Source organism: Amblyomma mixtum, chromosome 1 (assembly GCF_055824585.1).
Source record: "Amblyomma mixtum isolate Tamu chromosome 1, ASM5582458v1, whole genome shotgun sequence".
Lineage (NCBI taxonomy): Eukaryota > Metazoa > Arthropoda > Arachnida > Ixodida > Ixodidae > Amblyomma > Amblyomma mixtum.
Genome location: NC_143012.1, coordinates 215588553 through 215728428, shown reverse-complemented (window position 1 = coordinate 215728428; position 139876 = coordinate 215588553). Strand labels below are relative to the sequence as shown.

Below are 139876 nucleotides of genomic sequence, written 5' to 3'. Positions count from 1 at the left end.
CTTCACAAAATCGGTTTCTAATAAATGACTTCCTAACTGCTTTGTTTGTCTTCAGCAATTCTGTTTACGATATCTTCGTGGAGACATGTTTAGGTTATGTGTTAAAATAGTATGCATAAACGATAAACGCGGTATTTTCCTGCACACTTAAAGCGACGCGACTGTATTTCATCTTTTCCAAAAAAAGCAGGAATTACGATAACCTGCCACTCTATTGCCAAGCAGCTTGCAAAAGGACGGATGGACTGATATTGATCGGCAATTGGAAATACTTGCCCTTTTTTTGTGCAATGGTACCACATGGGCTACAAGGGTAGATTATCCAAAAGCAAAGAAACTGGAAAGATCTCGACCAGGAATTCGGATAAATGTGTTGCCAAACGTTTCAGAAAGGCATTTGGAACCACATCTGGATCACGACATTTTATTTACCCGACAAGGACAGGACCCCATCTTTTGGAATTGCCGGTGCATCACAACGACCTTCAAATGCAATTCTTGCTTCGGTTGCCCTTCACATGAGAAATACGCTTTAAAAATACTGGTTCAGCCTATCGCTCCATAGGTTTCAACGTAGCCATTAATTATAATTTTTTTCCGCCTTCTTTGTCTATCAAGGCTAGAAAACACCGCGCTTATTTTGTGGATCGCTTCTGTTGCATTCGGGCATTGATGTGCTAAATAACAAGACTCCACAACTACTCAGAAATATTCTGCAGAGATGACATATTCAAAGCCGCATAAATGAAACTTGAAACAATTTATGCACAGAAGTAGTAATTACAGAAATATATATTGGATATAAAAAGAAATGCCATGATTTATTTTTATTTTTGCACACTTGCACCTTTTTCTCAGAGATAGCTCCTAACAGAACGCAGAAATTAGCAGTGCGAAAAGGCAAATTTATGTTACAGAAGAAAAACTACTTTCTGTAATACTTATTCTTCGTTTTTCTTTAGTCTGCTACCAGATTTCAGGAGGAGCAAACGTATTTGGGTAGGAGATATAATACGGACAAGAGCTAACTAATGGTTGGTTAGGTTAAAACAATCGACCTTAAGGGAAGCGAAAAATAATTAATCTAATGCACAGAGCGCATAGCCGCGGCCGCGTTTCGATGGAGGCGAAACGGCAGACACCCGTATGCTGTGCGATGCCAGTGCACGGTTAAGGATCCCCAGGTGGTCGAAATTATTCCGGAGCCCTCCACTACAACTCCTCTCATAGCCTGAGTCCCTTTGGGACGTTAAACCCCATAAATCAATCAATCAATCAATCAATCAATCAATCAATCAATCAATCAATCAATCAATCAATCAATCAATCAATCAATCAATCAATTAATCAATCAATCAATCAATCAATCAATGTGTCCTCTCTTCAGTTTTTCTTTTTCGCGACGCGAAAGGAATGTTGATGTGTTGTGGCAGTAAATTCTGTGACTCATATATTGTTCGGCCTAGCAGCGTAGTCGGGGAAAATGCAACGGCGCAGCCGACTGGGTGAAATGACAAGCGATAGTGACAGCTGTTACTTGTTTCTCCGCTTTAACACCACCAGGAACGGAGCAGATGCCTCGTGTAGCATGCGTTCGCATGAGCCGTGTGAAGTGGCCGAGTCTGGGGCACCCGACGAGGAATGCTAAGGGTCCCGTGCGCGTCTCTCATAATTCAGATTGCTTTTTTTCCGGGAGCGAAATCTCCAGGCTTTTGTTTTACGCGAATGATTTAACATTTGATATCTCGAACCACAATACCGATTTCGAAATTTAAAAGCTGGGTTCTCCTACGACGATCAAGACCTTCTATTCCGGCATGTAATGATGTGCCGTAAAGACAAACATTCAAAAGTTAATTAGTTATGAAAGGTGCACTGAAGAGGAATCTGAATTCGTCTTTTTGCCGCGGCAGCTCTATCTACACGTTCCGCGCGTTCTTAGAAACTGCTAATTATTGCCCTGTGCGGCCGATTTCTCTAATTTAAATTGGATTAATGTCCGGCTGCCGCTTTTTTTTTTTTTTTTGAATTCCCCGCAGACCAGACGGTGGCAGCAGTCGACCAACGCACGGAGTGCATTTCAGGCTGTCCCGTGGCGGCTTTGTTTTGCGCTTTTATTTTGTTTTTTAGGTTTCCGTGAATAAATAGATCTAGTCAGAGAGTACATAGCTGCAAATTATGCCCACGGAAATAAAGATACGCGTGGACTCTCTGCTTTCGCCGATCACTACGTATCACTCCGCCGATGGCAGAGCGGCAAGCCGCCACGGCACTGGTTGAATGGTTGGCTGACTCCTCCCACCGTCTGCGGGAAATTGAAAAGGAAAAAGGCGGGAGCCGGGACGTTTAATCGGATTTAAATGAGGGAAATCGGCCGCATAGGGCAAATTCGATGTTTCTAAGAACGCTCGGAACGTGTAGATCGAGTTCCGGCGGTAAAAATACGACTTCAGAATCCTCTTCAGTGCAACTACTGACTAATAGTCTTTTAACTACATCCTACCACGGACATAATGTCCTCCATGCCATATAATCCACATGCACTGACCTTATTAACTTATCTTCCACAGCTTTTTAAGGGAAAATCTGTACAGATTCAAAAAATGAAAAAAAAAAACACCCTGTAGTAAGACGGCGTGCTCCTCGTGTATATAGACAGAATTAATTTCGTTAAAGAACAAAGATTAAGGAATGAAAAAGTCCACGCCTTGGTGGAGCCCAAATACAGTTGGTCCATAGTTGAGACGCTGCGACACTTGAGCTCATTCGAAGCCCCTATCTCCCTTCGTTTTGTTCTGATTTTTAGGTCGATCTGAGGAAATTGCCTTCTTCAGTGGCCGTCGCTTTTTTTTTAAGTTTACTGCACCATTAAAAAATTAGAGGGTCTATAGACAATCTATAGATTTATGGCCATACACCTTTAGTACAGTTTTGTCTACAGATAGTCTATAGACTACGAATAGACAAAAATAAATATCTATAGGAAAGCAACAGAGTATATAAGAAGTCCATAGACTGTCTACCGGACCATTTTTATAAGGGCAAACTCTAATGAGAAGGCAGACGAGGGTGCTGATCAGGACGCGGCTCTGACAGCGGGTGTATCTGATTCGCCAATGACGCCGGTTTCTATCGTGAAATGAGGCCGAGAACATAGGAGGCCACACTGCCGAGCTTTGCTGTCAGCATTTGTGAGCCCTGTAGGTGTGCGACTATAGTATCTATATGAATTAAGCTGGTCTGAAGGAGACGAAAGAAACGAACACGTGCACAGTAGCGATTAAAAGCGGAGCATTTTATCGCCATGATTGATTCGTTGATCGACATCTGCGTGTCACAATAACTCTGCAGACTATGAGAAGCACCGTAGTCGAGGGCTCCGAATTGACCTGGACCTCCCGAAGGTTTTTATGCGTAGCATATTGCAATCACTCAGTTCAGCCCTTGGGCGCGGCCGGGCAGCCACCAAACCACGTGAAAAAAAAGAAAAAAAAAAGACGGCTGAGCATGGTGGCGGTTGCCACCGCCCCGTTTCAAAGGGGGCGCTCCTATCCATCCATCCATACGTCACGGAGGAAAAGCTGCTGAGAAAATCGAGTGCCGCCAAGCAATACCTCGCGCAAAAAGACCGCGCAATATGCAACGCATTCTTGGCTTAACCAAGCTAAGCCTGGGCATCTTTTTTTTAACTCTGAAATATCTGTGCACGAGCGTTTTTGTAACTATCGTTGAAGGGTCATCAAGGAAAAGTCCATCGTTGCTTTCTTGGTAGAAAAAAAATCGACATTATTTGTCTTTCTGGTTATGTTGAGTTGCTTGGCAACAAAAACGCGCTTATCCGTGAGAAACTTGGATTTGAGAATGGAACCTTTCTTTTTTTCCGCCATTGTATTCAAACGCGCGATGTCAAGGCCGCAAATGACTGTGATGACTGGAAGTGGATGAGGATGTAACCGATTCCGAGGCAGAAGCCATGTTTTTGGCCCAACACTAGCCAAGCCAAGTACGAAACCTCGTCTTCTTGACATTCCCGCTGCGGATAAGTGCTCTGTAGGAAACTCGAATAGACAGTGGCGCCAACTTTCCCTCTATAGGCAATATTGAGAAACTCTGTGGGCTTAAACAGCTGCGGGTCGCTTGGCAACACTGCTTAAGTGCAAGCGCTTAAGAAAAGGTTCTCCCGCGCGAACATCCACAGATAATTTTCTTTGCATTGCGCTCCTAGAGGAAGCTTTTATAGTAGCGCCGTTAGTGTCAATGGAGGGTATAGTATTCTTATTCTTACTTTACTGGGCCAGTAGATATATGACATATTATGCATTCTAACAAGCAGCTACATATTAGTCGTTAAATTTCTTACATGTCCAGTATTCTCGGAGAAAAAAATTGAATATATGTGTAGTGATATCTTTCTTTTAAAGCTTTTCCACCGCTCGCATCGAGCAGTTAAGACATCCATAGAAAACCCACGGGGAAAGTGTTTGTCAATAGCAAAAACGTTAAAAGCAAAAAAAAAAAAATGCAAGCCCGCTTAGTGGAGATCAGTGGATATATTGATTGTTATGGTGAAATCTTACAATATATGAAAAAAAATTGTGTTCATAAAATATTTCCCATTGAAAAATGAATTTGTCCAGAACTGCTGGGTGCCGGGCTTTCAACGCTGTTGGGCTATATCCGCAGTCAAGGCCTCATCAAACCATGGTACTTATAACCATCAAGGTAAAGAGATTCATCCTGTGAGGAAAACCAGGTTTCAGCGAACAAAACAGCATCAAACTTTATGTGCAGTGACGAAAGTAGGAGGGTAATAGGATCACCCTTGTTACGGATGCTCCGAACATTCACATGCATAACCGGAAAGGAAGTTTCGGTTGACTTTATTCGGGAGTTCAAATCACTACATCTGTAGTGATCGCAACCTGACGGAGACTGCATGATAAAGTTGGAGGAGAAGTAGAAGTCACTACACAGCTATGTTTATTTAGGTCATTTTCCTAAATCTTCAAGTTCGAGGATCCTGAGGCCATCGGTTCCTTCAGACTGCCTGGCAAAATTTTTTCCACCATTTGTTCACACAAATTTCCACTTAATTTGCCTTTTGCGCGCCACGGCAGCACCGAGCAACTTCTTGTCTGCTGGAGTCAAATGCTCGCTCACACAGACGGCCTCAACATCTGACAAGCCGGGCGTTTTGTTTGTCGTCTTGTGCTTCCTAGCTTTTGCCAGGAGCGCATGCCGCTTATCCCGAGGGACAAAACGAACTACAACGTTCTGCTCACCTGAGTTTTGCGTGTTAACAGCGCGGCATATGTCGATATCTGCGTCAATGATTGGTTCGCCAACGATATCGCCGATTTTCTTAACGACGGCAGTAGGATCATCGACGTTTTTCACACCCTTTATTTCCAAGTTATTCGAGCGGCTGTATTGCTCAAGCTCCTCTACTTTCAGCGTAAGACGCTTGTTTTCCGCTCTCAGGCTTTCGTTGAGCTTTAGCACTTCGCTAACTTGTTGCCTAAGTGCTTTGACCTTAAACCTAATGTTTTTTTGCTTCGTCGCATGTGTCACTGCAAAATTGTGCACTATCTTTCAGTGAACGTAGTTCCGCTCTCATTTCTCGCTTGAAGTCTTCGAGGGCCTTCGCAATTTCCTTCGTCATTGTAAGGAAAGTTCAAACAACAAACATGAAGCAAATTTACAAGTTTTGGCAGCAGTGCACGGCTGGATAACAAAAGCGGTAGTAGCAGTAACGTATACTAGCGCTTACCTGCGAAGAAAGCAAAAGCGATATGCGAACGGCTGGCGCATTGCTGACGAACTGTGCACCAGCCTTTACAGGGATGTCTTTCGTAGGCAGCTCGGGGCGGAAGTCCAACGCTGAACGCATTTCATCACTGGAAGAGGGCTAAATGCAACGCAGCAGTTCCGCTTTCAGCGAACGATGTGTCAGACACTTCTTCGCTTGCGCTTGCAGGCGGAAAGCGGTGTTTACAGATGAAACCGCGAAGAAAGCAGGAGCGATGTGCAAACGGCTTGCGCACTGCTGACTGATGTGTTGAATCCCCCCAGTAATTTCAACATGATTTCAACACGGAAGCAATGCAGAAATTTTGTTGAGGATGCTCAACTCTAGCACAGTGGCCACTTTTTCGTAGACTTTCAACTCGGCCTCAATAATTCAGCAACACGAGGCCATCCTGGTCCCAGACAAATTCAACATGGCATGCTGAGTCTGCTCATGAAACTCCAACACTGTCTGAAGAAGCATTTTTGTAACTGAGTTATTGGTTCATGGTGTGGTGCGTACTACTAGCACTGAGATAACAGCTGATATATTATAGCCATATAACCTAGCCGCCCTGAATTACCGCGCACTTCACACTTGAGAAAACTTATTTCGTTGCCGCTCTTTTTCCTTTTTTCCCCTTTGTTCCCCTCCCCAAGTGTCGGGTAGCCAACTGGGCATCGCCTGGTTAACCTCCCTGCATTTCCGCCAATTTCTCTCTCTCTCTCTTCACACTTCAGCTATAAATTCTTTTTTATGATGATGGAGATGATGACGATGTAAATGAAAACAAAAGGTTTCTATTGCTCCAAAGTGACGGTAAGGCCAAAGACTGTTCCAGGGCCGTAAATTGCTGGTGTGCTCCAAAAAATCTGCATTTCCCGCCCCAGCATCGTCCCGTCCCTCTCCTCAAATGCGAGAGCTTGGTAGGGGGGTGGGGGGTCGACGCGTCGGAGTGAAGCAGAGGAAATCGAGGCTGGCACAAAGCCCGCTTCACGTGCGCACGAAGACGGATTGCGAGCGGCTCAACACACGGCGTCCCATCCTCCGGGTGTGCGTGTGTGTGCAGTGCCAGTGTTGGTCGCATCCTCCGCCTTCCAGGGAGTTCATTAACGGCCAGTCTCCTCCGAGGGAAAGACGGCGCGGCGTCGAGTCGAGAAGGGCACAAAGAGGGGCCGGCGTTTATTAACGATGCTGCGGCCGTCGCGCCCCGTCGAAGCCATGCCGTCGAGCCTGCCTTTAGCGCGCACCGGAGCACTCGCCGAGAGGAAAAAGGACGGTAAAAAGGAATCCCACTGGGCGTGAAATTCCTGCGCGGCTTCGGGCAAGCGTCCAGAAAAGCGACCGACTTGTCTGGTACAACTCGGGTTGCGCGGTCTTGCTTCTCTGCGGGTTGTATTGAAGTACGCGTTGACTAAATGAGTGGTTCACCGAGTACGAGACGATGAAAGACGGGCGTTTTATGGCAGGCGGAAAGTTGAGATACTCTGAGTTCATTGATTCTCAGGGCTCTTTGTGTTGATACGTTCAGGTATTTGCCCCCGTTAGAGTTCTGCTTCGAGATGTACTTTTGTTTTTCTTTCTTTTTTTTGAAGTGGTGGAAACAGAATTCATTTTCATTCAACACATTCGGCTCTGACCGTTGCCCATTTTTCTTTATCCCACGGGCAAGAGTGGAGTTCGGTAACTACGCAAAGGAACAGAACGTTAAGACGCGAAGTTTGAGGTCATTGAATCGAAAGCCGGCTAAAGAAAAAAATAACTAATGCGTTACGATTCTAAGGAAGCTTTGTCCACGGGTACTCTTAAACGACTATAGACGCCAACTCTTAGCCTACGTGTTTTCTTTTTGCAAGCGATGCTTCCGGCATTTGTATACATGGAGCACCCCGTGGTATTCGCCTACAGTCGTTAACTATTTTATAATTGAATATCTTCTCGACTCTGTTTCGGTTTTGGTTACATCACCCGAATGATGATTGTGACGTGTAGTTCAACTCTAGGTCACGTTAGGCCCGAAAAAACAGCAATACAACTACTGATTCGTCGTTTTGTTGTAAGTCTAGCTCTTGAAGCAGGTTGCTTTAAGTGCTGTAGCGAGTTAAAACTACGTATCAGCGTTTATATTGCAATTTTTCCGTGTCTCACGTGATCTGAAGTTCAACTTCACGTCGCTGCCATCTTTCCGTAGATGAAACCAAAACAGCATGGAGAAGAAATTCAATTACAAATCATTTAGCGGTCATAGGCGAATACCACGTGATTATCCATGCATTATAATGTCTAGAGGATCCTTTCAAAAAAGAAAACATGCAATAAAGTTTTGGCGTTTGTAGTCATTTAATTTAAATTAGATGAAGGAAGCATTGTCTCATCTGACGCAACTTAGCGTCCATTTTTACAGAGAAAAAAGAAAAAAGGAAAAGATGAAACGGAATAATCAATAAACAAACAAAGGAGTGAAATAAATAAAGGTGGTGATATCGCTGGGGAACAGCGACGGAAGAGCACCAAGAGAGACTGAGTGGGGCTTATCTGAATGGGAGTCCACGTTTAGGGGAAGGCTAGTATGTGTGCGTGCAAAGTGTGTGTAAGTGGGTGTGCGAGTAAGTCTCAAAAGCGGACTGGAACACTTACACACTAATGTGTTCGCGCTGTTTTATACCAGTCAACTTATGAGTTGCAAAGACATAACCCGCCGGCACGGTATAAGAATATTTTTACGCCGTGCCCGCCGGAGTGCCCTACGTGCGCAGTGTTTCTGCAACAATAGAACTTAATGAAAAGTTCCACCAGAAAAGAACATCCCTTTGATGACCATCTGATAAGCAAATTATAAAAGAATGAAAGAAAAATCGGCGTGTTTCTGGGCTGTGCAAGCTAATGCACTCGGCAGGAAAAAAAGAATTGAATTTCATAAGCATTTTACCTCCACTTACGACCTGGGAAGTCGGTATATTGCGAATTTGCGACACGAGGTGCACAGTGCGACATTTTGCGCAGCTAGCGCTGGTTACAAAAATGGCCAACTCCAGATGCGCCATTCTAGATTAAAACATTACTTGTTGCGCATACAAGTATGATGAAGACTGCATTTCTAGCAACGGAAAACTACTTAGCTATTGCAGCGCAGGCGTTTCCACTTGGTCACAGTGTTGGCGCGAGTTTTTCGAAGTGACCTGTCGTAATCTTTTCACGCCTTTTAGTACACTGTTGCAGAAGAGGAACTGAGACCCTCGTCGGCTTTTGTCGCTGTCATAAACCGTATTCAACGATGCGGCAGCAATTCGTATTCACGAGTGGTCCTTCTGAAAACCCCACATGCTGTTCTGTTCAAAAGTCATTGTTAATGCCACTCGGGTAGCAGTTTTAAGCACATTTTCTTGAGAAACACCATTGCTCAGCTGTGTGGGCCTGTTACAGCTTGCGAAGCTTACGGTACGTCAGAAGAAATGCGAATATTCTCCGGTCAGTGAGCTTCCACATATTTTTTCCAGTTTACAAAACCGCATTGTTCTAGGCTGCAATCACATCATTTTCTGCAGTGTTTATGATCAAGTAAGTCGCGTGGATGTTGATGATTATGATGATGAAAACTTTATTTGAAACTGGGGAGTTTTGGACACGTAGGTCCTTGGGCCCCCGCACGGCCCCACTGCACTCAAACGTTCATGTCCCGGAGGCTCATGACGCTGGCAGCCCGTACTGCGGCGATGGCTTGCTTGGCCGGGTCCCCGGAGCGCAGTAGGGTCTCCCAAGCCTCCCAAGTGGTAAGGTGCTCCAGACCCTGCGGGGGAGGGTCCGCCGGGTAGAGGAAAAGGATATGGCCGAGAGTGGTCCCCCCCCCCCCCCCCCCCCCCTTTTAACACAGGGCAGCGCACCATACGGGAACAGGCGTGACGACTTCGTCGAGATGAAAGGCTGTGCGCATTGGCGTATCCTTTGTCGTCTTTGTCGTGACCTTAACGTGGCACGCTTGACGATGCCCGGTCCCTGGGTCAGCGGTGAAGAATACCACACCGAGGTACGGCCGGCTCGTTAAGTGATTAAGTCGGATGTGCCAACAATAGGTTTCGGAAGGAGTGACGAAACGCCTCATCTCCCAAGACCGTTGGCCGGGTGCAGGTGCCGATGGTCGATGAGGCGAAGACGGCACGTACGTCGTACAGTATGTCTGGCAAGAACCAACAGCCAGGAGTGGACATGCGGTTTGACGAACATTGGGGCGGGAATCCGAAATGAGCCCCAGGCCTGCACCAGTGTTGCGGCCGGGAAAGGCGTTTGCGGTGCGACACTTGGCCGCAGTAACGTGCGGTGTAGGTCTTTGCCTGAAAAATCGCGACAGGCAATTGAGAACGCCCCTCCGAATGTGAGAGCCGTCAGAGTGAGCTTGCTCCTAGGAGCTCCAGTTACGTTAAGAAATTAGCTGGAGGATAGCGAAGTGGTGAGAGAGTGGTCAGGGCCGATGTAGTTTCATCCGGGTAGCCATCGATCACCTTCACCTGCCGAGACTGAGAGCCTTAGGCCTTCTCCGGATCCCGACTTGCATAATTCTCCCTTGCTGCCGCGACGAAGATGACGCCGTCCCTCCAGCCCGCAGCCTCCGTAGCGCCAGGAGCCTGAACGACTTCCCGTGGCCACGAGGCAGCACAAATCGCGGCCAAAATGGTGAGCAGACCGTCCACACCTGTAGGCACCCACAGTTGAAGAATAAATGATCCTGTTATAAGAGTCAGTTGTGGCGCTGATTCGTTCGCTCCGTGCCCTCGACACTAATCAGCGCAACTTAACAGGTTGTAAATTGTGACCTCTTATTAGGGTCGTGACAGCGACGAAAGGAAAAGCTGTGTGACTCTCTTACTCTAGGCGGACACCTTAACCGTGCAGTGCAAGGGAGAGAGAAAGAAAGAGAGAGAAGGAAAGCGACAGAGTGAGTGAGAAAGAAAGGAAGAAAGGAGGACAGAAAGAAAGAAAGAAAGAAAGAAAGAAGGAAAGGCAGAAGGAAAGAAAGAAGGAAGGAAAGAAAGAAAGAAGGAAAGACAGAAAGGAAGAAAGGAAGAAATAAAGAAAGAAAGAAAGAAAGAGAGAAAGAAAGAGAGAAAGAAGGAAAGAAAGAGAAAGAAAGAAAGAGAGAAAAAAAGTAAGAAAGAAAGAAGGAAAGGAAGAAAGAAGGAAAGAAAGGAAGAAAGAAAGAAAGGAAGAAAGAAAGAAAGGAAGAAAGAAAGAAAGAAAGAAAGAAAGAAAGAAAGAAAGAAAGAAAGAAAGAAAGAAAGAAAGAAAGATAGAAAGAAAGAAAGAAAGAAAGAAAGAAAGAAAGAAAGAAAGAAAGAAAGAAAGAAAGAAAGAAAGAAAGAAAGAAAGAAAGAAAGAAAGAAAGAAAGAAAGAAAGAAAGAAAGAAAGAAAGAAAGAAAGAAAGAAAGAGTCGCCGTGGAAAAGTGCTATGACATAATTTCGACCGCCTGAGGTTCATTAAAGGGAGGCTGGAACTTTTGTCGAGAATTTGACGAGAGTCAAAGATTCGAATGCACGAAGCTTGTAGACAGAACTTGCATTTTTTTTTTCGCGCTTGCATTTGAAATGCTGACTTATTCGCCGATGAAAGCTGCGACAATCTTTTGGCTTCTTCTCGTTGCTTCAGAGAAGTGCGGTGATGACGTCGTTATACCTGTCTTCGCCTGCATCCTGCTGAGCGTCGTCCGACTCGCCAAACAACGTTTCGTGGGCTTTACCTTCTGTGGCGCTCTTTTCCATCCTTCAAGGGAACGCTTCTACGTAGCAAATGCACTGACTCCGTATGTGACGTCATCGTTGCGCCCTCTATCTAGCGCCGTGCGCTGCGGAGAAATCTGAACGCCGTTGCGGTTTTATTATGCCATTACGTCCCCATTTCAACTCCTAGGAAAAAAAGTCTCGGCGCGCTTTACACTTTTGTTCCACAGGTTCAGCCACTCTAAGATCGTTGTTGCTGTTGTTGCGACTGAGCGAAGGATGAGAAGGAAAGTGCACGGGCCTGCCGACCGGCACGAGCCGAGCCACCACCGCTGCCACGTGCAGATATAAGAGAGTTAAAAGATCAGAGGAAAGAGTGAAGGAAGAGACGCGCATCGCAACAACCGCGTCCACCAAAGTGAAGACGCTGGTTCAAACAACAGATACCCCCGAACCTTCTCCCTCTGAGATCCTCATACTATAAAACCTCCAACGTGCGCTGACAACCTCACGCTGACAACCTCACTTATAAACAGCGTCCGCTTGGTGGTATTCATGTGCTCGTAAAACAAAACATCTTGACTCGACTGGGATGGTCCTGGATACATTCACCTTTAATATGATTTGCAGCTCCTGCAGATCGCCAAGGTCAACTGCTCAGTATGAAGTGGGTGTTTCCAGACCAACAGATGCAATAAAGGAAGGGTAGGCGTCCTCTTATCTGATTGTTACAGTCGTCCACAGACCTCTTTAGAACACCCGAATAGCGCACTCTGTCGTGCATTTATGACAGTCGCCTCTTCATGGTTAGACTGATATATCTTTTAAATACGTGATGAGTTAAATAGCATCAGTGAGAATGTGCATCCGTGATATGGACTTGTTTAGGCCACCTGTAAATGACGCGAGTGTACTCCTAGGCGCCCCGTTCGAGCGCTCTATAGACAGGGCCTGTGTACGACTTTACTTCGTGCAATTCTATACCAGCAAATTTACTCACAAAATAAGTGAGGTGTAGCGGAATCACAAAACATATTCGCCGCAGGTTGATGCTGTTCGCACGGAACTAAATAATGAAAGAATCACTTGTTTTCCTTGAACAAGAAAGAGAGCTTGGCACGCTTGTATGAGACTGCAAAATGTAATGCTTCCGACATGGTGTGCTTATGTCGAGCAGGTGGTAGTCGTCATCACAGCCCTCGGTGGCGTTGCTTCTGACTCAATCCTGTTTTTAGGAATAGCGTCCTGACGGCCCCTGAAAAGGTGGACAGGATGTACAGTTGGACAGTGAATGAAAACAATAAAGAAGCTTTTGCAACAAGTGCGGTCTGTTTAAGAAGTACTGGACGGCGGCACGTTTTTTTTTTTTTTTCACACTTTGCTTTTAGATGCAAGCGCGTGTATTAAGACTCTTTTGCAAGTGCTAGTGGTTTCTTATTATTATTTTATTTATTTGTTACCTGCATCGCCCCGTACGGCATTATAGCAAGGGTGGGGGGGGGGGGGCAGCTACAGATTTACTTATACATGAAAAATTGTTTCAATTCAACGCATAAAAGTTCTGGGGGACGTGGGCCGAAGTTCATAATTATTATAAGGCTTTTTTTTTTCTGCGCCGATAGAAGTGGCGTTTCATTCGCAGGTCAGTATGTGGCATTTTCTGCGTTCCGCTGCCGACGTATAAGCCCGGATGTGTTGGTAATTCAGTGTTACTCGATGCGCATGCTACTTTGTTCTCATGAGCGATGAATTGCGCGCGAGGAAGGAAGGGCAGATGAGCTCAAGAAAGAAAACCCACTACTTCGCGGCTTGAATGGGTTGCAGTCATCCGTCAGCAGTGACACGAGATGTATTTTGATACAAATGCGAACAATGAGAAGCTTGTTTCTAATAATAAGTAACCATAAAGTTAAAATGGTGAGAATGGTCTTGTGCATTTCCAGCGGTATACAAATGTTTGCGCAACTCATGTATGCAAATGGCGAGCAAAGTGAACATATGTAGATTCACCTTGCGTTCAATTCACGTTCACCTTAAAATTCAGTTCGGGTTTTGCGTCACCTTGTTGGAGTGTAGTGTGAGCATTCATGCTACAGAAATCCCATTTCTTACGCAGTTTCCTTTAGAGGCTAAATGAAGGTATTATTACTGCCACTCTATGTTATTAATTGTTTACCTCCATTTGTATTATACGCGTGATAAGTTGATACGTACACGAAAATAGCTGGATGCATGCTGACGTAGCGTATTCCGTAGTGTTAACAGGGCTTTTGTAAGCGAGTGGCCGGAAATGCAGGGGCGTAGCCAGGCCACGCCCCTGCTTCGCCACTACGCCACTGCTTCGGAGAACACGTGCTTAGTCTTGAACTTGGTGCAAAAAAAAAAAAAATGGCGTATTTTCTTCGTTCAGGTAAAGCGCATGGGTAGTTAATTTATCGCAGACTGCAACACGTTAATGCTGCCCGCCATTCACTGAGGGCAACTGTTATGCATCTTGATGTCGTGATCGCTGAAATAGCTTCACAAGTGCATCTCAAGGAAATTGACAATGAGAGAGGAAAAATATGGCGCAAACTGGACCGAAAGCAGTGCTATTTGTTAGAAGCAGTGATTCAAAGTAAACATCAATTTTTTATTCCCTTGAAGCAGTGTAAACACTGTTAAAAAAAAGTAAACACCCTGCAAAATTCACTTAACGCTGTTCACTTGCAGGAAAGCCTCATTAAGAACGCCTTCACCCGCTCTTTTGCGGTACATCAGCCCCATGCTTAATCTGTGCTTCTAATTTTCTGATCGTTACCAAACTATATTTACGGAAAACGTCAGGTCGCAAGCACTTGCTGTACCTTGCTGTACTGTTATCGACCCGATTATGATCAAACACGCCCCTTCCTTCTCCGCATCATTGGAAATTTCCGCATCCCCGAGAGGCTCAGCGCGCCATTCAGACAAACTCGGCTGTCTCCTCGAGAGATGGCCGATTCAAGGAAGCAGAGAAAGGGACAGATGAGGAAAACAGGTCGGAGAAACGCGGCAGGACTGCGGATGGCGCTACAAATAAAAGTAGGCAGCAGCGGCAGCGACCTCTGCAGTGCGCAAGACCGTACACACAGCGTGTCGAACAGAACGTCGCGCTGCAGGCACGAGGTCAAGGCACCGTCAAGGCCGCCGCGAACGATTGCCCGTAACGGTGAAGGTCTGTACCAGACTCGAGGCAGAAAGAGAGAGAAAGCGTAAGGCTGCGCTGGAGCGGCGTAGCGACGACGCGAAAGAGACGTCTGCAAGGTTGCAGTGAACTTGAATGCTTCGAATGCTCTGGTTCAGTGTCGCAAGGTCGCTGCGCCAAGGCAACGTCGCCGCCAGGCTGTCTTCTCGGCTGGGAGAAACGGTGCAGTGCCGGTGCGCGGGCAGCGAGCATCCGTCGGCCGTTGGAAGACGACGTTAGGGAAAAGAGAGAGCGAAAGTTGTCTTTTCAGAGTCGGAGATTTCTAATTGCCTGCGCGTACGATTGCTTGCACACATACGACAGTGGAGGGAATAGAAATAGGGGTCAGGAAAGAAGGGTGGCTCCGTGCGACTAAGGATTAACAAGTGCAAGGAACGAGAATCAAGCTTTGAAAACTGCAGTTGGGCAAGGCATCGGGGGATATTGAACCATCATGAGAATGATACTGAAGCCATTCTAAGGCTCCGCGACGAAGCTCATGGAATAGAAATGAGGAGTACACGGCTTCACGCTTTTTTAACAGGCGCGACGCTAGAATCATTATCATTTGGCTACAAGCACCGGCTTCTGTGCAGTTTCGTAGTGACTCTTGTCGCGAGACAGGGGGGCACAGCGTTATAGAGGTTGGAAATAAACAGCGAAGAGCTCAATGGACGACGAAAGCTGTCGACACGCCGTAAATTCGAGATTTGATTGATTGATTGATTGATTGATTGATTGATTGATTGATTGATTGATTGATTGATTGATTGATTGATTGATTGATTGATTGATTGATTGATTGATTGATTGATTGATTGATTGATTGATTGGAACCCCCTGACATGCACACTACTCGAGGCATCTGTGCCAGTTGTCACGGCCAGCCGAGTTATGGTGGCACTGTTTCAACGCTCACTTCTGATATTTATTTATTTATTTATTTTGTTACTTGTGAGTGTGGATCCTATCCTTCTGTGCATTGTACCTCATTAACCTTTCTGTGATGGTGAATCGCATCGCTGCCACAGCATTTCTGCCCATTTCACTAAACCCTTTCAAAATGGTGTTGGGTCTTCCTCGCCAGTTATTCTTCTCACTGCAGTTATCATATCCCGCCATCTTCGAGAGAGCACCTATCAGACCGCTCGGCCATGAAGAGCAATGGGTTTAAACTGTGTTGAATAGCTTCACGAAACAATCTCACCGTGAGGTATATCTTGCCTACAGTTGGTTGCCGTAAGACGGTGCTTATTGTTATATCTCTTAGGAGAAGATGGAGGACAATTAAACCGGTGTACACAAATGCAAGGTTTGCGACCAGCTGAATTGCCCACGTGGTTTCATTTTCAACTTCGAATACATGATACCAGTCAAATTAATTTTTGGAAATCGCAAGTTCAGACTTGCTTGCTGTATCTAAGTGATACAGGAAGGAGGTAATACGTCTGAGACTAACTGCAACAATCTTTTGAAGAAAAATTTTCTAACAAGTAGTACAGCATGTGTACGAATGATCATTCCGGGCAGCAAGTCACACCCCAGGAATCACACTGTGCATATTGACGAGGCGGTGAGGGCGACTGTGCATGCGCAAGAGCAACGCACATGCGCACTTAGAAATCACGGGTTGTTATGCATGTAGTTTAATTTTGTTCAGTGCATTTTATAAAAACGCTTTATTCGCTACGGAGCAGCACTTTTGAAATTTCGTTATATTGCCAGGCGGATCTCTCGCTCAACCATGTATGCAAATATCAACTTAATTATTACTTCGGATTTCAAATAGAATTTTAAATTGCTGTTCATTTTGGTTGAATCTGCATTGAAATAAAACCAAACGCCGTTTATGCCTTTACCGCCCGCATTCTGACTCGCCTCGTTGAACGAGACGCCTCTTCGTACGCCTGTGCGCTTCTTCATCAGCGCTGCACACAACTGTGCCAGGGGCAGCGCTGGCGCAATACTCGCCTCGACCGGTTTCCTGCAGCGCTGAATCCCGCGCGTGCAGTGTTAATCGACGCGAGCGATCTGTGTACCGCCGCGACACACACCTGGCTCCCAAGTTCGCGAGGCACAGCACGCGTTATGGGCAGAAGTGCTTGTGATTGGGTTAGTTGGAACATGATCAATGCAAGACGTGCACTGCTTAGATCTAGTGACAAGGACAGAGTTAAAGACAACACGAGCGGTTAAGCGCAATCTCTGCCAACTGAGAACTTTATTCCTTTCCAGTGGAAGGAAGGAAACAAGTGCGTATGACACACACAAAAAAAAACTTGATAAAAGCATAAGTGGAGTTCAGAAGACAAACACGGAAGCGCAATACGGTGGTAGGAAAAATGACAGAAGAAAAAAATTGTTTTCAAAAATAAAATAAAATATTGTTTATGGAAGTTAACGTCCCAAAGCGATTCAGGCTCTGTGTGACGCCGCAGTGAAGGGCTCCGGAAATTAGAATCCGGTGGTCGAAATTAGAATCCGGAGCCCTTCACTACGGCGCCAAGCAAGCGTTTGTGAAACTCGGCTGGGAGTTTCTCACCATGACGATGTCAACTCTGCTTTACTGATACACGCGCGTTGCTGGTAATCGTGTGAATTTTTTATCTTTACGCAGTACAGCAATCTCCCTCCGGGTGAGGGCATCCGATCAGGAACTTACGCAGTAGGCTTCCATGCCAGATATCATTCGGAAAGCCTCGATGACCTCACCTTTATTCTTGTATTTTGCTTGTTTTTCTTTTGTCATTTTTGCTATTAGCGTAGCGCGCTTCCGTATTGTCTTCTCTTCCCCTCTTATGCTTTTACCAAGTTTTTTTTTTTTGTCATATATGCTCTCGTTTCCTTTTTCCCACTGGTAAAGTCTCGGTCGGCAGAGATTACGCTTAACCGTTCGTGTTGTTTTTAACACTGTCCTTGTCAATCTGAGCAGCGCACATCTTGCAAATGACAGGCAGAAGCTGGGGTGGACGAAAGCAAAAACAAAATCTCGAAATCTACCACCGAGAGCTCCAGATTAATGCGTCGGGAAGCGCCACCATCGAAGCAGCTTTGTCGAGAGTCCTGTTGCGAGGTACTGGCTGTGGACTCGGTGAAGGCCAGGAATTGGGTCTTTATTAAAAGAAGTGACCCATAAAAAGAGAGGGCCCCAGGCCCTTGGAAAATACAGACTGGCTCCCCGAACAGCTGCTCTCTTCCGCTGCTGGAGGAAGACTCCCTTTGTCCGTTGAAGGTCGAGTTTTCGAACGCCGTGGTCACGTGACCAAGCCGCGGTTCTTGGAAGAAGCGTCCTTGGGGGCCGAATCCAGACCACCCCGAGTTCCGATGCGAGAGGAGAGGGGACAGCCGCGCTTCGCGACCCTCATAAACATGTCAAGTTCGAGAGGAGTGCGTCTTCGGCTGAACATGAGCCCCGCGTCCACGACGAGGCCGGCACCCTGCGGCGCCGAGGGTAGGCCGGGACGCTCGCGGCACAAACAGTTTCCCGGAGTTCGCGGGCCCACAGGCCAGCAGTGTCGTGCAACGCAACAGTCCGCGGAAGCACGAACGCCGTTTTCTTCCGAGCTTGCGCGGAAGGCGTGTCCTGGTTGCAGTTCATCTCTCGTTTGAGCACAGGCAGTGAGTGACTGCTTATAACCACCTATGCGCAAACACACACTGCTGCTGTTTGAAAAGATGCAAGCCTTCTGCATGCAAGGCCACTATCGTAAGTTTATCGAATACGACTCTGCGGCAAAAATTTATTTGCATCTAGAGGACACAGATTCAGAATTACCGGTGGACTATGCGATTCCTGGTCTCAAAATGGAGTTTCATACATGTATTTCAGGTTTTGCAAACAGATGATGACACTTTTTTTTCACGATAACATTGCGCTCCATAATCTTTTGATTGCGGATGTACATTGCACAGTCGCTGTCGCACAGACTGCTACACTAGTTACCGGATCTGACATCAAGTTTTTTTGCGAGGTTCGCATGGCACTATACCCACGTGCTGGAGCTCTCGTTAGTCGAACTGTACCTCTCAGTTCATAGAGCGCTGAAGCGTCGGAGAGGCATGGAACGGCTGACAATGATGATGATAGCGATGACGGCGAGGGTGACACCAATTGTGGAGAGGGTTATAACCTTACAGAAAAGAGAAGAGATCAAGTCCGCACCCTATTGACAAGGGCTCTTCAGACTTCGGCGGACCGAGTAAGATGCTAGAAAAAGTCTGGTCTGTTGTGGTGAAGACGTCTTAGCACTCTTTCTTCTCGCGTAAAGTAAAGACATTTTCATCCCGGGCTCATGCGCCTGGCTTATGGAAACCTAATGACTGCACTACGGCTAATTTGTACTAAAGCTGGTCCACTCTTGTTACAACAGCCAGCCTGATGTCTAGACCGGCTGATTCCTGAAAATTCTTTTCTCTCTTTTCTTACCGCAACAGCTAGGGGCGGCCTGATCACACGGGGCATTTATGCGCTGTATTATCCTAAACCTCCTCCTGCCTAAAAAAGCGCCGAATGTATTTCTTTTCTGCTAATCCCCTGTGGCTGAACCCTATTAAGCTTTTCAGCTTCGCGAAAATTGCCAGTTAATTAGATGGGAAGCCTTGAGCGAGACATCTGCTAATGACACAGTATTCAAGGAAAATAACGTGAACCTAACGGAGTATCACAACACTGAGCAGAAAACCCCACATTGCGGTTGGAGACAGCCACTATAGTTAGGATGCAGCTCACAAGAACAGCTGTTGGCAACAGGAGCCCATGGCCACCGCGGTGCTGTATTACCGCATTAACTCGTGTAATTTGCGCACCCGCTTTTAACGCGATACCGGAAAGGAGCTCGTGTCGCAGAAAAAATCCGGCGTCGCAGTCGTTGACCGTGAGCGAAAAATCCACGGAGAATCTCCAGATAAACAACGCCGCCAAGTGATCTCGTGGAGTCATCACAACCTGCCCACTGTATTGTGAGCAAACTACGAAGTGGCATAAAAGAACGTCTTGCTCAGCAAATTGGCAACTGTCCATCTTTGGTTACAGGCGCGAAAAAAGACACAACACAAGGCAAAAAGACGGGACGAAGCAGTTAAATTAATGATTGGTTGCGAGACGTAGCCTCACCAGTGGCAGCACCTGCCTTTGGGACAGCGTCGCGTCGCGTAACCGCTGCACTACTACGACTTCCATGGATCTATGAATGTTGGAAGACAGTGACAACTTCCGCATAGATGGGCGTTATCCCATCAACGCTATCGCGTCACATTCTTAAGGCGGAGCTCGAGTGTCCAGTCCACCGCGAGTGCGCTCAAGGCTGCCTCGTCATTGGCGTGTGCGGCTGCGAAAGGCGCGAATGGCGAGGGCATGAATTGCTCTTCGTTTACCCGGTTCGATCCCACTGACGGTCGCTTTCCTTAAAGGGACAGTGAGGAGAGCTCTATTAATATTTTTTTTTGAAGCAAAATCCGATAGTTCGGCATTTCATGGCTTTGTTGCCACTGGGCCGGCAGCGAAGGATGCATTTATTTCTAAGAAATCTGGATTCGAAGTTCAAAAAGTTTTTTCCCGCCGCTCTGATTCAAACTTGGAACTCTCTTATGACGACACAGGACTAAGTGACGTGAAACATGACGTAACGCAGACTCCGTGATTTCTGGCGGCCAGCAGTGCGTCCTAGCAGCAGCCGAAAAGAAAGCTACCGCCGGCCGCACGTTGAAGGCATTTATCGGCTATTGCGGCCATCGCTACCGTCGCTTCGTTCACGTTTGCACCGGCGTTTTGCCAGCGTTACGATGGATCCCGTTCTCGAAGTCGTCAACGAAGTTCTCGCAAATAGACACCTTTAGCATACCGTGTACGTTGTTACCGTTAGCGGAATACCGGGAGCCCGCATATCGCCGGTGAGCAGGCGCTGATTAGTCCCGATGCTGCAGGCGCGCGCGTAGCTGCTGGGTACGCTGCGCCTCAGTGATTCGTGATTTCTCGTTTCCTAGATGGTTCTAGCAACACTGTTTTGTCCTATGACGTCATCACGCGTGTACTTGCGAGTTTGGCCTGTGGCAGCGATACCTATATTTTGGTTCTTGCTCTTTTCTACGTTACAAGAGCTCTGTTGTCAGTATGAGTGGCGTTTTTGTAATCAGGAGCAGGTATTCTGTCGATACAAGCCAACTTCAATTTCTCCTCAGCGTCCCTTTGACGAACAGTTGCGCGCGCGCCCGAATCCGAAACTACCGAACCGCTTACTCTTCGGTTTCCCGCTAGTCACCCAGGCCGCACGCGAGGGCGCCCTTTTATCGACCGCTATCTCCTTTGCCTCCCGCTGCCGACTTCCCGATTGTATAGTTGTGCGTTTATTGCTTTGAGCTGTGCACGCGCCATCATGCCATCCATCGGGGAACTACATAACGTGGGGTGGGGTGATAGGGAGGGGGTAGGCGTACTTGTGGTTTTGTGGGGCTTTTTGTCTTAAAACCGCTCAGGCTATGAGGGACGCCGTAGTGGAGGGCTCCGGATAATTTCGACTACCTGGGGTCCTTTAACGCGCACGGACATCGCACAGTACACGGGCCTCTAGAATTTCGCCTCTATTGAAATGCGACGCCGCGGCAGGTGTCGAACACCGCATCTTTCAGGTCAGCAGCCGAACACTATAACCACTGAGCCCGGGAGGGGTTATGCGTCTTAAAGTTGCAGTCAATGTTTTTTATTTTTATTTTTTTGCGGGGGGTTCAGAGACGGGGTGCGAGATGAGGGTTCTACGTTAGCAAGACGTTCAACTGGGCTAGATGGTAAATATTCATGGTGACAACACTCTGGTTCCTCGTCTTTTTGCCCTGTGTTGTCACCATGAATCTACGTATACGCGTAGGTGGCAATATACAGAATATATTATCCGTTATGACCTTTGTATGGTACTTAGGACGTGCTCAGAAATTTTTCGCGTAATTTGCGCACCCCCTCTTTCAAGCCTTAATTTGAAGAAAAAAAAAGAGCTGAGCAAATTACGGGCGTAAATACGGCATTCCGCTTATCAATCACAGCACTAAGCTAAATAAACGTTTTAACTTTGCACGCTTTTAAGCAATCCGCAGATATGTCATAAGTCGCGTGCTTATAATTTCGCCTTGCCATTAGCCTTTTCACGTAACGGTGTGCTATTTCCCTCTCGCGGAGGAGCTGTGTGACGGTCATGAATGCAAGAAGAGCTTCAATGCGAGATTATTTCAGACTACACAAGCTGCTATAGCAGTGCCGAAAGAGCATGCACCAGAAGGCACATCGGAGCACATTACTTTCAAAGCGGATGATCAGAATGCTCGTTTTATTTTGTCCGTTAAAAAATATGTATTCAACAGAAGATTGTGGCAAATGTAATTTTATGTACCCCCTTGTACGCCGTAAAAATTTATAATTCAACCACGTGCCGGAGGAATGGGCCATGGTTATCACGATTAGATAAGGAAACTTCTTGACCAGCCGTAGCCTTTTGACGTGCACCCGCCATATCAACTCATATTTGGTTTAGAATTTCTTCTCATTTCTTTTGCGCTTTTGAAGACGCTGAAAACGGAGCTGCGTTTGACTATTTAAGTGCCATAGGAGAGTACTGCTGCAGGCGGTAAACAAGGGAACAGAAGGAGTGAACAGGATTTCCTTTTACTGATGCCCTCTTGTTTTTGTAAGCTCGCTCCAGGATGCAGCGCGCTGATTCGATGGAGAAATGCGTAAAAGTGGAGAGGGGTGTTTTTATTATACAAACTTCAGCGGTGGGAGTAATTGATGTTGAGCCCTTGCTTGTTTCTTTATCTGTCTGTTGCATTATTTTTTTTTTTTGAATTTCTCGCCGCTAAAAAAACAAACCGTAATGATGAGATACAGTGCGGGAGCGACAGGGCACAGGAGGAGCACTTTAAACTGAACATTTATTTTTGGAGCACTGCGGCGCTTTATCTCTTCGCTCTGTCAGATCAACTATTCCAAAGTTCCCTCTCAGCGAATCCCGTAACGACTAAATTAATCTGAGCCCATTCGAATCAACTATACGCACTTTGTGGGAATATTTTTTTTTACGAAGGTGAACGTTGAACCCGCTAAATTTAGTCAGTTGTACATTTTTGGGAATATTTTTCTTTTTACGAAGGTGAACGTTGAACCCGCTAAATTTAGTCACTTGTACATTATGTTTCAAACCCTGGTCCAATGCCCATGAAAAGAAAAGTTTATAAATCGCGCCACTTCTGCTTGCTTTTCAGTCGATCAGTGTAGTTTTTTCATACTAGTAGTTAGAATCGATTCCCTTTGTCAACTTTCTCCTATTGTGTCAAACCCAGCGTTTGGACGGCAGTGACGCGCGGCACCGGACGCGGACGGAGCTGAACGGCGACGGCAGCGCCACCGTGAACGCTCGCGGCAAGTGTTCGAACTCTGTCCCACGTTGACGCGCGCGCGCGTTTCGCTAGGTGCATGCGGCGCGAACATTCCACAGGCGCACACGTTGTAACGCGTCGCGTCATCTCGCAGCCGTCTCGGCGGCGCCACCTCCTCGCCGCGGTTCGGCCCCAAGTGTTCGCTCGAGCCAGCGGTCGCAAAAAGTGGCAACACACCGGCGCCGCCGCGTCGCAGCATCCAGGGCTACGGGGCCCGAAGTCGTCGTCGCGTGTCTCGAAGCGGCAGCCGAGCGCAATAAATTTGGCCGCCCTGCTCGCTCCTCGTGGCCGGCTGGCGCCGGCGCGCGCTGATTCTGATCCGGCGCAGATGGCGCTGCGAAAACAGCTGGTAGGTGGCGCCCCCTGGAAGCGGCCAGATGGTGGAAGAGTATGTGGAGAAACCGCCGCGAAGCAGCTTCTGGACTGGTGCGCGCCGGTTTCGGCCGGTGGGCGCGCGCGGCGCTGTTGACGGAAGTGTTCGCCGGTGCGGTATTCAACTTCAGAAACGAGAGGAGTTGGTTCCGTTCGCTTTGCGGAATTAAATGACGACAGTGACTTCGTCGTCCTGTAAGGTTGCTTGAAACTCTCTGACTGTTGTAGATTGAACAGTTCTTTGGAAAAAAGAATCGTGAGAGCGGTGTTGCAAAGCATCATGAGAAACGATTCTGAATAAATTTGGTCTTTATCGTGACAGCAAAAATAGGGCTCGCCGGAGTGTTTATCGCTATAATTTGCCAACGGATGAATTAAAAATTTACTGTACGGTTTGATTTATGACGGTTAACGTCCCAAAGCGACTAAGGCTATCAGAGACGTCGTAGTGGAGGGCGCTGGAAATTTCGACCACCTGGGGTTCTTTTACGTGGATTGACATATCGCACAGTACACGGGCCTCTAGAATTTCGCCTCCATCGAAATTCGACCGCCTCGGCCGGGTTCGATGTCTTTGAAGAGGAATGCGCTTTTTAAAGAGACAGGTAAATATCGCAGCCTTCGTCTTATTGGGGTTGGATTATTCTTAATGGAGTATCTATTGGTTCATTTCTCCGCATGGACACAAAGATTAAGGTACCACCTGTAAGAAGGCTTCAAAATACTTTACTTGCGTATCAAAAGGCATTTTTCAACCTTCACGCTCAAAATACGCATAATTCGAAAACTGTCTGCAAAGGCCCTCTTCTGTGCATTTTAGAGAGCCTGTGAAGTCCTACTCTTACAACAGAGCGTTATTTTATTTGTATTTTTTGCATAGCGTATTACTTTAAAAAATACAAGTAAATGACTCTACTGTTCCGCCGACTTTTCGCACGCAGAAATTACAAGAGCAATGAATAAACGAGGAAGATTTCGCCTTTCAACAGAGCGCTCGAATTTGGGTCTTCGCAGGAATCCTGTCCATTTAACGTGCTCACTTCGATCAGCAATGAGCGCTGCATAGGTAGCGTACCTCGCTGAAATGAAAAAAAAAAAAGAATCCACTCTACAGGTTCGTTGACTATACTGTCATTGACAGCGAATGCCATGCGTGCAAGGAGGGAACATACATACAACGGCACTGTGACAGCACGCGAAAACGGTCAGTAAAGTACAATGACGTCCGAGTACTCTACATGTGAAAATATAACATCGGTTCACTCTTCAAACGCTTTGATGAATTCCATCAAGAGACGTAGTGTTTGTTGAACTACGGCTCAGTGAGAGGTATTTTGATATTTCGCGGATCTACATGCCATTCTACAGTTGTCATTCCGAGATTGTATTTTGTTGCTGTTTTATATCTTACCTTTCTGTCTAGCCGCCGGCCGACCCACAAGCCCCATGTTCCATGTAAACAGTCAATGCCGACTTTACACTGAGGCCGTCTTAGTGCCTTCCCGGGGTTGCCACACTCGCCGTAGGCACGCCCCTTTCTAGACACAACCTGTTAAGGCTGAAAGCTTTCGGCATCTTCTCAGATACCGAATCTGATGGGTTAGAAACGGTCTGCCCGATCTCCACGGGGTCTTGTTGAGCGAACGACTGCGTCAGTGGCTCCGATTGTATTCACTTTAGACGTTCCGAAGTGGTTTCTTTCCTGGATCGACATCCGAAAGGCAACGAATAAATTTGATTGTTTTTGCGGAAGTAAACAGCCACACGCGCCCACACGAACCCATCCACGAGCGCGCGCGAGCAGCTCCCCGCGAGCGTTCGGGCGCGCGCTGACCGCTGCTATCTCAAGCAGCGCCGCGCAGCGGCGACGGCGTGACGTGCGCGCCACGTTCTCTCCCGGTTGGTTCACTAGTCCCTCTCCCCTCCGCCAGCCGGCGAGAGGAGGCAAATGGGTCTATAACGAGAGACCAGCGCGCGCAGTGTGTACGCTAGAAGCTGGACGCGACGCACGTGCCTTTCCAGTTTCGCGATCAGCCCGCGTTACCCTCGCACGCCGCCGAGGCAGTCCATTCATTGAGGCAACCGCGAACCGCGCGGATCTCTCAGTCCTTACATACGCCACCATCCTCCCGAAACGCTATTAGAGAGCTGGGCCACCAGCTGCGTGATATTTTTCCTCCTCTCTCTCTATCATTGTGAGAAAGAAAGAGTACACATAAGTCACCTGCTGGCTCTTTTTTAGAGAGGAGAGCGCCACGTAAGAGTATATACCCGCCACGCGCGTGCGTTTCGCATCCGGCAAAGAGAGAGTCTACGCCAACTGAGCACGTTGTCCGTGTGTTGGATAGGGAAAATAATATCGCGACGAACCGTCCGTAGTAACCCTGATCTCGGAGGCGTGCGGACGACCCCGTTCAGTGATCGTCGGACCCAGCTCACGGAGGCGGTGATCTGAACTCTCTCTTCTTAGCGTCCGGACCCTCATCCGAATCGAGCCACGGACTCCGGGCCAAGGGAACGTCGTCCTCATCATAGAGAGGCATGGACTACTCCCCCGTCAAAGTGATGCGCTACAAGGTAAGTCCTCGATCCGCTATCTGCGCTTGAAAAAGCTACCCTGGACGCTACTCCCCACCTCCTTCCACGGAGGCTGGAGAGGACCGCTCCCTTCTTGGATTTCAAACTGTGTTCAGTTCCGTAGCTAGGAGCGCTATACACGCTGTTTCTTTCCACCGGCTCATGACGCCGGCTTGTGACCCCGTCTGTTATGGGTTTTTTTCCGCTCGGATAATAGCGCGCTCCGTCCCTTCCCCAACAACGGGGTCGCCAGTGGAAGTGCAGTAATCGATAGTCCTGATCTCGAAAGAGAGAGAGAAAAGGACTCGATGATATTTTTCTACCACATGGCGCGCACCTGAAAGAGTACCAACTCCTCAGTAGTTCTGATCCTACCTAAAATCCGGATTGACCGCCGTATTAGTGTTTATTGAAACGCAGAAGCGCGAATGTAAACACAAACACGTGTTCTGTGAGGTTTTTTTTTCCTCCGGGGTCTGGCAACGCTGTGAGCATTTTAACAGCCACTAACGGCAGTCTGAAAGAAAATTTTTAAAATTGTTAGGGACAAAACTTTTCCAGTGAAAAGTGGTAAAGGATGCGCGTACATAGTCGAAACTGCCCTCGGTGCTTTAAGTTCTTAAAGGTGTTGCTTTAAGTCGCAGAGTATATCGCCACATTTAGTGCGCAGCACTGAGAACTTTGGTTATATCCCCACATCTAAGACCGCAGTCTGCTTATACATCGAGTATATACTGCCAAACAAGGATTTTAAAGAAAATATTTTCAAATGAGTAAGTATTGATAAGTGCACGGCGAATGCTTTCCGAATAAGTTTGTTTTTAAGGAAAGGCAAAATGAAGATTAAATCCAGATTGGAGTCAACTGTCAAAATGTCTAAAATGGCGCGAACATGTCAAAAAATGTCACGAATATTTTAGCATCAGTATTGGCGATGTGAAGGGTATGAGCCTTAACCTTTCGTAAATTCAAAGAAGATGCAGAGACAAGCATATGGACACTCCAAATCCGTGTGGAAGCGTTGTGATTTGTGTGGACACATGTCACAAGAGAGCCGTTAAGCACGGGGAGTTGTTGGGAATTGTCTCATGGTTAGGCTTTATTCCAGCTTGAGCGAATCTGGCGGAGAGGCCGAGAGTATTTCTAACCTATTTTTTTCTGAATGACTAACATGCCTGGATGGTAGGGTGGATAACGTTCTTGGAGAAAATGTTTTAATATTTGCAGACTGTAAGGTACTGAAATATTGTAGGTAATGGTCCATTCTTCCGGCGCGTCGCGAATCTTAATTTTATAGTGCTTCCGTCGCTCGCATCGAGCAGTTAAGACCTCCATAGAAAACCAATGGGGAACGGTTTTGACGACAGCAAAAGCGTGAATTGCAAAAAAACCCAAGCCTGCCTACGAGAGATGTGATGATATATTGATTGATATAGTGAAATCTTACAAGGTATGGAGAAAAAAAACTGTACTCATGAACTCTTTCCCTTTCAAAGATGCATTTGTCCAGAATTTTTAGTTATGTAACGATAGTAAAGAGCAGGCTTAGAATTACAAGTTGGATTGCCGATGTCTCGTGGCAGTTAAACGCACTGACACGATGCCGCTTACTCAAGCACGATGTCACTTACTCAAGCCATGAACAGTGACATTGTAAGTCTAAAAATGTCGAAAGCGCAGCGTAATGTCGGGTAATGATCCGTCACATCGGCATTAAAGGATGATGTCGCGCATGCTGTAGTACATACACGGCTGCACTCACAGCTTGAGACGCCAGCAGGGGACTGGAAAGAACGTTCGTCCCACTTTTAATGCATTGTGAACTGCGCTGATGCCCCCCCAAAAAAGAAAAAACGTACCCTGGTTTCGTTTCACTCTGTTTGTAAACAAACCGACCTATTTCAGACTTGCTTCAAGAAAGACTTGGCTGAAAGAGAAAAACTTGGAAGTTCGTAACAGTTTTTTTTGATAACGTTATTTATTGCGTCAGGGCATAAAGGGAGTTGGGAAAGTAGAAAGAAAGAAACAGAGAGACGGTGTTAAATGAATGAGAAAAGGTGGTCCGATGTAATAAAGGCGGAGAGGGAAGCTATGATGTGGCCGCTGCGTCCAAACAATATTTGAGGACGGTTTGTTCGGCGGGAGACCCGCTGCTTGTTTGTGGCAGTAGTTCATTAAAGTTGATTGCGCACTGGTTAAGCAGAGAAGAAGGTAGGTAAGTATCAGTGCGAGGTCTAAGCGGAGATACATCTCGCTTACCAATGAAAGTAAAATGAATGAAAGATTAGGAATGTTATGCAGGGGAACGTACACGGCTGGCTAGCGTTCAACAAAACGGTCTTTCAGATCTGCCATGGGTATAGTGATACGGTTCATGAGGTCCGATTCACCAGCGTCAGCGCTTTATTGCCAGGTCCATTTATTCGAGATCTTAATCACTTGATACCAAGCGTGAAGTTCACGGGCTCAAATAACGTGTTATTAAACAAGACCAGACAAGTGACGAAGTAGAGGAATCAACAAAAGCATCGCGTCGCTTCGGCCCGCTCTCGAAAATCGTGGAATAATTCCGCCGCGATTTCGCATCTTCTCCTTTCCAGACGTGACGCAGAGTAAGTTTTATCGTGTGCTTGTTGCCATATTTGCACTCATGGCGACTTACTTGCAGTGCACGGAATCTCCCAGGCGGTTTAAGACGCCAGACGGGCTTATCTATGTGCATAATAACAACGCGACGCCTGGCTGACCCGCAATTATACTCCCTTTCGACCACGGCATCTTTCCGCAGCTTAGGAAACCCTCGGTAGTGACGTCATCACTCGCTTGCCTTTTAGCTCAGTAACTTTCCAGTCTGCCTCCTTGCACGTCGAGGCGATAAATTCCTTCGCCCACTTTTACCGTCACACCAACGCCGTGCCGAGCCTCCACTATAAATAACGGAGGAATGGGATACCTTGATAAGAAGCTGTGACCGCAACTATCTTGAGACGCATTAGACAAGCCAACCTCTCATATTCCAGTCATCTTTATTAAATATATATATTTTTTTCAAGCAGCGTCTTGAAGTCGAACTTTAAGTCGTGCTTATTTTCCCAGGATGGGTTTTCCCCTGCATAGCACGTTAGCCTGATACCGACAGTGATGCCGCCTTGCACTGTACAGCGTACTTGCAGAGAAGCGCAGCCTACTGGCGCTCATTATTTTACCGAGGCCGCGTATACCCGCTTTTGCGTTTCCCCCTGAGCCGAGTGACCTGCCCCTTCAATGGGTGAACCTATCAGGTCTTGTAAATGTTTTCAGAGACCCCTACCTTCACAGGGCAACGTCCACACGATTGCGATGGAATAGGGGATCCAGCTGTCACTGGGTGGGACAACACACTGGCCCAAACAAAATTCCCGTGAGGTTGTAGACCTCGTTTTTTTATTTGTAATGTCGAGTTGACCCATAGCTTGTAATGAGAAAACGGTTATTATGCCTGGGCCGCGCTGTATTTTTTAGTCTTGTCCATCCTAGCGTTAGATGAAGGCTCATCAAACGATAAACCAATTTACTTTGACGCTTTAAATAGTGAACCTTTATTTTGTATTACATTGACTCCAGAAAAACATGTCAGTGCAAGAAAGCGCGGCGTAGTATCACTTGCACCCTCAGTGTAAACAACAGGTATTTCGGAACGTTAGGGAACGCATCGCTACGCATTTATCCGAGCGCGTCGCGAAGCGTGTCTATGCAGTATGAAATGCAGATTGCGTGGTCTGTTGGGAGACATTCTCTCTCGTCATTTACAAAACGAGAGTGCAGAGACTCCGTCTGTCCGCCAGAAGTACCCGCTTGATGAAATCCGAGCGACGGCACTGGGGGAAAGAAAAGAAAGAACAAATTAATGAATGCAGAAAAGAAGACACCGGCACACGTTGTCCACTTGCAACAAGTCCTCTGCACACAGCTGCGGCACGGAATACGGTCCGCGCCACGAGTGGTACTGAATTGCGTTATGCCGGGGAGACGCCTTTATAACATTTTCTCTTTCTTTTGAGTCGCGTCCAGGCCCGCTCGTTCATGGAGTTCACATCCGCCCGATGACGGCTCGTGAATTACAATTGCGGCTCTCCATTTTTGCATGAACCGGTACGAATGCGATAGAAGGATCGATCAGCATGCATGCCTAACGGCGCCTGTAGATCGATATATCGCGATACACCGTTGGGCTGCGTACAGATTTGTGGTGTATAGCGGACGTGGTGAGCCGATTTCCTGCTTTTTGCCCAACTTCATTTTCAGCTACGCAATCAGATTGACGTCTTAAAATTGACGTCTGGGTTAGAGTTGGTGATATTCGGCAAACAGCGCAGAATAATGACAAGCTAGGCAAACTGAAGGACACAACACAGTCGTTGTTACATCGTCGATTTCCTTCTATGATTTACCGTCGTTCTGCGCTGTTTGAGAGAACATTCCTTTACGAGCTTCGTTTGATTCGCGATCCAAATCATGGACAGCCTTAGCGGGAGGTCTTGCAGCTTTTGTGTTTTCTTGAACTGAGAAAGTCATATAGACACAGTGCAAAACAATTTAAAAAAGTTAAAGCCCGCGTCGATGAGTTAAAGGCACGGTCCTTGTAAGTGAAGCTATGCAGCGCTTGTGTGGGTGCAGATTTGGCGTCAACCAATCAAGAGCCTCATGTTAATTACCCCAGAAACGCCGGCACGAAACAGCAGCCAAGGCTTCGACTAGTCATGGGCCAGAGTCACGTGGTCAGAATTGACTTTTAGGAATGCTGCCCTTGATCACGTGACGCGCGATTTACCTTTCCACAGGTCAGCAAGGCTTCGGTAATGCAAGCCTCAGAGAGAGAGAGAGAAACATAGGGATTCAAAATAAAACAAAAAGTAGGATCACTCGATGCGCAAACAAGAGAAAGCGCGCTGTTTTGCCGTGGTTGGCCCCTACACATGCCTCTATACCTTTACAATATACATTCTAGCGCTGCTGTAATGCCCTATAGCTGATTTCTGCCGCCGATGACCGCGGCCGAGGCAGTGCGCCGTCGGTATCTTGCTTTTCGCGCTGGGCTCAAGCCTCTGCGCGAACGGCGGTCAAAATAAAGTCGTACAAAAACTGACGGCTTCGCAGGCCGAGACAAGCCATGTGCGTGGAACGAAGAGAGATGACAGGCGGAATGCGTCCCCTGCAGAGCGACGGTCGCTAATGTTTCCAGTTGATAAGGCAAAACAAGTTTCGGACGTTATGAAAATTAAAGCAGGCGGGAAAGCAACTGGCAGTCATAGGAGGTGGAGGCGTACATGTACTGCACATGTCGGGAGATTAGTTAGAGTGAGAGAGTTTGTTCAGCTGGCAAGTAGGTTTCGTTTAGTTGAAGGAAACCTCAAATGACGTGCACAAAAGAAAGAAACGATTCCAACATTTTTCGCGACTTTGAAGACAGCAATAGCTCCATACCTCAAAGCAGTTGTTGTATGAGGGCGTCCATGCCCATAAGACCACGTGATCATAACCACAGGTGGCACAGTCGTGTGCCATTTGCGCCCTTTGCCTGCTGTTTAAAATAACTAAAACAGTGCCTTGCTCTCTCTAAGGGTTGCAAGTTGTTTCCGAGGCTGTCACTCATTAACCTGGAGAAAATCGCGTAGTTTTAACCGCATGCACCTAATAGCGCTCTCTTACCGTCATCCGTTTTTGGACTGGGGGACTTTTCGGAGTTGCGCGTAAAATAAAATCTTTTTCTCTTTCTTCAAGAAAGAGGTGAGCTACTCCTGCTCTTGAAAAAGGCAAGTATTTCACTGAGGAATGTATATAAAACGAAGGTGGTGGCAATGTACATTTGTCCAATTCTGTGTAACACCACGACGTCCTACGTCTTCCCACGCCGCAATTTCTTTTTGACCTGCTTGCCAGCTTAACTTCTGTGCGTGTTTGCCCCTAGCTTTATTGCCACTTGTCTCGCAGCAGCTCGACCGCATTGAGCACTTAAGCGCGTATTTGACGACTGCCGAGACAAGAGGAGGCCGGCGTATTTCCACAGCGCAACACCGCATTGCTTTATTTCGAGAAAGACGTTTATCTCCAGTCACGCGGAACCTCCAGCGCGGTCTGCAGTGTTTTCATTGCTTTATTTCCGTTAAGATGAGCAACAGCAATATGGGCCGGATGTCCGAAGGGGTAGAAATTTCCTTCAACCGGCAAAAAACCCGGTCATGTGGGTGGGAAGCATCTCGCTTCTTCGATAAGCTCGTCTAGACTCTGCAAAAGTCACACGAAAACATTGCGGTTTTCTCGCCGACATCTCCTGTCTCCCACGCTGTCTGCGGACGTTGTTTCATCTACCCGTTGCTCCTTCGACAGCTCTGTTACCACTTAGCGACGTCACACATTTCTCGATGGCACCCTTATAGCTTGGCTTCCCCGAATGTTACCAGCGCACATGTGAAATATCGCTTATCTTAATACACGCTTATCGGATACATTTTTATCGGCGCATCGCTATGCTCTACTTGCCTCTTAAGACGTTCAGGGGAAGTAGATAGCGCTTCGCGTTGAATAAACAAGAGTGTTGCAGCTGCACGTGCTACCCACTAAGAGACAACGGCGCGTCCCTTATCATAATAAACACGCTAAACGACTGCGACAAGGCGCGTGTCCGGCTTATATTCCTTTTATCGTAGCGTCTGATTCGGACGCACAGATAAAGAGCCAAGCACCCCTCTATATATACGAATGCGGCCTTCGGCGGCATGGGTTGGTCGGAGTCACGGTAATCGTGCGTCTAGACACTACGACGCCACGCCGTGTTTCAAGTTTGCGCGTGCAATGAATGGAAACTTCTGGGAAGGCGCGTTCTCTCTTTCCCCTTTCCCACCCCCCGTGCGGGACAATCGATCAGACTTATGCCGTTACCGAGTCCTCGTTTCCGCTGCGACTTCTCCATTCCGTCACGAAGGGTCCACGGTAACCGTGGTCTCTCTGCCGCAGCAGTTCCGTGACATTGCGTGTGATCACTGCGTGGTCATTTGCAGACGATGAAGGTAAGGGAAAATGACATTTCCTTTTCTGTTTGTTTGAATGGTACAGTAGGTTTAAAGGACCTTGTCGCGTATGCATATATCGAGAGAGGTAAATCTCAAATCGGGCTTACAGACCTGTAGAGCAAGAATATTTCATTCTGCGCTTGCAAAGCACAATAGAGAAAGCTGATTCTATTCTAGTATATCTTTCCCTATCTGGGGAAACAATACTGCGCCTTATCTGTCCGTCCTTGTCGCTGGGCTACTGCTTTCTGCCATTTGGAAGGTGTCCTCCATCTAGAGAGTAATGACTTTTAATATTACCCCTACCTGCGTATCCTGAAAGAAAAAAGGAGTTAAATATGGAACAACGCACTTATATCGCTAAAAAAAGAATTTCTGAACCTCTCCTAGTTCTCACAGCGCGCAAATAGTACAAAGAAGCACTGTTTTTTTTCGCGCATGTTTCATCATCATCATCATCAGGCGTAGGAGTAAAATAATTTACTCTGCCGAATTTCATTGATTGGATAGAGACGTCAAGGGCCATTCCCCACCGGAGTAAACTATGTAAATATATAAAAAAATTCGTAATGACAAGCAGCGACACTTCGGCTGTGGACGCATCCCTTTGCGTCAAACAATTACGGAAAGGCGTACATTCGCTCGGCATCCTTAATTTTATGGGTCCACCCCGTCCCTCGTCGTTTACTCTATGACTCGCGCGGCTGAGGTCCGCTGACGCACGCCGGGCTCCCGTTATCGGGCGAGTGAGCGGAATCCGCGGGGGAATTCTTGCGCAAACAGCTCGCAACTTCTCGGGGCGCTGGCTTCAGTTTCCTCGTCAGCTTTTTACCAGCGTGTACTACGGAAGTGGCATGCATGCTATAGCGTCGCCCTAGCCCATCGGAGTGGAAAGAAGGCTGATTCGCGCCTTGCCCAATATTTCCGCCAGAATGCGCCTCGTCGAGGCGAGAGCTTCGAGGGAAAGCGCACTTGCTCTCCGGTCTGCGTTCTTTTCACGGGCGGAGTATCGCTCGCGATATTCGCTGAGAGCTCGCGAAGCATGTCGCAGAGCCACATGGGCGCTCAAGTCCGAACTCCATTACGAAGTGAATTCGACGCGCTTAGGCGCTTCCGCGCCTAGGCGCGTGGTTCAACTCCTCGTGGAGTTGGCCGACTAGAATGGCGCAACTCTAGACTAAGTACAGGCTTTAGCCAAGGCATTGATGTTCCGTTCAGGAAATTTTTACTTCTTCAGAGAACTCGAGAGCTATAACTTGGCGGAGAGAGAATTTTTACGGAGTTTAAAGGGCAACAGACACCTTGTTTTAGTTGTTTGTTCTCTGCCTTCTAATGGCGCATAAGGCATTAGAATACATGGATCAGCGCGTGGTATTCGCCTACGGCCGGTAAATAATTTATAATTGAATTTCTTCTCTCATGCTCTTTCGGTTGCGGTTTCAAACGATTGCTGTGACGTGTATTTGGCAGGTCACGTGAGGCACAAAAAAAAAAACCTGCAGTATAAAAGCTGATGCGTAGATTTAACCCTATAAAGCATTTAAACCAGCCTAATATTAGAATGACAGCAAACGACGTATCAGCACTTTTATTTCCGTTGTTTTCATGTCTCAAGTCACCGAAAGGTAAACTACACGTCACAGCCATAGTTCGGTTGATGAAATAGAAAACGCTTCAAGAAGGAATTTAATTATAAATTGTTCAGCGGCCGAATGTCACGCGGTGATCCATGTATATTAACGTCTAACGCATCATTTGAAAAAAATAAAACACGCAAGCAAAAATTTGGTGTCTATAGTCCTTTAAAGGAACCTTAAGAACCAAACCAGGCAAAAATGGCCTGAAAGAAAAATATTTGGTCCTTACTGAGGGCGACCATACGTTGGCCTTTTAAGAAAGCGAACACATGGTTCGGTTTTACCTGCGGTGTTGGGATCCCGAAACTGGCGGCGTCCACAAGAGGGAAAATCAGAAGGCTACTGGAAGTGTAGGGTTCGCGCACGATTTGGTGACCAGCACTAGGAAAGGTACGGGGTTAAGATCAATCGCAGGAAAAGAGAACAGTGGTCAACCTAAATAATGTGAAAGTAGCTGTGGCTAAGTAGTGGGGCTGACTGCAAGTGACAGACAAACTGAGACAACGCAACAGGCGCGCCCCGCAAGCTGACGACCATGACCGTTTTGAAACTGTCACGCAAGGTCGGTCGCGAATTTTTTTCGAAGTATGAAACGTTTGCAGTGAAACTGAACTGGCACCGTTTGACATGGGTAATTTATCCCCGTATTGTTGCTGCTCGTCGAGGTGCGCGGTCATATTGTTCGCCCGTTCTAAACACGCACGCCGAATCAGTAGGTGGCGTGTCTGCGCGTATCGATCATGCCATTGTTACCCTTCGGGATCTTTTCCTTCCTATTCATCTCGTGCTTGCGGTTTTTGAGAATTGAGCTCAATCCACGCCACGTTCTGTGATCTTCGACAACGTGCTAGGCAATGTGGGCCAATCTGGAACCATCGCTTATATACCGTCATCCTCTGTCAAGGCCAATGTAATCATTCGCGTTGGGGTTATAGCATGGGGTATATCCCGCGGGGTATCTCCATATACGTGACGTAACCACTACGCAGTGGTGACAGATAGAATAAGAGCGTGTCAAGTACAGCTAGGAGACAGCGGGAAAGAGCTGATTCATGGCGCACATTTGAGTTCATGAATGCGCACATCGACCGCAAATGATTGGAGCGGAACCCGACTTTGCGCAACCATATCGATTCCACTAGCGAGTTAGCAAAACGCAGCGGAACACAGTGGTTATCAAATCGACCTTGTCCTCCCAATGCGCCGGGAAGACCAATCGATATCACGGCCAGTTGAACCGTCGCCGGTTAACCAATATCGAGGGGAGCCAGTGGGAGTGGAATGTCCCCTGCGATGATAACATCACATTCTTGTTTGGCGAAGGAAGAGAGATGTGACGGCCGGCCCGGCAATGTATCCTGCTTAGCATCAATCGAGTTGGCGCCCTCCTCACCCCGATTCGACGACGATCGGCGCGACGGCGCCGGCGTGCCGCCCGATGCGACGCCGGAAGCCCAGTGTCGCCGCGTCGGCCAGTGCTCCCTGGCGCTCCAGCTGTGTCTAGCCGGGTCCCGCGCGCACTGTTCCGCCACTGTAGCACGTTAGAGAGAGGGGGACCACACTGCGATCGACGTCGTGATCGATGCAGGCGCCCACGGGCGGGCGCAGCATGACGCTGGCTTTGCAAGCCTCGGACCGCGAACGCGACGCCAGTTACATCGTAAAGAGACTCTCCTCTCTCCTCGTTAGAGGGGGAGGAGGGAGGTTTGTTTACGATGCAGCACGTTCTCTGTAGCGTGTATACAGCCCCGTGCGGAAACGTCTGGCCTCGAGAAGACGAAATTAAGTTTGCGGATCCCGCGGCTGGAAGATGTACCCGAGCTAATGGATAGTTTCGGCGTGACCATCCTTGTGTGTCTAGTGCGCTTTGCGCCGGAAACGGCGTAGGACGTTAGCGCTAGCTATCTAGCTCACTCTCTCGCTATATATATCCCCGTCGGACGCGAGAACTCGCTGTGCTTTCCTCCGCTTGGGAATTGAATGCATGTCTATTCACCCGATCGGTACATACGCGCCGCTGCAGTGTCTTCCTTCGACGTGTCGAAGAAAATAAGTGAAGAAAACGGGGCGGACACATAAAAGCCGTGGGGATATCGGCGGCACTGCTATCAGTGCTGTGTTCCGGATGGTTGACTCTCTTGTTTCTTTTCTCACTTTTGTTGTCGGCTCCGTTAATTGACCTCCTCCGGGTAAGGGTACAATGTCAGCGCGCGAGCTTTAATGAGCTGCGGAGGGCGTTTGCTTCCTGCCGTCGCCTGTGCGTGTAGCGTGTGAGCACTTCCCTTACGCGATCTGATTGAGGGTTAGCGTCTGCCGCTTTATCTCTCGGCGCGAGACGATGCACGGCGCAGCGACAGAGGCCGCTGCAGTCGTTTCGACAGAGAGCGATGAACCGGACGCTAGACGGCGGCTTTTTCTGTCTGGGGGACGCCGTCGCGTGCACTGCGGCAAAAACGGTGCAGTGCTGGGCTCTGATGTCGCGTCGCGTAACGCGAGTTTAATTCTCCCGGATGTTGTGAAGTCGTGTTCCTCGGCGAGTTTCATAAACTTCGCGATTGCATTCAGTGCCGTACTCTCCGCTGATGACTGCATAGTTTTCCGAAGTGTTCCGAGCGTTTTTCCTTTCTTTATAGCTATATTTCTCCTCCAGGTAGGCTTGAGTAGTCAGGAACAATTAAGCGGGCGCTTTCGACAGTGACCTTCTGTGGTCACGTGATGCAGATAAGCCTTGTAGAGAGCGCAGTTATGGGTGATAGCGAAGGCTGTGGAGCAATTTTCGCGGTCATTTTCGTAGACCAGCAAGAAGGAAAGTCTAGAAGTGTTTGTATGTAACATATACAACAAGTTGTTTATGCCTTCTGGGGCGACTTTTATTCCGATCTGCACGTGACAGGTAAGAGAGGAATTGCCGTGTTGTCGGCCCCTACTTTGACCTTTGAAGTCCAGCGGAGGCTTGCGTCCACTCTGTATATGTGCGGGATGTACAAAATGGCGGGGCGATTTCTGCTTAAGCGCCTACCGCAAAAAAAGAAATGAAACGCGTTGACTAATCCACACTGTTCGCTTGCAAGCTGCATCAAATGCGGCATACTAACGCCACATACGTACACATAGCCATTCGAAGGGTAATTACTTCCAGGCGACGGAATAATTGCACCTAACCTCCATTTCAGATCAGCCGCGTAGGGAGGGCTACTAGATAGTGATTAATGGAACTTTGTCTTGCTCAGTAATTTTTGTCCGGTTCTCGTGACACTATTCGATGAAACGAGGCGGTAAGCAAAGCAGGAAAAAGATTGAATCAGCAGCGCCAGAAACACTCCGTCTATTTAGCCTGCCAGCAACGAGCTCGTTGAGGAGGGGTTCAGGCGGCGAACAAGACGCTGTACAAGCAACAAACGAGCCTCGTGAATGAACGACGGCTGTACACGTGTAACTAACCACCCGATTTCGCCACACCCCTCCAACGCGGCGGTCGTGTACTCGTACGCGTAAAATGAAGCAAGCGTAGTAGTACACATGCCGCCGACGTTTCGGCCTAGCAAGAAGGCTACGCCCATTCGCGTACACGTTCTTATTTGCTTCTCGCCTGGAGGCGAGGTACTACGTATTTCACACCCCCTCCACTAAATACAGACAGGGTGTGCACACGCTTTGTAAAACCGCCTCTCGAAAGGGGCCTTTTATAGCTCGATCGCCCGCCGGCTTTGGCAATACTTCAGGCGTGGGATCTCGCGCGGCTTCTCTGCGAGAGGCGCTATCCGCTCCTCGTCCGAGAAGCAATGTCGAGCGGCGGCACCTGCGCGTGTGCGAGAAACGAGTGGGTTTGTTTTGACGGCACTCTCCGCTCTTTCAGCGGCGCCGATCTGTTTGGGACGCAGTCTGCAGCTCGAGGGGCTGTTTGATTTCCCGTTCGCATAGCGGCCGTGCCGAAGGCGTTTGCTCCTGTTTGTAAAGTAGGGGGGGGGGGGGGGGGGTCTTCAATCCGCGGTTTCTTATTTCAGCATCGCGGCCTTTACGCTTGGCTGAGTGAAGAATCTACAAGTGGAGGCGTATCGATAAACGGGAGCCGGTAGAAAGAAAGAAGGAAAGGAACAAAAGAAAGAAAGAAAGAAAGAAAGGAAGGAAGAAAGAAGGGAAGAAGGAAAGAAAGAAAGAAAGAAAGAAGGAAAGAAAGAAAGAAATAAAGAAAGAAAGAAAGAAAGAAGGAAAGAAAGGAAGGAAGAAAGAAAGAAAGAAAGAAAGAAAGAAAGAAAGAAAGAAAGAAAGAAAGAAAGAAAGAAAGAAAGAAAGAAAGAAAGAAAGAAAGAAAGAAAGAAAGAAAGAAAGAAAGAAGGAGAAACACCAGAACGTGTTTGGATTCACTCGTATTTGGGAAGCAGCGGCCGCTTTTAGAACACGTTATAGGGTACATTGTTTCAATATCGCGATGATGTGGAGAGGAGATGTGTGAAACTTGTTTTTGCTGTGCCATTTTTTACAGGGCTCCGTTTATGGCATCGCAGACTTAGTAGGCGTATTCACCGTACTGGCGATGTTTTACTGAATTCTTGTGGGCTGCGTTGCTCTTTTGGCATCTGTACAACCTGTACAAATGTACGAACAGGACTGCCTGTCCGGCTGATAGCCTAGTTAAGACTAAACTTGTTGATATTGGTCTCAGGCTCGGCACATGACTGTTTCGAAGTGAACGTGCACCGACAAACGCCATGTTGTCATTATATTATATCGCCATAATTCGCTAAAGAGCATGCAAAGTGTAGAGTTTGCCTGATAACCTACTGGTTCAGGCGATATCTATTACTACATTCAAGTCGAATATACAAACAGTGACACGCCTTTCTGTCTGCTGCCTCTCCTGGAATTAGTCAGTGGTGCTTTGAAGAGAGGAACTTCGTAACTCTGAAATGAAAAGGATGCTTGACTTTGTGCCCTTATACACAGGACAAATCGGCCATTCACTTTCAAGAAAGCGCAGACTCGGAAAAGAAGAACGCTTACGCGGACCAATAACGCATTTACGATGGCGCGCGTGTGGCGAACAAAGCCCCCTAATTCAGCGATAACCTATTCTCTGGTGTAAGATATAGGGAGTGCCGTGCGGAGTAAAGCTGAAATAAGGAAGCGGCGGAACAAAATATAAGTCTAGAGGATTCTATATGAGAACTCTTTCATCGTTCCAACAAGCTTCCTTCCCCCCCCCCCCCCCCCCCCCTTACAAAACCAACCTCGGGTGCCCCACCAAACTTGCAATCCGTGGCGGCGCCGTTGCCAAGATACCCGAACATAAATAACTCGGTGCTCGCGGCTAGACGGGGTTTTTCGCAACGCTCGTTTGTTTTGGAAGTTCCTGTTGTAATCGGCCCCAGCGATCTCATTCTTTAAATTCCTCGCAGCCAGGAACCAAGACGCCGAGAGTCAGAGCTCGTAGCCTGCGGCGCCGTCTCAGTGCGCGGAACCGGTTCCATCGACAAGAATATAAAAGAGGGCATTTTTACTGAAGTCTGCGCGCCGCCGCTGTCTGGCGCGAGCAGCAGGGCAGGGCGGGCAAGCCTGCTTTGCGTGGGTAGACGCCGCCGCAGTGTAGACAGTGTTCTCGTCTGTGGCCGGCGCCCGCTCCACTGACCGTTCGCTAATCGGGCGCGGCGCGCCAGAACGATGAACCGCGAACTGTTTGCGTTTGAGTTTCTTGTCAGCTTTGCACTCTCGCTCGCAACTCTGCACTGGTTGCAGGAACGAGCCTTTGCTTTACCCTACGCTGCTGGTTGTAGAGGGAGAAGTTCAGCCTTTCGACGTCACTCTACACTTTAAACACTAATACGCCTATACTGGAGTGAACAGGGGGCAAGCTGACCCGCAATCTTCTTATTAAAGGGAGTGCTCTAAAGGACAGCTTACTCCCTGTTTACTCCTTTCTGCTTAAAGTAAACATTTTTCACGCTGTTGGCCAGCGTTTGCTACTCGCGTATAAACCGATGTTCAGATAATGTCACCAGCGCTGTACCTCCGGCTAGTCATTCTCACTAAACCAGAACAGGAGCCCCAGTGCGCATGCGCATAATTTGTATGTGCGAAGTCTTGCGGGAAAGCTCGTGTTCAGGCATAACGATGTACTCACCTGCAAGAAACGCCTCGCATTTATTTCACACGAAACAAGTCGTTGCTTGCAGAGAATGTTCGTATTGAATCCCGAATACTGAAGTGAATATCAGAATGTACGATTGAAACTGATCATTGTTTCATTTTGGACTATGTATACTCTGCAGCAGAATGTTGCTCCCCCCCTCTATAGGCACCACAGCGCACTGTGCGCTCGCCTTCAGAATCGCATTTTCGGTACGTCCTAAAGGAAATTTACGGCTCAAATGAAAGACAAGGCACGAAGACAGACGACAGTCTGGACACACGCTTTTAATTTTCCTTTAAATAACAAGAACAAACTTGCCCAGCAACTAGTCTTATTCAGTACGTCTTTCCGCAACGTTTCACGCAATTGTCCCAGTATATTTTTGCGTGGGATGTAAGAGCATCGGTCTCTTTATTTCACCAGAAGCAAACAACGATCATCGCCGATATGCCTTCCCAGCTAATAGGAGTAACCGCAGCCACTCGGCTTTTCGTCTTCAGGCTCTCGTAGACAAAAGCTCGTCTCGTGCCCTTGTTACATCAGCGCACAGCAGCTCCGAACCGCAGGCGGTCGCCTGTGTGTTGTGTACGCTTTCTAAACCACGACGAAAGGGTACGCCAGCTAGTTATTCGCCCCAGCCTTGGGCGAGGGAGACAGAGAGCAGTCGGCGTCGGGCTTTTTGTTCGGAGGGCGCCGAGGCTTGACCTGTTATCGGCGGTGGACGAAGAGAATCAACTCTCCTTCCGTCGGCACGGCTGGCCTGCCCACATACCTTCTACTCCACGCAACACGCCTTTGCTCTTCCCAGACTGTGTATGAAGAGGGAAGGGTGGGAGGAGAGAGGGAAAGGGTGCAAAGGCCGTTTCCGTGTTGTCAAACAGGATCGTTGGTCCGTGACAGGACGTAGACGCTCTTTCGCGCGCTCTTCTTTTTTTGACACACTTTCTTTGCCCAGTGCTGCTTCATAAGAAAGTCTTGGTGGGCTTCTCACTCGGACCTCTCCCCTGAAAATCCTCCCGCGAAACCAGCCAGTCTGCGGCGAGGGTGCGCGCGAGGAATTCGCGCTCTCCTTTGACGCTGACGCTCGTGTAAATAAGTCGAAGCGGCGTGGTTTGGACTTCAGCGGAATGGGTTGTTAGGTGCGAGAGGTGATCATTGAGCCAATGAGCTTTGCTGATGGGCCGAAAAGCGAAAGGATGAGTGCGCAGCGATTTATTGCGCATTTCCGCCGTCGCTTCACTGTTCTCGGTCAACCGTGCTCGCGATGGAGAGGACACGCAGTTCTTTCATTTTTTTTTTTTTTACAGGATTAGATGACGTTGCTCCAGCTTAGACGGCGAGCGAAAGCTGACTCAGATAGCCAGAAACACTTGCTCGAGCGTTTCACTCAAAAGAAGAAAGAAACGTCCGGAGTAGACGTTGGGCACGTGCGGTTTCTGTATATTGAAAGAAGAAAAAGTCTGTCGTTTCAAAAGGAAGACAGAGTGATCTCATTCAGCGTAGTATTTTAAAAGACCTCTAACACAAAAGTATAAGCCCCGTACACTTTCGTGCTGTTTCAACGAGTTCTTATAGACCCAGAAATTGTTTTTTCGACTTTTCCGCTCTAGCGCGCCATCGACTATAAGTAACATAATCCTAATGTTTATTACGCCAAAACCTTTTTGCATTGCGCCTTGTACGAGTAGGGCGCGTTGTTACTGACACCGGCGATTACTAGGTCAAACAGGTATCTGACACGCCACATATAGGCGACAGAATCAGACCGGCCGCCAAAGGCAAGCTAGAGTGTCCTGTCAGCAGCGGTCCCTTACCATCCAGGAGTCTCACAGACGCCATGCTGTGCTTAACCGCGTCTTAATGTGAGTGTATAAGGTGCAGAACGCAGCTTTACTGAATGGATCGATAACCTGTCATTTAAATCGTCATGACATCTTGTTTGAAGTATCACTAAATGCACAGAAATCGAATCGCGCAGGCATCGCCAGCTTGGAATTATGTGCATTACTTCTTTAACGTCAACTACACAAATATGGTGTAGTGGTTAGTGTGCTCCACTGCAGAGTGAAGCCGCGGGGGTGTGACACTTTTTAGTTTTCCGCCAGTCCGCGTAGTGTCGCCACAATTAGGAGCATACGATACTAGACACTGGACGGTTTGCGACCGCTCTGGCCTTGTGTTTATCCCGCTGTTCTTTCTGTGCTCTACTACTCATTAACCGTAATGAGTGTAACTAATCAAACTTGTTATGATGAGTCCAAGAGAGGGAATGAAGGGACAGGTTAGATATGAGCCCGAAGGAAACCAAGAGAGGTGACCTACAGTGCACGCAGAGTTGGGCACCACCTCGCGCTCGCCTGCCGTGCGGAAAAAACAATACAACGCGTCCCGGCACAGTGCTTTGCGATTGCGGATGACGATGCACACGCGGGAATAATGCGACAGACGATAAAATTCCCCGCTGCCTCGTTTTTCTCGTCGTTTTAAAGGGTGTTTACTTTTCTTTTCTTTTTCACGGAGCATCCGTACAATGCAGACTCCTTGCGGCATCTATTGTGTTGCGCGTGAGACAGAACAGACACGTCGCGCGATCTCAGGAAGGGGGGAAGGGGGATGTCTCTAAAGGGTTCGGCGATAGGATAGGCAGCACAAACGCGCACAGTGCGGTTGCAGCATTGTCGAGACTTGACAATGAGCTGCGGCGAGCAAGAAGTGGGAAGGGAACAGGTGCACACTGAGTCCTATTCCTCCTTTTTGCTGGCTGCGTTGTTCGTTCCAGTGCTGCGTGCTTTCTACGCTTGTTCGTAACCTTTAACAACTGAAAAAACTACGGTTATAATGATGTTAATAATTACGATGGCTACGATGTTGGCGGTTATGACTAAGACAGCGTCGATTAGGATGATGATGACGGTGTAAGGGTGAAGTATTCTGTAGGCGAGGTTGGGTTAGAATTATGTGTTTAGGGGATTAAACGCAAAATAGGCACACGTGGAACGATAACGCTCAGGACTAATGTTGTCACGCGTCAGTGTCACGGGACAAGCTCTGGCAGTCACAGAGCTGCATACGAGGACATAATTCCGGTTTTACCTGTCAATTATGCGAGGTTTTTCCATGGCAGTGTTGGAGGACACGGGGCCTTTGCAAAGGTCGCGCGGTTGTTGATTTGTGGCTTCGCATGTGACGCTGTGACTTCCAGCGCTGGTCATATGACACTGGAGCTTTTAGGCGATAATGCTTGGTGCTGCATTTTGCCGCTGTTCTTGACATGTCTGCTTTGCATTTTACCGCTTTGGCATTTACATTTATTTATTTATTTATTTGAGCCTGGTTTCCAGGTTCATACAGGAGTGGGTTCTACAGTTTCGTCCAAGCAGACAGTGCTCGGTGACGCGACGTAAAGTGCACAGTCACTATAACAATTGACAGTAAATAAACAAGTGCATTCATACATTGCTACAGAAAACAAATTAGAGATTTAGTAAATACTTCAAAGGCTTCATTGACTGACTGAGCAAGCTCTCAGTTTCTTGAACAAACAATTCTAGTGTGCCGCCCGCACTGATACGATCACGTGGAAATCTATTCCACTCATATATATATCTCGTGTCTTCATTTCCATATATCCTTCACTACGGCGTCCCTCATAGCCTGAGTTGCTTCGGGACGTCAAACCCCAATAAACCAAACCAATCATTTCCATATATGTCTTTCTTATTATTCATATGTATTATTTATAAAATATATAAAGCCAGCGAATCGTGAACTTCTCTCTTAATGTCACTATCGAGGGGGAAATAAGAGAGAGAGAAAAATATTTACAAAACAAAAAGGTAGACAAAACCGCTGCCTGCTGAGACTAGTATCCGACTTTAAGATGAGCAACACTGCGTCAGCTACAACGTCGGTGTGACTCGCTATGGGAATTAGCTGCAAACAATTGTGCACTTGCAGTGTCATGCAAACGTTAATGCACGTTCATTCGCATGCACCGGGTCCGGCGCCAACGCACTCAGGGCAATCTTAAGTGAATTCGTGAAGGAAACGGTGCCGTGCATCGTTGAGTGTGCGAGGATCAAGTATACTCTGGTCGACTCTTTCGCCATCGGGTTATCGATCGCGACTCGTAATCCAGGAAAGGAAAACCGGCGACGCTTGCTGTCTCTTTTCTTTTCCGAGAAGAATCCTGCGGTCGCTGTCTCTTTCCTCCAAGACAGGAAAGAACAGCGCCGATTTCACCGCTAGCGTCTATACGTGAATAACCGATACCCAAAAGTTTCGACTATTGGCCGATCCGACGCCTCCTTGCATTTACGAGCGAACGTCCTTTTTAGAAACCAGGGGACGTGTTCTTCTTTACCTTTGCTTGCGTTCGGAATACGTTAAGGGCCTAGCTGAAGCTTAAATATACGCCTATATAGACGGGTGCGTGCGAGAACTGCCGTAACTCTTCAAAGCACAGTGAATGGAACATGCATGCAAGCGCGCACACAAACGCGCGCGCAAACGAAAAATCGTGTTTGCGCAGTTCTATCTCTCGAACCCTTTAGGTCTCGTGGCTCCCACTTCAGCACATTATTCACGCGGTCACGAGTCTTCACGGCTGCGGAAGTTCTTATCTGCACTTATAGGTCCATATCCGTATAGGCGCTCTTCCAGCAAGACGCAAAAGGAAACGTCTAGACGAGATTATTTTTCTGTTTTCGCGTCTGTTGTGCAACCACGCCTGGTCACTCGACCTGTCGATCGGCAGCCGAGATATTGACCGGCTATCTGCGTGACATGTTTTCAAAATCAGTCACTACTTTTTCGTCTCAATCTTCGTCGCCAGGAAGTGGTCGTCCATTATTCATGTACTGCAAAGCCCGGTGGCTCATAACCTCGTGCATGCAATGTGCTTGGAATTTATAGGACAGATGCAGTGACTCACTATTCGTATTTTATCGCCTGAATTGTGACCAGTATAGAGGGTCGTACATCCGGATTTTGTATTTGCTTTGTACATTCGACATAGTAGCAGGTAAAAAATAAATAAATGAACGCACGTATTGACTTAGCTCTCAGTCCAAGGAAGTCTTGGAAGAAGCATTCAGTACAAGCCTTTAAAATCTCGAAAGCATGCGGAATTCCATAGCAAGTTCACTAAATTATGCGAGAATACCAGCCTTAACAATAAAAGTTAGAGGTACACTTTGTCTGCCGAGCAAGGCAGGCAGGAAAGACCTGGAATGCGTTGCGTCTGCGCCTTGTGAAGCTTAGCCACGTTCGAGCTTATTATAATGATCGATTAGAGCTGCACGAAGCGCCCTATTATTGTGTTAAACAGGGGCAGCTGTCGTGTTATGAACTGTCGGTTCAACGCTTCTTCTTTTATGCATCATACTCCACACCAGCGTAAGCTGTCACGAGCGCTTTCGAGATTAATGGCTACCCTGTAAGTTTTTGCCGCTCCGGCCAGAAATGCAACATTGTAGCAGGATGCGGGCATCGGGGTTGTAACTAGAAAACCGTGATGGTTAATTGAAGTCCTCGGTGCCGGCAACGCCTTTAGCCAACGCGCCACTTAGCGAAAAAGAAGGGAGCGTGTTGACGATGAAAAATGATGCTTGGTATCGCTGCGAATGATGGCGCTGAGAGGGTAAATGGATAAGCGAGGAGGTTAGCATGATGAATTAAGGAGACCCTCTGGCTATAAAGGTATTCGCTGTGGAGAAGAAGAACCTCGGACAGTTCGCTGTTGTTCGTAACGTCTAGAAAAGACTTCGAAGACTTCCCCTGTCGAACGTAGAGGAGCAGGTCCCATGCACTCGTTCCTTCGTTCAACCTTTTTACTGTTCCTTTATTAAACCAATCGCTTTTTCTGTCTTCACGTTTTTTGGTTAACATTTAGCTTGAGATGCAACATAGGAAGGTCATTCGTAGAAATTCCATGACGTCCAAATATCCTCCTAAAGCCCGGCTTCATACCGCACTTTGTTTGGCCAGCATGAATACCCGGAAAGCCCGGGCCCGGCATCGTAGGAATCTTCCTACCGCACTCGCGTTCCTTCATACCACGCTGGTCATGTCGAAAAAAAAAAAAGATAGCGAAAATTCGTAGCCGACGACTTCTCAGCTGAAGAACCACCCACTGGCAGGACGGTCGGCGACGTGGGCGCTCTGAAAAAAGGCGCCCTGCATCCGGACGGATCCTCCAAGGCAGAGGAGCATCGCCGACGGCAGCCCCAAGAGCTGCGCCCGAAGACGCTGAGAGGAGAGGAGGCGCCGCCGACGGAGCGGGAGGGTGCGTCCAGCCGCGCATCGCGCCCCGGCGTCGGTGGAGAGGAACAAGGCCGAGATTCGGAGGCTCGGCCGCCTCCCTCTCCCCTCTGCGGAGCGCAATAATGTCACCGCCGACGTCAGCGCCGGGAGCGCGAGGAGGAAGAGCTCGGGTTGGGAATTTTCCACTACGTGCATGTGCGCAGGCCCGCGGCGTGCGCACGCACTCGCGGCCGCTCTCCCGCTCTGAGGGAGAGGGCGCAGACGCCGCCGCAAGAGAAACTAACTTTCCTCCTCCTAGCGGGCGCTCCGGAAAGCACTCTTCCCTCCAGCAGCGGAGCAGGGATCTGTTCCGGGGGGCAATGAAGTGAAGAACATAGAAGGAGGGGAGCGCGATTTCGTGCTCAGCGTGGAAAGCGGTGAAGTTGGAGGGTGTGCGGAGGGGAGAGGGCACATCGAACCGCTCTCGTATCGATTGATGCCACGCATGCGCTAAATGTTCCGAGTCTCTCTCCTCTGGGCTGGTGCACGCCAGACTCCTATGGCGGTGGCGCTTCTGCGCATGGCGCGGAAAGTGAGGTTCGGAGGCACGGTGGCACACACCCCCCATTCATAGGAAACGTTTGGATCCCGGCCGCCGCCGCAAGTGCCGCGCCTCTCCAAGAAGCGCCGGCTTTCTTTACCCAAGTTCGTGCGCGGCGTACGTTCGTCAACCCTAAAGGAGCATCGGAGAATGAGGCGTGGCGGAGGCGGCACGAGGAATAGGGGTGGCAATACTGCAAGGCCTGGCACCGAATACGAACCAATGGCATGCTCATGGGGCTTGGTTTTTCTGGTACCTTGGTGAAATGAATACGGGTGCGAGGGTTGCTTTCTCACGACTAGGGCCTGCTCTGAAGACGTTTGATGCGATGAGAGACTGCGCCAAAGTGCAGATCGTGTGGATTATCAATACAATTGGCTACGTTTGAGCGTGCTACCACAACACGTGTTGTTACGAAGCGTGCGTAGCAATGTGCACTACGCTTGTAAAGTGATGCAGACGGTATATTGGGAAATTAAACATATACCTTATATATTTTGGAGGACTTGTAACATACGGCTCGTCACGGCATTCTCACTGAAATGTCTTTAAAAAAATTTCTCATAGTGTTTAAATCCTCTGCTTTCAAGTAGTCCACTGAAAGTGTATTGCACCAGCGAAAGCTTTAGTACGTCTCGGTGTGCTTGTATGAAGTTCGGCACGCCGGTCTCGTACGCACAGATCTTCCTTTCTCCTCTTCGACAGCGGTGGTTGGTCGAAGCACGTCTGTTCGACAAAAAGAAGAAAAAAACGAGGTTAGTACTTAGGTATTCAGTCTGAGCGGTGCTGTGAAGCACTTGGGTGGCAAGGCCGAGTCTTCGACAAGGGCAGGTCACGTCCTTCGACAAGGGCACGGTGCCTATTCGCGTGTTCAGAAAGCATTAGCTCGCAGTGTCACATGAATCCGTAATTCTGGCTTCGTGCCCGCTCCTCAAGACGCGTGCTTAGACCACTCATGCATTGGTTTCTTTTTTTTTTTTTTGTGTGAAGGTGTGCAAGAACTGTGATAGGCCTGACTCAATAGCTGTCCCACTGCAAGAGCAATGGAACTTTGAGCCGTATATACATATACGCATTAACGATCGGCGACCTGTCCGGAAAGACGTCTTTAGCACCCCCTTTCGCGGAAGCGAGCGGTGGAAAAAAACGGCCGTGGCGAGAAGAAAAATTCGATGGCCACTTCTTGTAAGCCAGCGGCGCTTAGGAATTTCCGTCTATTTCCGGAGTAGAAGCATTATCCCCGTCATTTTCTTGGTTTCGTTTCCCTGAGGGTTTAACGTCATCTTGCTTTCGTCGAGTCTATACCAAATTTATGCTCGCAGTCAATGTGACCGCGTAATCCGATAATGGAAATTTAAACCAGAATCCAGCCCGTCGTGGAAGCACTGAAAACCTTGCCGTAAGGAAGCTTCACCGCTAAGTGGCTCTCGCAGGCGTTAATGGTATGCTGTTCTGGAAATGTCGGATTGCTTGACAAAGCGGCGGACGGCTAACTTAGGCAAGACCTTTATTCCTAACCCTTATTATGCTGAGCTTGCTGCTTTCCCTTTGTCTTTAGTGTTTTTCAGAATTTACGTTTCGTTATACTATTCGCAGAATTTATCTGACCGGTGCTGCCACCTCGTCTCCACTGCCCGCATAGTTCGGTTATAAATAATTAAACAAAAGCGCTTGAGATAATTTTGACCAAGAGAAAACACCAACACCAAGAGAAAACCGAATGCCACAGTTCTGTGGGCAAGTTTGGTGGCCGAAGAATAAAAAATGCGGGAAATGTACAGAGAGATGAGAGGAGGAGAATAAACTTTTGAAGTCCACAGTGAGCAGTGCGAACACCAAGGAAAAAAATACATACAGCGCCGGTTCTCCCTCTTATGCTGCCGTTTGGTCATTATATTAGTCTAATTAACGCAGCTGTGATCACTTTCTGCGCCCCGAGTTTGAATTGCCAATATCTCCAATATACTCTTCTTGAGAACTCTACACCACTACTACATGCAATGCCTAATCTTGCGGGCTACTGAAAGCAAGTGTCCAGAAATTCTTTACTCTTGAACTGCGTATAGCGCACTCGAGATGGATATGTGACAATGATACAAATGAACTACACTTCTGATTAAAGGCCTGTTAACTTAATACTGACTAATCAATGCTGCATTGTGACATTCGCGCCCACCGCAGTCAAATTTTTGAACATCATTGCGCAATTCTCGAGTTACCATCCTCCTATACGTTTTTCATCCTTCGTTGCTGTAATAAATGGCTGATAATCCCTTCCTCGCGAAACTTTTACAGGTTAAGTTCGAATTTTGCTGTTAATATTGACTGCGGTATAATTTTCCCACATTTGTTTTCTAATACATGTGCTATTCTTTCCATAAATCACTGAGTTGCCCATTAATACCTCCAACACTTTTTTGGCCATCCAAAGGGGTCGCATTGCACTATCACGTGCCGTGTTTCTAAGGCTGTCATAGATGGTCCATGTCGCAGTGCTTCGCAGTAGAACGGTCTACACCATGGGCGTCCGGAAGGGGGGGCAAGGGGGGGCGGTTGCCCCCCCTTGGAATTACGGATATTATTTATGCACTAGTAGAAAACAACTACATAGCTGCCGCCTCCCCCATAACCGGCCATCGGGTGCACCCCCCTGGAAAAAGTTCTGCGGACGCCCTTGGTCTACACTGTCTTTGAGTGCGTCATTGTTGGCTGTCGCTCAGCTACACAGGTGCGGGAGTCACATAAAACAACACGACTGCCATCACAACGACTGCAATACAAACGCACACACACAAAAAGACACCAGGGACTGAACATCAATTCCAAACACGCATTTAGCAGAGCCTGTAGGTTGCTTCCGGTGACATTCTTGTTGCGTCGTAAACTGCGCAACAAACAAAGCGAGCCTTCTTTCGCCAGTTTATTTCATTTCCTTCCCCCGCTGGCAGGTGTTGCGCAAAGATCAAAAACTCGGCGCAAACAGCGAACTTCGCGGGGTGAGGAACGTTGCACAGAGTAGGTAGGGGCGTGGCCTGCGGTGCCGCGTCGGCCAGAACTCCAGCAGGATTCCGGTGCCGTGACGTCACGAGCACGCCTCTCGCCAACGTCCCACTACTGTTTATCAGTGCCCGGGGTTCGCGTCGCCCCCTGGTGGCTCCGCTGAGGCCAATGCCAGCGTGACGTCATCCGCTGGCGCAATCCAAAAATATTTACGTGCCATTTTTAGACTGGCCGCTTGGGCCGACCCATTCCACCGTAAATAGGGGAAGTCTGCCACGAACTGCAGCGGCTAGGGGAAAGCGAAGAGAGAGGACAGTGCTCCCCCTAGCGTGCGGGCTGAGTGGTGAACTCGCTAAACTTGAAACTCAAGACGCGTTTTTAGCGGCCTTAAGCAATACACGCAGGCTGCAGAAAGCAACATTTCACGGTTAAAGCAGAAGACAAACTTATATAACCGGCACGGCGAATGGTGCTGGCATTTAAAGAGCCTTGCGCCATCTACCGGAGGAAGGAAAAAGAGTTTCCAGACCGAAGGGGAAGAGATTGGCTGGAGAGTGATGCTGCTGGCCCCCAACTTCGCATGGCGAGGGAAGAAGGTTGAGTCATAATAAAAAGGAGAGACTGATGAAATAAGAAGATGCTGTCGCGTTCGTGTTTACCATGTAGGTAACTGTACGCTCAAGCAGACTCAAGCGTGGCAGAATTTAACTTGCCGCGCTGAAAATTTGTTCGCTGTAGTAGCTCATTATTCTAGCAGCAGCAGCAGCTGGAGTATAGCGGCCCATTTAGCTGCTGACGTCCACAGTTACTGCAGCATAGCGCAGAAAACTACGCAGGGGTGTACTTGCGGCTTCTCACCAAGTAATATATATTCTGCTGCACAGTGCTTGCTTGTTCAGCGTTCCCATGCAGGAAGTGAAAAGAACTTACGCTGTTATGTGGTGCGAATGCTTGCCGATACGACAAAACGCAAACTCTATACGCTTTTGCTAACGTGCAGAAATGGCCGACGTGATGCTCTGAGTAGGGGAGAGGGCTTGGAGAGAGGAACGCTTCTGTAGCAACAGGGCCGGAAAATAACAAAAGCGAAGAAGACACGAAAATAAAAACGCACTTGCGCTATAAAGTTTCACATTCAGTTCAGTGTTCCGAAGCAAAATAATAGACTAAAGTAGACTCCGCTCAAGCCTGAAAAATTATTCTTACGCGCGAAATCCCGCATTTGGGCGGCACTTCTTCAGAGTCTTGTTTTACGTTATGAGTCGATGGTGGCTGTACTCAATAGCCTTGTCGAAGCGATAAAACCTCAGCTCTGCGCATGTGCTGCTTTCGTGCTTTTTTCGTGCGTAGAGAATGTTTTGTGGACAAACGTACAGTAGTTGCAGCTTTATTGCGCTCGTCATTGGACTGTGTTATTGTTTATGATAACATATTGCACAGCGCAATACTGGTGGCAGCCCTGTATTGACTGTTCTTCATATAACTGCGTCAAACTGCCATCATCGAATGGCAGCTGGGGCGTAGCAATGGCTGCCGAGGCAAAGCGGAATCACAGAAAACCGGCACGCGGAGGACCGCGTCTGAACTGCTATCAGTGATGGTCTTTGCGTGAGTGCACTGTCCACCCCATTTCGGGAATGGTAGGATCCACATGCTTGCGTGGGAGTTCACGCGCCTACTCGTGGAACTCGGGCCAAGTTTTCAATCTACGTCAGCGTTCTCCGGAGCCTGACCTACCGCTCCGTCTTCCCACTTGCCTGTCGCAACTGCCTGGAGTGTAGCTCGGTGTTCACTTTACAAAACCGCTACTCATTCCATATTGGTATTGCCGAGAGCCTTGGCAGTACCTGTGGCATCCGCGTCTGCGATGAGACAGGAGGTTGGTTGGTTGGTTGGTTTATGGGGTTTAACGTCCCAAAGCGACTGAGGCTATGAGAGACGCCGTGGTGGAGGGCTCCGGAGATTTCGACCACCTGGGGTTCTTTAATGTGCACTGACATCGCACAGTACACGGGCCTCTAGAATCTCTCCTCCAAAGAAATTCAGCCGCCGAAGCCGGGATCGAACCCGCGTCTTTCGGGTCAGCAGCCGAGCACCATAACCACTGAGCCACCGCGGCGGGGACAGGAGGGCATCTACTCTGTGAACATGCTCTGTCCAATACGGAGGGGCAGTCGCTGGACTGTTCACTCAGCCGTCTTGGTTCTCTCCCGATAGTGGAGATCGAAATCGTCGGAGGATGGCGCCACCGGTCGTGGACTGTGACCGCTCGCCAGGCACTGCTCCGCTTCCTGAGGAAGCCGTGATTGCGTGACAGTGACGCAAGCTTCTCGCGTCCGTTATATACGTGCTTCATTCCAATACCTCATCCTTGTCTCTTCTATTGCTCCTTATTATCCTCTCCCTCAAAACGAAGCTTCATCTGATTGACATCCGCGCCTTTCTTTTCCTCTTTCTTCATTAAGTTTTTATTGGCCCTATACATCTGCAGGCAGTGACGAAAATGGAATCCGAGCACAGAGCACAGGACGGATCTAAGAGCCATCACTGTCTATTTTTTTCTTTATGGAGTTAGCTGCATGTGGAACATCGTCCGGTGTTATCGGTATCATCTTCCTCGCTTCCTACAGCCGCATACTACGCTGAATCGCAACTGAATAGGGTTAGAATGCGTGCTTGTATGTCTCCAAGTTGAGGTGTCGTTGATTGCACGGTAACGTATTTGATTGCAGTCCCGCAGTGGTACCGTACTCCTGGTAGTCTACAGTTACATCCAGGAGCCTTGCGCTAGCGATATCTTGACCAAATGACGGTACAGGCAGTTTTTCTGCGGCCTGATTACGTCCGATAACGGCTGGAAAAGTCGTCTACGCAAACAACGCAGCCGCAGAATCTCAGACTAGCGACACCCATCTTCTTAACTAATCACAACCAAGTGGAGAGCCTCCCCGCCCCTCTTGGTGCCAGCTGCTTATCCATTCGCAATCACGCGCGAAGCGCGCCGTATACAATATATATATATATATATATATATATATATATATATATATATATATATATATATATATATATATATATATATATATATATATTTTAAAGGGGCAACTCACATAATTAATGTGGACGGCCGCAGTCTTTGTTACTACGATGCTGCTCAGCAGACCAGCGTTCGTGAGCGCCAACACAAACTTCGTCAGCCTCGCCTTCGACTTCTTCAGCTTCGTGGGCGCTCGCCGTTGGGCATCAAACCCCAACTGTCTTTCTTACAATGTATACATTGTTTCCATGCATAATTTGAGAGCTGTCATGATTATCCCGCCGCCTGACGGGGTCGTCGGCACCTCACGACGACGAACGATGAAAGAGAGAGATAGATGTATAGATAGACTGATAGATAAGAGAAGGTCCTGAGAGCAGGCGCCCTCCACTTTCACCCGGAGCGAGGAACCGGTCGTGTGCTACGGAGTCCATAGACATAGGAGGTCGTTGCCGGCGGCCGCGCGCACACGCATGCACGCTCACGTGTCTTACACGCGTGAGGCCGTATCTCGGTGAATGAACAGAAAAGGTCAGCGGCAATTGAAAAGTCGCGGGTGCGACGCTCGACGCGCGGAGGGCATTGGATCACCTCGGTCGCTGCAGCACTGTCTCGACTCGCGACTGCCACCGCCTCGCGGGCCCGATTGTCGATATCTAAGTGGATCATCGATCTTCAATGCCAGAAGCCGGAATGAGCATTGCTGCCTTCACGCGTCAGCGAACGTCGCCGCCGTTCCTTCTCTGCTTCTGGCCTCACCGGGACCGCCGATTCTCACCAATTTCTTGCGTCCTCGTCTGGTCGTCACGTAGGAGCCAGTCGGGCGGGCGGCCGTTTCGAACCCCCCCCCCCCCCCCCCCCCCCCTATTCCGCTTGCCTGAGCCGGTAAAGCGATTAGTGAATGAAGTTAGTGTTGTCGCTCGTGTCTTGGACACTGCTGGAAGGAATTCCAGATCAATATAAAAGAAAGCTGCAAGGATTTTAGCTCTTATACGGGTCAATGAAGAGGCAGGAGTGACGTTCGCACCTGGCAACCTCAGTGGCATTCTCACTGTCCTTGACCTGCGTGTGGAGGAGTAAATTTTTGTTTGAGGCATGACGCTAATATGTATGCGAAAGTTACAAAGAGTTGCCTCAAATCAGGGTCCGAAATTTCGGTGCTAGCCTTGATCCGGACAAGCGAGTTGGAGTTGCATTGAGTTGTTCCGGTGCGGTGCTTTGCAGTAGGTATTCACAGCCCCCTGCGGTATTTATGTTTCCAGGGAAGTATGTTGCTGTATAAATTTAAGTCAAATTGGTTTTTAAATGTAGGGGAAGCGGCAGAACGTACCTTTATTGACAGCACAGAAGAATAACGCTGTAAAGGTTGCATTTGCTGCCTTATCACTGCGTGGAACAGCGTGAAGGGAAACTCATCAGTATCATTCGGTACGAGCACTTGCTTGTTTTTTATGTACCTCACGTTAACCACATCACCAGGAGACTTGACAAAAAAACATAGAGGCAGTTATCTTCCGGAAATACTTATACGTCTATGCTCTTGCACAACAATCACTAAAGGCATCGCCCCTTCTCTGTTTCGACGCATTGTATGACATGAACAATCTCCGCTCATAATTTTTTTTTATATCCTGACATCATTTTGTACACCATAAAGATTTCCTTGTTTCATTCAACCTACGATAAAACACACATAAATGCTTAACAGTCTAAGCGTTGGGTTAGGCTTCAGAAGAGCAAGGTTCCGGGCTGGTTGGTAATGCATTTGAAGGAAGAAACAGCGCGACGAAACCCGGACACACGAAGAAATGACACACACTGCTTGACTAGTTAGGCTTGACTATGATGAATGGAAAGGCGTGGCAGCTGTCGCGCTCAGGGTGGACAACAGCTGAACTGCAAACGAGGGTGAGAGGAATGTTTAGGTCGGCTTTCACTCACTCACTCACTCACTCACTCACTCACTCACTCACTCACTCACTCACTCACTCACTCACTCACTCACTCACTCACTCACTCACTCACTCACTCTGCCTCACTCACTCACTCACTCACTCACTCACTCACTCGAGGACACGCTCTTTCCTCAGGGAAGTGCGATCGCACGCCGGCGTTGCAAGTAAGCGCACCATCTGGCCGTATCGGGTTGTGCTACATATGTCTTTCACAGAAGACGACAGGAAGGGAACGCGAGACACGCCTGACTGGTGAACGGAGCTGTACCGAAGCGCGTGAATCACACAGGAAGGTAGGAGACGAGATACGACGCAACCAGATACGTGTCTTGAGACATAAAGCTGCATCATGTGCTGCGACGATGGGCATCATATTTTGTAGCTTCATGGGCTTCGCTCTTCGCCCGTAAACCTGAAGCGCATTTTTTATGAGATCCACGTATCCGCCTTGCTCAGTTGATCCATTCACGGCCAAGTAAACTTGTTGTACAGCGCCCTCAGTCGCTACGCGGCGCTGTCAAGCCCATGGCAACTGCAAGGCTGCCTCGTCCGTCTCAGCCTTTTCTGCTTCATTCCTGCTTAGCTTGGCTGCCAGGTCGGGACTAACAGATTGTTTCTTTTTGTACACTACTTAAGAAGGCTCGTTCGGACTTGATTACAAAAGAAGAAGAAAAAATGGCTGAGGCTTAACTTGGTTAAGCCTGGAGAATGCGAAGCATCATCGTGTCGCGTAATTTGGAGGCGCACAACCACAGCGACGGCGCGAGGTGGGCCCCCGTTTCTGCACTGTCGTGACGTCATCGTGTCACGTGGTGTGACGTCATGTATCACGTGATTTGGAGGCGCACAACCACAGCGACGGCGCGAGGTGGGCCCCCGTTTCTCCACTGTCGTGACGTCATCGTGTCACGTGGTGTGACGTCATGTATCACGTGATTTGGAGGCGCACAACCACAGCGACGGCGCGAGGTGGGCCCCCGTTTCTCCACTGTCGTGACGTCATCGTGTCATGTGGTGTGACGTCATGTATCACGTGATTTGGAGGCGCACAACCACAGCGACGGCGCGAAGTGGGCCCCCGTTTCTCTACTGTCGTGACGTCATCGTGTCACGTGGTGTGACGTCATGTATCACGTGATTTGGAGGCGCATAACCACGGTGAAGGGCTGAAGTGGTAGCTAAAGTAGTATGCTTCGCATAAAAACGAATTGATATCGTCCCCCCTCCTTACACCGTCGGTCGCAAGTGAAGTTGGGCCATAAACGATCTTCGAGCTTGCCCGTGCACAGATGTTCGATAAGCGCTGAGTCTCCTCGTTCCTTTTTTGTCCCTCCTGCATGTCCTGGCCTCACATGAGGTCTGCTGTCATGCTTTGTCTCAACGTGCCCGACTGGAGGACCGCCGCCCTGCCTTGTCTTAGTTCGGTCTTCCCCCAGCAGAGGTCCACTAGCCCCCGTGAGTGTGTGCGTGTGGCAGGGCGAGTGTTGATCGGCGTAGACCCGAGGCGCCGTGCACGCCCTTGGGCAACCCTGTCTCCGCTACTTTTAGCCGCGGCCCCCGCCTGGACGGCGACTCGGCTGCGTGGTCCTCGCGTAAGAGTGGGGGGCGGCCGCCGGGTATAATCTGGCACGCCCAACTCGCTCGGCGGCGTTCACGCTGCTCTTGCTTCGCCGCCGCCGCCGGCTTGTGCCTCCCTGGCATTCAGTCAAGGGGCTGACGTCGCGAGCACGTGCTCCGGTTCTTCTCACCGTGCGGACAACGCTGTCGGCGTTCTCCGGATGCGCGGTGTCTGGTGACGGCGGCAGCGGCGGACATCCGCTACGTCACTACGCGGCATCCTCTACAAGCACGAGACGCCGGTGCGTCGGTCACCCCTCGCGCGTCAGGTGCATATACATGATAGGACGCGATTGTGCGACGCCAAGCCGGCGGAAGAAGGGTAGGAAAGGGCTGGCATTCTTTGCGTCGTCGGCGTAAAGTACCACGGTTCTCGCGCGCGCGTCGGGCTCAAGTGTCAGCTAGGGAGGTAGTCGTTCCCAGCAATCACGGGACTACGAGAGCGTACCGTGCGGTACGCGCTGGTGCAGGGATTGCAGGGTGCAGGGTATGGAAAGCTCGGGGACTATTCCGTTTCATAGCTCGGACAGTGGACGCAGCTTGCAAGCGGCTGTCCTGGTGGTACGAGCTGTGATCTGCGGTTACGAAGATTTGGAAAAAATCGTGCGGGTTTCCTTCACTGCCGTATGGTGGCGCTAATGTGGATGTTGAATAAAGCCATTTTCTCGTTAGTACTTGACGCGCCGAAGCAACACCTGGCTGCTGTGCTGTGAAACACGAAAATCATGTCCATATTTTCTTAACAAGGTGGAAAGTGGGGCTGGTTGATGCATGAACGTGTGGCGAAAAAACGGGAAAGAAGTGGGGGGGGGGGGGGGGGGGGGGAGGGCTCCTCACTCTCCTCTCTTTCGTTTAAGCGCTCTTTTTTTCTCCCTTCAAGACCGTAACTTATTGTTGAAACACTACAACTATCGGGAATTTCTGCAGACTTGTTAACTTCCAGAGTTTTTCGGCTTTTCAAAATTTCAGGTGTCTGCAGCAGATTTTCCGGATTAGGTTCAGCAAAGTGCTTTTTATGCGATCGCTGGAGCTTGCACATAAAATAACCACGCCACGCAGGACTCCTATTACCCCAAGTGTGCTGGTTCACTAAAGGTGGGCGGGTACTCTTTCGAGCATAAGAAAACAGCTGAAGAAATCATACGAACGTCGCAGTCATGACGACGTCTACGCTGACGCGGTTGTCTTTCGCAACGGAGTATCTAAACCTGCGTGCGGCACGTTGCAACCCCCTGAGCCACCCAGCCATTACTCGAGTCATGCGCATGCCACAGCGAGCGACACTGACAAAACGTATACAAGGAAAGCGCTATTAGCTCTCTCTGGACGTGCGCCCACCATTAAGCACCCGCTACCAAACCAACAAAACGATGTTGGAGGCAGTCGCTCAATTCTCTCGCCTCTGCACACCTATATAGGCCATTCTAAACTAGGATCACGGGTTCTTTCGCACCCTGGGCTTCCTACTTGACCGACCGTCCTTTGTTTTCCTTTTAATTTGATTACCTCTTTTTCTCTCTCTCCGCTTGTGCGCTGCGCCCGTTGTTGTCGCCCACTTTCATAAGAGCGTGCTTACATCACGCGCTGACGCCGGCGACGCTTGGCAGGCCGATCCATTTCGTCACTAAACGTTCTTCTTGCGACTTTGTTGTTTGCTGGGCAGCGCTGGAAACGGGCCGCCAACGGCACTCAGTATGCGCACAACGACGCGTGATTAACTGGGGGTGGGGGGACCTGGGTCTGCTCCAGCGAGCCTGGAATAGCCGGCCCTGTTCGGCGACGTGCAGGTGGCGCTCCCTCCCCTCCTTCGTCTTCGCTCGAGCGTGTTATTCCGAGTCGTATACGCGATGCGTGAAATTTTTCGCGGTGCGACGCGCTTCCGTCTGGTGACCTTGGTGTTTCAGGGTGGGAAGACACGGCTGGCATTTAATAGCCTCGTATCCACGCAAGAAGCTTTGTTTACAACTCATGAACACTCTCTTAAGTCAACAGACTATCTTTAGAGTGGCTGTTTTGAATTTATGTTGAGGTTATTTTGATTTTATGTTGAGGTTCTTTTGAATTTATGTTGAGGTTCTTTTGAATTCATGTTGAGGACCTGTGAGGAAGCGCGGAGGAGTTGCAGGCACGACGCAAAGCAATGCGTAAGGAGGCCTTGCAACTAGCTGCCTCTGAGTATACCTGTGCAAGGAATGCATACCATCCGCTTTTTCCAGACCACAGGATGCATTATTTAAAGATTAATTTGACGATCGAGCTCCCTGTGAGGGATGAGAGCACTTCGTGCAGAAGCAGCAGGTACTGTGCTTTGCATGTATGCGCAGAACGACTCGGCAAACAGCTTCTTCTGCGCACCGGTGCAAGAAAGTTCGGCTGCGTCCAATCCAACCACTCCGCAGACGACAGCACACGTGCTTTAGAAAGGCTATTCAATTTCAGTTTAGGCTTCTGCCACAGGTATCAGCACTGCGCTCAAACGTTATGGATTCTATGCATATCTGACGCTTCTGTAGGCTTACAAGTAGCTAGACGGGTTGCTTGTATGTGGTGTAGAAGTTCCTTCGAAGGATAGGTCGCCCTTCCTCCCCCCATAATCTCCCAGGCCGGTTTTAATCACTCTTTTCACAATACTCGCCTTGTTTAACCGCTCAGTATTGTTCCCAGGTCTTCGAGCCGCTTCGTTATTCGTCACCGGCAGAAAAAAAAACTCTTTCCTGAATCAAGCCAATGCCAGTGGCGTAACGACTGCTTTGTTTTGTTTGTAAATATATGAACTCATACCATTTGTTTGCCTCTCTAAATTTATATAAAAAAAACATGACAGCATTTTTCTTGCTGCGGCCAAAGAACTGACAGCGACAGCACAAAATTTGTTGACCCGAAAGACGCGGGTTCGATCCCGGCTGCGGCGGCTGAATTTCGATGAAGGCGAAATTCTAGAGGCCCGTGTACTGTGCGATGTCAGTGCACGTTAAAAGAACCCCAGGTGGTTGAAATTTCCGGAGCCCTTCACTACGGCGTCCCTCATAGTCTGAGTCGCTTTGGGACGTTAAACCGCAATAAATCAAACCAAACAAACTTTGTTTTAATGCGTGAAAAACTCCCATTGTCGGCTGCAATTACTCTTGGGTGCTCTTCCAATATGTTCTTCCGTGGCTAGCGTGTTCTTTCCTATATGTTCCCTCATGCCAGTACCAGCCTGATATAGGTGGCACTGCCATTTTGTTTAATAATTTCTGTTCGCGCTTTGGATGACACGAAAATTTTCCACCATCCATCCTCATCCAGCATCATCATTTTCCACCATTCTTCATCCGACGACATTTCAGACTACATTCTGCCCCTAAACAAAGCGCAAAAGTCATGATTAGATGTCGTTGCGCCGCAAAACAGCGGCACATAGTCGTACTGCCATTAAATCTAAATCACCGACAGGAATACATGAACAGAAAGAGGAGGAAAGACCATGCTCTGAGGCAACGAACGGAGGAATGAAGTTGCCGTTTCGAATCAATTTCAAAGGTCACTTTCCTCCTGTGGTGCTACTCAGCTATAAGCTTCACCAGACGGGGTTCACCGTTAGGCGGGTGCATCGTAAGGCGCCTGGAATAACCCCATGGATGTACAGGGTCCGTCAAAAGTTCCAAGGCCACAGGGTCTGCTTTCGAGCGGCGTATACTGCCACTTACGATAGCATCAAAGACATCAAGGTTCTCAGAGGTGAGAATAGTACTTCTACTATCCTCTAGAGAGATTTTTGGCTCCAGGGGTGTCGTAGCTGCCCAACTATAGCGCTCTAAAGCAGACCCTGTGGCCTGGGAACTTTTGAACGACCCTGTACGGACTCGTCAACGAAGCCAAAAGGAAGAAATAAAAAAAACAATGAAAAAGAAGACTTCCATTAAAGAGGCCTATGGCGTTGGCTATGCCCCTTATCGCGGGTACAGCGTTCGACGTCACTGCTTGTTTTGGCCGCCATCGTACCGCGAGGCGACTAAACGACGCGATCTTATCAGACAAGAACGCGGTCATCGCTGTACGAGTAGCGCGAAGCATTGGAAAGAAGAAGGAACGAGGCGCTTGCCTCAAGAATAGAACGTTCTATCTTCTCTCGATCCTCGAGCTCGCGTATTCTTACTTTTGTCGTATACCCTGCAGCTGGCGAGACCACGGTTTGGAGCATACAGTGTTGTTATTGGCGGTGGCTGTGTTGGAAAGCGTATTCGACTCCGAAAGGCGCGATCAAAGTGCTACGTCCTAGACGGAGTTTAATTCGTGATTGCCGATAAGGATACCCGGCCAATCGATATGCAAAGGGCGCTAACTTTGAGGGGCGATCATTACTTGGAACTAACAGGTTACAAACTCTAAGCTGCCTACAACTTATCTTCCAGACTACTAGTACTCAATTGATTTACACAGAAAGAAGGGAGGGGAAGGTGCTTCGACAAAGAGCAGGCAGGTGTCTTCCAACCCTTCTACGTGTAAATGTGTGTGCGGTGCGCAAGTGCGTATCGGAACGGAAACTTTCTCCGACTCGGGCACGACCCACACACGTACTCAACCTCGAAACGCAGAATTCTTTTTTGTTCTCCCTTTGGCTTCTCGCATGGAAGCACGCAATTGACGGAGGGAGGCCATTGGCTGTTGTCGAATAGGCCACTGCCCCGAGGCCGAAAGAGAGCGTAGCGCACGTATAGTTAGCGTTTAAGCGAAGCCTAACGCGACGACGCCGATAATGGTCTACCTGGCGGCGCGCAGTTCTCTTCCGGCTTTCCGCCGCGACTTCGTCGGTGAGGACGTCGGATAAAGCGCGACTCCTTGTACGCGCAACACCCGCACGTGTGCCTCTCTCAACAATGCGGGCCGCCTGTTATATCCCCGACCCCAGCTGTGGCCGAACCGTTAAGTCCCGACTCTCGCGCTGTACATCGCGCTAAGCCCGCACCTTTGTGTATTGTGCGCTGTGTACGTTGTGTAGACTCGAGGTGAGTTACAGCTAATAGCCTTAGCGCATGTCAGCCTTAGAATAGTCTGTTGACCAGATAAAGGAGACGACCGGGATCATATGGGTCGCAAATGCTTACGACCGCGAGAAGTGTACAGGCGAAGTGTACAGGCGGCACTGTTGGCGAGGTCGTTCTGAGGCCGTCAAAGTCATTTCCGGTACTCGCTTCCCGTTTAAAAGCGCACCATTCAAACACAATACGAAACAACGAACACGTAGAAAGGCTTCCTATGTTCGTGCCAGCGCTGGAGTGTATGCATGCACGGAAACTTTCTTGAAGCTATAGACTCTACAGTCGGTTCTAACGGCTCGTTGTTACAGACGTCTCTGTGTGTGACCACAAGTGCGAAGTGTTGTCCTCAATTAGTGTCAGGCGATGGGTTCAGAATCAGCTCGTTTACAAACAGTGCTTTCGGACAGTTAGTCCCCTAGTCCCTTCCCCCTTTCATTGTTTGTTTATATATAGGCGCACGTCTGCGAGTGGTGAATTCGTACCGGTGCGACCGTGAATAGCCTGGCATTGTTGTCCTTCCTTTCGCCGGTGGGGGGACGTATCGATGTATGTGGGGCATCGGGCAGTATATACCTGCCCGCCGTTAGGGAAACAGCTGCGGCCGACTGCTGCGCAGCTGCGGCTGGCACGCTTCTCGATTGAAGCTGCGCTGCAGCTTGGATTGGCTGCAGCTGTGCCGGCACGCGCATTGTTGTCCGGAGCGCTGGTAAAAATCGACCGTTTTTCTCAGACACGATCATTCGCCGTTCCTGCCATAGCTATAGTTATGTACTTTGAGTCGGTGGCGAATGCACATTGGCGCACTCGGCTATTTCGGAGCAGCTTAAAGTCGCAGTGATAGTCACTACTATCATTGGGGGCTATGTCTGCCGTTCACTTCGGGAACTCCATCGGCACCAGCAGGTGTACCGTTAGTCATCCTTCAGTGAATCAAAATAAACCTTTCCATTTTCTCTGTCCAGGGAGGCCTGGAGGGCCGGGAACACCGTTCGTGAAAATTTGGGGGCAGTATTAAAACAGCGTGTTCTTAATAGAAGAGCGATATTTTATAAAAATCTAGCTCGGCGTCCCGCCAAAAAGAAAGCCCGCAAAGCGGAAATGAGGTGCCTGAATCAACAACGCTTTCGGGACCAGTCGAGTGCCAAGCGAAGCGCAGGCGTTGGCTTTTCTGCGCGGCACGAGTGCTTCGGTGTCACGTGGTCGCATCTGACCAATAGAAGATCGAATGGCGCGTGTAGAGGCACGGCCGGACTGGAGCAGTCTATAGAGGGTGTTGACTGGAGAGGCGGCAGCGCGCGCCGTGCTAGTCTAGTCCGGCCGTGGTAGAGAATACAAGCTGCCGTAGGCGCATGTTACGGAAATGACGGGAGACATACGGGGCACAGGTATAGCACAAAAAACGTCGCCATAATAGTCGTACGCAAAGGCCACCCTAACGCACTCACTAAGGCAAGGCCTCTGTTCAGGGAAGACCGAGCTAAGGGAAGGCAGGACGGCGTTACTTCAGCCGGGCAAGGCAGCGTTGAGACAAAGCACGGCAGCAGGAAAGGAAAGAGGGCGCAAAAAAGGTGCGCGGGTTCTGTAAACGCGAGGGTTATGGGAGTGGAGTGCAGCTTTTAGTTCCGCCTTCGTACCTCGCTTTCCCTAGTTTTCCCCTAACCGAATGGAGGGCTCCCGTAATGCGATCCCTTTGCACTCGCGGCTTGAAAGCACGGCGCCCTTGACACTGCTTTGTCGTCCTGTTTGTTTCGCTACCCTGAGTGCTGCCGCTGCGGTGACTGGGCGAAAAAACAGGGGCAGCTTCGCCGCTCGCCTGTCAAGAAGCATTAGGGAAGGGGCTGACGCGTGCCACTCTGTGCCAATATACTTCCCCGGCTCCGTAGGCAGGCTGACAACTGGGTCCTTACGTAAGTTTCTGCGAACTTGCATGCGCGCTTCTTTTTTAAGCGATATTATTAAACCTTAGCGGAAAGGACGCACGATGACGCGCTCGGCCATGACACTGTCACCCGCCGATGTTCTCGTGCGTTCATTTTGTTTGTTTCCATAGCGCTACGATCTCCGCTGCCAGTCATTTCCTACGCGAATTTATCGCCTAGGGAAGCATGACGTCAAACGTCTGGAATGGAGGGCCGGTGTTTCCAAACCGGGCAATGGAGCGACGGTTTTATGACTCCAGTCAAGCCCCAGTTCTCCTGCATACGATGCGTCGAAATTGGTCCAGCGGCAAAGCGAGAGAAACGCTTCCCCATGAAAATTTTCGGCTGCCAGTTTTGTTTTGAACATTTTTATTTCTTGCCTCCGTTCTGCGCAGTGCTTACCTCTTCCTCTTCTGCTGTTCAATAAAAGATAATCCCATCTTTCATGTCTTCCAAACCAGCTCGTAATAAAACAGCAAAAGTTGTTTTTTGCCGCGAAAAAAGAAAGATATCACTTATGGACAGTCGGGGACAAAAGTCTCCGGACCACGTGTTCCTCTAGCGAAGCCGATAGCTCTGCTATTAGTCGGCGGCTGGAGACCACACTTGTGGAGGTAAAGGTTAAATTTTTGTTCTTTCATCTCCACAAGTGCGGTCTCCAGCCGCTGCCTGATAGTAGAGCTATAAGCTTCGTTTGAGGAACACACGTGGTCCGGAGACTTTTGTCCCTGACTGGACAGAACGGTACTGAAAAGGGAGGACGGAAGGGAAATAGTAAGAAGTAAACATCAAACGAACAAATAAACGCAAAGTGTTCAGCGACACTCGTTACGGCTTACGGCGTTATGATGAGTGCGCCACTTCTGGCTTCGCGCAGTTTTAAAACGGAACTGCGGATTCCACCGTCATAGGTCACGGATCATTTTAAGGACCACCGCGGTTTCGCCCCGTTGCCTCCCGCGAACGCATTTTTAGAAAGCCCGAACCCCGGGGCCTCTTTCTTTTTCTTCGTGCGGTTATTCCTTTCCCTACCACCGAAGCCTTTCGCTCGGAAACAGGAACACAAGAATAGGAAAACGTCGCGATGCCGTGTTGACAGAGAGGGGCGTTAGTCACTCGCTCCGCTGGATCGAGTGTGAAGAAGGCGCCTATTTTTGTTTTGAGAATTCGAAATGCGCTGTTTCTTTTAGGAGGTACCGCCGACGATATATGTAAGTGGGTGACAAATCTCTCCGCGTTGTCGCCGCAGTCGGGAAAAGCGGCGGAAACGGGGCGCGACGAGGTGGGACGATATTAGTAAACTATGCTAAATGACTACGCGTTGTGATGCAATCCCTTAAAAAATGGCCTATAGACAGTCTATAGACTTCTTATAGACTCTATTGCCGACCTATACATACTTTTTTCTATTTATAGTCTTATAGACTGTCCATAGCATTTGTATTGCCTATAGAGTATTCTCGAGGATTTGTCTATCGGAAGTCTATAGACTTCGTAGAATTCTATGGACAGTCTATAGACTGGCTGAAAAATTTGTGTAATGGATGGAAGTCATGACTACCCAACACGGTCATTTAGTCTTGCGGGGAAAGGTTTACGGTTAAGATTTAGTTATCAGTGCATGTTGTGCTCTTCTTCAACCACAAACTTTCGTTTTTTTTTTCGTGGCGCTGTGGTAGTCATGGCCTAAGCTAGCCTCACTCCATGGAGCAGAAAACGGAGGTCCGGGACTAGGGAAAATGAAGGGAGCTTAATCATTCTTCCGCAGACTCGTCCCGCCATTCTAAAAGCTTCTGCGTCCCGTATAAATAGGGGAAGGGTGAGACAGAAATAGGGATAAAAGAAAAAGGAACGAGGGAAACGAATGAAGCAAGGAAATGAGTGAAAAAGGGAAGGGAGAAAAGGAGGGAAGGAAGATAGAGAAAAGGAAAGAAAGGATGGCAGGGAAGAATAAGAAATAAAAGGGGCAAAATAGGGAAAGAAAAATGGAACAAAAGACAAAATAAGGACTAGAATAAGCGAATGGATGAAGGAAGTATGAAGAGAGAAAGATTGAAGATAACAGGAGAGAGAAAGGAGGAAAGAAGGAAAGGCAAAGAGGAATGGAGGGAGGAAGGGAGAACTAGGAGGGACGGAAGTAGATAGAAAAAAAATGAGGATAGAAAAACGAGAGAAATGAAGTTAAGGAGGGAGAAAAAGAAAGAATGGAAGGAAAGAGAGAGAAAGTGGAAGGAAGCGGTCGCTCCCCGAACACGGTGGCAAAGCCCGAGGGCAAACACCTCGCTTTGCGCCTTCAGTCGACACTGCGCGTATGCTCCCTTGCTTTAGAGGACATCCGTTCGGCAGCGTGGCCTCTCCTCAATAACGGCAAAAGAAAAAAAAAGCAGAACCCTGCATGCTTTCCCACGTTTCGGCTTACGGCGCCGCGAAACACTACACACACTGAGGGGAGCGCAAAAGTAGCGCCAAGGTGAGCGGCAGGCCTGTGCAAAAGCGGCGCGGTGTCGCCTTCCGTGACCTTCGATCATTTGACACCTCGTGCTGCTCGCGCTTAATATACGCTCGACCGGATACACTTCAGGGAGGAAAACGAAAACGCAAAGAGCAGCACAATGTTACTAGAATGACAGGCGTCGGCTTTCGCTGTGACGTGCGAATCCGGGGCGCCTCTGAATGAGCAGGGAACCACGTGGACGGCGTTGAACTTTATTCTCTCTTTATTAGTGGTTTCTGAGGAAAATAGATGGCGCAGTGTCTGTCTCACTTTCAGATCGAAGAGAAAAAATTCGCTGTGGCTTAGCTTGGTTAAGCCCGGTAATTGCGAAAGCAATATTCGTACCTACGCCATGGTACAGCTGGTAGTGTAGCTGGTGGTGGTGCTTGTGGTGATGCATCGGTTATACAATCCAATCCAATCCCATCCATTCCAATGCAATGTAATCCAATACAATCCAATTCAATCCACTCCAATCCAATCTAATCCACTCCTATCCAATTCAATTCAATCCAATGTAATCTACTCTAATCTAATGTAATCCAGTCCAATCCAATCGAATCTAATCCAATCTAATCCAATCAAGGTCAAATGAAGGTCAATGGTGGTCACCGCCGCGGCACGATGGTGGTCACCGCCGCGGCACGGCAAAGGCGTGAAAGTGCAAGTAGTATTGCTTTGGTGGTCACCGCCGCGGCACGGCAAAGGCGTGAAAGTGCAAGTAGTATTGCTTTCGCAATAATAACCGGGGCTTAATCGGATTAACCACAGCGCCACGAAAATCGGTCGACACCATTGGCTGGAGAGCCTCCTTTGAGCGGCATCTTCCGCTTCGTTCTTGAGTTGTATCCGCGGCTATAGCTCTGCCTGCTGTTGCGTTCGCAGCGAGGCACTCGGATGAAACTGCGAACCTTGGAGTTTAGGCTCGAGTTTGAGAGATGCAGAAAGTGCCATGGTCCGCTTCAACTCTGCACGGTAGCACGTTGCGAATTAGGAATTCTTTTTTTTTTTATGCGAAGCATATTACTAGGGCTACACTACAGCCCGTCGAGCGCGGCGGTGGAGCTACCATTGACCTTTAGCGTGACCACGTGACACCACGTGCCAACATGACGTCACAGCAGAGGAGAGATGGGCTGCCGGCTCGCGCGGTCGGCCGCGGCGGTGGAGGCTCCACATCAGAGGCGCGGCGGCTGACCACGTGACAACATGACGTCACAGCAGAGGAGAGATGGGCTGCCGGCTCGCGCGGTCGGCCGCGGCGGTGGAGGCTCCACATCAGAGGCGCTGCAGCTGACCACGTGACGCTACAGCAGCGGTATAAAGCTGAGCTTGCCTCGCTCTCCGGGCACTTACGAGGCGGCCAGGTGTTGGGATGCCGCCTAGAAGCAGGTTGAACGAGAAGCGAAAGCTTCAGCGTGCCACAGAGACCGATGAAGAGCGGGATGAACGTCTGGCTAAGCGGCGTGCTGAATATGCGGCTCGGCGACAACGTTCTACAACAACTGAAGAACAAGCCTAGCCATCAATATGCTTCGCATCTGACTAGGCTTAACCTTAGCTAAGCCTCAGCCAATTTTTTTTTCCTTTTGAACTTTCGTTGGCATCGCTGGCTGACAGAAAGGCTTTGTATTATGACTCGCTTCGTATTGCTTTTTGCGCTCGGAGATGGCTAGAAGCCAAAGTGATATGTCTGCCGTGGAGGACGGTATGCAATGCTGGAACGGCGGGAACAAAACCACAAGTCACCGTCAGCGTGCATACCGCACCGCATACAGCTTTTCCTCTCTCTAAAATAAAGACAGCGGAACAGGGGAAAGAGTAAGGAGAAGGTTATGAGGATACGGACCGTTAACTAACGCTGGAAGGAAACCTGAACCGCGTGCTCGGAAAGGCAAGACGGTAATGATAACGAAGAACAGAGCAACAACTACGGGCACAGCTGTGAGCAATATGGCAATGAACAAGGTTCGAGCAATCATTTATTAGTTAATCCGCACGTATGACAAGAACAGTTTTTTTTCCCGATTTCTAAATAGTTTTCCTCTTGAAGTATATTACACAAAAGTCATTCTCACATTCAGTGGCGAATAAACCAGAAAATTTGCAATTTTTCTTTCGAAACGCTTGTTCCATCTCATATTACACTCAACTGTACATGCCGCGCTTGGCCTATAGGGCGTCTGTGGCTAGGTTGTTATATTCAGTTTACTCGTTACACTGTGAAATTCAATCTTTAATGTCTATTTCATAATTTTATTCTAACTTCATCCTGCAATTTTTCTTTCATTTCCAGTGTGGTAACTTTACACCTCACAGCTGTTTTATTTATTTTTTTTCGTACTAGAAAGTCCTCAATGGCCGTTGACTTTGGGACCTGCATTTCAATTTTGGCGCATTCTTGACCACGTGTAAGGGTTTCCAGAGGCTAATAAACTGAATCCGAAAACAAACAGAAGAGAGCAGAAAGGAAGCTGGAGAGTAGGGTGTACGCAAATTATGCATTCGCTGACACCGCGATGACACCGCGCAAATGTCTGTTTTACGACAGAGCATGACGTCATCTGTAACCCCCCCTCCCCCCTATAGACGGCCTTTCCAGTTTTTCTAAAGAGACGAAATCTGGCGAGCACAACGCTTGGGCTCTGCGTGACATCGTGCGTCGCAGAAGACAGCAGCCAGTGATGAAACTGCTCGATAGTGAACATAGAGGGCGCGCGCATCGACGCGAGAAACGCAGCCCAGTCGTCACGCGGCGACAGCGGCGGATCGGTCCTCTGCCTGCGCTCGTACATGGTGGTCGTAACAGGAGCGCGGCGGCTGCCAACTGAGCGTCCGATTTCGGCGACTTTTCCCGCCGCCTCGACGTGTCCTGCATGTACGGGTTGTTCCGGGATCGTTCGACACGGCGCGTCTTTGAAACCGCATCGCAGCGCTACCAAGTTTATCGTCGATAGCGAGCCACGTATTTTTTTGTTTTACTTTTTCACTCTCTTCGCGCGTGCCTGCCAAATGCGCAGTTCGCTTCAAGATGTTTGCGTACAGTCTTCGTCAAAAGTAACCAGGCTGCATGGTTTGATTCTTATTCGTATAACAGAGCCCTCATGGCTTCCCTAAAAATAAAAAAAGTTCTTCAAAGGTGATGGTTTGGTTTGGTTTATTGGGGTTTAGCGTCCCAAAGCGACTAAGGCTATGAGAGACGCCGTAGTGGAGGGCTCCGGAAATTTCGACCACCTGGGATTCTTTAACTTGCACTGAACATTTCTCACTGACAGAATTTCTCCTCCAAAGAAATTCTAGCCGCCGCGGCCGGGATCGAACCCGCGTCTTTCGGGTCAGCAGCCGAGCACCATAACCGCTGAGCCACCGCGGCGGCTTCTTCAAAGGTGAGAACAGGGGCTGAAGGCCTTGAAGGCTGGCATAATAGCTTTACTTATACGACTGAGAAGCAAACCATGCAGCCTGGTTACTTTTGACGAAGACTGTACGTCTCACCGGAAAGGCACGTGACCGGCAGTGTAGCGCGGAATAGTGAATGAAAAAGCCGCTGGGTATAGCTGGGCGGATTCATAATTCAGCAGTGCGCCGGCTAGACGCTGTAATAAGGGGGCGGGGACGGAGGAAGGCTCGCGCGCGTATACCGTTACCGGTGTTCGTCGGTTTTGGGAGCTATACAACTGTCAGCAGCGAGTGTACAGCGCGCACTGTCTCGTTTCCTCGTTACGTTTCCCACCGTCTATCGTTGCGCCTCTGAATTATGGACGAAGTGCGACAAGTTTGTTCGTTGAGGTAAATACGTCGCGTATGTGCCCTGTCGGAATGTACTACACAACCGCAGACCGCGACGTCAGTTCAGAGCTGCGCCGGAAATAGACGATATGCGAAATGCGCAGCGCCATCTCTCGACGCTCCGAGAACTAAGTCCTCCATGTTGGCACGGTTATAGCACGGTACAGAAAACGAAACCGCTGCCCAGCGTTGGGTTAAAACGGCTGCGCTTCGTTTGAAAAGAAAAATGCCGATGCAGTGCTGCGCTACCCTCTCCACTGTGAAAAGACACTACGATGCGTTCCAGAACTAGGTGCGTTCCAGCTTTTCGCTTTTCTATTTTTTTTACTCCGTCCCAACGTTTTAGTAACACAAAACGCCATGCGAGGTATCATGTGTCAGCACGCGGATCAGTGCGCAGCTTTCGCTTTCTGCGCTGATTTTTGACAAATCTCTCGAGGTGATTTGCGTTTAAATTAAGATAAGGACCACAGCCTTTGTTGTCTCTGATCAAAATTAGAAGCCAATTTCGTGCATTTATCAACTCCCCGGTCGGGCGTGAATAAATATAGACGCATACTTGAACAACGTAATACAGAAGGCAATTTTTTTGAGCGGGCCAATCGCTCGTGCCGTGGCGAAATAAGTTCACTCGAAGAACCATATGCCGATTACTGCTTAGTTTGCTACGTGTTCAGTCAAGTTTTTGCCGCGTTCAATTAGTTTTAGAAGGGCGAGCAAACTCTCTGGACCATACGCATATGTTATGCGCGTTAAGGAGTCTTTGTGAAGCAACACACCCTACGTATAAAAACTGAGGTGCGAATGCTTTATTTCTTGAGGATTCCTATACCTTCCATATCTGCAGCGACGAAAATCTAAAAAAAAAAAGTAGCGAATAATATAGCTACTTTATTATGAAGGAGGGACGCATTTCTAAGCTAGAAAGTTCGTGCAACAGTGTTCTGAAAACGCTTCAGGCCATCAGATTTTATTATCGTTGTGGCAAGCTTCAACAGCTTGCTTCGCAACAAAGCCATTTGTCCAAGTTTAGGAGTAAGCTAATTAAGTTTCGGAAGCAACCGAACATGCTAATTTCGCCCCTGCACACGCAACTTGACCAGCGTATCGTGTCCGTGCAGGCACCTACAGCTGTACGCTCTTTCTCTAATCAAGCCGCCGCGGTAGCTCAGTGCTTATCTGAAAAAAAAAACAAAAAAAAACTGCGTCTTTGCTTACATTTTGAATTATATGTGCCCACTTTCCTCTTGGTAATATCGATTGACAACATCGCAATACTCGCTTCAACTGCGTCTTAAGCAAGACGCGGTTTCAACGAATTGCGGCGAAAATCAACCGACGCCGGGCCCTGAAACGGTGACGTTGAAAACCGCAGATGCACATTGCACATTACAGTAAAGGAATCGAATTACGCAGCTGGTCGAGGGTCTTGTGTGATTATACTGCAATGCACGAAGCTCCTGGCGTCGGCGCGAACGAAAGTTCGCACTACCACAGAAGTTTGTCAACACACGTGCGCACTCACCGCAAAATAACCGCTCGCTACCCTACCAGATGAATTCACGTCCACCTGGGAATAAAATAGCCATGATAATGCGTGATGCTTGAACTGGTGCTTTAATGCGAGCATTAAAACGACAACAGCACACGGTCACGATTCGACTTTCCAACCCACTTTCGAGTGCCGATTATTGCGATCATCAGCGCCAGACTTCAAGCGAAGCTGAGGACGCGGTAGGAGTAAGCTGGCGCTTATTGAAAGCACCTACATTTAGTCAAAGATCAGCTGTGAAAACAACGCAGCAGCTGAAGCTTGCCTGTTGAAATTCCACTCGCAAGAAGAAAGTACGCATAGCAAACGATGCACCAGCACGACGAGCTCGACCGCGCGAAGATGGAAACCGGAAGTTGTGGGCGCGGTGTTGCCAGACCGCCAAGCAATTTCGCATATCGTCTATTGGGCTGCAGGAAAAAGGGGATGCTATATCCTGACATCGGAAACGCCGCGATAAAAAAAAAATTCAGGGGGCACTTTGGCTCTCGAAAGTGCTGCAAGGCGAAAAGCCTTTCCTGGCGTACTGTTTGGCATTGACTGCGCGACTGTTTGTGCTGTGCTAGTGCTTTATTTGACTACACATTACAACTACACACTTTGACTGCCGACTTTGACTGCTTCTTTAGCACGACTCTCCCTCTGCTTCGATGAGTTCGGCTGTATCCATGGCTCTGTTCGCAGTAACGAGGTATGTCATGGGGTCACCCACGGACGCCTTGCGCCACCTGTCGGAGCGGACGACAACTATTTTATTAGTTGTCGTGTGCTCCAAAAGGGGGCGTCAAGCATCCGTGGGTGACCTCATTATTTCTAATCCACGCACTCTGACGTCATAACCATTTCGACCAACCGAAAAGCGTGACACCTCTGCTGACAGCCTTCTGTCGACAACGATGAGGCATTAAAGGCTTTCTCTTTAATAATCAGAAAGCTTAGCGATCACTGCAGAAGAGTCGAAACTAGATGGTAGACTGTAAGAAATATACCGAACTGTTGTTCTTGAGTGCGAGTTTTTTTGTTCTCCACAGGAATGCCGGAGCGGAAGTAAAGAAAGGGGGCGGGGTTGGTGGGGGGGGGGGGGGGGAGGTTAAGGTGACGGACTATTGACCCGAGTTGCCGCTTTTGAGCGCAACTTCCGGCGCCGCTCTCGAGTTTGTTTATAAACACGCACGTTATTCTTAGAAGCGAGTCGCGCCTTCAGGGCGACTGAGAGAGGTAGAGGCTGCAGACAGTAGCGGAGGTGCTAGAGAAAGCCCCGACAGTGGTATGCATGCCTTCAGGCATTTCCTTTTCAGGCTTGTGGGAGCAGCGCACATGTTCTGGCTGCTTTTTCCACATTGCTGTTAGCGTTGAGGACGACGGCGCTCTTGAAAAAGTTGAATGCGTGTCTTTCTTTTCCCCTTTCTGTCTTTTCTTCCCCGCGCACCAACGCCAGACGGCGCGCGCGCGCCGAACGTGATAATCATGTTCCGCCACCGTTCCGCCTTTTCTGACTCCCACCGCGTCTCTTTTTAGCATCCCTTCACCCGAGCGTCTTTTTTTTTCCTTCTCTTTTCGTCGCGCGTTTTCGCAACGCTCAGCAGCACGCCCCGGCCCCGTATTCACTTTCTTTCTTCTTCTTATCTTCTCGCTTCGGCTGCGGCGACGGCCAGGGCAAATAAAAAAAACGTTCGAGACTGATTTCGCCGGCGATCCCCGGCAGCCACTTCGATGTCGGAACGCGAGGGACGCGTTCGGAATATTCACCTCTTGACTTTAAATAAATATACAGGACTGACGAAACCTTCTTCGAATCCTCTTCCTTTCCGTGGAAGGCCCGTCCTGTCCGCTCGGTACATGTGCTCGACATTGCAAAAAAGCGTTCCGTTTAACATTCTTTTTTTTTTCTGATCTTTTTGTTTTGCTTCGTCTTCATCCCAACTTAGCCTCGAAGCACGCGCGCGCGCGATGTCCTCGCCGTATCTATCTCCTCCAAGTGGACTGAGCCGTGCCGTGTGCTGCCATCGCCACCCAACTTTTCGTTCTTCTTTCTGCCCTTATCGGTCTACGCTACGTGTTCTGGGGGTAATTGGCGATGTATAGTCGCCGCCTTAGACCGTTACGTTTTTTCTAAGGAGTACTTAATGAGCGGAACGGTGGTGTTAAGTGTCTGCACTGTTTATGAAGCGCGAGAGCTGAAAGGAGAAGGAAAAAAGGCTGGCGCGTACTTAATTTTTTTTTCGACCGCTCTTGGTCGGTGACTTCTTCGCCTGCGACCGCAACAGTCGCTGTGCCTTGCAATGCTTGCTCTTGGTTACTGAACGCTCAATATTATAGGTAGGATTAAAACTACTACGCCGTTTTTTCGTTCGGGCACTAACTGCGTTGGCACTGCTATTAGTCCCGAAAAAGGCAGTCTGTACTCCCTTAGACACGAACTGCAAATGAACACTAGTGCAGTTAGTGTCCTTGCGGGTTAACCTCCCGTGGCGGGGCTAAATGAAGCAGTTAGACCCATTTTCCTTTGAGTATATGACGCCTTAAGCACAGAGAACAGTCGATCTCTATCTTCGCAGCCTCTGCATTGTCGAAACTGCCCAGACCCCCCACCGCTTGGCACGGGGACTAAATTTTGCATGGTAGCATACAAATGCATGATCTGGGGACTTTTGAAAATCTCTACGTGCACGCTCGATTTTGCAGCCTCACCATGTATAGGTATCGTCGCTGTGAAAGGAAATTCTAAAGACGGTGTTCGGTGACTCCAGCGACAGCGCAACTTGGAGCGAACGGTGGAGCTGCCGTTAACGTTGAAATATATAAAAAAACACAGATCTGCTCCAAGAAAACGAAGGCATTGGCAGAATGTCATGCACTTGAGCGTACTCGTGGTCCTGTTAGCGTTTAAACGGCGCTGTGAATACTCGGGTCAGCGGTTGGACAACTTTTTTTAATGTTTCCCAGCCGCCAGTTGCTTGAATTTTCCTTTAAGACAAACAAGAAGAAAATACGGAACTCGTGTGGTATATAGCCGTTCTGGAAGGGCATGTTTGCGTTTTTGTTACTTATTTTCCAGACAGCTATCGCGCTTGTTAAGAGGCGTCTACGACTGGGCGCTCATTAGTTTATTACATTTGCCGGAAGGAGCTCGCGCGTGCAGCAGAATTTGGCGCCCAAAGTGGGAAAAGCTGCTCGCAGCCGTAGCAACGCGAGCGCCCCTAGCGTAGACTTTTTTTTTTATTCCCGCTATTTTCTGCGCGCTCGATGTCTGCGCACGCACGTGTACCTGACAGCAGTCTGAGCTCACGTAAACAAAAAGAAATGAAAATGAAAAAGGATCCTTGCGCTTACGACCGACGTGACGTAGACCCCGCCTCCAACACCTGTGCTACAGGGAGCGGACTCAAAACAATCTGCCTTTGCGCACGTGTTCTTCCCGCGTCTAAAGTGCCGACTATACGCAGTCGGCTCGCCACCTGTCGGTGGGCTGCGGAAACTCGTCTCCGAAGCAGTGTACTTAAAGCGGAAGTCTGCTTGCGCGGCACTGCTTTTTCTTAACTCGGAACTTAATGCGCTGCAGCGATGGCTATGGCGTTGTGATCCTTTATAAATGAGCTATAAATAGGGAGAAAAAAAAACCTAGAAGGCGGGGGGGGGGGGGGGGGGGGGGGTAGAGGGCGCCTATAGACAGGATTGTACGCCAGTCTGGTTTCAGAAGCCGCACGCTGGCAACCACGCGAACTCAGAAGCTCTGGCTTACCGTGTGCTGGGAGCCGGTTTGAAAGAAAGCTTTGCTTTTTTTTGTAAGCATGCCAGCAGAGTTGCCACTCATAGCGTCCTGCTCTTCGAAAACGTTGTGACGCAGTTACGAACCACCTGTGTAATAAATTCGATTAACTGAGGAATTATACTTGTGGCTCTATCAAAACTTCACTAGTGGGAGCGGAAAAATTAGCTTGTGTACTAGTCTTGCGGTATGAAAGAGCGCGCAGGACCAGGATATATGCAGATATGCAGAGCTCTATATCCGAAATTTTTTTCGTTGAAATGTTGGCCACCTGTTTGTAGCTACCACGGAAGTCATCAACGATTTTCTCTCGATTCCACGTCCCGTGTGAAGGTTTGTAACACGCGCGAAGAAAGACAGCACAGCCATGTGATCCGAACCTTGCTCCGGCGAAGAAAATTGTTTTTGTTACTCTAACAAGTCGCCTTTTACGACGAGCAAATTGTTATTTAAAAAAAAAAGTATAGTAGTCTTTGCAAAGAGAATACATGAAATATCGCCCTCTTGCGACGTTTTCTTACACCTTGTTCATGTTTAGCTTGCTTAATGAATGGTGTGCTCCGTGGCTGGTAACATTCATGCAGTGAGCTTGAATAGTGACATAATGAAAATAAAAAGTGTACACAATTGAGAAAAAGAATATTCAAGGCACATAAATACGAAACATCCTTCTGAAACGATTTACTTAATGTCTCAAAAAACAGCTAACTGGCATTTTAAAAAAATTGGCTGCCTCTTAGAGACGGTGGCGTCATCTGCAGGCAGGAACATGAAGTGCGCGGAAGTCGTTGCGTGGGCAAGGGCGGCGGACGTCCGGAGCTGCCTACGCTTCGTTGCTTGCTTGCGTAGTTGCTCGTAGGGGGCGCGTCTACTTGTATGCTAGGTAAAAAATACCGAGAGGCTACAACACCGCCGACCCTCTCGCAGAAAATATCCGTCCCCAGACAAGGAGCTCCCCATAGTGGGGGGTTTAGATGGTGACTCCTCCAGACTGAAATCTACAACTCACCCGTCCCTCTGGAGCTAATCAATCCCGGGTCCTACGATTCCAAATGGATATTGTGCGAAGGGAACGCGGGCCTACATCACATGGTGTGGAACTACTACCCAAACATTTTCATTCATTCATTCATTCATTCATTCATTCATTCATTCATTCATTCATTCATTCATTCATTCATTCATTCATTCATTCATTCATTCATTCGTTCGTTCGTTCATTCCAAGATCATCTCTCCGGATCACCCGCTGATCCGATCCGATACTGATCACCCGCTGCTTCACCAGCGGTAAAAACCAGGATTTGCCTTTATTGGTTACTTGAAATAAAACGTGAAATATTCTGTGCGCAAGGGGCTCTGTCATTTGGTTGAAGGATTCTGTTAACTGCCAAAGAGTACGTTGGCTGAAATCGCCAGTTTCACATTCCTGTGGCGAGAACGAGCCCCATTTCATATTCTTTTACCGCCAGCAAGAGACGTAAGTATGTATGCACGCGGCGTGATTGGCAGCAGTCAGTGGAATACTACCGCGTTTCCACCCTCTCCACACCCACGATACGCCGCGCCCCGTAGCGGGCTTTACTCGAAAGGTAACTTCGCAGCCAGAGGGGGCGGGGAAGGGTAGGAGGAGGTGAAGGGGAGGGAAACTACGCACAGGTGGAGCGGGCGTATAAATAAAACTGCTAGGGGCGCGGGCTGCTCATTGCACTTCGAAAGGGAAAATATAAAGAAGAGCATGCCGGACACCGACAGTACACAACGCCAGCACAGAAAAGAAAAGGAAAGCAATGGAAAGGAAAGGAAATAAGAGAACGGAAAAAACCGGCGTCAATCTGCGTCAAGGGCAGGCGAACCGGCGCCCACCGGTCGATTCCAGCGCGGAAGCGGCGCGTTGGGAGAGCGCGAGGTTCGCTTAACAACCGGCTGCATGCGTGTGTGTCTGCCAGCCGAGCCAGACGGCGTCATTTGGGAAGTTTACATGCGTGCACCGCCAATGCCCGGCTGGCCCTTGCCTCGGCCCTGGAGTCCTTCGCTTTTTTTTTTTTTTTTTACTTAGACGGAGCAGACACGCTAGACCCCCTTTTGCCCCCTTTGACGCCTCTTCAATCTCCCGCCGCCGTCTCCTTGCATGTTGTGTTTTCTTTTCCATAGGCGTGGTATTCGCATTCCGCGCCGGACTGAGTGCGCCGAACGATGTGTATACAGTTCGGACTCAACGTTACGTCACTGCCGCGGTCGAAGATAATCGCAGTCTAGGCACGTTGAAGGCGGTGCCGATATTTAGTATGTGATGCGTTCTGTGTCGAAAGTTGCAAGAACACTCGCATCTCTTCTGAGCGTGCTCACGTACTGTGGCGGAGCCGGCTTGCTAGAGCTTGCGTTTTCGCGCGCCATCTAGTAAAGTAGTCCTGCGACGCCTCGTCTGCCAAGCGCCCGCTTCGCTGTAGCATCCCAAAGGCGCCCATAGGTGGCGCTAGCTGGCTGAAAAGTTGAACATGTTGCCGTGTAGGCCCGCCGCTGTGCAGTTTACAGCGAACGTCTAGAATCTTCGCCGTCACGCCTTGGCTTGACTGGGCAGTGTGTACTCACGTGTTTCACTGAACTCACTGGCAACCTTTCAAAATTGCCGCAAATTAAAAATATGTGCGCGAATGACAGGATGTTTCAAAACCCGAACAAATTTTCGACTTACTGCAGAGAAACTATATCATTCTACAAGTTGACGAAGTCGATGACAATGAGGACACAAATAGATAAAATGCCTCCAGAAACGAGATACCACATTAGTAAGCAATTATCGGCGCTGATTGTTCGTGTTGGCCATCTATTCTTTTCGGACGAAGAAGAAAACAGGCTGATTAGTTGTTATGAAACACCAGGATTTGGTGCACGTTTCAGATCTCATTATTTCTCCCCCCCCTTTTTTTTTGCCAAAAGCGCGCTTTCCTCTTTTTTTTTTCTTCCACAGAAGTAAGACAATTACTGCGCCTTTTCTTTCCTCAAAAACCAATTTTTCGAAAACCGGGTGGAAGAAGAAGAAGAAAAGAAAGAAGTCATAAATAGATTCTCGTTCGCTTACAGTAACCTCGGTTCTTGGGGTTTCGATATGATTGAAGAAAGATACAGCTTTTGTTGCAATATGCAATCCGAGCTTCGTAGCGGCAAGGGTTACAGAATCTCACCTTAGAGAGATTCTGACGATGCAAAACCAGCAACCTTGCATGGTTCGCTGGCAAACCTGGTGAACTGCATACATTAGACAAAGGCCGCACGCTGTGAGCCTGTGTTCTTATTGGCGATTTTCAATTATTACTGTAGAAGACTCACATTAGACTTCGTCACTGTTTCTCGCTGTTATTTTTGGTGCTCGTGTTAACATGTGCTCGCACGTATTGTTACGAGGCGGCGAGCCTAGCCACCCAGGCACACATCCTCTGGGGTTGCGCGGGAAATCCGCCCCCTCGAACCTTACTGCCAGCTCCCTCCGAAGGAGGATGGAACCAACTCCTCAAAAGGCCAGACAAGAGCATCCAACTGGCACTCATTTCGTGGGCCCAGGAAGTCGCCCCCACCTGGGGGCCACACCAAGCCCACCTGCCCTAAATCTCGCCAATCTATGGCAATAAAGTTGTTTCTCTCTCTCTTCTCTCTCCCCTATGAGAAGGACGACATTATGACGGATGATAATAAGTTTTAATGGCTGCAGGCCTAGCGCGAGCGCTCCGTCCCGCGCCACTGCCCTCTTCGTCATCGTAACATGGATGGATGGATGGATAGGAGCGCCCCCTTTGAAACGGGGTGGTGGCGTTTGCCACCATGCTCAGCTTTTCTTTCTTTATTATTTTTTTTGTTTACTGTGTTGGTAATTCTCATTAAGATTCGCCATCACCTTTACCTACGGTTTCCTACAATTCTAACCTTATGCCACATCTCTGCTTTTCAGCCACCAATCCTCCAATCGCTTTTTGCTGACTTCCACTGCAGATTTATTTACATGACCATTGTTATCATTAAACCCCAGGGCCTCAGAAAGAGGGACTGTGCCTGCATCGACATCCGGATGGATACCATCACATTTGATTATGAGGTGTTCAATTGTTTCCACAGATCTACCACACACTGTACATGTGTCATCTTCTTCGTTAAGTTTCTTTTTGTAGCTGCGCGTTCTAAGACACCCTGATCTAGCTTCAAAAAGTAGGGCACTGCCTCTTGAGTTATCATAGAAAAATTCTTTCCTGATCTGCCTTTTCCAGTATCGATATAGTTTTACACAATGTTTCTTTTCCATTGAATTCATCCAATTTTTAACTTCCGCGTTTTTAACCTGTCGTTTAATGCTCTTTCTTTCTCCGTCCTCATGACCGGCATACTTACTGCTTAGTTTTATAGTTAATGTGAGACATAATGTGAGTCATTTACCGCCACCTGTGAACGTGCACGTCAACTAATGGAAGAGGCACACTCCACAGATGGTCGCTGTCGCCGGGAATCTCTTTGGAGTAGTTTGGGCGTCGCGTACCTGCTGGGAACCACTTGTTATCGGCTCTGACACCTCAGCAGGCACCTGTCGCGTGCCACGAGACTCACGTGCTCTTCTCTGCCGTAGAAAGCGCAGCAAGCTAAGGGTCACGGGTCGCTTCAATGTTGACGTGCAGAAAAACCGCGGCGCATTCGGTAGCCGGGGGTTGCCTTATCGGGGCGGTGTAAGCATAAGTAAGACTTTGTCGGGAACCGACAGGCCCGATAGGGCGGCGATGTAGAGAGAGTCCGTTAGTGCATCCTTATTCTTACGAGCGAGTTTTTTTTCTGCCGCGTGGTGCAGTTATAGTGCTGAGCTGTGCAAGGGGGAACCCGGACTCTCGGCGTTTCCTTGTGCAAATATAGCGCTAGAAAGACGACTGGAACAAGGCGTAGTTGACTTCGTATTACGCTTGCCGGGGCGACCCGCGCGTTGCATATACCGTGCACAGTGTCGTATCCTACAAAACTCCCTAATCGCTTGAGCGAAGAAGCAGCGACTCCGGGTTACGGGCGTCTGTAGTTTTGAACTTGTCATCATTAGTCGGCTTCTTGTCTTCTTTCGTTCGAACGGTCGAAAATGCTTGGCTATGGTGATCGGTAGCTCTGCGGAACATGTCGTGAAAAGAGTGGGCAATAAGCAACAATAAGCCACGAAAATCTATAGTTAGGTTGTGTTTAGCATATTCAACCGCATCTGCGTCACTGACTAGTCTCGGTAATTACAACACTGCGCAAATGCTGGCCAAAATTTATGACTGTCGTGTTTTTAACTTGAGGGTATAGTGTGCTATCTCTGCGGTGCTATACATTATGAAGGGTAGAGGGCTCTGAATTCAGGCGAGCAGTGCATTCCCTTGCATTTTCTTAGCCGTCCTGACGAAGTCGTACTTTACAAACAGTGGTACCGAAAGTTACATCTGCTATCGTGTAAGCTATCTTTTGCCTGGCTGAGCTACAATCCTCAGTAACGTGTTTCCTCGGTTATGGTAAATGGTATTCTTCAAGCAGACTGGTCGAACAACATAGAGAGGGAGACAACCAAAAAAAAAAAGGTTAAAGTACGAAGAGTTATCGAACTTAAGGACGGTGCATGTCATGCTCTTTTAGACATGTGCGTGTAAATGAAACTTTCTGCGCGAATTACTTGCGCGCAAGTCTTATTGTGGAGAAGATAAACAACATCGAATAGGTATTCTTTTGCGTAGAACCATGGTCCACCGCTACCCATCAAAAGCGTGCGCTTGAAAAAGAGGACAGGGCTGGGAAAAAAGAAAAAGCAAGGAAACAAGCGACGAATGCGATCCGGGGTACCGCGTTTGTCGACTTCGGTCATGCCTCATAGTTCCCGCCATTCCTCTCATTGCTGCCATCGATAAGAAAGGTCATCCTGTGGAATTTTTTTTTATCTGTTCCGAGGCCAAGGAGGGTGCGGCTTCCTTGTACGTTCTATCGCATGCTTGAGACACTCCTCCTAGCATCCGCACGCAGCTCAACCAGCGCCTCACTTCCCGGATCGCTGCCATCGCGCCTGCGGTCTTTGCCGCTATGATACCGAGCTACGCAGTGCAGAACCCGCGCGCCATTCAGCATTTGTTAGAAGCGGAGGGTTTGTTTATGAAACTTTGTATCGGGGACGACTGGTTGGGTGTGTATAGAGTGATTACGCATGGAGTCCACTCCGAAAGTTGTGAGTATATGATACTTCGAATGCCTGTACATCTTAATCGCCGGTAGTTTAATTTGCCAGTTTTTATTTTAGTCTTGGCATTAACTGATTAGGGCGGGGGGGGGGGGGGGAGACAAAGAGAAGAGCCAAAGTAGTTTCGTTTTCGACTCGCAGTGCTTATCTCTAACCGCGTTTCCGCCACCCCTCTCTTAGCACGTTACAACGTGCTGTATTGGAGCGGTAGTAAAATACGTGATAGCGATGCTTTGTTTGCGGGGCGGATGGTGCAACTCTTTGGGAAAGTGCACAAGGTGTCGATTGTGTTGTAATCGTTTGTGGAGGCACTCGATCCCACATCGAGTTGATGGATGGATTGGGTCGGTAGCCTTCGGATAGGGGTCAGGCAGGGCAACCGGTCAGCCCCTGAATTGAATGCGCGATTAGAGATTATTAGTGTTTGAGTTCGCGCAGCGTAACGTGTAGCGCCCTCTTGGGACAAGAAATAGTATTTAGAGGGCGAGACGGGAGAGTTATGGTCTGTTCTTGCAGGTCTCGTAATATAAGGTGCCTTTGCTTTGTGCTCTTGGGTGCGACGTTCGAGCCGATCGTATAGTTATTCAGGCCAGTGGGTGCACGGTGCCAGATTTACTTGAGGGCCGGTGCGGGCGTGCACTCTTGATTTCTGTTTTGTACCGTGATTTCCTCGTATCAAATAAATTTCTGTGTGTAGATTAGGGTGATCAGTTAAATGTAGTTGGACAACCGCGTCTGCGTGCGAAGTGGAATTTATTGCCTCGAAAGTGGCGCGACAGGCCATAAATGTGAAAGAGAGTTTGCTTATGGTGATTTGAAGGAGCGGTCATTTCCTCAGTGATGGCTTGAGGTTCAGACGCCGTAGTAGAAGGTGTACTGCTTCGTGCAGAGTGAAGTGAGGGTGTGTGTATGGATGCAGGAGGGACAGTTCAGTGTGGCATACATCGTTTAGTGCGGTGTAACGTAGACGAATATAAGGAACCCTAGCTTACTATACTGCTAATGCGATCTTCTTTTGTGGGTCCTTCATTACATATGCAGGAAAAAAACCCTTTCTGGCACAGCTATCTGTACTTTCATGTTTGCACGTACGTTTATGGAGATTTTTCGTTGCCACTCTTAACGAAGCCGCCTCCTTCGCGGTCTGCTGTATGCGCTTCTACTTGACAGTCATATCCGAGGCAACTTTACCGTCGAGTCTGAAGGCGGCGCATTTACAACGGAAAAAAATGCACTAAAAACAAAACAATCACTACACCACCCTTCAAGCGTGCTGCCCAAAGTTCGACCTCGAGTTAGAAGAAAAGCCAATGGGCTTGTTTGTCTCTCGACCTTGCACGCGAGAGGATTCTGGTTATAGCCACTTTGGCAGTGGCAAGCTCCAAACTTACTTGTTCTCGTTTAGACGCACGATAGTATCAGCTGCTGCAGACAGGAAGTGTCCAAACAGGAGCGCCTAAACAGGACGACAGAACGGGGCGCTCTGCGTTCGAACTGGACTGAACGCGCCACCCGTGTCGGAATGAAGATGGATGACGGTGTGCGCCGAAAGCGGCAACAGAACTGTGCACACAGAAACGCCACTGCCAATCTGAATTCGGGCAATCAGTGTGCGTAAGCCGGTAGCAGCAGAAGCAGGACTGAATGTCCTGACTGCCTGAACGAAGAAAAGTCTGCATGGGCATGCGGTCCATCCACTGATAAGCGAACGGACGGACATAGAATGCAAAGAAGTATCTTTCTGCTTCTCAAAAGCCGTGGACACACAAGCGAATGCTCGGTGGGCTTGCTTGCGCGTGTGTGATGCCGGTTCCAGGTGATCGAGGTCCTTGCCAAGAAACCTATAGCAGCGCCGTCGCGCCCAGACTTCCTCGCGGCTGCAAACGGCGGACGTGCGTAGATTGGGCTGCTACGGCTGGCGCAAGAGGATCGACCAAGTGCGTTCAGGTGGAAGGGCTGGCTACCGTGAACGGGATAGCGGTCAGAATAGTGTTTCACGGATGACCGCGTGGCGTGATGCGGGGGGAGTGCAGGGCCACTGGTGACCCGACCTCGTACAGCACTCAGCTGGACAGTATTGTCCTTGCTGGGAGAGGGGAAGGAAACTGCGTTTGGCTGGCGCAAAAGCGGCTTGCCGTTGCTCCTACATCTGGGAAAGGTCATAGGGCGAGACATGCTATAATGCAGTATGTTACATGACACGTTGGGAGGATGCGTGTCGTTATGCGTGGTCCAATCATTCCAATCACACATTAACTATTGCCACATAGTTTGGGCTACCACATCCAAAACAAATCTACAGAAAATTCTAATTCTCCAAAAGAAAGCTATCAGGATTATCGCAGGTGCCAGTTTTACTGCCCATACGCCTGAATTGTTTACTAAGTATGAAGTAATTCGTGTCAATGTTTTTCTTGAGTACCGCCTATTATACTATCTCAAATTTTCTTCACCATCAATATGTAATTTTTTGCTTAATATCGCATTGTTAAAGCCCATAGAAAAGTATGTTCAAACCCGATCAACTGCAAAATGGACACTTCCACGAGCTAGAACTAACTATGGTAAACAAGCACTTAACTTCCTTATACCTAATGTTCTAAACAGCTACGAATCTAACCAGCTGAGCATGTATAACCTCCGACCACATGATTTAAAAGTGTACTTTGTAAATAATATTCCATAACTTCTTTTCATATATTGTAGTTTGTGTATGTATCGGTGTCCTTTTCCCCTTTGTAATCAACCCAGCAGTGTATAACTTTCAAATGCATTTGTTCAGCTTTAATTGTTGTTTTCTAGTTTCAAACTACATCTCTGTGTACCCATCAGTTCAATCGTAAATATTATAAATTCTTTCTACAGTGTGCTCGTATGCGATCTGCCACCGTTGTATGCATGTGTTTATTTTATTATTTTGTAATGGCTCTTAGATGAGCCACAGGCATTTTCAAGCTATTTTCTTTAGCTTTTGGCCTGTGGCTCATCCTAAAGACTGTATGCACAGTTGTAAAATAAAATAAAGTTTGGTTTGGTTTGGTTTGGTATACTTGCACTATTCTTGTTGATTATTCGGCTACCTCTAACCAGAGTAGGAGCTTCTTTGAACAGCCTGTGAGCTTCGAGTTCACACTCTCAGATGGCTGCGTACGTAACGTGGAATAGTTGCGGAAGAATAAAAACAGCAGTTTGAATTTGGGGATAATTTGACAGGTCTCTCAACAGTACGTTATCACATGATGGTCCAAGGAGCGATGTAAAAAGGTGGGCTTTATCGGTGCAGAATGTTATTGAATTGACTAAAGCGACGTCGTCTGCATGACGGCCAAGTGCATGTCACTAAAGTCCTTTTTCTTTTTGCATGGGTTTATGTTCCAGCGCACGCATTTCAGCCCCGATTATTTCTACTAAAGCACCACCGCTGAGCAATGATTTTGGTTGACGTAAGTTGTGTTCAAGCCTTGACAGAATCCTTTCCAGCAGCGACCGCTTGGTCCTACAGGTATATGTTTAAAAAATGAAACCATCTGCCTCCTGCGCGATTCAGAGTGTTGCAATGCTGGGAGTTAGTAGTTGCCGGATCCGCTCTAAAAGCATAGTGTTAAGAGAACTTTGCGGAAAAGTGAAGATGTGTCACCACAGCTTCTACTGAAAGCTGCATAGCATTTGCGGGACATAAATAGTAGTAGTTTTGGCTTTCTTTAAAGCCTCAGCTTCTTTGCTTTTTCAAGTGATCGCTGTTAAAACGATGTTTCCATCAGGGCTTGGTCACAATTTATTGCAGTCAAATCACTGCCCACTAAGTGTGCTCCAAAAGAAATCATCCGGACTTAAATGCGCATTGCAGGCAGTCTGCTATATTGCACCTGGGCTTTGGCACCGCGATTCTTCGTGTTATACTTGTCTAGGCAGCCAGATGTAACGGCGCATATGCTGAAGTAAGGTGGAAAACGTGCGGAGTGGTTGTGACGTCGTGAACGCTAATGTGAGCCTCTCGATATTATGAAGCTTCGTCGTCCGCGAATACCGGAGGATTGGACAAACGCTGCATATTTTCTCGGCAACCCTGTTTGCACTCAGGAGATCTATAATGTCAAGGAAAAAGAAAGTCTGTATAGAGATGTTTTCGCTATAGCACCGCGAAACGAAGAACAGCTCTGACAGAGCTTGTTTTTCTAGAGTCTGGCTGTGTCCGTTGCGACCAGTTCTCCAAAGCGTTTTTGTACCCTTTGTTCTTTGTCAGATCGCCTCAGAAAACTTGTGCACACTTGCACACCAAGGAGCGTCGCCTAGCTGCAGTGGTATTGGCCTCTGCATTTGTTTCGCCCGGATGTCGCGCGTTTCCAGTCACTCTTTCTTCTCGCAGTTAGAGACGCCTCAGTAAAAGACGCACCGGCTTCTCCACGCTGTCAGGAGCCGGACGTTTTGCCCACAATACCAGCCACACCTGCGTCGTGTGGTTTTGATCGCACCTGTGATTACTGCTTAGGGGGCTTGTGCCGGAACAGATGATATCGTGTATATTTTCAAACCGCAGCGCACAAAAATGGACTCCACAGAGAGCTTCTTCGCTTTTTCGAGGCAAAATACCCTCGTCTCCATAAGTGTGGGACATTATATGCATCTCAGTGCTCGAGAATGAGTAAACTCTGCAGACATTTGAACGCAACTTGAGACCGTGCAGCGCAACACAGCACTATAGGCTATCGCGGCTGCCTGCCCATCTCTCGGGCGGCCATTTTGGGTTCTTAGTGGCGCCCCCTATAGCCCATGAAACTCACGAATTCAAGCTCGATTGGAAAACACACAATCTGGTCTTACTTCATGGCACGAAGCCTCAAGACGATTTTGGCAAGAAAGGTGTCGAACAGAGACGTCACTCTTCTGAACTCTTGCTAAGTGTTCACGACTGCGTGTACACGTGCTCAGTGTAAGTCAGAACACGCTATAAAATCCCTGCGGCTACGCCATTAGCGCGGAAAGTACAACAGCTGTCGCACCTGGGCTACCGCTGACACCATTTACCGTCATTAGCTTGCATGGACGATTGTCCGAAGACTCAACAAGGCGGCCCGCAAGATCAAAAAAAGAGAAAGGGTGTGGGTTGTGGGGTGTGGGTGTTGTATAACACTGAACAGACAAGAGCAAAACAAAGAAAGCAGAAAGCAAAATAACAGACAAAAGCAGCGCGGATTGGCGGTACAGAGTCGTGCGTATTCGAATCAGATGCTCAAGGGAAGCATATACTATAGTTGCGCGTCGAAAAGCCTTCCTTTGCAGATCGTGTCGAAATCCCTAATTGGCTTAGTCACGCGATTTTGGCTGCCCTCCAGAAGAGTTGCACAAGTGCATTCGATCCTGACCTTGCCGGAAAAGAAAGCCCGGAATTTGTTCGCGAGGTTGCAATTACAAAACAAAACGCTAGGCTTCGTCCCCCCTTGACGTCTGCGCAGAAGCGAGTGAATGAGGCGGCGTCACCCGTATACGAGCCATTTAGCGTCGTTCTGGAAGGGCCTTGAGAACTTTGTCCTCGACTCAGGTATTTGTAATTTCGCTCCTGAGTTCGCCTTTACTCTTGGTGGGTAATCGAAGAAATAGAGCCTCGGGCTGTTGATAAAAATAAAGACGATGATAAGAAAAAAATTGAAATGCCCTCTCTTCACTATCATATGAGAGGGGGAAGAATAATGGTACGTAGAACTGCATTCCTCAATGAAAAGGAAAGGAAGAAAGCCGAAAGAAAGAAAGGAGGAAAGATAGAAATAAAGGAAGAAATTCCTAGCCGCGTAGACGCCATCGCGGCGACAGCAATTTTCGTGCAAGCATGTAACGTGTAATCATGGGTCGGGGTAATACTACGCTTCCATTCCAATTATAAACCAATGAGATTCTCTGCGTTCTCGTGTTACTGTACTGAGAACCGCCGTGGCGGCGTTATCGTCAGGATCTGCAAGTCGATGCGACGCCTGACAAGGACAGACTAATTATTTAACTAATAGATTTTCGTTCGCTAAAGTCACAGATTAGACTACGAGGGGGACACCGTGGCCGAGGGCTTCCGATTGATTTATATTGCGCTTTGGTCTTCAGCACACACAGAAATCGCAATAGGTGAGCGCTACTTGCTTGTATCGAAGAACTTTTTATGCATATCTTCGGGTATCAAGGCCGTCACTCGTCACCACCAACGAAACTTGCGAAACATCGCAACCGCTTGACCACCACGGTAGGTAGATATAGAATAGAACCGATGTGAAGACGAATTTGTGTTACATCTTTCTTTGTTTCTTGATAGAATAGGCCCGTGTGCGTCCTTGAGCAAAAATGATGATACCGCGATAAAGGGCAACATAATGGCACCAAAAGGGTCGTAAGCGTAATTCAAGCCTATAAGAGGTGTTCATGGGACGTCACAGTCGTCATTTTGGTGTTCAGCGCCCAGCTTCAGGGAGGAGGAGGTGGATAACCACCCCGATTATGCAGGTACCGTAGCCTTCCGCCGTGCTGCATGGACGCCAAAATGGCGGCCACTATGGCTTGAGTGATTACCTCGTATACAGGGGACGCCAACGAAAGCTGTCCGCTTCATCCCTCCTCGCCAATGGCTGCTAGGCTGGGTAGTTCCGATTCTACGAACACTGACCCCGAAAGGTTCCTGTTTGCTCTGTGCGCTTACTCGTGAAGGTTCAACAACAACAAAAAAGAAGGCGAGGGGGAAAGGAAGCAGAGAGGGAAAGAAAGAGCAGCTGATTCTAGTTGACTGCAGGCGTGCGTGAGAAATGCTTTCCAAATGAAAAACATTGCTTACTTATCCAATAAAAAAAAAACAGTCAAAACACTTGGAGCAAAACAAGGAAGTACAGGTGGAATGCGACGAGTCCAAGAGGTCAGTGATCGTATTAGGAACGCCGACGGGAGTGATTTCTCGCACTGCGCTGTTCACCCTTTCGGTCTTCGAGCTGGGCGAGCGAGGAAATGCAGTACTGCTCCTCTTCCCTCCACTTTCGCTTTCGGTGTTTTCTACGCTTTTCTTTTCTGTCACCGTGTACTATACATACCTGCTAAAAAGAAACGTGAAGCCACTCCGTTCTGGCACTGCGAACCTCAGCAAAACAAATGAACTCTCAGTGGGGACTTAAAGGGCAAGGACGATCGACTACGTCGTCCCGACTGTTCGGAGATAAGCCGCGACGCATTCCTGGAGGTGGTGAACCGGATAGGGACTCTATGAGCGTCATGCGTCTACCCGGCGACCAACCGGCGCCGGGTAGACGCGAGCAATTCGAGGTGAGCAACGGCCTTGGAACAAGAAAGGTTCGGGCCTCGACTTGCCCGTTGCTGCGTGTCCGGCGGTCATTCACTGGAGCGTACACGTAAAGGCGCCACCGAAAGGGCGCGAGAGAGGAAAGAAACGAACAGTGAAAGCAGGCTGGCCTACGTTCAGAAATATCGCTCGAAAGATGAACGGTCTTCGTGAGGTGTACCACACACGCGCGGATGACCTTGCGTCCCAGGGCGCAGCGACCTCCGATGAGGTTCTTCCGACGACGCCAAGACGCGAAGGTGCCACGGTCGGCCTTCACCCTTGGCGAGTGCGTTTATAAGGTGTGCCGCGCGGGTCTGTTGAGTGTATTCGTGTACGCGTCTCTTCAGAACCGGGCTTCACATAGCCGCGAGCTCTTTCATTCGTAGATTGGACGTCAAGAGAGAGTGTCCGTAAGATATTGTCTGCTTGCTCAAACGCTTTTGAGGTTGGTACGACAACAAGGACGCCAAATTATCCGCGACCTGTGACATGGCGTGCTTTTTTTTTCAGTTTAGCTCTTAATTTAAATGACGTTTAGAATGAACTACGTTGAAACAAAAAGAGAAAAAAATGAAAGAAGAGATAATGACTTAAACGGAGACCACATTTCCCAACCGATTCTATGGTTGCCGATGGGATTGAACCGGCAGTTGTAATGCGCTTGCGACTAACACCCATTTGCATGTCAGTGCATATCTGAATGGCTAATGCACTCGTAACTCTATTGCGAACCAAGCTGTGAACGCGGCTGAAATCGAGACGGTCGAGATCCTGAAAGCTAAGTGCGGTTACATCGACCGAATAAGAAAAGGATTAGGAATAATAAGAAAGGCAGAGCGGTATCAATTCTGAAAAAAAAAAAAGGCAAATGAAAAGCGAATATATTCGAACTTAAAGGTGCTCTGAAGAGAAATCTGAACTCGTATTTTTACCGCTGGAACTCGATCTACACGTTCCGAGCATTCTTAGAAACTTCGAATTATTGCCCTGCGCGGCCGAGCAAAAAGCCCACGCGTATTTTTATTTCCATGGGCCTAGTTTGCAGCTATGTAGTCTCTGGCTGCACCTATTTATTCACGGAAGCCTAAAAGAAACAAAATAAAAGCGAAAGCAAAGTCGCCACGCGGCTGCCTGAAAGGCACTCCATACGTTGGTCGACTCCTCCCACTGTATGCGGGGAATTAAAAAAAAAAAAAGGCGGGAGCCGGACGTTAATCCGATTTAAATTAGAGAAACAGTCTGCACAGGGCAATAATTTGAAGTTCCTAATAATGCTGGGAGCGTGTGGATCTAGTTCCCGCGGCAAAAAGTCGAGTTAAGATTCCTCTTCAGTGCACCTTTAAGAGTACGGAATAATTTGCGCCGCTCCAGGGAGCCTACGTGCGTTATGCCACCTTCAATCAGCCGCGACCACAGTACGTCATATGCCAGGTACTTCAACTCTCCCTTGCTATTTACAAGCGTTGGCCTCAGTTTTGCTCCAGCTTCTGTCTTCCATGCCTCATATGCCGCCTTTCTGTGTATCACTCGAAAGAGAAAGGCGTAACAAGGGTGTAAAGTGCTCTAGCACACACCCCTTAAGAAAGGGATGCGCTAGAGGACAACTTACTCCGTTTTTATTCCCATGTCGGTGTATTCGTGTTTAGAGTGCTGCGTATGCCTCCGTTTTCGAAATACGTGCAAGTTGTAATTAAGCACTGCATCCTTCCTGGTCGACAGTTTATAACCACAATAACAAGGGAATATAGGGACTACAATGCACAGCTGCTTCGTTCTTTTATTATTATTGTTATTTATTCTTTATTTACACAAGAAGGGACTAGGCAACAAGCCCGAGAAACTAAGATTATTTATACCGCCCAGGTATGTGTCGGCATATCTTGTGCCTTCTTTTGCGTTCTTCCATGTTAAGTTAAGCAGGAAGCAGACGTGGAATTCTCGCGAAAAAAAAAAAAAAGAATAAAGCGTCGGAGTGTCTCGGGCTCTTTCGTCCAGCTCTGCGAGCCATGAATCACGCCGCATGGGTTCCGTAACCCTTCAGACACACACAAACATAGCGGGCGAGTGTAGCGATGCACGCCGGTACTTGTCCCGGAGCTCGCGGGGCGACATGCCACCACCGCCAGTCCTTCCCGGGAGTCAGACTGCGCGGAATGCAGTCGCGAGGGTCCTTTCTGAGAAATGGGGCCCGAGCAGCGCCGGGACTGAATCAACGGCGTCTGGCGACGGGAATACGGCGGCGCCGCATACCTTAATGCGTCATTTCTGCGTTCACTGAGTGTAGTTGACGGTGGGCATACAAGGAATCCTTTGTATAGCTTTCGAGACGGCATAGAAGAATTCTTTATGTACTTATTTATTTATTTGGGGTGCTTTGCAGCACCGGAAAGTTACATGAGAACACGGGGATTCTAATCAAAATGAAAATGTATTAGGAGGAAGAATGGACATATATATGGTATGGAGAGATGCATGGAGAGGTGCTAGTATATGGTATGGAGAGGTGCAAGTATAGAGAGATGCATATTGCCACAATCTTGGGCACCCTCGTGGCGCCGTCTTCCGGCCGAACTGCCTTGACCGCTATTCTGGCTAGCCTTAGCCATGGTGGCGGGCGGTGTTTTCTTCTTCGTCGTCTCTTCTGTGTGGTGCCCTCGGGAGTCCGCTGCTGCCTGGTGCTTCACAGCAAAGCGTGTCCTGGCCGTCCCGACTGTCTAGCCGTGACATATTTGGTGGAGCCGTGCTGGGTAACGTCCCATGTACAGTGACTCTGAAGACGCCTTTGAAGCCGGTTCTCAGGGCGTCGATACAACCCCCGTCCACAAAGCGAGCCGCCGCCTGCTAGGCCTACAGCCAGAGTTCAGCGGCCTGACAAAACCAAGGAAGATGACATCAACCACTGGTAGCCAGACCACTCAACGTTTTGGAGCTGACGCTCCGTTCGTGCTCCACGCGCCCCGGTCACCGCCGACGTTCCACGGAGACAGGTTTGAAGACGTTGAAGATTGGTTGGCCAGTTTCGACCGTGTGGCAGCCTTCAACCAGTGGGACGGTGAGCGGAAATTGAGGAATGTCTACTTCGCGCTAGAGGACTCTGCAAAGATCTGGTTCGAGAACCACGAGACCTCTTTTGCCACCTGGGAGGTCTTTCGGCGTGAATTGCTAGCGACATTCGGCAACAGTGAAAGAAAAGAGAAGGCTGAAGTCGCTCTGCACTCCCGGTCGCAGCAGCCAAATGAAAGCGTCACCATGTTCGTTGAGGACATGATGCGACTGTTCAATCGAGCCGACCCTGCTATGGCCGAGGCGAAGAAAGTGCGGCACCTAATGCGGGGTGTCAAGGAACAGCTCTTTGCTGGACTTGTCCGCGACCCTCCAAGGACAGTGGCCGATTTCACAAGAGAGGCAATGAGCATGGAGCGCTCCTTGCAGGAACGCGGCGTGCAGTACGGCCGGCAAGCTAGTATGGCAACCGCCCAAATCTGCACGCCTACACCGCTGCCCGCAGAGGATCTTCGAGAGCTCGTCAGGAGCATTGTTCGCGAAGAACTAGCGAAACTCCGCGTCGAGGCCTCACAGCCCACCGTCGCTGCACTGTCTGACGTGGTGCGGGATGAAATACGGCGAGTGGTGCAGCCAGCACCAGTGGTTCCGGAGCCGCAGCCCTACATCATGTCGTACAGTGAAGCACTTCGACGGCCTGCGGCAGTGGCACAAGCTTTTTCACCTGTGCCGGCTGTGCAGTACCCACGTCCAGCTGTGCCCACCACCGTGCCGCAGGAATTCCGGCCCGCCATGCGTAAAGCGGACGTGTGGCGTACGCCGAGGAACCGGCCACTCTGCTACCACTGCGGTGAGCCCGGTCATATCCTGCGCCACTGCCCCTACCGTCGAATGGGTTTAAGGGGTTTTGCTTCGGACGCTCCTCGCCCACGCTACGGCGAACGACCTCAGGAGATTGAACAGTTCCTGACTTCCAACCTGCAGGCTCCGACCGTGCCGCAACGTCAGTCTCGATCCCCATCGCCACGGAGATTCTCTTCTTCCAGCCGTCCATCAACCTCTGGCGTATTCAGAGGCACGTCCCCACGGCGGGAAAACTGAAAACGGCGTCCTCCGGGGGTAGGGCCGCCGCGGCTGGGAAGAGACAAGAGCCTCCACTCGACGATTTGCAGCGACGACGAGACCAACGACCACCTGACCCGACGAGCCCACCGACGAAGAGCCAGCGATTGGCTTCAACGGAAATACCAGTAACCGCCGATAATTTAGAAATAACCGCACTAGTGGATACCGGCGCCGATTTCTCTGTGATAAGCAGCCGGCTAGCCACGACCCTCAGGAAGGTTTTGACACCTTGGACTGGGCCGCAGATCCGCACAGCCGGCGGCCATGTTGTGACGCCGACCGGCGTCTGCACCGTGCGAATTCAGATCCGCGGCGTCACTTTCCCCGGCTGCTTTGCTGTGCTTCCTGAGTGCTCTAAAGACCTCATACTCGGTTTGGATTTCCTCCGGGAATACGGGGCGGTCATCGACTTTAAGGAGCTCATCGTCTCGTTTGCCGCACACCGCAGTGTTGCCAACGAACCTCAGCAACGCAGGACTAAGTTGCGGGTCTGCGATGATGACGTGGTGATTCCGTCGAGAACCAGCATGTTAGTAACTGTGGAGTGCGATGACAGCGCCGGCACCCATGGTATCGCTGAAGCCAACATGTCGCTGCTCCTGGGTCGGCAAGTGTGTGTAGCTCGCGGACTTATAGAATTGAGCAAAAAGCGAGCCGAGCTTTTGATCACAAATTTCGGTTGTGAACCCCAACGTTTAGCGGCCAACACAACGGTTGCTTATTTTGAAGAACTCGGGGAATGCGCCGGAGAGTACTCGCTGACGGGGGCTACGAAACCAGTAGAGTCCACGAATGCTCCTGTTAAACTCGACGTGAACCCGAATCTCCTGCCTAGTGAAAAACGCAACCTGCAGACTGTCCTTGACTTTTTCCGGGACTGTTTTGCGTCAACCTCCAGAGTTAGGCAAACTCCGATAACAAAGCACCGAATTGTAGTCGACGAAAGCCAGAGACCATTACGCCAGTCGCCGTACCGTGTATCTTCAAAGGAACGAGACGCAATTCGAAAGCAAGTTCAAGAAATGCTCCAGGACGACGTGATCCAGCCATCCAAGAGCCCGTGGGCGTCGCCTGTGGTCCTAGTTGCAAAGAAAGATGGGACCTTACGGTTTTGTGTTGATTATCGACGCCTGAACAAAGTCACTAAGAAAGACGTTTATCCTTTGCCGCGGATTGATGACTCCCTCGACCGCCTGCGCCATGCCAAATACTTTTCATCACTCGATTTACGCAGCGGCTACTGGCAAATAGAGGTGGACGAACGTGACCGGGAGAAGACCGCATTTATTACTCCGGACGGTTTATACGAATTCAGGGTGCTCCCTTTCGGTCTATGCTCGGCTCCGGCAACTTTCCAACGGATGATGGACACTGTACTTTCAGACCTCAAATGGCAGTCCTGCCTCGTGTACCTGGATGATGTTGTCATCTTCTCCGACACTTTTGAAGAACACCTCAGCCGCTTACGCGCTGTTTTCGAAGCTATCCGTTCAGCCGGTCTCTCCCTTAAGCCAGAAAAATGTCACTTCGCTTTCGAGGAGCTGAAGTTTTTGGGCCACATTGTGAGCGCCAAGGGCGTTAGCCCAGACCCCGACAAGACTGCCGCCGTCGCTGCTTTTCCCATTCCTGCTGACAAGCGTAGTGTGCGCCGTTTTCTGGGTCTCTGCGCCTATTATCGGCGTTTTGTGAAGAACTTCTCCTGAATTGCTGAGCCCCTTACCCGCCTCACCAAAGATAACGAACCGTTCTTCTGGGGTCGGGAGCAACAACATGCCTTCGAAGAGCTACGCACGCGTCTTCAAAGTACACCCATACTCGGGCACTTCGACGAGGCAGCTGCCACAGAACTGCACACAGACGCGAGTAACGTTGGCCTTGGTGCGGTCCTTGTACAGTGGCAGGATGGTGTCGAACGCGTCATCGCTTACGCAAGCCGCACGTTATCACGATCTGAGGTGAACTATTCCACCACCGAAAAAGAATGCCTAGCTATTGTGTGGGCAGTAACGAAATTTCGCCCCTATTTGTATGGCCGCCCTTTCCGAGTGGTGAGCGACCACCACTCGTTGTGTTGGCTGGCAAACCTCAAGGATCCTTCAGGGCGACTCGCACGCTGGAGCCTCCGACTGCAAGAATTTGATGTCACCATTGTGTATAAATCAGGGAAAAAGCACAGTGATGCAGATTGTTTGTCCCGTGCCCCACTTCCAACCAACAGCGCGGACCTCGACGACGATTCCCTTTTCCTTGGGGTCATCTCCGCGTCCGACTTGGCTCAATGCCAACGAGACGACACGGAATTACGGTCCCTGATTGACTATCTCGAAGGACGCGCTCCGACTCCGCCCCGCATCTTTACACGCGGCCTGTCATCATTCTGTTTACGGGACGGCATCCTGTACAAAAAGAACTATGGGGCGACGGAGGCCGTCTATCTGCTCGTTATACCTAATGCCTTTCGTGATGAAGTCTTGCAGGCGTGCCACGATGACCCTTCCTCTGGTCACCTTGGTTTCTCCCGAACTTTGGCACGCATACGACAAAAGTATTACTGGCCCAAGCTCGCGGTGGTTGTGAAACGCTACGTCCGAACTTGTCGCGAGTGTCAACGTCGCAAGACGTCGCCCACTAAGCCGGCCGGACTACTGCAGCCTATTGATCCACCACACGTTCCTTTCTACCAAGTCGGCATGGATTTACTCGGCCCCTTTCCGGAGTCTTCGCTCGGTAACCGGTACATTGTGGTCGCCACCGACTACCTCAGTCGCTACTGTGAGACGAAAGCTCTTCCCTGTGGAACAGCTGCGGAAATTGCCGCCTTCTTCATGCACAACATCGTGCTTCGTCACGGCGCACCCACGGTCGTTATAACTGACAGAGGGACGGCCTTTACCTCGGCGCTGACAGAAGAAGTTATGCGACTCAGCGGCACCAGCCACCGACGAACAACAGCTTATCACCCGCAAACTAATGGACTCACTGAGCGCCTAAATAAGACGATCGCCGACATGATTTCTATGTATGTGGACGACGACCACCGCAACTGGGATGCAGTACTCCCTTACGTAACTTTCGCATATAACACTGCGCTGCAAGAGACGACTCACTTCACACCGTTTCGCTTAGTACATGGTCGCGAAGCCACGACTATGCTCGACGCAATGCTTCTTCCTGGTAGTGTAAACTCCGCTGTCGTGGGGGCCGACCGCTTTGTTCACGAAGCTGAAGCCGCCCGCCAGCTTGCTCGGCAACATATTCGGCATCAACAAGCAAAAGACGCTCACCGTTACAACCATCGCCACAGGGATGTCACTTACCAGCCCGGAGAAAACGTTTGGGTGTGGAGCCCAATCCGCCAACGAGGGCGCTCTGAAAAGCTGCTTCGGCGGTACTTTGGCCCCTATAAAGTGATACGACAACTCGGCGAGGTAAACTATGAAGTTCTCCCTCAAGGAACTGTTCGTTCCTCTAGACGACCAACGTCCGAAGTTGTGCATGTCGCACGAATGAAGCCTTACCACGCCCGCTAGCAGCTCACTCGTCTCTACCTGCGGGCGCCGAAGACGACGGTATTCAGCGTGCGCCCCCGTCGAGATGGTGGTCGGCCAGAACTGCCTCATGGAATCCCGCACTCGCCCTGCTGTCTAACCTCAACACGCTGCCGCTTGAATATTCCGTCGGACAGACTCGGTTTCGAGAACGCTCAACGACCGCGTGCTGCTCGAACCGGAAGTACGAAATGTCCAGACGACTGAGAGCTGTCTCTCCCTCCTCGTATACGAGATCAAGACGGCCAAGACAGTGGATTCCGCGCCCGCCGACGATAACTGCTACATGCACCAGGGCCACTGCTCCTCTGCACGGGCGCCCCATCAACAGCAGGTGTTCGTGTGCCAAACTCCCGTTCCCGGGGGAGCCGCCGTCGGTCCACACGACCTGCCGCGCCGAGGGCGGCGCTTCCCAGAGGGGGGAGCAATGCCACAATCTTGGGCACCCTCGTGGCGCCGTCTTCCGGCCGAACTGCCTTGACCGCTATTCTGGCTAGCCTTAGCCATGGTGGCGGGCGGTGTTTTCTTCTTCGTCGTCTCTTCTGTGTGGTGCCCTCGGGAGTCCGCTGCTGCCTGGTGCTTCACAGCAAAGCGTGTCCTGGCCGTCCCGACTGTCTAGCCGTGACAATATTGAGAATTGTAGCTATCAAACTCGATGATACGTTGTCGGTGCTGTTTGGCAGCCAATATGCGACATGCGTTCCTGTTATGGAAGAGTTTTATCCCAGCCAGACTGCCGCACTGCAGTTCGTTGCTTTTAGGGTCCAGGCACACGGCTGACACTGAGCATACGCATTAGCACCCAGATGGTCCTGTATACGTCCACATTAGCACGCCTTCGCGGCGCTAAAGCTTTCTATTGGAGATACACAGTTACAAGGGTACGGCAATGAACTTCGGCAGCAAAAGCAATCCGGTGTATTCGGGCTGAGCGAATGCCCGGTAGTGCCGGGGGTGACCCCACGCATGCTCTGCTGCTGCGAATAAGTGCTGGTAGGCGTCCAGCTCGGAATTCTTTTGTTTTTTATTATTTCCATAGATCCGGCTGATAGGATCTCAAGCGATTCAAGAGTTGGCCGCCTTGGGTGTAAACCAATTGCCCCAGAGTGCTCCCTGGTGCATCCAAATCGCATTTAACTCTTGAGAACGTCTTAAAAGAAAGGCACCATTATAGCTCGGCTTCCTGGGTCGTTCCCTTTACGCGGAAAGAGTCTAGCTTAGCTTCGAAGGACACCTATTAGCATGTCTCAGTGGGCGCGCAATCGTGAAGGTCAAGATAGCTTCGCGCTTTTATTATGAACATTTAAGCGCGCTGCTTCTATGCAGTGGTTATGTTCAACGAATTTATTGCGTTGGGAATGGTGTCCGAAGAGATAGGGTCCCGAGTGGGCCCTAGTTGGAGACGAAATACGAAGTAAATGCTGGAAGAAGGAATGTCACGTGGACACCGAACAGACGAGTGCGTGATACGTTGGCGCGTATTCCTGACTATGAAGGATGAGCAAGCCTGCTGAGAGTGGAATAAAAGTCCGACTGCTTGAACGTCGTCTCCGTGTAGCTCGGTTTCCCCATGGTGTGGTAACAATAAGAGTAAGAGCACAAGTGCCATGTTACCGCGCAGGAGACCGAGAGATAATTAATGCTGCAGAGATTCTCACTTTCACTTGCAGAGATTCATCTTTTTTCCGGCCGTCGAATCGCGGAACAAAAGGTTGCCGGTGTTTCGAAGCGAGCAATCGCAACTCTTTACCGAGACAAGTGTGTGGATATCGAGGGACTCAACAAATAGTTCGCGGTGCCGAAAGGAGTCATAAATTGAGAAAACCTGAATTGAGAAGAAATGACCTGGGGCAACCAATATGTTCGTGACCACTTTGATTTGTCAGTATACATAGTTCGTGCCTTTGCACTGCCTTTTCGTTTTGTCCCGAACCCTCAGTTTTAAACGACATAGCTCAGTAGTCGGGGTGTTTAGTTACTGAGCGCACTCATAGCCAAAAATTCTGGAGAAAAGCATTTTTGAACGGGAAAGTGTTTATGAAAGCAATTTTTTCATATATTAGAAGATTTCACTATAACAATCAATATAACCGCATATCTCTCTTCGACAGGCTTGTATATTTTGCTATTAACGTTGTTGCTATCCCCAAAAGCGTTTTGTATTGCTTTTCTATGGCAGTCTTAACTGCTCCATGCGAGCGATGAAAGAAGTTTAAAAGAAAGATTTTGCTACACATCTAAAGAATGGACCGTTACCCTCAATTTCCATAATATTGCCTTGGAAGTTTTCAATATTCACAATTTTTATCCAAGAATGTTGAACATGTATCGTGCACTCGCCTCCCTATACAGCGGTCGCAGCATTTCAGTGGGGGAAGATGCAAAGGAATATAAAATAATTTTTGTGAGCGTTAAAATCGATCCAGTAGTCTCCAATCTGGGCTGCTCTTTGCAGTTACAGCAGGGACACGTAGTAACAGTAGCAGTAGTAGGAAATTCCTAGGAGAGGAGCTAAGAGCATTAAAGAGACGAATGGAGAAGACCCTATTCAATGAATCACGTTGCCAGGTTCAACTTCAATACAGAACGTATCCTAGAATCACTTCTTGCTGGGCGAGTTTTTCATAGTTTTAAATGGACAGCAAATTCTCGTCCCGTCCCGCAACCTCCTCTCCTATGTCTTTCTGTTATGCTAGAGCAATTTGTTCACAAAGATGGCGAGAAATTTAAAACCTACTTTAAAGAAGAGGATAAAGCTAAGCAAATGCTTGGCTAAACATCCTAACATAATGCCGTCGGAGGTGCCTGGAATTTGGCGTCAGAAAAAAAAAAGAATGTCTTCAGTGTTTCCGACCTCATGCAGATTGTCAGCGCGTGTTTTCACTGTCTTTTTGCCGTCCAAATATGCGCTCGAGAAGAAGCATCGTACAGAGCTGAGCGGTGAACATGGCTACGTTGTTTGCTGTTCAATCATGTGTAGCATGTCGCAGATGGCGCCCTGTTTCTGAGAAAACATGTTCCACGTGGGCTGTGAGTTCCCCCAGTCCCTCCGAGCTCTGCAAGGGGATGTGATGCATACGTGCGTAGGCGCTGATCACGTGATGTTCAAGCAAGTTATCACATGGCTTCGCGGCTGAAACAGCTGGCTGCAGAGTTTATCAGCCTCTTCCAAATAGGTTGTGATGTAAGGTTCTCTATGCAGGCTTTTCGTGCAGGCAGCGTGCGCAGCTTTGTTTCTTCCGACGTTTGCTTTCTTTCTGCCTTAGTCTTAGCTGACAGCTGAAGCCATAATACCGTGGCTGGAACGAATTCTTTGCTCCGCGGTTACTTCAGAAACACTCGGAAAGCATGAAAAAATCGCAACGTGAACTATTCCCGTTCCCTCCCTCCCCCCACACCCTCGAACTCTTCCCTATCTTGATTGTTTCTTTTTCTTTTCATAACAGGAGAGCTAGAAAGAATTCGCAAAGCATGCTTTGCTTCTATTGGCCGGATAGGAGGCGTGTTTGCACGCCTCCGACAATTTGTCGCTTTCCTTGCTGTTACTACGCAGATTCGAAAGAATAGAGAAATGAATAAGAGTGTTTTCTGCGGAACCGGCCTAGAACGAGATCGGCTTTGACAGGGTGTCTACGGTAGTACGAGTTCCTCATGCGGAACACGCTGAACTTGAGCGCTCATGTCGGGAACCAGGGGAAATGGCTACCACTGGTAATGTTGCTTCTTTGAATACTAAATGAGTTCACTGTTCCCGTAAAAGCACAGTTGCCTCAGTTTAAAAACCGTTAAATTGTTGATTGTACCCGCTTTTTAGTCTGTAATGAAAGTGAATTCTGTGCTTAACTAACGTGAGTTGATGGTCTCCGAACCCGTGTACTCGTGCATTCTTGCACACTGCAAGGCAGGTCAGTCATTTACACACGCGGAATAAATACTTTAGAACGTGTTTTATTATAAGTTGTTTGAATGAAGGCAGAAACAAAATCCGCTTCCACATATTACTCTACGTAGAAATATGTTAGTAATAACTATCTCTTTTAGATTTTATGCGTCGTACAATACCGGATTTTCAAGAGGCAGGTCTCTCTGCGATCGTACTGACTTCAAAACTCGCTAAACATCGCGCCCTGGCCAGTGCCGGTGATGCAGTCTTCGGATTCTCATGAACAAACGGCGCTGACTGGTTTCTTCGTGTGTGATGGAAAGCGTACGAACGTCTCAACAATGCACAGCAGCGGCCTTGCCCTTTCTTCCGGCCACTTAACGCGCGCGGAGCTTGAAATGCAGATAAGCAAATATGTTTGGTCGTCTTTTGTTGTCGATTAGGCAACAGCGGGCGAAGCTTTTGCAACCTCGCCACTATCTGTGATCTGCCTTTCTGTTATACTGGCAGCTTTCGCAAGTGCCGGGCGCTGCGAGCTCGATTTGCGGTGCCGGCTGGGAGTTTGTTTTAGCTTCTTCCACATATCGCACAAGGGCCCGCTCCAGCCGTCTTCAGTTTATCTTTTCTGTAACTGGGATGCGACGTCTCACTTTGTCGGCCTCTGGTGTTGAATTGATCTGTCTGCCGTAATGGTTAGGTTAGGTTAGGTTTATGGGGTTTAACGTCCCAAAGCGACTCTATGAGAGACGCCGTAGTGGAGGGCTCCGGAAGTTTCGACCACCTGGGGTTATTTAACGTGCACTGACATCGCACAATACGCGGGCCTCTAGAATTTCTCCTCCAAAGAAATTCAACCGCCGCAGCCGGGATCGCATCGGCGTCTTTCGGGTCAGCAGCCGAGCACCATAACCACTGAGCCACCGCGGCGGCTTTGTCTGCCGTAATGGACGGTCTTAAGCTAGACGGTGTACACTACAGCATGAATGTCCCTAGTCTTGGAAACCGAGCGAATGGCCACAACCGAAACAGACATTGGGGAACGAGTGCCTCTATGTGAAGTCCAGGTGGCTGGAAAGAAAGAAAGGAAGAAAGAAAGAAGGAAAGAAAGAAAGAAAGAAAGAGAGAAAGAAAGAAAGAAAGAAAGAAAGAAGGAAAGAAAGAAAGAAAGGGAGAGAAAAAGAAGGCGGTGCCAGCAGTTCTTCCACACTTCTCACCTTCCTCCAGGGCGAATAAGTATAAGCGGCATTGATGGCAGACCGGCGCCGTCGGGCCTGTGTAGGTGCCTATTACAAACACCACGTGTTTAAATGACCGCCATAGTCTCTTAAATCACGTGACACCATGGCGACATCCTCAAAAACGCCCACTTTCCGGCCGGCCTAAACACCTGGGCAAGAACGTCATTAGCCAGCAGTTGCACGCGACGGCGTTTGCCTTAGAGCGAATGCACTATCAGCCATCGCTGTGGAAAGAAAAGGTGGACTGTTTCGCCAAACATTGCCAGCTTAGCTTTGATTCTGGCCTTGGAAACCATAAAGTCTCGGGCAGCTCTGTAAAGTAGAACTGTAAAGAAGTTAATGCTGCAGGTCATGAACACAGCTGTATGACACTCGAGGAGAGGTGGAATAAGTGGCCGTTGGTGCAATTTCTTTAGTGAAAATCAGCCAGTACAAACACCTCAATCTTTCTGCAACGGACGGCGCGATCAGAAGTGACACCAGAGTTTACTTTCAGCCTACAGTTTTGCTTGATCAAGGGAAGAATGCCCGTCTATTTGCCCTTGGTGTGGAAATATAGTGCGCTTTGCAGTCCGAGCAGATTAAAATAATATTTCTTAGCCTTTTTTGGACCGGACGCACCTAAAACAGTCCAGCAGTTTTCAAAGCTTCCCTCACGAAGACGAACAGGTGAGAAGCTGTTGTAGAACTCCGTGAGGAGGCCTTTGAGTTGCAGCCTTCAAGCCTGTGCAGAGCTGGCCATCTCTTGCAACTAGTATTCGCGCAAAGATATAGAAAAGAAGGAGAGAGAGAAGGAATGAAAGCAAGAAAGAAAGGAGGAGAGATCCCGGGCGCGCGCACGTCCGATCTCTCTGCCGACGACAACTACGGGGTGGTCCGCTGCAGTGCGCTTCGCTTCGCACCTGCGCTCTTGCAGGCACCGCTCGGGGCAGGCGTACGCAAGCAACCCAGATGCGGTCACAAACAGACCTCTCACGATGCATTCAGTGAGTGGGCCGCGCGTTTGTCAGCTTTGACGTCAAGGCTGACGCCCCTGACAGGAGCGCCGAGAGCGATGGCGAGGCGGGACCATGCAACGCCGCCGTATACGATCTGCGAGGCTGTGTAGCGGTCCGCGTGACATTTTGTTTGAAAACAACCCCATGACATCACGGCGAGGAAAGAAACGGCGCGTGGTTCATGAACCTCGCCCCCTTGGCTGAGCCTGTTATTTGCCTTTATTCTTTTTCTCCCCCTCTTAGAAGTTGTTCGCCTCGCGCGTGATTAAACTTGGTTTTGTTATGAGAGGGAACCGAGTGTCTGGGACTGGCTCGTGCGTGCGGTTCGCCGCTCCGTCGCGGGCAGAGTATTTACGAATGTAGCCTTGATTTTAACCGAGTGGCTTAGCGGACGCACGCTTACGTGTCTCGTAAGGCATGTGTACGTTGAGCGTGAGGCCGGACCGCTGCTATGCTGATTGCCGACTGACGCGAGCGAAATTGAGCTTATTTGCATACGTTATTTGAAAAGTGCGAGTCACGTGCAGGCGGGTTCTAGAAAGAGCGCGAAAAGCCGCTAAGCAAGCGCAACTCGGCTTCATTTTTTTGAGTCGGTCTAAGAAAAGAAAAAGCGGATGTGCTGACGGACGCTCGCAGTTGCGGCGCTGACTGAATGCACCTACACTCATGCAAGCATAAAAGCATCAAGTGTACGATAGTATGAGGCCTGTATTCCACGAGAAGACTGGCGCGAAGTTAGACTTTGCAGATACCTTTGGCTCTTTGAATGTGGAACGGAAGGACTAAGCGTATCAAGTTAAAGCCACGAGTGCTAATTATTAGTCCTTCTATAACAGCTGCAACATTCGACACCGTCGCAGATTTGCCCCGATAGCATCATTAAGACAATTTTAGTGAACTACCGTGCTCGGCTTTCCTTGTCAAAAAGTTGGGCAGTCGGTAATGTATCAGTAATATATCGGTAATATAGCAGTAATATTATAGCGTCACAGCAGCACTAACTTGGATTCTAAGCAGCCGGCAAGGTTTTCCTATTTGTTTTGCGATAGCAGCGGCAGTAAGCTGCCTCTCCCGGACCGGCCGGTTCCTCTTTCAGCGGGCTGTGGAGCCACGTGGGAGGTACTAGTTAACACCCTTAGCGAGGTATCGTGACGTTGACTTGGATAACGGCCAGTGAAAGGCACGCGCGTGCCGTGCGGAGGCCCGTGACACGACGTACAGCACTCTCGCCGCGTACACGAGCGAGACGTTCGCTTCCCCCCCCCCCCCCCCCCCCCGCTACACACACACAAACACACACTTCTGCACGTGGATGCCCCCGTCTCCCCTAAAACGCCGCATTGCTCCGGATAGCTTCCGTCGTGCACCGGTTCATTCAGGAACTGGTAGGCGTCTAACTACAACGCTGTCCCCGCGTTCTTTCGCTCACGGGTCTTTCGCGCCCCCCGCTCTCTCCACAAAGGCTTAGACGAAAGCTTTCCAATACGCCGCCGCTGTGATCGACGGTAAACACATGTGAGGAATCCAAACAGATGCTCCGTTCCATACGCCAGGTGCAAGGTTATGAAAGGTGCGGAAATAGTCCGCATGAAAAAATAAAGGGAGGCGTGTTACTCCGCGCTTGTTCTGTGGCGGAGTGGTCTAAGACACGAGAAAGTGACGGTATTTTGTCAGCGATAAGATTGCATTTAATCATGCTCATGACAAATGTATTATGTAATAGGCCTTCAGGCAAAGAATTTACTGTTTTTCGCACACCACAAGAAACGCTCTACTTTTTGATCGCGGATGTGGGCAGCGCAATCAAGAGCGCTAGCTTTTGACTGCGTTGCACCGGATGTATGAAACGGAGTATAGAGATGCAACGGATATCGTGAAACTGTTGTCACGTTCTTTCATGTGAGTGAAGGATCGATCTGTTGCTGAGATACTTGGTGTTGCTGAGATACTTGAAAATAACGGACTAACGGACGAATTTTATTCATTTGTTAGTCGACATCGTGTTCCTAATCTTCGCTGTATTTGTGTACCCTGCATATCTGTAAAACAACGTCGTCAGGGGGCATCGGTGGTTTTGTTGAGAAGACACAACTCCGCTTCTTTTTCAGTGCCGTCAAAACTAGGACGGGACCCTGGAGAATGCGTCCAGCCAAAGATCTCAGCCCCCCTTTTTTTAGGCACCGACAGCCTTTGTTAGTGCTGCGTGGAACTATAGCTGCAGTAGGCGCCGGTAGAGCCAAGCCGTCTACACCGCGTGCCATAGGGCAGCAGTGAGCCCCTGAGGTCCCGGCCAGAGCAAACTAGAAGCGGAGCATGTGGAGAGAAGGGGGCGATTGTGGAGCGTTAATCCTTTGAGTCTGAAGATCGAGGGGGTCTCGGCGTCTTTCGGAGTCGCTCTGTGCCACCGACACTGGGAAGCCAAAGCCAGCTGGACGCTTGCCCACTTCGCCCCACTTAACTGTGCGTTTTTCTTTGGGGAACGTGGCAAGCCGTGAGGCGTGAACAAGCTTCCTGGCGCTTTGCGGTTTTGACAAAAGAAAACCAAAAAATCGCGTGGCTCCTTCTCCACTCTTGCGAGCCTAACAGGGCTGGTCTGTTCGCACTCGAACTAAATAAACACTTGAGTTCTAGAGGATTCTAAAATAAACTAGTAGGCATGGTATTTCGGAAACGGTGCCAGTTTCTGCTTTCGGTGAGATTGTTGATGAGGCAGGAGCCTAATCCACACTTGTGACCAATCCCAAACAGCACAGGTGACCGGCTCAATATTGGAATGTATTGGAAAAGGCAGGTACTTCAAAGGTTCACAGTGAAAACATCCACTTCCAATACTGGGCCGATTACTTGTGCTCCTTAGGTACAGTGTTTGGCCAGCCAGACATGGTAGGGTGGTACCCCTCATGGTGACTGTGGTTACGGGTTATGGCTTTCAACTCCTCTGGAGAAGGGCGCAGCTGCCTTATCTTATCTTATTGCCATCTTGGTAAGATCCTTATCTTATCAGGCCTTATCTTCCTTATCTTGATCAGATGTAGTACAAGAGAACCCGTTTCAATAGAATTAGGTGCTCGTGAGACGACTCTAGATTGTGGAAATAAAATCCAAAGGGCGCGGGTGCTTATCTTAACGTTATCTTGGTAAGATCCTCATCTTATCAAATCTTATCTGCATTATCTTGATCTGATGTAGTACAAAAGAACCCGTTTCAATAGAATTCGGGGCTCGTGAGAGGACTCTAGATTGTGGAAATAAAATCCAAAAGGCGCAGGTGCCTTATCTTAACATTATCTCGGTAAGATCCGCATCTTATCAGATCTTATCTGCCTTATCTTGATCAGATGTAGTACAAGAGAACCCCTTTCAGTATAATTCGGTGCTCGTGAGATGACTCCAGCTTCTGGAAATAAAATCGGAGCTCTCCATTGCTACTTCCCTCAAAGCTAGAGTGAAACATTGAAATTCATAAATCCGTATCAGGGTGAGATCATCTTCATCATCAGCCTGACTACGCCCACTGCATGGCAAAGGCCTCTCCCATGTCCCTCCAGTTAACCCTGTCCTTTGCCAGCTGCGGCCACCGTATCCTCGCCGCAAACTTCTGAATCTCATCCGCCCACCTAACTTTCTGCTGCCCCCTACTTATTTTGCCGTCTCTTGGAATCCACTCCGTTACCTTCCAGTACTGACAAAAGAAGCAGAGTGGCTGTATCAATTATCTGATCATCCCAACAGGTTTTGAGAACCGTGATTAATAAAAAGATATGCACGCTATCTTAATGTTGGAAGCGCGCGCATACGCTAACGCGTGGTTATAAAGCTGTCATTTTTCGACTTGCCCGCCTACGACATTAGGGCAGCTGCGTTAATGCATGAGATACGAACAGCGCGATTAAAGTATTGGAACGCGATGGAATACACAATAGAAGGGAGTGGAAAGCATGGGAGGCAATGGATTCCCGTGTGTCTCAGCACTCGACCCCCCGTGATTCCGGCTCAGTAAAAGAAGGGACATCTGTTCAGTCTCAAGAATCGCGGCTGTGAGACAATGCAGGAATGTGTAAAGCCCTAGGCAGAAGTAAAGGAACAAAAAGCTTAATTTTTTCCGCCAGCAATCCCAGTTAAAAGTTTCCATAAGGCGAGTCCCATTTTCCCATATATTTCCATATGGATTATATGGAACAAGTATAAAGAGTATGGAGTCGCTTTAGACATAATAAAAAGTGTGTGTGGAAGGTTACGGACTCCATATGACGCCATACACAATTGATAAAAGTTGTAAGGAAATCTTATGGAAAGTGTGTGGAGTTCATGCAGAAAACTTCTGGATGTACATATACTGTATTCCTCCATACCTTATGGACTCCATATTCCCATAATTCCGCACGAGTCACCTGTATGGAACGTTTCAGTAGGGATAACCACCCGTGAAGCTTGGTTTCTGTTACTGCGAACTTGAATGGTTGGTTGGTTATGGTTGTTCTCGATGTTTAACTAAGGTCCCGAGGGCATTAACGCAGAAGTGAGCATCAGCCTGCTGTGGAGGGAGTTGAGCGCGGCTTGTCAGAAAACAGATGTGGCGGGCACGCCCACGCTAATGCCGGTTTCTCGTTGAATGCAGATGTTGGCATCATGTCAGTAGACACCCCCGGCAACAGTTCCGACCAACGATCGTTGGAAAATTTGCCGAGGGATTTTCATGGGTACTCCAGATTGCATTGCATCTTCTTACCTTTCCATGATATTAATGGAAAACTGAAAAAAAGAACTCGATTTAAAGTGGTTCTAGCGCTTAACTAATGTGAATAAAGCAGCTGAGATATGACTGAACTACACATGAATGTTACTAGTACTATGGTTGACGTGTTAAATCGAGCAAAACAACAGCACAAACAAAGACAAGGGCTCAGGAATGTAATCAGCGTTAGTTACTAACAATCGTAGGCTAAATCAGATCCACTGACTATAGTGTATATGGACAGGAAATAAATAAATACTATTGTCTGGCGCAATCCAGGTGCATAGTGTCCAGCATGTTTGAAAAACTACTGACTAAGAGAATGGTAGCTTGATAAGAGGGATCCTCTAAACTCCACAAGTGTTATTGCGACGTTTCATTTTATTTCATTTAATTCAGTGGCCTCGAACATCGCCATTGCAAGAAGTGCGGGGTTACAGACAAATCATGCAAGACACGATACATACGAACGCAACAATATTCGCCAGTGGAGCGAAACCTTGCTGTTGTGAAGGGCACGGGTAATCAGATCTGATTACTGCCCATATTAGAAGGAGAGAAAAAAGAACGGAAGGGAAGACAAACGAGTTATACTTCCGGCTTCGCTCACGCTCCGTGGGCGTGCCAGACACTTTCATTCACGTGCTCCGCGAACTTCCACTCCTTCGCAAGTGGAAGTTGACGACGCATGACGCAAGCTACCGAGACCTGTCGCACAGTTTCGAGGCGTAACTGGTTCAGAACCCTGCGTGACGAATGAGTGTCGCAGCGGACCAATAACCGTAGCCGTGAGCCTCCGGCGCGCCGGAACCGACCGTGCCGAGCGGAACTTTTTAATGAGACGACGTCTGGGCCCGCTCCTCGAAGTACCTCTACAAAAGGTAGCCCGCCTGCCAAGAAGACAGTCGCTGCGTCGAAGCACGTGACCACACGCTGGGCCAGAGTCGAGCACAACGGGTCCTCCTTTTTATTGACAGCTCGCAGTCGCGTCGTGCCTCACTGTTGGCGACGTCTTGACGCGGAGGAGTGTAGTGTTCGGACAGTGTGCTTGGGGGAACTCGCTTCGACAACCGTCCGTAAAGTCGACGTCGTCCTCGGCAGCGAACCCCGCCTCGCACGGTGCTGGAGAAGTCTTCTTTGCGGTCTTGAAACTCGTGCCGGAGCTAGTGCGAGCGTTTGACTGGAAGCCATGCTGCGAGGCATTCCCCAGTACTTCCTCTTAAAGGGAAACATCAAGGACCATGATGCGGCCGACCATGAACCGATGCTTGAGGTATGAGCGGTGCTGATCCTTGCAGAACGTGCGTGCGAAGCGATGATTTCGTTTAAGGGCATCGGTGAACATTGGGTGGAAGTTGGCTATGTTGCAGTAATTCCCAGCGAAAAACGATGAAAGACCAACAAAGGCGTCAATAAAACCGGAACAGAGCACTTGAACTTGCCTATCTGGCATATGCGAGTGATCTTCGCTACTAATAATCCAACTTTGCGCTTAACTCCTTTTTACGGCAGGAAGGATGTAATGGCAGATCTGCAAGTCCAGTGTTGTACCTGCAGATTTCTCTTTCCTGGTTCTTACTATATTTTATTCGTCTTTGATTATAACATTTTTCATATCCAGTGCATTGATGTATAGACGCTGCATGTACATACTGTACGTCTTTCGGTGATTCAGCTCGCAAGCTTTAACTGCCAAGCTTATTTCCAGCATATGCGTCCTGCCGCGTTGTTTGTACATCAGGAATGCTTGTACCCGTAGGTTTGATGTGATTTTAAGGTGACTTTGTTTGTGACTAGCAGTGACGAGTTTTCTGCCTGGAGCTATCCGCGCTAAACCAGATTTTCATTAGAAAATTGTGATTTTCTATAGGCGAATGTTTTGAATTCTGAATGGTGTTCAGGACAGTGCATGAACTTTCAGCTTTTGAATGAATGAATGCTGTAGAAATTCAGTTCTGATCGATATTCGTGCTGTAACTAGCCTTGTATGAGTGCTGTAACCGGCCTTATATGAGTGCTGTAACCAGCCTTGTACTAGCCTTCTGTGTTAGCGTCACTAACAAATACGGACGTGGATGCGTTAAACACGATGATGCTTTAAGAGACCGTAACTGAATTAGTAAGACATGATCATTTTTGGGGCCATTGGCACGCCACCAATAGAGCAAGAAGGCTGAGCACATGCACACTTAGCGTTGTCTAATCTGTGATCGGCGGCTAACTATTCATTGCAGGCTTACGCGAAGACATATGATGCGACTAGGGCGTTTCTCGTTCGCTGAGTGTGCTCGCGTTCTTCACGATACTTCATGGTTGAGTAACTCGAGATGCAGCTGCGGCATTGTTTGCTTTCAGCCCGCCGGCTGTAGTTAATAACCAGATATTTACATACAATGCCTATGTCAGGAGGTGAACGCAATCGAGGGGCAGTGATGCGATGGGTAGATTTCCAGCGCTTTTGCAGGAGCTTGAAATTCACCGCAGTCGCGTGCTTGAACTTATCGTTCAAGATTAATTAGCTTCTTGCGTTACTGAGAAGACCACCCAAGCAGCGTCGCTTCAGTTAATGACGAAACAAAGTAACCGCTTCTGTGATTCTTTCTCGTCGATGCGGATCGAACAAGTGCACAAGGACAACAAAAAGGAAAGTGTTGTGTGGCGAAGAGCTAAGATGCCGATTTGTTCTAGATGAACTGCTTTTTTATATATAGGATATATATAATCTATATATATAGAATATATAGACTTTAGTATAAGGTATTACTTCTATTGCCCTTGCTTCCTCCATGCAAGCTTGGTAATTTAATGTTCAAAGTATCTCTGTGCTTTTAAAAGAAAGTGTGGTTTCGGCGCTATGTGCACAAACGCAATCGACGCTTCACCTAAAATTATCACGTTCTGTAGAAATTAGCAGTTACCGCGTTTGGTTTTCTGTTCTGGGAAAAGAGGAGGAAAAGTGAAACTTTTGTTCTCGGAAGTAACAGAAAGTTGGAAGCTTTGTCTCAATTCAGACGTACACGTTGAAGATTTCGGCGAACAATACCCAGTGTCAGTGTGTGCTATTCGTTTCCTTGTCGCGAAATGTTTTGTGACAGTCGCGATGCGCTATCACGACTGTCACGTGCAAACAAGCACGCTGATGGAGCAGCGAGTTTGTTTCTCTTCACTTGTGTCGCTGTCAGGATACAAGCAGACATAAAAAGAACGCAGAGCTCACAAAACCCCGTTTTCCTAACTGCGCAGGGCTGGAAGGTCTAGACCAGAATGCATAGGACATAAATTTATTTTCGGAGGTACAAAAATTGAATGCATACGCGCGGAGCCCTTTCGGATGAAGTATTATCGCTCTCAATATGAGTTGCAACGCGCGGTCATCGACCGGGGCTCGTTCCGTGGTGTGCCTCCTCCAAACAGTCGCTCGGAATTCTGGGAGAAACTGCTGTTCCAGGAAACAACAGCACCCCCGCTCAGGAAAAAGTTTCTCCCTGAATTCCGAGCGACTGTTTGTAGGAGGCACACCACGGAACGAACCCCGGTCGATGACCGCGCGTTGCAACTCATATTGAGCTCAATAGTACGTTCACGCAGGTTTGTTATTCGCATGTGGTTTCATTCAGTTTTGAGAATTCTACAGGGGAAAATGGTTTCTATGCAGTTGACTTATTTTTCTCTGGCAGACCATTCGAAAGAAATCAATTGTTCTTGTGTCACAAAGGCAGCGGCACTGCCTTTCCGCTTGATGCTTTGGCAGGCAAGCGAAAGAAAACCAAAGATTGACGGTTTTGACCAAAAATTACGAAGCAGGTCGACTAAACTATAAATGTAGAAATCGTTACAATTAGCGTTGCCTCTCTCACGATCATTTGTCGTTTCATTCGTGCAATGTTCGCTTCGCAGATTCATTTGCATTTCTGGATGAACAAAAGCGATTGATGGCATAGGGACGGTACCCCTGAATGAAAGGTCAACGTCGGACGTCTATCTCCTGCGTTAAAGACAGTTTTTTTTTGTTCGCGTAGGTGGAATTGTAATGTGCAAAACGTCATGGTTACTTGCGCGTTACATTCGATTTTTACATTCAGTCTTACATTCAATCTTTCCTTTTAGGCGCGTTGAAGCGGCACACTCATTATCTCTGGTTTGTGGAGCACTTGCCTTAATGATAGCTTCTGAAACGCTATTGATCCTGAGTGTTCTACAACGAAGACAAAAATCGGTTTTCCTTTGAAGGCGCAAACGAACAGTTGAGCTCTGACAACGGCAGATGACTTAGACAATGTGCTTTAATTCCAGAAGCACGCACAGAGGCTGAAAGCATTCGCTGTATTTGTTCTTGGTGTTTTATTACTTTTCGAAGCAATAGATTTGGTGTGCAGTTTGATAAGCACCTTCATCATTCCTTTTTTTTTCTTTCTTTATTGATTGCGCAGGCCAACGGTAACCACCGCGGCTTGCCGCTGCGATCTCCCGCTCCGGACATCCCCGAAGTGATCATCACCGCTTCACGCGACGTCGACGAGAACAAGGAGCGTGGCAACTGGTCCTCGGGCGTCGAGTTCCTTCTTTCCTGCCTAAGCTATGCTGTCGGCCTCGGCAATATATGGCGGTTTCCCTATCTCTGCTACCGCAATGGAGGAGGTAAAAAAATTCGCTGTGGCTTAGCTTGGCTAAGCCCGGTAATTGCGAAAGCAATATCTGTACCTACGCCATGGTTCAGCTGGTAGTGTAGCTGGTGGTGGTGCTTGTGGTTAGACTTGTGGCGATGCATCTGTTATACAATCCAATCCAACGCAATCCAATGTAATGTAATGTAATGTAATCTAATCTAATCTATTCTAATCCAATCCAATCCAGTCCAGTTAGGCCGCCGTTCATGCGCACCGCCGTCGCATACGGACGGCGCGAGATCGCGAAGCAATGTTAAGCCGCTGGTGGTTGGCACAGGTACTGCTTTCTAGCGACGCGAGTCGAGCCTAATCTCTTCAGCGTAACGCCACAATCGCGCTCCTAGCGGAGAGCGCAGGAGTTAGGCGCCGGTGGTGGCACCGCCGCGGCTTGCGACGGCGCGAGTCGGTCGCCCTTCTCTTCGGCGTGGCGTCACAAAGCGCCTGTTGCGCTCCTAGCGGAGAGCGCAGGAGTTAGGCGCTGGTGGTGGCACCGCCGCGGCTTGCGACGGCGCGAATCGGTCGCCCTTCTCTTCGGCGTGACGTCACACATGACGTCACACAGAGGTCAACTAAAGGTCAATGGTGGCACCGCCGCGCCACGGAAAAGGCTGAAAGTGCAAGTAGTAAAGCTTTCGCTTTAAAACACGAGCTGCACTCGTCTTCCGTGCGACATGCAAGCGCCCTGAAGACAGATGTTGCTCTTCCCTAGTTAATGTTATTCGTTTACCGGCTTCCGATGACTGCAGTTAAGCTACAACATCCCAGAAAGAGCGCAGTGTGGATTGAGCGAGGTATTGCAGTTAACGCAACGTATGGCCGCTATGCTAAATAAAAAGGTTGTGTGAGGTGAAAGTAACTGAACTACCAAGGCTCTTTTGAGCCTTATTGTATTTAATAATGGCTTCCTTTTTGTCGTCGATTTTGCACGATAGGATTTTTGGTAATAAGGGACTAGCCTAATGGAGACGTCTTGAGGGAAGCGAGAGTGCTTAAGGGTGGTCCGACTTCTTGGCATTTACAGTCCTGTATTTCGCTTGGTGGAGAGTATAGACATTTCACTAATGTAGTCACTCATTAATTATCTTTCAAGGTTTATTTGGCATATTGTGACCATTTCTGCACTTCTCTAAATACTGGTGTCTAGGGAAAGAACAATTGATCGTCTTTAGCTCGTCGTCCACAACGAGCTTAATGCTGTCGGTAGAAATCGATACTAAAAATTACATCGCAATATTGGACTTCTTACCGCAAAATATCTTAAAATCCCGTGCAGTTCATTCAGGGGGGAACATTGAAAGTGGTAATCTGACATACCTTCTTCTCCAAGGCGCATATGTCTTCTCTAGAAATACGATACCTCGTGGAAACCTAATCGTTTTGTTTACTTTTTTTTGTGCAGGTGCTTTCCTTATCCCGTACAGCGTCATGCTGCTGTTCGTCGGACTTCCTCTTTTCCTCTTGGAACTGTCTTTCGGCCAGTACGCCAGTGAAGGGCCGATTACTATATGGAAGATATCACCATTATTTCAAGGTACAAATGCTACAAGTACACCATTCCTCGAATTTTATGTTATGTTCAGAAAACATTCATACCTTTGGCGTGCACGCTCAGATTCCCTTCTGTCTTTGCGTAAACACTCAAGTGTGGAAGTTGCTGCAGGCGGCAGCTACGATTTCCTTGTTGCAAAACAGGGTGGCAGTTAGGTGAAAGGCACTTTTGCTGTTATCATATGCCACTGCAAAACTATTCCCCTGGAAGCTAGAATGCGTTTAATGGATAGGTTTTCTTCAGTGCTTAGAACGAGACCTTAATTCGGCGTTTTTCTTCTCTTTCTGCCACTTTCTCACAGGAATTGGTTATGCGATGTTCCTAATGACTGCTCTGGTAGGAATCTATTACAACATGATCCTGGCGTGGTCCTTATTCTACTTGGCGTCGTCTTTAACTACACAACTGCCATGGAGTTCCTGCAGCAACTGGTGGAATACTGATGGTGAGTTTTGTGGAGCTTCTGTGAAGCCTTTCACCGGCTTCTGCGTACCTGATCGTTGCACAGACTGCAGAGTTTGAGGGTTCCCAAGGAACAGTTTGCAAAGCGCGATGGCCCATGCTCAGCCTCATGACACAAATAGGTAATGAGGGGTACGATGGAGGGATAAGATTTTCTGCTGGGCTATCATGCGCATGCAGGAACTTACGGCGTGGCTCAGGATTCGCTCTTGGTTTTTGTAATGCATGGGGGGTTCTGGTTTAGGGTATAAAGCAACCTTGAAACACGCGGTAACATGTCAAGCGGAAGCCGAGCTGTGTGGCCTAGTAGAGGGTGCACACACCAGCTGTGTCTTACCGGTGCTCACCTATGGGCCAGAAACGTGGAGGCTAAGAAAGAGGGTTCAGCTTAAGTTAAGGACAATGCAGCGAGCTACGGAAAGAAAAATGATAGGTTTAACGTTAAGAGATCGGAAGTGGGCGGAGTAGGTGAGGGGAGAAAAGCGGGTTAATGACATTCTAGTTGAAATCAAGAGGAAGAAATGGGCTTGGGCAGGGCATGTAACGGGAAGGCAAGATAACCGCTGGTCTTTAAGGGTAACGGAGTGGATTCCAAGAGAAAGCAAACGTAGCAGGGGACGGCAGAAAGTTAGGTGGGCGGATGAGATTAAGAAGTTTGCGGGGATACAGTGGCGGCAACTGACAAAGCACAGGGTTAATTGGAGAGACATTGGAGAGACATGGGAGAGGCCTTTGCCCTGCAGTGGGCGTAGTCAGGCTTGTGGTGATGATGATCATAACGTTAAACTCCTCCAACTTCAGTAATTGCTGTTTACCCGGCTTGGCTTAAGAATATTCAGCAGTGTTCTTTCTTTTTTGTCACGAAGATATTGAAATAATTGTGTTCAAATGTCTCCCTTTCCAGCGTGTCGGAGGTTCGACACAAAGAACTGCACTGCCCACGGGGGAGTTCACCTCGCGAATGGTTCGTGCATCATCCAAGATGAAGTTGACCCGGCTGTATGGGAAGCGGTGAAGAACACTACGGACAACACGAAAATGGCCAGCGACGAGTTCTTCCAGTAAGGGCTGAGAGAGCTTCTGCCTACGTTGTTAGTTAATAGTAGCATAGCGGATAACTCGCTTTACGCTTCAGCATCTACTGTCTTATTTCAGTTTCGTGTGCAACGTTCCTGGATGAAAATTTTGAATATTGAAAAATTGTAAGGTACTGTTATTAAAATATTGAAGGAAGAGCCGGAGTTCCCAGGTGCGAACCCGGCCGCGGCCGCCGCGTTGCGATGGAGGCGAAGCGCAAATGGCGCCCGTGTGCTGTGCGATGTCAGTGCACGTTAAAGATCCTCAGGTGGTTGAAATTATTCCGGAGCCCTCCACTACGGCACTTCTTTCTTCCTTACTTCTTTCACTCCCCCCTTCCTTTCCTTACGGCGCGGTTCGGGTGTCCACCGGGATATGTGAGACTGTTACTGCGCCATTTTCTTTCCTCAAAAAAAACCAAGTTTCATTTTCGTGGTCCTTTATTCCGATGTGTAGCAAAATGTTTCTTTTATAGTGTTTCCGTCGTTCACATCAAGCAGTTAAGACCGCCGTAGAAAACTAATGGGGAACGGTTTTAACGATAGAAAAAACGTTAATATAGCAAAAAACCAAAGCTGCCGACGGAAGATCTACGGATATATTGTGATAGCGAAATTTTGAAGTATACGAAAAAATTGCATTCATAAACTCTTTCCCGTTCAGAAAAGGCTTTGTCCCGGATTGTTGAGCACATCTCAGTCATGGGCAACTGATGCGACCGAGAAAAGTCATAACTAGCACAGCAGCATGATATGAAAGGGACCAAAAAAGGAGTTTATACCTCATAGCACCAAGTATAACTAGTGTACGCCTGAAATTGCGCGGCGATAACAGAATATCTAAGCTATCAATATAAATGCTATTGAAAGTTAGTACGAATAAAGCAGCTTTTACTCGCGTTGTTATGGGTGAGCAAAGTAAGATTTTATGCCTTTTCATGCACTTTCGTTACGGCCTGTGAGGGAAAGAAGTTGGAGGTACACAGGGCTGACGGTGTAATTATGCTAAATACTTGTCATTTTGCGTCTCTCATGACCTTTTCTTTAGAACTGCTATCCGCGACCAGTACCAAATGTTTACATTCACCAATGTGCAATGTGCTCAGCTGAATTCGTCATCTTCGCGAGCGTGCCATCCCATTCTGTTCTTCAGAAATGAACAGGGAAGTTAGGTTGGTGCTTGTTCAATGGCTTAGACGCTCAAACTGTAACTGGCGAGAAACACAAAAGGGAAATAAAACTTTATAACAGGAGCGCAAAGCACGAAGTAAAATTTTCTTGATTTCTTCCTCAGCGCACGGAAAGGCCATAGCAGACGTGAAACGGATGAGCTCAGCCATTTCTTATCAGTTCTTTGAAGTTCCGTGATGTCCTATTCTGCGCCCTTTGTGTTTTTCCGCGCTGATTACCTGGTTTCAAATATTTCCTCAATAGGCATTCCACGCCTATTTTGGTCACGCAACTTGCTCGTACATGTTAGCAAATATTCTTTCCAATTATTATTCCCAATGTGCGAGGCTGCCCTGTTAGTAGTATTATTGGACTGCTAAAGTTAACTAAATTCCTTTATAAACTATATGCTGTTCGGCTTAACTAGTTTATGGGCTAAAAAGTCGCGTATCTTAAACGGGGTCTGACACCGAGAACTTATAACAGCTTTTATTGGTTTATTGGGGTTTAACGTCCCAAAACGATTCAGGCTATGACGGACGCCGTATTGAAGGGCTCCGGAAATTCAGACCACCTGGGGTTCTTTAACGCGCGCTGACATCGCACAGTACGCGGGCCTCTAGAATTTCGCCTCCATCGAAATTCGGCCGCCGCGGCCAGGATCGAACCCGCGTCTTCCGGGTCAGCAGCCGAGCGCCGTAACCACGTAGCCACCGCGGCAGGTTTATATCAGCTTTTGAAAACATACTTCTTTGAGTCGAAATATTATTTTCCTTCGTACATTATTGTCGCCAGGTGGCGGACACAAGAAAACAACTAGGTAACTAAAATTTCTCGATTAGTAAAGTATATATTATTGCTTAAATTTCCGAAAATGCACCACCGACAAGAAGTATTGTGTTAGCACTCGCGCCAAGCAAGAACCACGAAGCTGAGCAGCGTATGCAACCACGCTTACCAGCGCGACTGAGTCAGTCGGCTGCGCTCTGTAAATATGCTTTCACATCGAGAACCACCGAACGTACTCTCCAAGAAGTTTTGTATTCACAAGCGTAGTGCGCAGTATCCGTACGATGTCTCATACTTGGCCGCGTGCCTGTTCCTCGCAGCAACTTCGTATTGGACCTCACCGAAGGACTGCACGACCTCGGAGGAGTGCGTTGGCAGCTGGCTTTGTGCCTTCTCGCCTGCTGGGTCATCGTGTTCTTCTGCCTGTACAGGGGCGTGAAGACAATGGGAAAAGTGAGTGAGCAGCATGTCCCCAGTGTGAAGTTAACTGATCGGCGGTGCCGGAAAAAGCTTGTAAATCTACAGATTACTCAAAGTATGGCAAATGCGTTTGCATCTGCATGGTTTCGAATCGTTCTGATTTTCGTAAAAAAAAAGAAAGTAGGAATCATATACTGCAAATACAGTGCTCAATGAAGAAATTTAGCCTGAACCTCCACCCAAGCAAACCTACTTGGCTCCAAGATAAAAGAGCTTTATCAAACCTTACAGTGTCGAAGAAAAGTTCTTTGCTCGGGGCTCACAGGCGGCACACCCGCTGTTTTGGGACAGTCGCTCCGGTAACTAAGCTTACCACAACCTTTTGTTGTTCATAAACGTTATTTCGTGCATCGCGTTCAGGCCGACTACAACGGCTAGATGCTGGCAGGTTGAGGGCGCATGGGTAATGCCAGAAGCAGGGACAGTATTAGCTCATTGTGTTTGAGGGTATTGTCTATGGTGAAGTAGAATTGAGTCAGTAAACTACTTATGTTTAACACTAATCCAGCGCTTCCTTACGACAGCAAAGGGAAGCTCTCTAGCTATCTTCGTGGTGGAGTAAATTTAAATTTGAACGCAAAATATGTCAAGACATAATAAAACTACAGAAAGATGTCAATGAGTAATTACTTCTTTGAATGTATTTTACTCCACCTCGAAGAATCCTCAAGTCAGCAGAGAAGAGTACATTGCTTTGTAATTGTAAACACTCGCATTTGAAAGCCCTGTATTAGCCCGTGCATTCTCTCCATGTTGTAGGCGTGGTTGATACATTGCAAGTCGTCCCGTCAATTTTTCTGATGAAGAGCTCGGTTGTGTTTTATAATCTCTTACTTCAGGGTAACTAATGGCGAAGAGATGCCAAACAATTTTTGTCTTGAATATACATCATGGGGGCTATTGCCTCTTACAAAATGTAGTCCTTATAAGTTCTTCCATAATGAATATCCGCTGAGAACGTTTTCTTCTCTGAAGTCTAGGAACACTTGCCATTAAGCTTGATCATGTTGTTCACAAATAGTGATTACTCTTTCAGTTGCCCAATTTCTATGCTCTATAATGGTGAAAGATATGATCTGAAAAGCTGCATTTTGTGTTGCGGTGTAATCCGTACGATAAAGTTGCCTTCATGTTTCAACCGCTGACATCTATGAAGATTGCACAGTTATGGTGCTGATGCCAGATAACACGTAAAGCCTGGCACTTAATATGTAAGAAAAGGTCAGAAAGGCATCAAAAGATCTAAACCCATTGATGTTTATACAGACTGCTTTTGGTTAGGCATTGTTTAATAACCATAAATTTTAATATACCATGATTTTGAATTTATTTTTGCAGGTCGTCTACTTCACAGCCTTGTTTCCATATGTCGTTCTGGTCATTCTGTTGATCCGAAGCTGCACACTGGAAGGCGCATACGATGGAATTATGTTTTATCTGACGCCACAGTGGGAACGACTGATGGAAGCTAGGGTAAGACATGACGCTGAACAGTATTTCTCCTTCATTTTCCTCGGATTCTGTTGAAACTCTTTATTTCTCGATTGGTGATGCGTATGGGCTCTGTCCCTGCTTAAAATCTGCTCTTGTGCTCCGTCATTAATTTACGAGCAAAAAGTTTTGCAAAGGTTCCGGTATAGCTTACGATCCCTCAATTATGTTAAAGTGGATTAAATCCTTAAAACTTATCAATCCCTGTTAAGAAAAGGTAATTTCAGAACATCGTGAGTTAAAAATTTGCTGCAGGTCTTTTTGACAGCTAACGATGCTCGTATAAAGCACCAGCAATTGTCTATGCGGGACTGCATTTTTTTAATTGTTGAAGAAAGTGCTTGTGACAGTGTTATTAGACCTGTTTCTCTCTAACCACAGCTAACTGCTTCTTTTCAGGTTTCATAAGTAGACTGGGTGCCTAAGCACACGGTCGCGCGGCTGGTGCGGAGCTAAAGTTTAGTTTTTCGCTGAACTCCGCGCTAGACTCAGTCATCCGGATTAACATAAAGCGCTTAGAAAGCAAGAATAAAAAGTAAAAGAAGGTAGGATAGAAAATAGAAGAGAAGAAAAAAAAAGAAAAGCATGCCACTTCCTGCCTTGCACAAGGGCACGCGAGTCTGGAGGCGCACTGAAAACGAGGCAACCCTATTACGACTGCATAGGTTTTTTTCCCTGTATCGTCTCAGGTCTGGGGCGACGCTGCGATGCAGATCTTCTTTTCCTTGTCTCCATGCTGGGGAGGCCTTATTACTTTAGCCAGCTACAACCGTTTCCATAACAACTGCTACAGGTAAGTCGTCTCTTGGCTTTGAGTGGCCATTCTTTTTCTGCATGACTTGTGTGCTGTTTTGTGAGGGTGCTGTTGAAGTGTGTTTGAGTGCTCTTGATGCATGTCTTGTTTTGTACTTATTGGGGCAAAGTGTTCGTTCACTGAAATGACGCGTTGCGGCCTTGATTGATTGTTTTGAAATCTTGTTGATTACGTGATGTGTATAAAATGATGTCGTTGATGCCGTGCTACTTTGTGTAATCTCTCTACCAGGAACTAGCGCGCGAACCACTAGGCTGTCCTAACCGCCGTTCCCTTTTCTTTTGCGTCTTGTTCGCAGGGACACCTTGTTCATCTGCTTCGGCAACTGCGGCACCAGCTTCTTCGCCGGATTTGTCATATTTAGCATAGTCGGTTTCATGGCACACAAGCTGGGTGTGAACGTGTCTGAAGTCGCTGCTCAAGGTAATTGCAACTCAGAGACACTGAAACCTATACGTGTGCCTCTCGTTGTGATGTCCCCCGCAAATGGTCGTGCCGGCAGCTCACGTTCGAAAAAAAAATCAAATCGCCATGCCTGATCACGGACCCAGCCGTGCAACATCACGATGCGATCGCTGAGCGATGCGTCTCCGAGCTGCCAGCGCTTCACGCGTACGAGCTCCGTGAACTCTGGCGGAAGTTGATTTTCACACGCAGCACCATCCAAAACGGATATCCGGCAGAGGCTGACAGCGCAGAAGGATTGAATGGAGGTTCCCATTGCATTCTGCAGCAGTTAATGCGGGGTGGCTTTGAAATCTGCGTTTTGTTTAGAGAGAAAATATGGCGAGTTGCACCTGTGGCCAACAGGTTGATGAAAAGCGTCTATGAATGTTCAAAACAACTAATGAGAACAGTTTTCAAATTTTAACTCTTCTATTTCAAAAAATGCACTGAGAGGTGATTGGAAACATATAAGGCAATGTCTAGAGTCTGTGCTTTGGCAAAAAACGCCAGGGAACATGGTGCTGTAGTAGAAAAACAAGTCCTGCTTCATAGAGTTTCACAAACAATTGATGGGTTTGGAGGTAAGTCGCCGGTTGAGTGAAAGGCACGCACCCTGTACGGACCGCCGGAGGCATGGAAGAGGACGGATGTGTGATGGACGGCAAGTGACCAGCGATCACGTCTTGCGCGAAATGCAGGGGGCTTTGGCCATGAGCAGCCACCCGTTTTTTTTATTGCACTCCTGTATGACTCTGAAGGAGATTAAATCTCTTGTTGTTCCAGACCGGTGTGTTTGGAATGATTTGAGTGGTGCCTCAATAACGGCTATACTTGTGTTAGCAATGTCTTCAGTGTGTGCGTGTGTGTGCTTATGCGCTGACTGAAAGCATTAAATGGTGTTCTTTCTGGCGATGTGTACTGATTGATTACGCGCTTTACAAGCGCAGCTCGTATGGTCTCTTGATTGTGACAGCAGAATAAGACACAAGGTAAGTCTCGAAGTTCCTTGCACCCATTAATGCACAGAATAAACAGTGTTTTGTGATTGCGTTATTGCTTTGTTTTCCAGTCATAGAACCATGTTATTTTGTATGCCTTATTCACGTTTCATGCTGCAGTGCAGGTTTATTTACGCGGTTCTTGCACTTTTCAGGCTTAGTGATCACTATGCCGTAATGGCTTCTTCTTTGTTACTTTTTTAACAGGCCCCGGATTAGCATTTGTGGCTTACCCTGAAGCGGTGACTCATTTACCTCTGCCACCTCTGTGGGCGTTCCTTTTCTTCTTCATGCTGATGACCCTGGGAATGGGAACTCAGGTAACCACTTTGGACGCGTCGCTAGCATCAAAACAGATTTTTTTGTTTTGTATTTTGCTAACCTCATTCAGGAACTTTACTGCAAAAAGTATTTCCGGCTTTCAGTTTATTTACGATACTCACATCGCTTGTGGGAACTGTGATAAGGGCGTTACAGACGAAAATATAAAAAGCTACAACCGAGCTAGGAAAAACGCGCTGAAAGTCCTGGATACCAGTTCCAAAAATGCTATAAAAACATTGTTAACATAGTTAACATAGCACTGTTTCGGCAGGTAGTGCATTCGTGCCACCCAACTACTGCTTTGCTAATCCTCGACAGGGTGTTTTATGGACATCTAAGTACCTGTTTGCTGATCATAAATGTTCCCTTATAATATGAGTTCTTGCATCTTTCAGTAAGAATACAGCTTTGAGCCCAATTCACTTGTTACTCATGTAGTCATTATAAATCCTGTTCATAAATCTTTGCAAGCCGGTTTTGCAGTTTTTAGGTGTCCTCTTAGTACTTCTCTGGGGGGATCGCATGCAGCGCGACCGTTCAGAGACATACCTTTTAGTTAAATAAATTTGTTTAGACAACTACAGCGCATATTTAAATATCTGACTCAAATATAGCACACGGGAACCTTTGATACTGTTACCTGTCTTGTGAGATTGGAGGTCAGGCTGTGGTGAAGGTATGCGATCAAGAGTTCGTGCACCGTGGGGTTTGAATCGTGGGAGCTTTCGTATAACAACGTTTCTAATGCACTGGCTAACGCTCGTGTGCCAGTCACTTTTCGTATGCCAGTTACTTTTTTTTACTATCCACTAACCTCTGAGCCACCAGGGCGGGGTGAGCTCCCTTTGTTGTCTTTTTTTTACCAAAGGGAGCTCAACCCGCGGCGGCGACTCAGTTCGGCTGCTGGCCCGAAAGACGCGGGTTCGATCCCGGCCGCGGTGGCTGAATTTCGATGGAGGCGAAATTCTAGAGGCCCGTCTACTGTGCGATGTCAGTGCACATTGAAGAACCCCAGGTGGTCGAAATTTCCGGAGCCCTTCACTACGGCGTCCCTCATAGCCTGAGACTCTTTGGGACGTTAAACCCAAATAAACCAAATCAGCTCAACCAAACGGAGCTTAAACCATCTTTTGCCAACGATGGTTGGTTGGTTGGTTGGTTGGTTGGTTTATGGGGTTTAACGTCCCAAAGCGACTGAGGCTATGAGAGACGCCGTAGTGAAGGGCTCCGGAAATTTTGACCACCTGGGGTTCGAAGTTTCCGGAGCCCTTCACTACGGCGTCTCTCATAGCCTCAGCCAACGATGGTACATATTTGCATCTGCCGCTTGCACTCAGTGGTGCTTAGATGCCATAGCTTTATTGCTATAGTGTAGTGCTCTGGTGTGCTACAGAGTGAGGGAAGCTACAAGGCAGGCCCGGTGTGGCAGGTTTGACAGTCGGTATACACGGGCTACCGTGCTTCATCGCGTAGCGTCATTCGCTGTCATCTTTATACGGTCGTGGTGATAGTTATACTTTTTCGCGCAGGCGAGCTAGCCAATGGTGGCATTTTATTTTCACTGATGTAAGAATAACCATACTATGCAGCAAATATATCATATTCTCCTTCTACAACAGAATAAAACTAAAAAAAACAGCAGGTTATAACATTGTCCAAGGTCAGCGGCGTCCTGTATTATTCCGCTAGCCAATTGCAGCAGTGACTGAAATGAGATTTTAATCTTCGACTTTATTAAACAAGCCAGGTATCAAAATTCTAGAGCCTATATAATTTTTTGCTTGTGATTAGATTCTTGTTTAGGTAACAAGAACAGTTTTAGCGAACTACTTTGTTGTCGTGGAGAAATTCTGTGCTGGCCCACTGAATATGGGCGGAGCTTCAGTGCCGACTTAAGTTGTTTGCGGTTAGAGCATATAAAAAAAATTAAATAGCCGGGAGCTTGTTGCTTCCTACCTCTCCGCAGTAATTTACACTTATCCCTACTTACGGCAAAAAGTTACGTCGACACTTGTTATACAATTTCGGTAGAATCTTTAGAAAGAGCGCTGGAAGAGGACATGAAAATATGTCAGGAAGTAAGCAAGCACTTTGCTCGATTTTCTATTTTGCTTTTTGGGCCTTTCCGGGCATTGTTTCTGCAGCTTCTTCACTCGAAATCAAAGCCAACTAGTCCCGCGGCTCATTGCTATTATTTTGGTTTTCCTGCAGTTTACCATCATTGAGACAGTCGTCACCACCATCGTGGATACCTGGCCAGAGAAGCTTCAGCACAGAAAACCACTCGTTCTGCTCGGCGTTTGCACAACCCTGTTCTTCGGCGGTCTCGTCATCTGCACAAATGTGAGAACGCTGGGGAATGTTTTCTTAAGAGCAGGCGAATGGCACTGCATAAATTTCTTGTGTCCATGCTTTTCATTTGAAGCCTGATCGCCGAGCAACCAGAAAAGCATAAAAAACCACTCCGTGACGCTACCAGCCTAGATCAAAATCATACCTCGTCATATTTAAAATGTCACGTAAACTCAAGTTAACCTGAAAACGTGTTTACCCAGCGAGAAGGTGCCTAGAAAAGTCTAGTCCTGAAAACTCTCCGTAGAGCAATGTGTATGCCAAAAAATGTGCGCATTGTGGACTGAAGAAGTAAACGCGCTTGCGTGCGAGGGGAAAAAGACAGACTATATTTCTAGTGGCGAAGCACTATTTATCTGAGATTCAGGTAAATTAGGTGTTTTCTTGTCCTAAGGATTCCATACAAAAAAGGTAATGGGAAGTAGAGTTATAAGCTAGGGAACATATCTGTCCATTATATGTTATATTGCAAATAGAAAGTTCCCTTGTATGATTTACTGTTGGCACGAAGTCTCGTGAAGAGCGGCCGCGGTGGCTCAGTGCTTATGGCGCTCGGATGCAGACCAGAAAGATGCGGGTTCGTTCCCGGCCGTCGAATTTCGAGGGAGGCGAAATTCTAGAGGCCCGTGTGCTGTGCGACGTCAGTGCACTTTAAAGAATCCCAGAGGGTCAAAACTTCCGGAGCTCCAATGATGCTCGCGTATGCTGTGCGATGTCAGTGCACGTTAAAGATCCCCAGGTGGTCGAAATTATTCCGGAGGCCTCCACTACGGCACTTCTTTCTCTCTTTCTTCTTTCACTCCCACCTTCCTTCCGTTACGGCGCGGTTCAGGTGTCCGCCAAGATATGTGAGACAGATACTGCGCCATTTGCTTTCCTCAAAAACCAATTTACCTTCACTACGGTATCCCTCATAGCCTTAGTCGCTTTGGGGCGCTCTGGGCCTCATAAATCATAAACGGAACGCAAGTCTCGCGAAGAAGGTTTGGATACCAGCAAAGGCCTTTCAGAGTATGCATAAAAAGCGAGGGCAGTCTAAAGGCGGTCTACTTTCACATTTTGCTTTGGGCATAGCAATGGGAAGCAATGCAAGGAACGATAAAGGTGCTTTTAGAAATAATCACCTTTTATCACGGACCTGCCGTGGTGGCTCAGTGGTCACGGAGCTCGGCTGCTGACCTGAAAGACGCGGATTCGATTCTGGCCGTGGCGTTCGACTTTCGATGGAGGCGAACTTCTAGAGGCCCGTGTACTGTGCGATGTACACGGTGGTCGAAATTTCCGGACCCCTTCACAACGGTGTCCCTCATAGCCTGCGTCGCTTTGGGACGTTAACCCCCCAAAAACGAAACCAATAAACCTAAACCTATAAATCTAAACCAAACCTTTTATCACGAGCAGTCGCTGGTTCAGTTTTCGTGATCGCTCCAGACAAGTTTACGTTATACCTTGCTTTTGTCAGAGTAAAGGCTGCCTACGGGCAAAATCATCCGGTTCAGGCTGATACGAAACATATGCAACATTTCATCCCACCTTCAAGATAATAGATAATTTTAGCCCAGTGGAAATGTAATAGCGCAGACGTATACCGGTTTATTGGATGCATGCTGCGCGCGCCCAGTGGTAGGTGCGCGTCACACCTGGTCGCACACCTTCCATTACGTATTACCAGCCTACCAGCCGTTTGTTCCTTAAGGAGTCTGGAATTGTTGAAAATTTGTTTTTGAAGGAAGGAAATGCCGCAGTACCTGTCTCACATCTCGATGGACACCTGAACCGCGCCTTAAGGGAAGGGAGGAAAGTGGGAGTGAAAGAAGAAAGAGGGAAAGAGGTGCAGTAGTGGAGGTCTCTGGAATAATTTCGATGGCCAGGGGATCTTTAACGTGCACTGACCTCGCACAGCACATTGGAGCTTCTTGCGTTTCGCCTCCATCGAAACGCGACCGCTGCGGTCGGGTTCGAACCTGGGTACTCGGGCTTAGTAGAAAAGCGCCTTAAGTGCTGAGCCACCACTGCGGGTAAAACGCAGATTCTACCGTGACCTTTGCAGAATTTCAGTGAGGGCTGTTTGGTTAACTTATTTTAAAAACAGGGTTAGCGAAGTACAATACAATACAATACAATACAATACAATACAATACAATACAATACAATACAATACAATACAATACAATACAATACAATACAATACAATACAATACAATACAATTTATTCACAACTTTTTCATACACATAAATCTGCTGGTCAGCCTAACCACAAAGCGCTTGTTGGCTGACCTGGCAGATGGTTGATACATCTTCAGTAAATTTTCTATCCAAAGCAGTGATCAGATAGCACGATTCTGTCCTACTCGACACGAAAAGAAAAGAGAAAAATGAGAACAAAAAGGAAAAGGCTAGTAATACTTGATAAGTACAATCATGTATTATAATAAGTACAAAATGTAAAGACAATCAACTTACAGTGCAACGAAGTATACTAATGCTTAAAATTAAAATTTTGAATCAGTTCTTTCTACCACGCCCATTAGTTCAAGATGTTCTGAAGCCCATTATTGATGACAGGTATATTTATCCAAGAATGTCCCATCTCTGTTTTGTAATGCGGTGTGAAAATGCTGCATTCACTTACACTTCTCACCCTTTGATCATTAGCACCACGCTTCCATACTTAAAGACAGCGTTGTAAGAAAATGAATTTTAAAGACCCAGAAAGTTTAGTTCTCATGTGGCATCCTGTTTTAAGAAGTTTTATAAGCACGAGTGTGAAAACAATTCCGATGCTGAAGTTTGGATAAGTTTAGTAAGCTGTAACATGGTGAAGCTTGTAAATGTCAGTGCACCGTTGTATATTTTCGTTGTACTGGAAACTTCTGCTGCAGTCTTTTAATTCTGTGTGTGTGTTTGTCTCTATATTTCTACTATTAGGGTGGAATGTACGTGCTGCAGCTGATGGACAACTACTGTGCCAGCTTCTCAGCCTTGATAATCGGACTGACAGAAATCATCGTTATAGCATGGGTTTACGGTGAGTAGAGGCAAACCTTCCTGGCAGACCGAATGTAGTATCCGAAACAAAATACTCGAGGACGCGTAAAAAGTGATTCATGTCCAACAATCCTGGACAAAAGCATTTTTTAACGGGAAAGAGTTTATGAGCGCAATTTTTTCATATATTGTAAGATTCCACATCTTTACTAGAATTTCAACTGAAGAAGACTCCGTTCTCTGTGTAGTGCTCGTTTTTGCGAAACTGGGATCACAAAACTGAGGTTAGGAAAGCCGAGTTGAATTCGCCATTATGCTTCGTGCAAAAGTAGACAGGAAATAAGGCGTTTTCGACCTGATAAGGCGCTTTGTCGATATATATTTACTTGCCGCCAACAAACTGTACCACTAATACCAGTAGGCTTTGAAATTACGCGGTTATGACAGGCTGAATTGCATCAGTCTACGCTTATATTTGCCCCTCGGCTATGAGCTGTGACTTAACCAAGCCTCTCGATACATGTCTTCAGCTAAGCTTTCATTAGGGGCGTTATACTGGTCATGCATATGAGACTCCCTGGCACCCTTGGCGCGAACTAATTTACGGCTTCTTTTCGCAGGCGTCGATCGCTTTCTGGATGACATCAAGGTTATGTTGGGCCGATATCCGTTCCCCGCGCCGTACTGGAAGTTCGTGTGGAAATACCTGGTGCCGACGCTCATTCTGGTAAGACGTTCTATCTTGGATATCTATGCGAACTAGAAATTAATGTGAAAAGAAAAGGAAGCTCCCGTAAGGCTAGGCTTTTTTGTTTTATTAACATTGTGCTTTCTCGGAATTGCATGGTCCATGAAGCATCCCTTTGTTTAATAGTAAGATTAGAAAGCTTGGCGAGTTGGTTTAGCATTTGCGAGCAAATCAAGCGCTCATCGGCAGCGAAACAAGAAACGACGGCGCGCTCCAGGAAATGGTTGGTTGGTTTATGGGGTTTAACGTCCCAAAGCGACTAAGGCTATGAGAGACGCCGCAGTGGAGGGCTCCGGAAATTTCGACCACATGGGGTTCTTTAGTGCACTGGCATCGCACAGTACACGGGCCTCGAATTTCTCCTCCAAAGAAATTCAGCCGCCGCGGCCGGGATCGAACCCGCGTCTTTCGGGACAGCAGCCGAGCACCATAGCCACTGAGCCACCGCGGCGGTGCTCCAGGAAATGTTTGTGTCCCGCAATTTTTGAGCCGTTAATGGGCGTCTTATTTGTTTCTGTGTTTTTTCCCTATCCGAGCACGGGACGCCTGTTATTAGGTGTGGGTTTCTCGTTTCTCAGCTTGTATCATATCACGTAGAAATATTTGGTAACGTGGAGACTAACACTATTCTGCAATGTCTTGTGACCAATAGTAGGTAGCACCGTGCCCCTTACGACCATATTAGATTGAACAACTAAAATCACGACACTACTTATACCGCACACTGAGGTCGATCGCGGAGCTCTCTTCAGCGGGTCTGGTCAGCTCTCAGGACACAACTCGAAAACTCGAAAAAAAAAAGAATCGAAACTGCGTTTACCTCGGTGATTTTGTTTTGACAGCGTTGTCGTCTGCGATGCAGTGAGCGTTAAGCTGCGAGACAAACTATTTACATCCGAAGTGTGCAAGGCGGGTTTGCCAGCTCCATGTTTTTCTTGTAATCCTCTCCAAATTGGGTTTGACTTTGCTCAGCGGAACAAACACAAAAGTAAACCGTTTTGTTGACGTGTTGTGCGCGATAGATAGTGCCTTTATTAAAGCTCTGAATGTCGCCTTCCGGCTACAGGCCATCTTGGTGTTCTCGTGGATCGACATGCCTTCGACGAAGTACGGCGAGTACGAGTTTCCTGCCTGGGCCACCGCTGTGGGTCTCCTGTTTTCATTCACGTCAGTCAGCGCCATACCGATCGTGGCCTGCATGAAGATCTACAACTCGAGGGGAACCCTGAAAGAGGTCAGTGTTCGCCTGCCGTGGCATTGTGCCACTTCATATGAGACACCTCCCTGTACACGGCTGGTGAAGAAAGTGTGGTTCTTTATTGGGAACTGCTTGCCTTACACAAGCAACCCCTCAATACTAATACGCATCACTGTGCTTAAAATGAGGCACTGTAAGATAAATTCTCTTTTTGTACGATCGCATTTAGGTGGTACTGTACTAAAAGTTTTCATATGGCGAGTTCCATAATTCCATACGTTTCCATAAGAAATTTTGTGGACGCAGTATGGAGCATATGGAGTCGGTAGGAATAGGTAGAAGCATATATGAAAAGTTACGGACTCCGTATGATGTCATGCACAGTGTAAATAAATCGTATAGAAATTGTGTAGAATGCTTATGGACTCTGTGAAGACAAGATGTGGATTTCCGCGTATCTTCCATACTTTGTGGACTCCATATTCCTATAATTCAATAGTAGCGGCTCATATGGAATGTTTCACTGGGGGTGTGCTCACTAAATGATTTTTTAAACACTTCACCAGCGGCATGCAATGTAGCCGTACCTCACGAAGTTAGACTTTTCAAGGCCTAATTGAAGAAGAAGTGCTTGTGATCAGCCGGGTAATATCGTTTAAAGTCTAAACAGCAGCGCTACCTTAAAGAAAGCCAACCACTAGCATATCTGCTGTTAATAAAGTAAGCAGCATTTTAAAGCAAAAACCGAAGCTAAGCTGAGTGTTTCTGCAACTAAGGAACAAAAATTTCATGTATACTAACCATGAAAGGTAGAGAAGACTGACCCGCTCAGCTTCACTTTCCTGGGAATGAGCAGCGATACTTTGACAAGCGTAGTTCGCAGCAGATGTGCATGATTTTTAAGTTGGCGCCACCTGATACGACGCGGCAGCATACTCGTTTTTTTTTGCCTCACTTTCATGAACAAAATGAATAATGGCAGTTATAACTCCGCATCTCAGGTGTTGTCTCTTGTCATTTTACTGAACGTGTTTGATGACATCGGAAATTAATGACTATTAGCGGATCAAAAGATTCAGACATGACTGAAAGAAATGCAGCAAAAACGTTTGTTCTGTCTTCAAATATCACATCTCATCTTAACCTGCCCGTAACCATATATGCAGGAAGCCAGTAACAATTAGCTAAACTAAACGCGTTCCAAATTATTCATTTTTTTGTGCAATCACAAGTTCTCAATGTAATGGGCAGAAAAACTCTCAGTGCAAGATGTAACCCAATTAGGTGATGCTATATTCGCAAGCAGAGCTGGTGAAAGTGATAAACTAAGAGCGACATCAAAGCGGGCACAGAGAGTTCGAAGGACGCGTCAAATCTAAAGAAGGGAAGGAAGTGAAAACGCTCATCGCCAGAGTATAACAAACCAAATCTCAGCTGACCTTGTCATTAACACTCTGGTCCCAATCCAGAAAGCTTCCTAGCAGCTGCTCTTTTCCCGCTTCAAGTGTATGGTGCGTTCAAACTCGTGTTCTCCTTGTTCGTGCAGCGCATCAAGATGCTGGCCCAACCAACGGCCGACTGGGGCCCCAAATTGCAGATGCACCGTATGGAGACGCACAGCCCCAAGCACACAGACTCGCAGGTTCCTCTGGCGTTGCCCAGCTACAACCAAGATGGCGACGACGACATCGATTACCCAGTGTATTACAAGCCCGACACCGGCGACTCAGAGTCCGAAGCCGGCGGCATCAGTCTCAACATCCCACCAAAGAGCCACTACGAGACGGGCCTATGAGGGCGCTGTCATCAGCCGCCGCCACCTCCGGAGAGCACCAGCTTCGGGGCCGCTTCTGTTGTGACGCGGCCCCGGCGTCGCCGGCACGACGTCTTCCTAGCATGTGCCGCAGCAGCACCGTCTTCCACGGAGAGGTTCAGGGCCGGCACCTCGGCTACCAAGACAGTCTGAGGTCGTTTACACCCTGTAGCTGTACTGTAGCCAGTATTTTAGTCCTTTGGCTGCGAAGCGTTTGACACTACGGAAGATATGACTGAATTGCTCGGCAAACGCCTCTTGGTGAGGACGCGCTCAGCTGAATTGTGCTGGCTAGGATTAGTTTGAGATTCTGGCTGACAGCCCTGGATAATACTCCATTTTGCTAAGAGGAATTTTCGTTCGCTTGATAAGTGTGATGGAGAAATGGAAACAGCATTTACTGTTGCTGTTTAGTGAACCGGGCATGATTGTGCACCCCTGAAAGGGTGCATGCTGATGTCTGGTCCCTCTACACACTCTGCTAGCAGAAAGCAGCAAGAAATAGAAAGGCAACGTGGTGGAAGAAGTCCTGTGCGTGCGAGAAAAGATGGCAATTGCTAGCTGCTTTTCTTTTCATTCTTTACTGGAGTTCTCGAGAGAACTTGTAATGTGAAGTGGCGTTCGTCGGGCAAATGCAATCTATCTTCCGCGTGTGAAAGGTATTACGGTGTTAATCTCCTACCGCACCATGACACAATGGCTCGAAATCCACTCAGCTTATGGGGACAATGAGCTAGCAGAAGGCAGGCTCAATAATAGTCCTGGCCTGTGTTCAGGAAAAAGAAGAAAGGATAGACGTACTTTCGCAGGTGGTCACTTTGACAAACTTGCAGTGAGGCAGCGTTACTATGAGTGTACAGTTCAGAAGCTGGCTAAGAACCGCCAGTGTGTCCGACCAGCCAAACTTGGGCCCCTATGTTTTTAAGCTACTTCCCTTTAACATCTTGCTAGCTAGTTTCGTACACCTCTCAGCAAAGTGATATTTAGCGTGGGGTACCTTTTGAAAGCGGGAGGCTCGCGTATTCTCAGTTCCTTTTGGCAAGTTGCATACGTCGTTGAAATAGACGGGCATGTTATTGCCAAGGCGTTGTGGCAGCTGCTTGAATGCAGTTGTTGAGAACTATTTATTACGTCAGAACATCGCGGGCATGGCCACACAACATGCAGCTATAAGCTGTTTTAAATTCGTGTTGGTTTACAGCCGGTCCTTTCTTGATCTGAGACATCTGCTTCGTTTCAGCTTGACATCACATGTTCCTCACCACTTGTGGTTGAAAAATTGATAGTAGAAATGGTGTAGAAAAACAATGCTCTGACAGCAGGCTAATGGCCAAATGCTTATAACTAAATCAACACTCCTGATGGGAACTAGATAGCATCACAATGAGAAAATAAAATTTCATATATGAATTTCTTAATAACCCATCTACAAAAGCTCAAGGTTGTTTGCTGCCTTTCTACATATGTTGAATTTTTCTGTTCTCTAAGAACGAAACGAACTCTCGATGTCAAGCTGAAACAAAGTGCACTCCTACGAAGATGGTGCTCTGGGCACCAGTGTGTCCATGTATTATATCAACAGCTAGTGAAAAAATCGTTGGTATCAGATACAATACATCATCCATCACGCAAAATTGAGCTACTGTATATTAAGCTTTAAATTGTATCATTTGCAGGTTGGGTGCAGTGCGAAGAAAACGACACCTTCACTAACATGTCGGAATTGTGTTTAATTGTAGAATCGTCATACATATCACTTTTTTTCATGGTTTTTTCACAAGGATAGTCAACCTGTTCATGGGTTCTTCACGTTTGAAATGTACTGCATGCACTTAGATTAAAGGTGCCACTAAGATATTACTGCACATTACACAGCGGGTGGTGTATCCACAAATACGCAATAACTGGCTGACCATCTTTACACCTCAGAAACGCGGTGACCAAAAGCTAAGATATTGCTCCAAATCTGTGTTCCAGTAACATAGCGGCTGACCTCACAAATTGTATCCTGTGCAAAATTTTTATCAAAAGGCTGACACTGCATGGAAAGTCCCTCTGACGTCAGCTGTTGAGAAAAAGAACATCTCAGAGGTACTGACGTCTGCTATGGAAACGGGGCTTAACATGGAGAAGCTGCAAATATGCTGCGAGGAACGTCGTAGTGGGGACTCCGGATTTTTTTCTGAGGGCTCTGGACGTCTTTGCACTTTGCCTGTTTGAAAATGTAGCCGCAGCAACAAGGATTCGATGCCATGATGTTGTGTTAGCAGCCAAACGCCAGTGCGACTGAGCAACGCGACAGCTCACTAAGGCCTACAGTGGGGTCCTTGATACATTTACGTTAGCGAATGCATTCGTATTTGAAGAAACATGAAGCCGCCGAATGACATTCTCTAGGTGCTATTCTGACAACATAGTGTGGCGTTTTTAATGCTGATCAGTATACTGAGGTTGCACCAACTGTTGATCGCGTAAAGCCTGGCTCAACCTGTTTCAGTGATGTGCTGTTTGCAAGACGAGCATAGAACACTCGGAACACTAAAGTAGTTGTTGGCAGTTTGTGTGCTGGATGTGACCAAGCAATTGCAGACTTTCGTTCTCATGAAGCAGAGTCCGCAAACGTGGCGAAGTCTGTTTAATTTTAAAAGCAAATTGCAAAGCGTCAAAGAAGAAAAACAGATGCTGCCTCGTGCATTTTTTGACAGAACTTTAGCCGCATGTTAATACAGGACGATGATGTTTTGCTGTGATCTTGCTTGCTCACATCTTTAATGGGGAAAAGAGCGGTGTAAGACAGTACGCACGACAAAAAAATTGTGCTCATGTCTTCCACCTACGCAGTATCCATCACCTGAATAGTATCCAGAGAGCAGTGATCAATTTGTACATAGTCATACTTGTAGATTTGTCATAAAACAGCTGGTTTGTACTTACATGTGCCACATCGTTATGTTCAGTTTTTATTGTTCATTTTCTCATCATTTTGCTACAGTTGCTGTTACTGCTACAAGCATTCTCTTTTGTTGCTGGGACGCTGTTTAAATGAATGCATGTGTTGTTCGCTATCTGCGTTGCAACAGGAGGGGTGTTGAGCTGCGTATTGTTTATAGATCACAGTTGAATGATGAAATTCTGTTGTAGTTCTCAAAGCAGAAATTAAGAATGTACTAAGGTTAGGTCAAGTCACATAAACATAAACATAATGAAACGACACGTGCAGACTAGCAAATTGGTTAGTGTGAGACGGTACATTTTGTAAAGAATTATATAATGTTAAAAGCATTACAGAACTTTCAGTGCATTTACAAATGCTCTGGAATATTCGGAGTGTCTGTTGACAAGGTGTACTCAGTTGTATTTAGAACACTGAAATGTGCGCATACCAAATTTGACGCTCATGATTTTCCGCAGTGTTATGTGCACTTGTTTCAGTGACAATAATGTTTTTAAGTGTGAAGCCGGGGAACAGTATTCTGTGGCATCTACATCGTTGCAAATCAAAGCGCAATTCATTAGTTGCTGCTTGCTCTTGATGTTAGCTATATTAACACGTTCCTTGCTGTTCAGTGACACCCCAAGAGCGATTTTGACGATTACTATTTAAGTTTGTACAGTGTTTGGTGCTAATCAGTGCGTAAAGAACATCGCGACTGCAGCTTTCTCAATGCCACGGTGAGCGGATCCTGCTGTGAAGTTGTATATATGTCTGTTTACTTGAGGGACGAAAGACAGAAGAGTGGACGCCATTTTTTTGGAGTCGAGTGTGTGTCAAGACCACAGACCAAGAAGCTCACGGCGTTGAAGGATCATGAGATATTATCGACTCGTACAGACTTGTGCCAACGGGATACGATGACGTGTGCCATGTGTTTGTTGTCGCGTGTTGTTAACGAGCGCTGTTGCTAGTCATTTTTGCTTGAGCGGCGAGCGAATTTTTGTTGCACAACAGAGGGTGTCGTGCATTTGGTGCCGGGGCTGTCAATTTTAGTTCGCAGATGCTCTGTTCTGTTATACGTATGTATGCCGAAGTTTTAACTCTACGGCTCATATCTCAGTTTCATTTCATTCACTGAAATGCACAACGTGATGAACAAGCAGAACGTCGTATTGTCAGTGGGCAGTGTCGTGATTCAGCCTGAATGCATTATCCTTTAGTCAGATTTTGGGCTTCCTTTGGAAATATGTTTTGAAAACAGTTCACAGTAAGTGTTTTATCTGCTAGATATACCGGGCAATTGGAAATGCATGAACAACTTTGGCATAACGCCTTATCAGCGGCGTTGCATGACAGCATTTTCACTGAAGAAAGTTGTTTTTCTCGTCCTCTGTAATAGTTCACTGTATTTTGGTTTCGTCATGGTCCTAGAATCAATTGCAGTAGTTCCTTGCGAATTTCTCTGCTGCGCCCGTTTGAATTCTCACGGCGTGCCGTAGCAACGGTGAAAGAACGAACATGTGGCAAAAGACAGAGGTTCAGTTGGCCGGTTGTCGGTGGAAATGTCGTGGTATGCAGTATGTTTGTGAAGATCACAACACTCGGTCACCGGCGAATCTCGCTTTTTAAGGCCTTCGCCTGCGGAATGCAACTTATGTTATCGTACGGGTAATCGCTCTACCGCGAGAAAATAACAAAAACGTTAGCGATAATTTTGAAAAATGGTTTGCGTTATTACAAGCCTCCAGGCTTATTAAAAATGAACAAGAAATATCGGCTACTACCCGATCTGCAGAAGCATTTAGGACACAAGCTTGTTTTTGGATAGACTTTTCCCGAACACTTGTTACGCAATAGTTATAGCGAGCAAAGGTCATTATGGCAGAAACTATAAGCATTTTGTTTTTACATATTTGCGTGTACTGCATAACTAGAACTTGCTACTCGCTTTATGCAACACCGGTGTTCGCACCGGGCCGTGTGCTCAACAAAGTGTTTTCAAAAACGTGTTTTCTTCTTGTACATATGGAACATAGAAAACTTCATCACATTGTTTCAGTTCCTGGAATCATGTTATATTGCTTTTTTTTCTGCATGACTTCGTTTCACTACACATCACATTATACTTGTTGCATGAACGATTGCATAATAAACACCTGGTGATAACTAAGTGTCTTGATTTTTTTCTCCTAGTTACGGGGCTGTGTGGAGATGCTTGCTGCAGACCGACTCAGCTTCTACGAAAACTAAATTGCTCCAGGAAGCCACCCTATCTTTATATTTAATACTAGTTACTAACTTTCAATGCATTCCAGTTGAAAAATAAAAAAAAAGAAAATGTAGACTTTCAGGGATTAGAGGTTTTTGTGTACAACATGTGCAGCAATTTCGAAACTAGCCGTGAATGCAGGTTTTTCTCGTGCACCTCAGCGTAAACTCAGGTTCAGTGCATCGCTTCTTTGAATTGAAGTGTTTATGCAACTTTAGCTGGCAGGCTACCACGCAAGCCTATTTCGCAGCAGAACGAAAGGCTGTCATCGAAGCAGCAGTAATGACCACATGTGCTTAAGCACCACGAAGGTGCTCAAGCATTACAGAAAACAGCGCGTAAAGACAGGGAAAGAAAGATGCGACAAGCATCGCCTTCACTATTGGCGTGTGTCGTGAGTTTATAGGTTTAACGTCCCAAAGCAACTCGGGCTATGAGGAACGCCGTAGTGAAGGGCTGCGGAAATTTCGACCACCTCTGGTTCTTTAACGTGCACTGACATCGCACAGCACACGGGCCTCTAGCATTCCGCCTCCATCGAAATTCGACCGCCGCGGCCGATGTCGTGAATCCAGGTTGTTATCAGGTGTTGAAGTTTCGGAAACAAGAACTTACTGAAATCACCGAATGCACAAAGAGCAACATGATACCATAGGATGCCTTGATGCACGCGCGCCTGTGATTTTTGAATGCGATGACGTCTATTGTTTGGTCGCCAGATAAAGCCAGAAATGTTGCGCTCATGAATATCGCAATGCCATGAAATTTCGTCTGGGCGCGAAAATGGCGCAGTTGTCACCACCTGATAATGGCTCTAGGCCGCCTAGCTGTAGGTGGACGGGCATCGAGGCACGCTAACTAATACTACGAAAGAAGTTAGGACTGACTTAGCACTCATAGACGCGATAACGTTGTGTTATAGCCACATATTGCGCAGCCTGGTTGAGTGGATAGGACGGCTTAAGATGAAACTGAAAAGATACACTTTTTTTTAAATATTCATTAAAAAGAGCTTCACTTTTCAAGGACAGGACCGGGTGCTTGAGGACGAAATGCTGGACGTAAACATTCGACGGCATAGACAATAAACAAAGAAAAATAACTGGGCGATTTGATGTGGAATCGTATTTTATTAACGCGAGGAAACGAGGACAAGAAGCAAAGACAACACGACACGTGTGCTCAGTGCTCAAAGCCCAAACTCTCAGTACTAGGTGGTGTTTCTGTATGCAAGACAGGGGGAGGATTATGTAGTCTTTATTAACCTCTAAGGCTGTCCAGTGAGCAATACACCCCGAAACAAGCAAAAAAAAAAAGAAATTGAGAAGCATTGAACTCTTAAAAGAGCACGACGGAGTAACATTGCAGAATGTAGAAATACAAGTAAGTAGGAAGAATTCAGATGGTGACTCAAAGATAACGCGAGAGGAACCCAGTCAATGAGAGAAAGAAATTACCACAATGAACAAGGAAAAGAAACGTATGGAGTTATTACATAAGTGACACAGACGTAAAACGCCCGTAGCCAAAGAGGAAGTTGTCTGTCTATCCATCCACCCGACCGTCTACGAAAGAATGCCGAAGATGATATGCTGTGATCTGCTGGACTGTAGGTAATGAGCGTATGGCTAAGGGTAGTGTACATATTGTAGAAAATATAAAATGTAGGGTGTATTCAAAGCATTCCTCCTACTTTCATGTTTCGAATGTTGCTCTTACAACGGGTATTTGCTGCGCTACAGGGCCTCACGGCATCGATTTGTGGTCGAAGAGGTTACAGTGTTGAGGGAACAGGGAAAGTGACACAGAAAACTCCAATGCCTTTGGCTGTGGCTGCGGCCTTGGGGTGCAAAGTAAGCTTAATCGGTCGCAGACGCGCACACAACTCGGACATCAAAGACAGTTATAAGCTACGCCGAATACGCCGCAGATGCGGGCGGAACTAAGAATAAGTTAAAAATCTCATGCGCGGCAATGAGAGGCCGGGGCACTCGATGTGCAGTGAGGAAAAATTCCTGGCTCAAAGCGCCTGAACTGTGAATACGCTACTTCTGTGCACGGCGTCAATTTTAATTACTAAGGTATGTGAAGACGCGCATCACTTGGTAGCTATAGAGAATACTGCGAAGTATCAGCATAGCCTTATAATATTTGCTACATTTACCGCTAGCAAAAGGCGACAACTGTGGACTTGAACCGTGTGCACGCACAAACAGCTCCTAATAGACGATGGATGGATGGATGGATGGATGGATAGGAGCGCCCCTTTGAAACGGGGTGGTGGCAAATGCCACCATGCTCAGCTTTTCTTCTTTATTTTTTTTGTTTACTGTGTTGGCAATTCTCATTAAGAATCGCCACCGTCTTTACCTACGGTTTCCTACAATTCTAACCTTATGCCACATCTCTGATTTTCAGCCACCAATCCTCCAATCGCTTTTTGCTGACTTCCACTGCAGATTTACTTACATGACCATTGTTATCTTTAAACCCTAGGGCCTCAGGAAGAGTGACTACGCCTGCATCGACATCCGGATGGATACCGTCACATTTGATTATGAGGTAATCAATTGTTTCCACAGATCTACCACACGCTGCACATGTGTCATCTTCTGTCATGTGTCATGTGGCGATATGATGATATGCGAAATGCGCAGCGCCATCTCTCGGCGCTCCGAGAACTAAGTCGTCCATGTTAGTACGGTACAGAAAACGAAACCGCTGCCCAGCGTTGGGTTAAAACGGCTGCGCTTCGTTTGAAAAGTAAAATGCCCATGCAGTTTTGCGCTACCGATTTCGTGCATTTATCAACTCTCCGGTCGGGCGTGAATATATATAGACGCATACTTGAACAACGTAATAGAGATGGTAATTTTTTTGACCGGGCCAATCGCTCGTGCCGTAGCGAAATAAGTTCACTCGAAGAACCATATGTCGATTACTGCTTAGGTTGCTACTTGTTCAGTGAAGTTTTTCCCGTGTTCAATTAGTTTTAGAAGGGCGAGCAAACTCTCTGGACCACACGCATATTTATTGCGCGTTAAGGAGTCTTTGTGAAGCAATACACCCTACGTATAAAAACTGAGGTGCGAATGCTTTATTTCTTGAGGATTCCTATACCTTCGATACCTGCGGCGACGAAAATCTAAAAAAAGAAGCGAATAATATAGCTACTTTATTATGAAGGAGGAACGCATTTATAAGCTGGAAAGTACGTGCAACAGTGTTCTGAAAACGCTTCAGGCCATCAGATTTTATTATCGTTGTGGCAAGCTCCAACAGCTTGCTTCGCAACAAAGCCATTTGTCCAAGTTTGGGAGTAAGCTAATTAAGTTTCGGAAGCAACCGAACATGCTAATTTCGCC

At 48.1% G+C, this 139876-nt stretch overlaps 1 protein-coding gene across 4 annotated transcripts; it reads left to right on the top strand.

Annotated features, from left to right (window-relative positions):
• Positions 1-25466: 25466 nt before the first annotated feature.
• Positions 25467-136412, top strand: LOC149370800 (sodium- and chloride-dependent glycine transporter 1-like). 4 transcript variants are annotated; one of them, XM_089563190.1, is made up of 15 exons: positions 25467-26070; positions 112372-112579; positions 114008-114139; positions 114459-114602; positions 115524-115680; positions 117975-118107; positions 119473-119607; positions 120315-120418; positions 120738-120862; positions 122092-122204; positions 124420-124551; positions 127489-127588; positions 128169-128275; positions 129363-129530; positions 131041-136412. In XM_089563190.1, the coding sequence occupies exons 1-15, from the start codon at positions 26035-26037 to the stop codon at positions 131287-131289; spliced, it is 2043 nt and encodes a 680-aa protein (XP_089419316.1). In that variant the 5' UTR covers positions 25467-26034; the 3' UTR covers positions 131290-136412. The 4 variants fall into 4 exon arrangements, with proteins under 4 accessions (XP_089419316.1, XP_089419329.1, XP_089419320.1 ...); XM_089563203.1 differs by lacking the exon at positions 25467-26070 and adding an exon at positions 32856-33116; XM_089563194.1 differs by lacking the exon at positions 25467-26070 and adding an exon at positions 81939-82093.
• Positions 136413-139876: the final 3464 nt, after the last annotated feature.

Coding starts and splice junctions, on each gene's coding strand:
- LOC149370800 (XM_089563184.1), top strand. CDS start 109,131: ATGCTGCGAGGCATTCCCCAGTACTTCCTCTTAAAGGGAAACATCAAG. Junction 112,580..114,007: donor CTGCTACCGCAATGGAGGAG/GTAAAAAAATTC, acceptor TTTTTTGTGCAG/GTGCTTTCCTTATCCCGTAC. Junction 129,531..131,040: donor CGAGGGGAACCCTGAAAGAG/GTCAGTGTTCGC, acceptor TTGTTCGTGCAG/CGCATCAAGATGCTGGCCCA.